The sequence below is a fragment of the Setaria viridis genome, chromosome 2 (assembly GCF_005286985.2).
Source record: "Setaria viridis chromosome 2, Setaria_viridis_v4.0, whole genome shotgun sequence".
Classification (NCBI taxonomy): domain Eukaryota; kingdom Viridiplantae; phylum Streptophyta; class Magnoliopsida; order Poales; family Poaceae; genus Setaria; species Setaria viridis.
Genome location: NC_048264.2, coordinates 37,210,347 through 37,331,128, shown reverse-complemented (window position 1 = coordinate 37,331,128; position 120,782 = coordinate 37,210,347). Strand labels below are relative to the sequence as shown.

At 47.7% G+C, this 120,782-nt stretch overlaps 11 protein-coding genes and 1 pseudogene across 11 annotated transcripts; 4 read left to right on the top strand and 8 right to left on the bottom strand.

Moving 5' to 3' along the window:
* Positions 1-12,439: 12,439 nt before the first annotated feature.
* Positions 12,440-14,412, bottom strand: LOC117844358 (uncharacterized). Its single transcript, XM_034725082.1, has 2 exons — positions 14,389-14,412; positions 12,440-13,123 (listed from the first exon to the last, which is right to left on the bottom strand). The coding sequence occupies exons 1-2, from the start codon at positions 14,410-14,412 to the stop codon at positions 12,440-12,442; spliced, it is 708 nt and encodes a 235-aa protein (XP_034580973.1).
* A 137-nt stretch (positions 14,413-14,549) lies between these two features.
* LOC117845207 (3-dehydroquinate synthase, chloroplastic) lies at positions 14,550-17,547 on the top strand. Its single transcript, XM_034726167.2, has 8 exons — positions 14,550-14,936; positions 15,014-15,164; positions 15,260-15,427; positions 15,508-15,734; positions 16,377-16,500; positions 16,680-16,742; positions 16,836-16,979; positions 17,207-17,547. The coding sequence occupies exons 1-8, from the start codon at positions 14,629-14,631 to the stop codon at positions 17,336-17,338; spliced, it is 1,317 nt and encodes a 438-aa protein (XP_034582058.1). The 5' UTR covers positions 14,550-14,628; the 3' UTR covers positions 17,339-17,547.
* Positions 17,548-17,852: 305 nt separating this feature from the next.
* Positions 17,853-19,475, bottom strand: LOC117845208 (uncharacterized). The gene has a single exon (XM_034726168.2). It carries the CDS (start codon positions 18,988-18,990, stop codon positions 18,517-18,519), a length of 474 nt encoding a protein of 157 aa, XP_034582059.1. The 5' UTR covers positions 18,991-19,475; the 3' UTR covers positions 17,853-18,516.
* A 3,013-nt stretch (positions 19,476-22,488) lies between these two features.
* Positions 22,489-28,672, top strand: LOC117842914 (synaptotagmin-1). The gene is made up of 13 exons (XM_034723436.2): positions 22,489-22,792; positions 24,193-24,322; positions 24,987-25,085; positions 25,174-25,224; positions 25,308-25,431; positions 25,981-26,099; positions 26,203-26,304; positions 26,378-26,452; positions 26,923-26,999; positions 27,096-27,342; positions 27,431-27,784; positions 27,874-28,005; positions 28,271-28,672. The coding sequence occupies exons 2-13, from the start codon at positions 24,212-24,214 to the stop codon at positions 28,397-28,399; spliced, it is 1,620 nt and encodes a 539-aa protein (XP_034579327.1). The 5' UTR covers positions 22,489-22,792; positions 24,193-24,211; the 3' UTR covers positions 28,400-28,672.
* Positions 28,673-28,889: 217 nt separating this feature from the next.
* On the bottom strand, positions 28,890-33,134 carry LOC117842913 (protein ALTERED PHOSPHATE STARVATION RESPONSE 1). The gene is made up of 4 exons (XM_034723435.2): positions 31,964-33,134; positions 31,636-31,853; positions 30,680-30,903; positions 28,890-29,947 (listed from the first exon to the last, which is right to left on the bottom strand). Exons 1-4 carry the CDS (start codon positions 32,727-32,729, stop codon positions 29,173-29,175), a joined length of 1,983 nt encoding a protein of 660 aa, XP_034579326.1. The 5' UTR covers positions 32,730-33,134; the 3' UTR covers positions 28,890-29,172.
* Positions 33,135-34,662: 1,528 nt separating this feature from the next.
* On the bottom strand, positions 34,663-37,181 carry LOC140221934 (uncharacterized; annotated as a pseudogene).
* An 18,181-nt stretch (positions 37,182-55,362) lies between these two features.
* On the bottom strand, positions 55,363-57,655 carry LOC117844864 (protein POLLENLESS 3-LIKE 2). Its single transcript, XM_034725676.2, has 4 exons — positions 57,341-57,655; positions 57,033-57,245; positions 56,753-56,908; positions 55,363-56,638 (listed from the first exon to the last, which is right to left on the bottom strand). Exons 1-4 carry the CDS (start codon positions 57,533-57,535, stop codon positions 55,706-55,708), a joined length of 1,497 nt encoding a protein of 498 aa, XP_034581567.1. The 5' UTR covers positions 57,536-57,655; the 3' UTR covers positions 55,363-55,705.
* Positions 57,656-63,310: 5,655 nt separating this feature from the next.
* LOC117844865 (MYB31 transcription factor31) lies at positions 63,311-64,941 on the top strand. Its single transcript, XM_034725678.2, has 2 exons — positions 63,311-64,137; positions 64,239-64,941. Exons 1-2 carry the CDS (start codon positions 63,875-63,877, stop codon positions 64,714-64,716), a joined length of 741 nt encoding a protein of 246 aa, XP_034581569.1. The 5' UTR covers positions 63,311-63,874; the 3' UTR covers positions 64,717-64,941.
* Positions 64,942-74,484: 9,543 nt separating this feature from the next.
* Positions 74,485-77,459, bottom strand: LOC117846007 (proteasome subunit alpha type-7-B). Its single transcript, XM_034727106.2, has 3 exons — positions 77,153-77,459; positions 76,632-77,046; positions 74,485-74,877 (listed from the first exon to the last, which is right to left on the bottom strand). The coding sequence occupies exons 1-3, from the start codon at positions 77,323-77,325 to the stop codon at positions 74,716-74,718; spliced, it is 750 nt and encodes a 249-aa protein (XP_034582997.1). The 5' UTR covers positions 77,326-77,459; the 3' UTR covers positions 74,485-74,715.
* A 21,274-nt stretch (positions 77,460-98,733) lies between these two features.
* LOC117846474 (ribonuclease 1) lies at positions 98,734-101,157 on the bottom strand. The gene is made up of 4 exons (XM_034727659.2): positions 100,957-101,157; positions 99,763-99,927; positions 99,412-99,601; positions 98,734-99,301 (listed from the first exon to the last, which is right to left on the bottom strand). Exons 1-4 carry the CDS (start codon positions 101,050-101,052, stop codon positions 98,973-98,975), a joined length of 780 nt encoding a protein of 259 aa, XP_034583550.1. The 5' UTR covers positions 101,053-101,157; the 3' UTR covers positions 98,734-98,972.
* Positions 101,158-111,875: 10,718 nt separating this feature from the next.
* On the top strand, positions 111,876-114,133 carry LOC117844671 (ribonuclease 3). Its single transcript, XM_034725422.2, has 3 exons — positions 111,876-112,036; positions 112,858-113,019; positions 113,161-114,133. Exons 1-3 carry the CDS (start codon positions 111,944-111,946, stop codon positions 113,653-113,655), a joined length of 750 nt encoding a protein of 249 aa, XP_034581313.1. The 5' UTR covers positions 111,876-111,943; the 3' UTR covers positions 113,656-114,133.
* Positions 114,134-116,689: 2,556 nt separating this feature from the next.
* LOC117844672 (peptidyl-prolyl cis-trans isomerase CYP21-1) lies at positions 116,690-119,692 on the bottom strand. Its single transcript, XM_034725425.2, has 7 exons — positions 119,418-119,692; positions 118,651-118,726; positions 118,466-118,513; positions 118,006-118,029; positions 117,740-117,922; positions 117,183-117,258; positions 116,690-117,111 (listed from the first exon to the last, which is right to left on the bottom strand). The coding sequence occupies exons 1-7, from the start codon at positions 119,493-119,495 to the stop codon at positions 116,946-116,948; spliced, it is 651 nt and encodes a 216-aa protein (XP_034581316.1). The 5' UTR covers positions 119,496-119,692; the 3' UTR covers positions 116,690-116,945.
* Positions 119,693-120,782: the final 1,090 nt, after the last annotated feature.

Here is a 120,782-nt window from a genome sequence, read left to right as displayed (position 1 = left end):
GAGGAGGCCCAAGACATTTCCAACCGTTAGAGCTACATGGTAGGTCTGATGCTCATGTGTTAGGCCTCCTCCAACAGTTGAGCTAGCACACTAGCTCTAAGGCCCTGTTTGGATACACCTTCCTAAATGTTAGGAGTTCACTTTTAGGACACTTTTAGGACTTGTGCATCCAAACATGGGTCCTAAAAGTGCACCTCTAAACTTTAGGAGGGCCATTTTCATTAGGAGGGCCAAGGGGTCCTAGGGCGTGTTTGGATACAAACTCCTAAAGTTTAGTAGTGTCCTAAACTTTAGGAGCTAGAAATTGGTAGTCCTAAAATTTAGGAGTGGGCTGTTTGGATGGAATCCTAATCTTTAGGATGTTAGAGGGAAAATGACTTTTGTACCCCTAATTACTCCTAACCCCTGCTCTGTTTCTGGCGCGCAGGTTGCGCTGCTTGCTTCTGGTGCGCAGCGCTTCTTCTGGCACAAAGCACTTCTTCTGGTGCAAGTGCTACATGCCGTTTTTTTTATTTTGCCAGCCCTTTTTCTTAACTTTATCAGCAAAATATTTTTGCAATGTCCAATAAACATTAAGCACAGTCCATCGTCAATGTCATTACAACTCAAAAATACAAAACCTCTATGATCTATTGAACAAAGCATTAGCTATATTATCACTGAATTCGTTCATATTTTGGTCTCTGTTTGACTCTTCGGTATTTCCCTCATGTCCTTCAGAGCTTGATTCTTCGGCCAAAGGAACAAAATTTTCATCACGATCACACATATGAAAGGCCCTATCCGCATTATCGTTCTCCCTAATGAAATTGTGAAGTGCCATACATGCTACTATTATTTGTTTTGCTTTTCCATTGGAAAACTTGGAATTCCTAATAAAATCCTCCATTTCATCTTCAAAACTCCGAACGACCTCTCAATTACATTTCTAAGTGATGAATGCGCGTAATTAAACGTCTCTTTCATACCTTTCGGATTTGGGCCACTACGAAACTCAGTAAGGTGGTACTTCGTACCCTTGTATGTTGCAAGATACCCCGAGTGGTTAGGATATCCAGAGTCTACTAGATAAAACTTTCCTACAAATGTACAGAGAATACGGTTAGCAATATTGCCATATAAATGATTTTGACAACATGTTGTGAGCAAAGTTGTACCTGGAGGAGGGTGTGGATACTTGTTAGCATATTTATTTATGGCATCAGTGAATACTCTCATATCATGAACTGATCCAGGCCATCCACTAACAACAAACGTGAATCTCATGTCGAAGTCACAAATGGCAAGCATGTTCTGTGTAGGATATCCATGTCTGCCCTTATGCTGAACCATCTTATTATTTGGCACCACAACTGGTAAATGAGTCCCATCTATAGCTCCTATGCAATTGTTGAAATATGGAGCATACCTAGGGTTTCTCAACCTCTGGTGAATGGTTGTAAACTGAGGGTCCTTTGGCCTAATTATATCTACTGCTAGCTTAATAACACATGATAAAACAATATCAAATGTGCGGCTTATTGTTTCCAAAGACCTTACAAACCGATCCGCAACTTGTCTTAGTGATTGGGGCGCACCATTTATCCATAGGAACAGCCTCCATCGTTGACATTCTTCTAGTTGCACTCAAACTATAAGACTCAACCAACAGGTCATGAAGTTGATGAAATAAAGTGCAAGACATCCTAAACATGTTGTAACATGAAGTTGCATTTGATAGTGTCTCTTGCACCCATTGTATGCCTAGTATAGTGGGTACCCTAGGTGGCCCTTTGTTGAAGTAAGTATCATAGTACGTACCAAGCATTATTGAGGACTCCATAATCTCTCGATTTCTCTTTTGACGAACTATTTCCATCTCCATGAACTTGCACGCCAAATTTAAAAATTCTTCATCAGAATCTCCTTCGTGACCATCATCCTAATTGACCATTGCAAAATAAATCAGTCATACATTATTCAAACAACCAAATAAGAGGCACATTATTATTCAAACAGCCACATATAGAAGGTTCAAACAACCACATATAGAAGGTTCAAACAGCCACAATAACATGTTCAAACATGCACAATAACATGTTCACAACCCACAGGGGGGAATTTGTGGATCGGCCTGGGGGAACAAATCCTCCAATCCGTCATTGCCGTTGCCCTCCATGAGGAACCGACGGATCTTTGAGGGCACGGCGGAGGACTGGAGGGGTTGAGGAAATCGTGGATCTTGTGGACGGCGTGGGGAGCCCCTGACCTCATGGATCTGCGGGCGGGTTGGCAATAGGTTGAGGAGGCGACGGCCGAAGGAAGAGGCGATAGCAGGAGGAGATGGCGGCGGTGGAAGGTGGAGGAGGCGGCGAGATTAGGAGGCGGCAGCGAAGGGAGAAGATGGCGGCAGCGAAGTAGATGGCCCAGAAGGATGCGGCGAAGGGGGGAAATGGCGGCGGCCAAGGAAGGAGATGGTGGCGCGAAAGGAGTAGGAGACGACAGAGGGAAGAGGTGGTGGTAGGAAGAGGAGGAAGCTGCGGAGGGAGGAGGTGGCAGCGGAGGGTGCAGATGTGGTAATGGATCTGCGGGAGGTGGAAAGACAGAGCCGCGGGAGGAAGGAGAGGGTGCGGCCGTAGAGAGAGAAGGGGAGGGGCAACTGGGGTAAAGGATGGTTTGGGCACCACTTTTAGGAGAAAAATGACCCATTAGGATGGTTTGGTCCTCCTAATGAAAACAACCCTCCTAAATATTATGAGTGCACTTTTAGGACCTATGTTTGGATGCACAAGTCCTAAAAGTGGACTAAAAGTGAAGTCCTAAAGATTATGAGTGTGTATCCAAACAGGCCCCTAATGGATCCTATTTCTCCTAAAAGTGGTCCCCAAGTCCCTCTTTACCCCTATTGCCCTCGCATGCATTAATAATGTGAACAGTGCAGGGGTAGTTTAGAGGAGTAATTGAGGGGTAAAAATGACATTTTCCCTCTAAGGTCCTAAAGATTAGTAGTCCATCCAAACAGCCCTGTACTAAACTTTAGGACTAGCAATTTGAGGGTCCTAAACTTTAGTACACTACTAAACTTTAGGAGTTTGTATCCAAACAGGGCCTAAGTCTGTCCATCTCATAAAAATGATAGCTAAGAGATAACTTCTCCAATGATTTTATTTCATAGCACATTGCTCAAAGCATCTTGGGTTATATATCCTCTCTCACATCCATAAAGTTTGGGATCCATTTTTTTCTATGAGCTATCTCTTGAAAAAGAGATAGTACACACTCTTTCTCTCTCCTTGCCTTCTCTCTTTCATGCATGCAAAATGATGAATTGGACTCCTATAAGCTAGGTGGTATTGTTGCGCATCAAGAAGAACAAGAATAAAAGCTCACTTCTATGATGACATAGCCTTCACATATCGCCTAAAAGCTAAATTGTGTGAGATAAAAAAATTAGCATGGTCCTCAAATAAAAAATAGAGATAATTAGATAAGGTATAGGTGCTGGGCCCCTAGAGATTGTGAGGCATTGTAGAGACAACTTCTTCACGAAGAGAAACTCTCCTCCCTCTTCTCCCTATCCTCATGTTTTGATGTTGGGCTATCTAAACCTTTCTCCGAGGAAAGTTGTTTGTTATCCTTCATTTCATCTCATTTCATGTATGATTCTTCCGATGTCATCTCGGAGCAACTTTAGCGTACATTTTTTACTAAGATGCAAAGGAAGTTAGGTCATGGTTAGCCGGTCTAGCAAAACATACTCCAGTGGTTAGCTTCTTGTCATGCACGACAATGGGCCCCATTAGAAATTTAAAAATTTAAAGTACTACTCTAATCAATAACTTTTGCCTCCTTCCTCCGATTTCTTCCCATAGATTCATGCGACGTGTATACTTTTTCTAACAACGTGCTGCATTTTTTTTCTCCTTTTGCACCGGGTGCTCGATTTGGCTTTAGATGTTAGGGTAGCATCCATGAAAAGGTTTTTCTCTAGTACATTGCACCCTTTCTATCCTTTTTTGTCTTCTACTAGCACCACCTAAAAACGCACACTGGAGCTGCCCTTACGGGTTGTGTATGGTGTAACAATGTTCTAGTCCCTCCATCCAAAATTATAATTCATTTTAGCATTTCTAGGTGCATAGTTTTTACTATGCACCTAGATACACACTATGTCTAGATACATTGATTAGGACATCACCTGCTCGGATATAACCACATTGCCAACTTTTGATTCACAGATGAAATAATTATTTATCATGATTGTATTTGATACATTTGATGAATTGATATTGCACCATGATGTGTGTTCATTGTCATTTTCAGAAATACATATGACGGGTCCATAGACCCGGGATCCCCAACGGGACTACATTCCCGCGACACTTAGCACAATAAAGGGCATAACAACAAACATATACCTGGGCCGGTCCAGCTACGCACAGCCAGGTCGAGACCACGATTCGGCTGCCGACTGGCCCCTCCGACCAGGAGACCTTGTCGATGCCCTGAACTAGAGGGAGCCAGCCGGGGGTGGGGCCACAGTCCGACCCCGACTGAGTGCTCCCGACAGAGTGCTCCCGACCGACCGCTCCCGATTGAGTGTTCCCGACCTAATCCCTTGATTGGGGACTCGCCGTACCACTTGCACTGATCTCCCTGCCCGGGGACGCCCGCCTGGAATGGGCCCGGGGAGCAGGTAGGGCGGATAACGAGGCAGCGCCCGGGTCAGCCGGCCGTACGCGGAGCCGTATCGCGCCACGCCCTGCGCACATCTGCATAGTGGCGCCGTAAACCTACCCGCTTGTGACATCCTGGTCCAAGGCTTAATAGGATTGATAGAATACTCATACCAACAAGTTGCAACTTCTTTTCCGGAAGCTCATCCTCAAAGAACTCCGGGGTTAAGCGTGCTTGGCCCGGAGCAATTTCGGGATGGGTGACCGTTCTTCCCGGGTGCGCACGAGTGAGGACAAAGTGCGTAGAAAAGACTTGTGTTGGTCTGTGAGGGAATTCTTGATATTCGAGAGAGCTGCCAGGTGTAAGCGGGCCCGGCCTCGGGGGGGGGGGGGCGGGACACCACACCGCTATGGCGTAGTGGCCTGATGAGGAGAACAAGGACCAAGGATGGAAGCCATACCGTATCCACCGACGTAGGATTCGACAAGACTAGGCAGCGCCCGTACACTCACTCTATTATCCTCCCCCGACCTGTAAGGGCTGCCCCCTTGTACTATAAAAGAGGACGGACCCCCACTGCTTCTAGACAGACACAAGAGACGTGATCTCAGACGTTCACACACACACAGAGAGCTCTTATTTGAACTCCTGCCACTCTCTTCCGCAGAGACGAGAACAAGGCTAGAACTCGGACCCCCCTTTCATACTCCTCATGTTTGTACCCCCACTGCAAACTTTGAGTATCTGGGCTCAGGAATAAAGTCGACCGTCTAACCCCAACTGGACATAGGGCGCGTTGCCCGAACTAGTATACATCCTGTGTCATTGTGTGTAAGCCATATCCGATCTAACACACGACAAAACTACAAATAATTACTTGTCGGCTAGATTTCGCACCGACAACATACGTGGATCAAAAAGAGTGTTAAACACACATGGAAGGCATGAAGGATTAAAAAAGTTGATTGGGGGCTAAGTATAAATATTCTCAACATTCTCCACCAGGCCACCACGTCACTTTTGGCCCAAGGAAAGAAAAAGATCAAATCCAACATGTTTTGGGGCTGGATTCGGATTGCAGCACTACACCAACTTGTGACGGCCACCACGACTTCATCTGAACTCCGTTTTGGGTGTTCAAGTACTCCATAGAATCCTTATGAAGTCTATTTTCATATGAATCTAAACTCATATCCATATCTATTATGAGGCAGTCGCAATGATCAAAGTATGACCGAGAGGTTTTTCTATCCAAGGTGTTACGTCGCCTTATTTTGGCCCAATGGACCGTGTATCAAGTTGGGTCTAATAAGGATACATCCTAGGGTTGGAGCACGACCCCAACACCCTTGTGGTCATCCTTCCACGTTCTTATACCCCTTAGCCATCACTAGGAATACTTGGGTTTTGTTTAGATGTAAGTTTAGCCATTGCTACTTCCTTGTAGACACGTGTGTCGACTAAACCATCCATTCTACTCGATCCAAGACCCTAATTTTGTAACTTCAGTTTGGTTTTTATCTCCATATTTGCAATTGAGTTGCTTGTTCTACTTGTTCTTACTTGTTTCTCGATTGCTTGCAAGAATTACCCTAGTAGTTTGGTCGATCATCCACAAAATCGCGGCGACTATTGGAGGTGGTGTATCGGTTGCTAAGGCGCAGTATCCTTGAATGGTTGTAGTCGAGTCGTAAATGTCATCTCCTTCCCCAAATTGAGTTATCCCTCTTCTCTCGTCGAAAGATCAGGATTCACAACTAACGGGTTTCCTATCAGTTGGTAATCAGAGCAAGGTTGATCGGTGAGAGACTTCTAGTTCTTTTTTATTTTTAATTTCCTATAGTCCAGAAAAAGCTAAAAAAATTAGTAGATTAGTTTCCCTTATTCCTAAAGACCCTTTGAGCCTTTTACTAATATTGCTTAGTTAGGGCTTGTTGAGTTTGGGGTTGTATCGGTTATGTCGAGTTGCTGGTCTTAGTGTCTATTCCTTTAGAGTTTTGAGTTCTATCACGTTTTGGTCACCACTCGATCCACCATCACCATATATATCTTTGCTGCCTTTTTGACACCACGGATCCATATGATGTCCAATTTTGGAGTTTAAATACAATCTGGAAAGATGAAATTGTTTTCTTTCCAACGGATCTAACCTTGCAACAAAATTTGTTACGAACGCTCCACAATCTTCCAAGAGATTTCCGCATCTGTTGTATTCACAAGAGTTGTTAAATCTAAATTCGAAGGGGTTGTTTGCAATAGCCTTATTGTTTGGATTGTCATAGTACCAAACAAAAGATTTAGGCGCCTAAAAAAACAAAAAGAAAGAAGAAGAAAAAAAAAGACAAGAGAAAGAGAAGAAAGAAGGGGCTGAATCTTTGAATCTGTTGTTTTTCTTCGTGATGTGCTAGTTGCTCTTTTTCAGTGACTACCTTTGTGCCTAGGCTCACGTCTCTAGTATGGTTTAACCTAGGACCAGCATAGTACCACCGTTGAACAATTACTCAGCTTGCTTTTTATGATTAGCGTGGTGCTAGTATTTTCTCTTGCTTAAGCCCACCTATAGCTCCACATATTCGACTACAGCTTGATAGGTTTTTGTTGCTGCGGCACCGATACACTTCTCTCTATGGTTGCAGAATTGTTAGTTGCCGTCACCTGCTGTTTGGCTTGGTAGGAACTTGTAAGGAGTTGTTTTAAATAAGTTGAGTTTGAGAGAATTATAATCGACACATCCTACTAGTTGATAGGAGGATACATATTACTTTTGTGTTTCTGTGACGACTGACCCCAAATCTCTCGAGTTAATCTTAATCCGAGTCCCTGATCCCTATCTCAGCCTTCCCGAGTTTAAGTACTCAACCTCCAGTCTGGTCCCGACCCCTGAGAACCGACCCCTCCTTGCCGTTTCCCCAGTTCCGACCCTGCCGACCCCAACCCACCCTGTCGGATCTTCTAAGTCTTCCCACAACACCTCCTCCTTTCAATCTGAGTAGTGGACCAACCGAGACTGACCAGTGGACCCGCAATCTTTTTCCCAGATCTCCTGGTGCAGACACACTCGAGTGGCATGCTCGCTTCAGCGCTTTTCCGCCGCGTGGCTCAATTCCTCCGACACCCGCCGCTCCGCCCCGTCGCCGGTCGCGACCAGGTGGATTCCCGCGCCCCCTTTCCTCAATTGCAGCGGAAGCCCTCTGCAACTTTTTCTGCAGCGCCTCGTCGCTCGCGCCCATCATTACCTCACCGGACGCCCGGCTGCAAGGCCTGATGTCTCCCGGTTTTTCCGTCGCCCCTTCACAGTCGCGCCGCCCAGGTCCGCGCTACACGACGATTCCTCCTCCGCCAACCCCAGTCTTGGCCGCGACAGCTCCTTTCCGCCTCGCCAGATCTGCGCCCCGACAGAGTGTTGCTTCGCGCTCGCCTGCGCAGCAGCAGCCCGCCTGTCTTCTCACCTGTGCGCCCTCGTTTCTAGCGCCGTTTTCCCGGTCACTTCCATCAGATCCACTGCATGACAACGCCCGCATCCACCAAATCTCAACCACCGGCAAGTCCGCGCCTGCGCCGCCCTATCTCCAGTGCCCAATGACCGCCGGCGTCATCCCCAAAGTCCTGCTCCACCGCCCTCGTCGCTCAATCGCCGCCCGGGCAGAGCACTCCATTGCTTCTTCCCCGGCCTTCGCGCCGCTCCCCTTCTCACTTCCGCGCCGCTATAAAAGGGAATGCGCAAGCCCCGCCGGAGTTTCCCTTGCCCTAGCTGCCATCTCTCTTGCTCCCTGTTCGAGCTCACAGCGCCACCACCTAAGTCTGAGGAACTCTCCTCTCTGCTCAAGCACCATCGCTTTTCTCCAATCCACCAGCCACTGCTTTCAGTGCTGCCAAAGAGCTTGCTTGTGATCCACAAGAAGCACCGCCGCTGCCGGACATTCTCGCCGCCATCCCAAGCCCTCAGTTCTTCCGCCCAAGCCTCCTCTGTAAGACGAAGGTAGGCTGCCGACCCTTGTTCGCTTCGCCCGACCCCTCTTATCCGCCCGACCCCGGTTCCGTCTCGCCCGACCATGTCTGTTCTACCGACCCTTGTCCGCTTCGCCCGACCCCTCTTATCCGCCCGACCCCGGTTCCGTCTCGCCCGACCCTGTCTGTTCTGCCGACCCTTGTTCGCTTCGCCCGACCCCTCTTATCCGCCCGACCCCGGTTCTGTCTCGCCCGGCCCTGTCTGTTCCGCCGACCCTTCTCCGCCTCGCCCGAGGGCTCGGCTGTATCTTTTTTGTTTGAACCGAGGGTGTATGTGTAAAACTTGGGGACCTTTCAGCGTTGAGTCTGAGGACCCCTAGCACACCAAATCCTCTAGATTAAGGGTCAGAACATAAGTTCCTTTCCTCCGACCCTTACCTCTTGATCTCCACCAACTCCATTGAACCTCCCCACCCTCCTATAGCTTGTCGCAAGTTTCTGGGCTCAGACTTGCAAGTGTTGCTATTGAAATAACCGTCTATGCTAACCAATGCATTACATTCGTGTAGAGCTGCGTCTCGCCGACGGCTACTACGAGCTGCACCCGGCGCCAGAAGACGAAGCTGTAGCCGAGCTCCTACCCCCAGAAGCCAAAGCCGCCCAAGCAGAAGAGCAGCTTCCTCCCTTCTCGCTTGAAGGCAAGCCCCGGATGCATGAATCCCCTATGTTTTGCCAAACTTGCGCATGCCTTCTTTAAACATGCTTGTGCATTTACGTATAGGAGTTGTTTGGAACCATAGATGCATAACCTAGCTCCCTTGATCTGAACACTAACTGTTGGACCGAGTAGATGCTTTGCTCAAGTAGGAAGCGGTAAAAGCCGAGTGATTTCCTGTTACTCGCGAGTTTATAGGAGTTGGTTGAGTTCTCTTCTGTTACAACTGTAAGGACGATGGACGGGGCAGGGTTTTGGGTAACTCTTTGGTGGTCGGTTGATCGCCCCGTCTGTCTATGAAATTTGCTAAGGCCCGACAGTGGTGGTGTTCGTGATCAAGTGTTTGAAAGTACTAACCTCATACTTATTATGGGATGAGGAAGCCTAGTACCGGATTGAACCTAGACGTGAGCGGTCGCCCCATTGTCCTTGGAACGGAGTTTCCCCTGCGGCCGCACGTGGTGGCAAGTGTGGTCACAGAACGGCAGAGGTCGGGTCTGTGGAACCTTGCACCAAAGGAAATGGGCCCGACACGGGCTAGGGAATTGATGGGGAAGGCCGACACAGGAAGCGACCCTCGGTGGTGCGCGGATGTCGTGAGGTTAGGTTCACCATGCATGGTTAAAGAACTCGAATCGATTCGTCTGCCTCTCACAGTTTGAGACTGCTTGATCGCTATGCTACCCTGAGTAATGATGGAATCTGATGATAACTTGGCCTCGATGATGTTATATACCCTCTGTTTGGTTCTATGTTTGCTAAGGGTAAGTTGCTAACCTAGACCGGATAATGAACTTAGAACCTGAGCTAAAACTTCGAAAATAAGGATCTACTTAGTGCTTCTTGGCAAACAAACCCCTCAGCCAAAAAGCCTTGCATGTCTAGAAGTGGTGGAGTAGCGTACTCTCTGTCGGTTAAGTCTTGTTGAGCTTAGTAGCTCAACCTTGTTGTAGCTCTTCTTTTTCAGGTGAAGTTGCTGCTCCTGAGTCTTCCTCTGTTGGCACTTGGCCGCCCCAACTCCCTCCGGGTTGGACGGTCGAGTGAGATCCCTCCTCGGACGGCGAGGAGAGGGATCACTGACGTCCTGGCTGGCCTCACCAGGGATGTCCGACCCCGACGAAGTAGCTTCCGCTTGCTGTTTTACCTTCTGTTGTTTTCTTTTGAACCTTGTAAAACTCTGATGTTTGTTTTATAACCAAACTAAATGGTTAAATTGCTTAACTTAGTGGACTTGCTGCATTCTCTGGAACCGCTCACATTCGTGTGGGTTTGCTATTCGGTCCTGTTCAAGTGGTTAAATCGGATGAAATCCGACGACACTTCGTGTTTACTTGGTTAAGGCATGAGTGTCGCATATCAGGCGGCGTAATCATGTTTAATCAAGAAAATCCGAAGTGGATGTGCCACACTTTCTTATTTTCTATTAATCAAGACAGGTGATACGAAGATTTTTGGACTGATGAAATTACATCCTTATATTCAGGATGTTATTCAACACTTGCCGTTATATGCTAGTATGTTTAATCCTAAAGCATACATTGATTGGGAGCTAGTGGTAGATAAAGAGTTTAGAAAATATGATTTGTTTGAAGAGCAAAAAGTGATAGTTGTTTCTACTATTTTAACTGATTATGCTTTGACTATGTGGAAGCACTTGTTGAGACATGTCAAAGTTCCTAAAACATGGAAGGATATGAAAAGAATTTTGAGAGAAAGTTATGTTCTTGAATATTATGCTGATCATATGCTTGATAAATTAAATAGTTTAAAACAAGGTAAAAACTTTGTTGATGTATACTACCATGATTTGAAATTTCATATGTCGCGTTGTAGTTTGGAAGAATGTGAAGAATCTACTAAAATCAGATTTTTAAGGGGGCTTAATATTGACATTCTCTCTCTTGTTTGATTGACCTTGCTTTAAGAATTGAGATTCAACTTACTAATGATTTGAGTGAAGAGAAATTACCTGAAATGTTACCCACCTGTGAAAATAAAAATTATATGGATGTGAAGCAATTTCTTATGTGGTCTACTATGACGAACTTCGTACAAAATACAAAGGAATTAACTGCACATCCATCAAAGAAAGAGAGTGAAGGTAAGTCTTTTTATACTGAAGTTAGGTGTGTTCATTGCATTGATGGTGAGGAAGAAGAGATGAAAATCATATCTTCTTTAAATTGTTTAGGCTATATCGAACTTGATTTTCTTTGTGACCTAAATAGTTTAGAGAATGAATTATCTAGGAAATCTAATTTGCTATGTTTGGTCATACAATTGGCAAATATGATGATAACAACAAAATTTGGTGCATAAAGTTTATATTTGTTCTAATATGAAATATCCTTTTGGTCTGCAATACCATGATCAAATAGGGGGTTGCACTAACACTAATAATGTCTTGCAAAGTTTTTCTAGTTTTTTCCTTATGCAACAGGGTAAACCCGAAGAAGGGGAGGATTGCTGGTTGTGGCTGTGCAGCATAGCCGTCACTCCTGGTTGTGGCTGTGCAGCATAGCCGTCGCTCCGTATTCCAGCGTAGAGGCAAGCACCTTTGAATACCATTGGAGCAAGTCGAGGACGACTTGCAGCCAAGAAGGAGAGAATGATGAGGACAGCACCAGCTCGCATACAACCACATTGGCAACTTTTGATTCATAGATGAAACAATTCTTTATCATGATTGCATTTAATACATTTGATGAATTGATGCCGCACCATGATGTGTGTTCATTGTCATTTTCAGAAATACATATGTGGATCAAAACGAGTGTTAAATATATATGGAAGGTATGGAGAACTAAAGAAATTGATTGGGGGCCAAGTATAAGAGTAACTCCAAAAGGCTGCTAATCTTTACCCCAATACTTTTTAGGGAAAAAAAGAAAAAAGAACTCTAACAGTCCACCTAAAACTTCCCAAAAGATTGGTGACGCGAAAAAACACCCCTTACCCCGCATATTTTCGTGTCATGAGCCCTTCCCCAATCCGTCCCCCCGACCTCTTTCCCGCACCTATTTTTTTCCCGAGCGCGCGCAGGGGCAGCCTCGCAGCGCCCGCCGACCACCGTGCGCCGCGTGCCGCCCCCTGGCCGGCGCCTTGCGCTGCCCGGCTGACTCATGGTGAGATCTTTGTCTCCTTGTACTGGAGCTCCTTTCCCCGGCCGAAGAGGCCTGGCGCGTTGCCGGTGAAGCGGTTGCGTGACAGGTTGAGGTGCGAGAAATTGGCGGCGGCGAACTCGGCGGGGAGGGTGCCAGACAGGTTGTTGTGCGACAACCAGAGGTAGATCTGGTCAGCGGACTTGCTGAGGAGCCGCGGAGGGATGGAGCCGGTGAGGCGGGTGTGGCTGAGGTTGATGATGGAGAGGTTGGGGATGGCGGCGAGTGAGGTTGGGATGGTGCCTGTTAGGGAGTTGAAGGAGAGGTCAAGGAAGGTGAGCTTGGTGAGCACGCCGAGGAAGGATGACACGGGCCCGGAGATGGCGTTCCAGGAGATGGTGAGGGAGGAGAGGTTGGAGAGCTTGGCGATGGCCGGAGGGATGGGGCCAGATATGCCAGGAAGGTGGTGCCACATGAGGCTTTGGAGGTGGACGAGGCCGGCGATGACGTCAGGGATGGTGCCCATGATGTTACCGTCCTGGAACACGGAGAGGCCGACGACGCGACCGATGGAGTCGTCATAGTCGACGTCGTACCAATCGCAGCACGTGTAGTCGGGCGTCCAGGATGCGAAGTGGTAGGGGTTGCCGAGCGCAGCCTTGATGGCTAGCAGCGCCGCGTTGTCTCCCCGTGGCTCAATTAGCTTCTCTTCCGAAGTCAGATTGCAGATGCTGATTCAGGTATCGCTCTCTGCTGCAGGTTCTTTGGTAGCACATCATTGCATCTGGCAGCTCGCCTGGTGTCATGGGCCGGGTGTAAATGGGCCACATTATAACGATATGGCCTTTTTTGAATTATTGGGGGTAGTTTTTAGCGTTCTGCTATGTCCTGATATATTTTTAGGGGAATTTTTTTTAGCATAGCCTCCGATACCTCGTTTTGGAGAACTCTTGGAGTTGCTCTAAGTATTCCCAACGTCCTCCATTAGGCCACCATATCACTTTTGGCCTAAGGAAATAAAGAGATCAAATCCAACACGTTTTGGGGCTGGATTCGGACTACAGCAATGCGCCAACTTGCGACAGCCAACACGACTTCATTTGGACTCTGTTTTGGACGTTCAAGTACTCCATAGAATCCTTATGAAATCTATTTTTATATGGATCTGGACTCATATCCATATCTGTTTTGAAGCGGCCGCAATGATCAAATTATGACCGAGAGGTTTTTCTGTTCAAGGTGCTGTGTCGTCTTATTTTGGCCCAATGGGCTGTATATCAAGTTGGGTCCATTAGGGACACGTCCTAGGGTTGGAGCACGATCCCAACACCCTTGTGATCGTCCTCCCATATTCTTATACCCCTTATCCACAACAGTTACATTCGGTTTTGTTTAGATGTAAGTTCAACCATTGCTACTTCCTTGTAGACGCGTGTGTCGACTAGACCATCCGTTATACTCGATTCAGGACCCCAATTTTGTAATTTCAGATTATTTTTTATCTCCATATTTGCAATTGAGTTACTTGTTCTTACTTGTTCCTCGATTGCTTGCATGAATTACCCTAGTGGTTTGGTTGATCGTGCTCCACAAAATCATGGTGACTATTGAAGGTGGTGTATCGGTTGCTAAGGCGCAGCATTCTTGAATGGTTGTAGTCAGGCCGTGAACGTCATTTCCATTCCCAAATCGAATTATCCCCTTCTCTCATCGAAAGATCGGGAATTAACCTTAGCGATTTTCCTATCGTACGTATTAAAAACTATGAATCTAAACATGCTAAAATTATCTAGGACGGAGGGCAAAAACACATAAAAGGAGTTTCCTCCGATCTGAAAGTAGCTTGGTTGAGAAATATGTTTGAAAATAGACTTCTCTTCTTAACGTTGAATGGTGCCGCTTTTAGTGAAAACCATAGCCGCCATCCTTCAAGCCACCTTCGCCAACCATCCTGCCACGTCGACTCACCTTCCCCGTGCGGGCGTGCCCCATGGCCGCACCATCCCCGCCCACCAACCGCATCAACATCCCATCCGTCCATTTCTCAAACCAACTGCCCAGATCGATCCGTCTCGCTCCCCGTGCTCCTCCGGTCACCCCCCACCTACCGCGCCACACCTACCTCAAATCCCGGCCCATCGGACACAACCGCCGATTACAACACCCCCGCCGTCGCCGTCGCCGCCCCGCTGCTTCCCGAGCGATCTCATGGCGGCGTCCGCCTCGTCCCTCCTTGCCGCCGCAGTGTCCTCATCCTGCGCGGCCATCTCCTCCCGGCTACCCCGCGGAGCTCCGGCCGCCGCCTCTGTTCCTTCGCCGTCGCGTCAATCCTGCTCTTCCCTCCGCGCTTCCCTCGCGAGGCGCCAGCAGAGCCGCTTCGTAGCCAGCGTCGCTCCCACGATGCAGCCTCCGGCGGAGTCCAGGGTCTCTACGGTGGTCGACGTCGACCTCGGCGACCGTAGCTATCCGATCTACATCGGCGCAGGCCTCCTCGACGAGCCGGACCTGCTGCAGAGGTAGTCGAACTGCAGATTTTCTTTCCTCGATGGTTAGACTTGTGGTCACTCTGTGATCCTGATTTCTGTTTGCTCAGGCATGTTCATGGGAAGAGGGTTCTGGTGGTGACCAATACGACCGTCGCACCGCTTTACCTGGAGAAGGTGTCCTGGGCACTCACCCACAATAACCCGAACGTGTCAGTGGAGAGCGTGATCCTGCCCGACGGTGAGAAGTACAAAGATATGGTGAGTTCGAGTGTGTGATTCAGCTTTCTGGGAGAGCCGAGAGCGTACTTATTTTTCAGTTCATTTCGATTTAGCTGACTCGGTTGTATTGGCAGGACACGATGATGAAGGTGTTTGACAAGGCAATCGAATCCCGCCTTGACCGCCGGTGCACATTTGTAGCACTGGGTGGTGGTGTCATTGGGGACATGTGTGGGTTTGCAGCTGCTGCATTCCTCCGTGGTGTCAACTTCATACAGATACCAACTACTCTGATGGCTCAGGTCATAAGCTTGATTTACATTTTACTACGATTGGGCTATATATGGTCTGGTGCTGATGGTGGACTGGATGACTGCTTTAGGTGGATTCATCTGTTGGTGGAAAGACTGGGATTAACCACCCACTTGGGAAGAACTTAATTGGGGCATTCTACCAGCCGCAATGTGTATTGATAGACACGGATACACTGAATACGTTGCCTGACAGGGAGCTAGCTTCAGGCATTGCTGAGGTAGTGAAGTATGGGCTCATAAGGGATGCACCATTCTTTGAGTGGCAAGAGCAGAACATGTCGGCATTGTTAGCAAGGTATTCAGCTTTTCCTCCATTGATGTTCGCATAAATACTATCATCTTCTTTCTATTCAGGGAGGTGTAGATACTTGACAGCAGTTTAAAACTGCATTAGACTTGTTGTTCTTGTAGACACTATAGTCTTAGAGGAAAGCGTAGGCACCACAACATCCAACTGTTCGCTTTACCTAATCTTGTTTGGGGTTCTAGAAAATACAACCTGTTAAGACTTGTTTTCACTTCCCAATTTGACATATTCAGATCCCTATAAGCTTGAACATAGCGGCTTTTGGTATTTTATTTTCTGAAATGGCTAATTGATGAGTGGCATGACTAGATGAAGGAACATGGTTATCCAACTTTGAGGAAGTTAACCAAACTCTAAAGAGCCAATGTCCAAAAAGTCTTTAATTTCATTTTTTTATAGAGCCATTGCGCTGTTCAGTACGTCAGTTCCTATGTTACTCTTTTAGCTGAGAGAATTGTTCTGTTAACGGTAATTGGGAACAAGGTTTGCTTTCCAGTTTAGCTGTTACGATATTACATACAGCGTAATTGCTGAACTTTTGTCTTGTTGAAAAATGAACAATATTCTTTTTGCCAATAACTAAGCGTATCATTTTGCTGCTAACCTTTAGTTTGAAATGCGTATCTGTAGAGAACCAAGTGCTTTGGTATATGCTATTAAGAGATCATGTGAAAACAAAGCTGAAGTGGTTGCACAGGATGAGAAGGAAAGTGGTCTTCGAGCGACACTAAACCTGGGTCACACATTTGGCCATGTATGTATTGCCATCGATCATGTCTAGATTTTTATGTTCAGTTAATTTATACTGGCATTGATAGATTTTGGGTGCCAAAACCTCATACACCTTATCACAACAGCATCTATCTGAATTTTAGCCACCTTATGTTATTGCATTGCACCACTTATTCACTGATCCTCACACTCAATTGACAGGCTATCGAAACTGGGACTGGATATGGAGCATGGCTCCATGGGGAGGCAGTTGCTGCTGGAACAGTAAATCACTTGAATATTTTTATACAGCCTATTAGGGTTTTTCTGCTCATTTTCTTACCTTTTGCTTATGTTTTTGTTGTGCCACAACCTTAGGTTATGGCAGCTGATATGTCTCACCGCCTGGGGTGGATAGACGAGTCAATCAAAAAACGCACAGTTGACATACTAGCGCAAGCCAAGCTTCCCATTACACCTCCGGAGACTATGACTGTGGAGAAGTTCAAAAGTATTATGGCTGTAAGTACCCTGAGATAGCTAACAGCACTTTTTAATTAGAATTGAGTCAGTTTCTGCCATTGCGTATATTACCATGTTCTTTCAGGACTTTTGTTCTTTCAGGACTTTCGAGTTGTTGATTCATGCTATTTCAATGCATTCTAGTCGCACACTTGAACACATCTCAAGATTGCACCTTTTCTATCTATAAACAAATATTCTTACTGGATTCCTGGATTACACATCAGGTTGACAAGAAGGTTGCTGATGGTTTGTTGCGGCTCATCCTTCTGAAAGGACCTCTGGGGAGCTGTGTTTTTACTGGGGAGTATGACAGGAAAGCACTTGATGAAACCCTTCATGCATTCTGCAACAACTGATCCTTCTAGGTTTTGGATTTCGCCTCTGTATACTAATAGGCTATATTGATCCTCAGGGAAGAGAGTGCATTGTATTTATACCCATTGAATTTTGTGTCAGGAAATAATGCTATCGTTAGGATTGGTTTGAGTTTGTAGGGAACTATATCTGATCAACTTTGATCAGTCATCTTCTAGTAATAAAGAAGTCCTAGTGCATCCTTTCTGCCTGTCCCAGACTCCCAGTTACTGTCAAGGTCATGCTGTCCAATCAGTTTTAGTTGTCCTTGTAAAACTATTGCAGTTTCATAAAAATTACTGCAGTACACATCGTTTGTTGGGAAAAGCATAAGATCATTCCCGGCTATGGCAAACACGATGGCGTGTTGGGTAATATCTCTAAAACTTTGCAATCTAGCTGTTTGTTTGCGCTTACAATTGTAAAATTGCAATTTTCACAATCACAAGCTAAAACATACCTCTCGTTCTCTGATTTTCAAGATCTGTGCAAGTTGAAAGCGACTAGATTGTTCGATTGTTATAATCTGGAGGCTAGATTGTTATAATCTGGAGGCTAGATTGTTACAATCTGATCGTGCAAGCTGACTGTTTATGGTTACAATTGTTTCACAATCACAACCCAAAAGCCCAGAACAAAGAGGCGGCCCTCAAGAGAGGTTGCAAACCTGCAACTCAATTCTTCCCCACTTAAATTTCATTGTCTGATATGGACTGAAATCCATGTCATCGCACCTCTTGCTTGCTCCAGTCTTGCAGTTCTTGTAATCGTGTCAGGTACTCAGGTATTCCATGTTGCTTGTTGCAAGCTTGCGTTTCTTTGAAAGAAAAAAAGATCTTTCTGGTGATCTGCCACTCTGCGGTTCAGCTCAACGAGGAGTAAATTTCGTGAAGCAGAACATGGGATGGATAAAGAAATCAACTCCACGCACCTCATAGTGAACAACTGAACATACATGGCACGTGACACAAGTACACGATACATGAACACAATCGATTAGTAAAATACAACAACTTGGAGACGACCTCATCATGCTTCGTTACATCGGGCATGTTAAAACCACCCGTGAGGCCGTGAATGAACGCAGCACGCTAGCCCTTGCAATTGCATGCGCCAGCAGTAATAGAGAACGGACACACGGATCACATCTTACTGCCGTAGCCGCGGCGTCGGATCGGAGCTAGAGGCGGAGCAGCCGCCGGAGCTCGTCCGTGGCGCCGACATCCACGCCACCACAGCCGGCGCCGGCCACCTCGACGGCGCAGGCCGTCGGCGCCTTCCTCGCCGCCGTGACGGTGAGCAGCAGGGACGTCGGCATCGGCACGCTACTCGGCGGTGGCGACACCGAGTAAAGCGAGCCCGTCCCCGTCCACTCCACCTCCAGTCCAGTAGCCGCTGGCGCCGTCCTCTTCTTGGACGGCGCCGCGACGGTGATGGGCGCCGAGGTCGCAGGCGCGGCGAGCTTGTTGGGCCCCGGCGCGGCGTCGTAGCAGCGCGGCTTCTTGGCGCGCGACACCGGACGGCTCCAGCATTGCGGCGGGGCCTGCGCCGCCGGCAGCGGCAGGAGCGGAGGCTGGGGCTGCGGCGGCGGTCGTGGAACTGACGTCTGGTGGCTGGCGTAGCCGTTGGTGTTGTAGCACGGATTGTAAGCCATCGAGATCAAGGATTCAAAAGCGCTACGGAATCAGAAAGTACAAGATCTAAAAATAGTGTTTCTCTGTGGGACGTGAGCCAGCTGATCTGAATATCTTATCGATAATACAGCTAGATCGACAGAGTTTGAGAGCAAGTCTGAGCTGCAGAGCTAGCTACAACGATCAAGCAAAGAAGACTTCAGCCAGCAAAAATAAGTGGAGATAAAATGTATCAAAGGAAAGACGGCAGGCCTGTGCTCGCTGATCTTGATCGAATAAAACAGATCAAGATAACAGCAGCTTGTTGTGTATGCGACTACAACCGAAAGGAAAAAGGTTAGTTCAAGTAAAAGATGACGAGAGGTGTGGCTATAGTATCATGTCAACTAGTGCTCCAAGATCTGGAGAGTGGAGGAGGCCCCTCTATGAATAGCGACGAGCAAGAGCAGGGCCGTGTCGATGGATGGCAACGAGCCGTTGGGTCCGTGTCCTGGCATTGGCCCCGGGACCGCCGCTATTATATAGCCGCAGGCCGGGCCCGGGGGCGGCGACAAGCCGGCCGGTACCACGGTACCACCACCGCCCCAACGGATAGTAGGCGTGCGTGCGTGCGTTCGTACCGTGCTCCCGGCTTCCTCCCTCTTTCCTCGACTCTGACGGAAACGGCTTGTTTTTTCCCCGGCACGGCGCGGTCGCGTGCGCGGTGCCGACAGGTGCCGTGGCGCCCGAGGCGGTGGGCGGCGGCCGGCCGAGCAGCGCGGGCCGTGCGATGGGCGCGGGCGCCGCGATGGCAGCCGCGCCGGTCGGGCGCGTGGAAGGCCCCTGCCGAACGCTTGTTTTTTTTATAGCTTGCCCCACCGCCGGCGCAGCGCCGTGCGGTGTACGGGCGAGGACGACGACTCGACGAGCGGGCGATGCCGAATTGCTGATGCCTCGCCGGGTCGTCACGGTACTGTGCATGCATTGTGCTCCCTTTCCTGACTTTGGGGGAAGGGGGAAGGACGTGCAGACGTGGGAGAAGGTGCGGCTTGCGCGTGTGCGTTTGGTGCGCGCCTGCGTCTGCGTGCGCGGTCCACGGGCCCGTTTGCTCATGCCGCACAGGCGCAGCGATTCTGGTCTGATCATTTCGTTCAATCATTTTAGCCCACTTGGCGATCTCATTTCCGCACCGCTTGTGACTTTTGTGAGGGTGACATGGATACGACGCGAATACAACATTCACAAATCACAACTACTACTTCACAATAGGATTCAGTTTTTTAATATGAGCCTGCTAATGTTCAGTCCGTGCTCTTTTGTTGTTTGTAGATATCAGCAGTTAGCAAACCCGTATAGGACTAACGATACTTGACGCCTAATCATTTTCTCTCGTACAGACTCCAGTTAGCCAAAGCAAGCGTGCCACGTACATATCAGCAGTTTAGCTTCAGTTGCTGGACAAGTGGACAGGAAGTACATAGTAGACCGATACAGTGAACGTGCACGCGCCAGTGCGCCACTGATTCTTGCAGAGATGCTCGGCCTGAATTTGTATCGTCCGGACGCGCGGACAGTTCGAATCCGACGTCGTTTTCAAAAGACTCGTCCAACATTGCCGACACCGGACAAACGGCCTGAACGTACTGCCTGCATGATTCAAGCAATCAAGCAAGGGAGAGGGAGATTAGACAGCGAGACCCACCCAACCCAGTTTTCGTCTCGCAGACACACGCCAAGCATCCGATGAAATCACGCAGACCACGGCAGCAGGCTCCAGTCAAGGGGAGCGTTAATTCCGTTGGGGAAACCTCAGGAGGAGACTCTGAAGCGTCCACGTGGTCCCTGGCCTGCCTCCCGTGGTGACACGCGAGTGGCCGTGCGCTGCCAGCATGCTGTGTGCATGCTGTGACCGGCAGTTGAATCTCATGGACGCGCGGCAGCTAATCCCGGCCGGCCAAGCCATGCACAGAAGTACAGAACCGGCCAGGTTTGGTTTGGAGCAGCCACGGGAAACCAAAAAACTCTGTCGTTACCCCGCAGCGGCCTCAGGTGAACCGTTGCAGCAGCTTGTTCCCAAGTCCCGACCACACAGGCCCGTCCCCATGGGCGTGCAGCGTGTGCGGATGAACAGGGTCTCAAATTTTCAGGGGCCTCCAAATTCTAATCCATCAATCTCTGATCCAAATTTATTTTCCTGTTAGCTGTTACCTGTTGCACTTCCGAACGAACAGCAAAGCATCGTTTCTTTTCCTTCCGCCGCGACGCCTCCTCATCTCTTCATCTCTCGCTTGATCGCTCGACTATCACTGTCGGGCCGTAGGGCGGCGGCACGTGTGTCATGAGGGACGTACCAGCCAATCCGTTCCTTCAAGGACGCCTGAGCCTTTGATGGTTGGACGCGTTCAGCTTGAGCCATGCAGTAGGAGGAGTAACAAATGTATTTCTTCAACTGATGAATCGATTGATTCTAAATATTAGTAAATCCTTTGTATGAACTAGTGCCAGTTTGTTGGCTGATAGGTTCACCCTTAATTTTGTCCCATTTAAAACAATTGGTCTTAGGGGGTGTTTGGATACGAGGTGTTAAACTTTAACAGTGTCACATTGAATGTTCGGATGCTAATTAGGAGAACTAAACATGAGCTAATTATAAAACTAATTGCAGAACCCTGTGCTAATTCGCGAGACGAATCTATTAAGCCTAACTAATCCATCATTAGGAATTGGTTACTGTAGCACCACATTGTCAAATCATGGATAATTAGGCTTAATAGATTCGTCTCGTGAATTACACTCCATTTGTGCAATTAGTTTTGTAATTAGCCTATGTTTAATACTTCTAATTAGCATCCAAACATCCGATGTGACAGGTGTTAAACTTTAACACATGGTTGCCAAACAGGCCCTTAGTGTTATTATTTCACTATCCAAGAAATCTTTTGCAAATCGATCTAAACCAAAGGTACTAAAGTCTTACTTGCATTCTACAATGACACAAGGAAGACTTAATGCTTTAGCCATGATAGCACTTGAGAGTTGAGAATAATATGTTGGAGAAGATTGATTAATAATCTAGCATTATATTGAATATTTCATTTCAAACTAGGAACACCAAAAGAATGATGTATGAATTGAATCATAATGTATTACAACCATATCCATAATTTTATTGTTTTATTTCACTAGTATAGTAGGCCTCACTTAAGAGCATTGTACAGGGCCCTGGTGTACGCCGGGACGGCCCTGCGACCACACATGCCGAAAATTGGATGGTCCTATGCGGCAATTTTTCGTGACGTTCGGATGAATTTTCCACGGTACCAAAACTCGTACGAAGTTTTCAATTGCCTTGCCATTCGAATTCACAGACATTCATGATCTCATTCATCCTCTCGCTGTCGGTCCGTGACCCATGACGCACACGGCAGACGGCAACGGCACCCTGCCGGTGCCACGTCCAGCAAGTGGACGCACCCTGGCCCGCATGCCAGCACTTGACCACACAGGGCCAGTGGAGAAGAGATCTCTCCCCTCGCCGTCTCGCGCATGCACAGCTGCGCACTTGTTTAATGACCTTAATTAGGCGCTTGCTCCCCCCGGATTCATTGTTAACCCCACCTTGGATCGCGGCTGCCGCGGAGACCCCTCCTCCCCACACCAAAACCATTCGATTCCTCCGCCCCCGCCGGCCTAATCCAGCTTCGGGAAAAAAAATTCGCCGCCGCCGCCGCCCGGGCCGGAGCCCCGAGTCCGACGAGCGTTCCATGGACTCGCGCCCCGGATCAGCGAGGGATTAGCCACCGTTGCGATCGCGTAGCGCCACCCCGCCCAGACTCCTCGGTGGTTCGTATTTTCTCTTAACTCCCCTCTTCGATTGGGATTCGGTTCCCCCGACGAGTTCGTGCCATCCAGGTTTCTCCGTTGTTCGGAGTTTCCGACCTTGATTGGATCGTAGGATCGACGCTTTCAGGTTTTGGGGTTTGCTCTCGGCGTTCCTCCCGCCGTGAATTGCTGTAGGTTTTCTCGCGAGAACAAGGCGCAGGAGCGCCGACAGAAAAAGCTTGTGGATCCTCGCTTGATAGTGCATTTCTGTGTGTGTTTTTTGGAAAAATTTCTGATGCGTCGATGGGATAACACAACTCAAGCGCGTGGTTCGCCTATTTATTAGTGCACTTCTCGGCGTTTTTTAAGATTTTTTTCAGAGGCGTTGTAACTGGGATACTTGATTTTCAACGCAGTGATCAAGCCATATTTAGCCAGAATTAGCACGCTCAAATTTATGCGCTGCATCTGTTTCGTTGTCCATTTCAGCGAGTTTTCTTTAACATTATGAACTTTCTGTTTAATGACTGAATGCAACCTGTAGCTCTTGAATCCGCCCACTTAAAAAGTTTTAGCCTGATTCGTCTTTTGGGTCCTTCAACTCAGAAGTGTTAGTCTGTTACACCCCCATTCTCATACCTTTAGTTGTAGCATTTTGTTTTCGGAAACATACTCAAATTTTGGTTGTGCCTAAATATACCCCTTTACATTATGTTGAATTTTCCTCGGAACTGTTACACCCCCATTCTCATACCTTTAGTCCACCAGACCACCACTCTTTATTTGATCCAATCCGAAACCTGCCTCAAAAGCAAAGATTAAAGCACCGACGACGCGACCCACAAGCAAGAACAACCATTAAAGATGTCAGAATGCCACCCTTCACGATCTTTTCCTCCACTAGTTGCATTCGCCTTTTGTCTTTTCAGCTAATAGTTAATAGTGTACAGTAATGTGGTGCCACTGCATTAACCCTATACCTTCGTGATCAGCTTGAAAGTTACAAGTATTCTCCTTGCCCCCAAGGTCCTAATAGTCGTGTTATCAAACCAATTGACACCCTGTCGCTTTCACTAAAATTTTAAACACTTTAGATGCTATTCTTTTGAGATGTGGTCTAAAGCATTACTTTCATAGCTGGTGGGAACCAATTGATGGGTCCCTCCAGTTTCTAATGTGGGAAATTGCTTTTTCCTTCTGGGGGGAATTCGTATAAATATGTTTGACTAAGGATATATGATCTTGGTGTTGTTTTATCCGGTCTTATGCATCAAATTGAATAGGATCTTTGCATCGTTAGGAAGTCAGATCACTCTAGTTGTTTCCTTGCAATTGTTTTCCGTGAGTGCAAATTTCAATTGATCATATCCTTTCTATGTTTGTTTTGCAACTTTTGGCTGAAAGCTGGTGTCTACCTGAAGGTTTTGGACAGAATCCAAGATGGGTGTAGTCAGCACAGTGCTTGGTTTCTCTGGATTTGGCTTTGGATTCTCGGCTGGTATTGTTATTGGGTACTTTCTCTTCATCTACGTCCAGCCAAATGATGTCAAGGTGGAGACTTTCTTTTGTTCTTCGTTCATTTTTGCTGCATATGATTTCTATTGGCTGCTGTATAATGAATAGTTAGATTGTGGATAGCTGCTTCACCAAAATGCTTCTGGAATAGTTTAACCAAATGAGGTGGGGATAATTTGAGATCTTGCAATTAAGACGAAACAAAAAGTTCTGTGATCAATGTTGAACACATTTGCCTTTTCTGCATATCCCATTGCTATTCATTTCCTTCTGACTAGAATTGTGGACATAAGCCATGAGCATTACTATATTGTTTGTTGATTATCTTTTGTTGCCATGTATTCCATCGAACTCTACATTTGTATGTTTAATGTACATTTCATGCCTTATGTACTGAAATAGCACCGGCAAATGTTGCATGCACCCGCAAAGGGCCATTTTGTGAAGGAGATGCAGACCTAGACATTTTCAAGTTCATATTGTCCTTTACTCCTTTGTGCAATATTTTGTAGTTCTATTAAATTTGCAGCATTCCGGTTTGAGTAATACTGGCATGGATGAGTCAAGTGGTTTAATCTAAGAAGCCATATGTTTTGTCTTTCTCTTGCTTATGCTTGTGATGGATCTTCTATGTTTGAGGTTGAATTCAATAATATGGGGTTCATGGGGATACTTTTCTTTCTCCCTACTTGCCTGTCAGGAAGTGAAAGTTCGTCCGCTTGTGGAATATGATTCAAAATCTTTGGAGGGCATCCTTCCTGAAATTCCTTTGTGGGTCAAGAATCCTGACTATGATAGAGTATGCTTCTCCTTCAATAATAAGCTAGCAAGAAACTATATTAATCCTAATTGTACATTTAGAGCCTCATTTTCTTCCTCGCCTCTAGATTGATTGGCTGAACAGGTTCTTGGAGTTGATGTGGCCCTATCTTAACAAGGTACTCGTATCTTCTCGTCTGCTATCAGCATGAAATCACTATCTCTGATTGACGTTGAATGCTTTGTGTTTTTTATCCTGTAGGCTATCTGCAGAACTGCACAGGATATCGCAAAGCCGATTATTGCTGAGAATACTGCAAAATATAAGATAGACTCTGTTGAGTTTGAAACTCTTACTTTGGGTAGCTTACCGCCAACTTTTCAAGGTCAGTGGTCTTGCATTCTTATGTTTTCCTTACATGCATGCATATGTATTTCACATGGCTTGAAGCCTTACTTTGAACTGGAATTTTTGTTAGATGCAACATAACGTGCATGACTTTACTGTAAACAATTGTGTGCCCTTTGTGCTGTTTTTGTAATCTGCATCTTGAGTTAGCATTTGGAGGTTCATGAGGAGCCAATTAACCCTTACTGTAAAATTGTTGTGGCTCAAAATTTTGTATCCTGATGATATGGGATGTGGTCATATGGAGACATTGTTACATCTGTGTTCCAAATAAGCTGTTATATATTGAGTTTATAATTGGACATTTCATTCACTAGTGATACATCAAAGTTGGCATGTCTTCCAGTTGGCTATGTAGAACTGGTGACGTTTTTGCATCAACTTTCCCATGTAGAGCATGTAATAATGTGAGCAACCTCTGTTCACACACTGGCTAACATTATATATGACTATATGTGATGCTGATTCTCTTACAACTGGTGCTGCAATGATGTATCTTGAAACAATCCATGCCTTTCCCTCCCAGGGATGAAAGTATACGTCACAGAGGAGCAAGAGCTGATAATGGAACCATCTCTTAAATGGGCTGCAAATCCAAATGTCACCGTTGTTGTAAAAGCTTATGGTTTGAAAGCAACTGTCCAGGTATAAATTATTCTGTCACGAGCTAGATTCTTGATTCTATATGTACTTCATGACACGTTCAATCGAACCAACTGAAATCTGTTTTTTCCCTGAGATATTTCAGATTGTGGATCTACAAGTCTTTGCTTCACCTCGTATTACTCTGAAGCCATTGGTGCCTACATTTCCTTGCTTTGCAAAAATCCTTGTCTCTCTCATGGAGAAGGTATGGCGACTGATTACTCGCGTTTGAATTATTTTGCTGCACCACACTTTGTTAACTGGGATTGGTTTTGCAGCCACATGTTGACTTTGGGCTAAAACTTCTTGGAGCAGATGTAATGGCTATTCCTGGTCTTTACAGATTTGTTCAGGTATTCCGGGTTCCTGTTCTGAACATTCTCATGTGAATGTTTGCTCATTTGTCACTTTGTTTTGAACTAAATGCTGAATTTTCATTTATTTTTTTCTAAACTTGGTAGTTGCTAAAGTTGCACTGTCATGAATGGTTCTATTTTCAAAAAGAAATCATGAATGGCTGAATAAATCGCTTCTAATATTCACATCAGTCTTTCAACTTCTTGGCTTGTCACGTTTATTGGCCTGCATGTGCTCAGATGCATTGATTGCATACGCATTTGTGTATTGAAGGCAACCTTGCTGTAATTTGATGGTTGATCACTTGGATTTAGACGTTAGTGTTGTTATTCTTCTGTAGTATCTAGCTTGGTTGATCACTTGTATCTAGCTTTCTCTTCACAGTGGATGTTCCATGTGGTATCTAATTCACTCCTTCCAGTACAGTTAGCTCATTTTGTTATGCTATATTTTTGATCGTTTTCAGGAGACCATCAAGAAGCAAGTAGCGAGCATGTATTTGTGGCCGAAGACATTAGAAGTACCTATAATGGACCCCTCAAAGTAAATTCTTTATTACCTTTTCTATTTTGGTTTTTCATACATCGAATCATAGACCTGATGAGAAATGAGTATCACTGATGGTTTCCACATTCCCAGAGCATCGAAAAAACCTGTTGGAATTCTACTTGTGAAGGTTGTAAGAGCCCAAAATCTGCGAAAGAAGGATCTGCTGGGTAAATCAGACCCATATGTGAAACTTAAGATGTCAGATGACAAGCTTCCATCCAAAAAAACAACTGTAAAGCGCAGCAATCTCAATCCGGATTGGAATGAAGATTTCAAATTTGTTGTGACAGATCCAGAAACTCAGGCTCTTGAAGTCAATGTCTTTGACTGGGAACAGGTATGTTCCTTTTGGAATCTGCAGTAGCTTTTCTGGTGGCATATTTTTATCCAAGAATATGCAGTTAGTTTTTGTTTGATATATATAGGTTGGAAAACATGAAAAGATGGGCATGAACCGGGTCCTATTAAAAGACCTCCCAGCAGATGAGACTAGAGTTACTACCCTCGACTTGCTTAAGACCATGGATCCAAATGATGTACAAAATGAGAAGTCTCGTGGTCAGCTTACTCTAGAGCTTACATACAAGCCTTTCAAGGAAGAAGATATGGAGAAAGAAGGCACAGAGGGTACTGATATGGTAGAGAAAGCTCCAGATGGTACTCCAGCTGGTGGTGGCTTGCTTTATGTTATTGTTCACGAAGCTCAAGATCTTGAGGGGAAGCACCATACAAACCCATATGCAAAAATAATTTTCAAAGGCGATGAGAAGAAAACAAAGGTATTATGGATACAAATTATGCCTCATCAACATAACTTCATGGAATGGCTATGCTTGACTGATCTCTTTATTTACACCCCCTGTACTAGGTCATCAAGAAGAATAGGGATCCACGATGGGAGGATGAATTTGAGTTTGTGTGTGAGGAGCCTCCTGTGAATGATAAACTACATGTTGAAGTCCTAAGTAAAGCCCCAAAGAAAGGGCTGATACATGGCAAGGTACATCCTCTTGATTTGGGAATGGTGATAGTAAGCATTATGACTGTACATGGTCACTGTTAGCCACTGCCTCTGCTTTTAAATATGACATTTTGGACTAGGTGTCGTATATTTTAAAAAGGAGGGAGTACAAAGTCACTACTTGTTGCATTGCTTTTTGGGACCTCTGCTGTCCAGTAGTATGTGAAATTCGTAACGGTTGGGTTATTTTAAGGGACAAACATCAAGTGTCTTATATCCTAATGCCTGTATTTTCTTGATTCAGGAAACTTTGGGATACATTGATATCAGCCTTGCAGACGTGATCAGCAACAAGCGGATTAATGAGAAGTACCATCTCATAGACTCGAAAAATGGTCAGATACAAATTGAGTTGCAGTGGAGAACTTCCTAGACAGCAGAAAGAAAAAAGAGTGCCGAAAGTAGTACATGAATGAGACATGAATGTTCCTCCTATACTCAGTTTATGGAAATCTGTAATTGAGCTCGTGTAGATATTTCCTTCATTTCTAGACATCTGTCGTTGAGATTTTTTCCCCCTTAATTGCTCAAATTTCAGGAGACGTACCATGTATTCGTGTCACTAACCTTGGAAACAGAACTCGGAACTTATTCTGTGACTAATGTCAGATCATACAGCTATACAAGTATCCTCAGCGTTCTTGCATATTGAGTGTACAAAATGCTCCAAGCATGCTTCGGAAATATGTTTTGATGGTATGTTTCGATGCTATGTTGTGTGCGAAATGTCTATAGAAATGTTTAATCCTAGTGCTGATCGTACAAATTTGCACTGGAGAACTACAATCGCGACAGGGGCGGCCCATTTCTGAATTGCAGAGACGCGGCTGTTATCGGTCGGCAGTCGCCATCCAAGTTTCACATAATAGGTAACACGTTCTGATTCAAAAACCAGAGCCTTTTGAACCTGCCAGAATTCGATTCCTACATCAGAGCAAGGATTTATCGCTACCAAAAAGGAAAGAACAAGGCCTCGAGTTCATTCACAAGTAAATGAACTCGAAGGCATAGTTGCTCCTAACCATAGTGTGCCATTAGAACCTGATAACAGCCACACAGAGGTTGCAAGGTAAACTCTCTTCCACCCTACTATTGTTACTAGAAGTCTAGAACTGTATACATTTTATACAGTGAGGCAACGTTGCTTCAGGTCAGCAGCCTCTTTGCGTCGAGGATCCGGTCTGAGCTTCTCTTGAAGTTGTACACCATCTGGAACGCCTCCATGCAGACACTGGCGAAGCCTGTCATCGCCTGGAAAACGTTAGGCAAACCAGTCTGCAGGTTATTCAAGGTCATTGCTCTTGTGACCCCAATGCTCTTCTCATACTTGCTCTTCTCCTCATCAGCGCGGCTCCTCAGGGCCTCCACCTTTGCCCGCTTGTCAGCTACTGGTGATTTTCGCGACATTTCTCTGTAACCTTCAGCACCAATATATGGCCCGTATTTTGACTCTAAGGATCTCAGCTCCTCTGCCTTCTTCTCGAATTCTTTGAATGCAGACTCTGACTTTTTCTTCAGCTTCTGTTCCTCAGCTTGTTGAATCACAACAGCATGGATTACCGTTAGGAGAGTCTTGATCCCTTCTGAGGCCACCTTATCTGGGATTCTATCGATGGCTAGCTGCCATTCCTCACACAAACTGTAAATATCAGAGTTCTGGGCTTTGGTCAGCGGGTCGTGATGGCAGAATAGCGATAGGCGAAGCCAGCCAGTCAGTGAGTACACATAATCCCTCTGGGACGTCACGAGGCTACAGAAGGCCGAATACCATCTGTCAACCTCTATCTCAAGCTGAAGAGCTGCTTGTCGGTGGACATTGGAAGTTGGGTTCGTATTCCGAGCTTTCAGATACTCAAGCTGTTGCACGATGTGGGTCTGAACTTGATGACACTCGTACATGCCCCTCCACATGCTCATCAAGCTGAAAGAGAAGCACACATAAGAATGGTAAAAACACTAAATTCTGAATAAAGAATGTGTGCTACCAGAAATAACACTGCTTTACAAAAATAAGTGCGCATGAGAATGACGAAAGCACAAATTTCTTTAGAAAGGAGAGCTACTGCCTGAAACTATCTCAGGCCACAACTAGTTTGAAACAATCAGCATTGATAAACCAAAAGACAAACAAGCGCAACTAGCAATTGATGGTTCTACACCAATGCCCCAAGTTGGTCAGGCAATGATGCCAAAGATCTCCCAGGCAGGTCTAGTCTGACCATATCAATGATCAGAAGATTCAGTCAGAAACTCAGAACAGTCAAAACTCTAAGATCCCACTAGCTCTGCACTACTAGCTTCTTCCAAACTCACACTACTTTAAATGTTAGCTCACTTCAGTAAAAAGTGCCTTGTACATTGACAAAGTTACTTCTACAAAAGTAAGAGAAAAATAGCAACATGGTGTGAGGCAGTGGCTGTGAGAACCCAAAGAGTAAAGAACAAACATCATTACTGTTTTCCATAGCTAGCATACACTTGAGCATGGGTAGAAGCAGTACAGTGGCCCATACGCCCATCCTTACTCATCTCATATGCAATGCAAAACGACAGGAACAAGTGGAAGTAGCTAACATGTGAAGCATCCTACATTAGAATATTACAACCACTAGATGCATATGGGAAGAATGACGAAGGGAGCATTTGTACTAACCCAGCAACCAGCTCAAGAAGCTGGGGAAATAGCTCTGATTCTCTGAGCCTAATTATCTCAGAAGTGGTGGTTTCGATGGACTGGTTAGCAACCAGCATTTTGGACTCGAGGCTCTCAATCTCCATCTTGTTCTTTTCCATCTTCAAGTAATCCACGCCCTTGACCTCCTGCTTCCTCAACAGACTGACCTTCTTGTCATGCTCTTGCTTATACCCCTCGTAGCTCTGTTTGCAGTTAAAGAAAAGTCATAATCCTATCAAAAGGAGCACAAAGATGCCATATTTAAAGCTGCAGATAAAGCTACAATAACATGATTGCTTAACAGATGTGAATATGTGATCAAAGGAGTATAAATATTCCATTTCTACAATGACAACAAAATAAGAAAATCAGAATTCAGAACTCAGCAGATCAAGGATTATGGATAGCAATGGTTATCATCAAATTACAGTTGAACATGAAATCAAATCTTCACAGCCCCATTGAGACTTAGACTAGCATGTTTGTACAGCAAAGATAAAGTAAAGAACCATGAAGGTGATCTACTGATCTTTCTACTTCGAAGAATCCAAAAGCGTGCTGAGAATCTTTACAGAAGCTCCTGACAGAGGGGAGAAATAAACTAAAAACAATGCAAGCAGCATCCATGTGCATTACCCACTACACGTCCTTGTGTCCACTACCTTTCTTCAGACAAAGCCAATTGCCACCCCATTGAATCCTTGTTATTTTCATCCCTCAGCACAGGTCACAGGACAACAGATCAAACCACGAGCAACAAAACAAAAGGACCCTCAAAAGTACCACGCCACTCCCTCACACAGTCACACTCGAGATCTGAAGAATCAGGCAGTATGTTTGGATCATTCCGTATGTTCAAGCTAATACTAAATGAGAAAGCAAAGTTAAATCCACTGCCACTGCTAAAGTTAAAGCAAAGAAAGCACTACTCTCACCTTGACCTCAAGAAACAGCTTCTTCTCCCATGCGTAGAGCTTCTCCACGGTGGATGAATGGCTGAGCATTCCACCGCCTCCGCCACTGCCCATGCTCATCCCTCCGTCTCCTCTCCCAAACCTTGTGAACCCATTGCTACCTTTCCCATACCCTCCTCCTCCACCACCCCAGGTCCATCCCATGGGCTTCAAGCTCTTGCTGTAACTCAGTACCTTCCCTGCAGCAGAAGTTAACAAAAAGGATTCGCCAGCAGTAAGCGAAATGTGGCCAAGAACAAACAACCAATTGATTAGTTAACTGATTTGTAGAGGTAAAGAAATGGCTTGCCTGGGAGGCTGCTGTTGTTGGCGGTGGGCTCGGGGGGCTCGCAGATGGGGGCCTCGAGCAGTGCAGCGACACGGGCGCCGGCTTCGGCTGCCTTGAGGAAGTACTCGTCGAGCTCGGTGGCGATCTCGGAGAGGTCCTTGTTCCCGGCGCCGACGCGTGGCACGGCGACGACGGTGAGCTCGCTAGGGGTGGTGGAGGTGGTGGTTGCCGTGACGATGGACGGGGGCGCGGCCACCGCGGCGGCGGCCGTGACGATTGGCGGCGCGGGCGCGATGGGAGCGTCGGTGACGGTGGTGGCGGCGTCGTCCCAGTCGGCGTCCTCGGTGGCGGAGCGGGAGGAGGAGGGCGCGAAGGGGTCCCAGAAGTCCCAGCTGGACGGCATTGGCGGCGGCGGCGGAGGGGGCAAGATCGCGGACGCGGAGATCGAGGAGGAGTTGGTGGTCCAGGACCTGGCGGTCGGGGTCGGGCTGAGCGGCGGCGGTGGCGGTGGCGGCGGCGGCGGCGTCGGGGGTGGCGGCGGGGACGGCGGCGGCTGGTGGTGGTGGTGGTGGTGGTGCGCCGCGGACGAGTGCGGGTGCGGGTGCTCCGCCTCGGCGCTGGAGAAGTGCAGCAGCGAGGCCCCCGTGGCCCGCAGCGCGCGCAGGTAGAGCGCGTGCGCCGCCGCCATGTCCCGGCGCGCCTGCACCAGCTGCTTGGTGTACCGGCGTCGCGCCTTGCACCGCGACACCGCTTCCAGCCGCTCCAGCCGCGACTGGCAGCAGCCCATCCCCGCTCCGCTCCGGCGCCCGCTTGCTGATCACACACCACTCCTCTCGCCTCACCAACTCTTCCTCCTCCGCTCCCTCACTCTCCCAACTAGTAACCGTTGTGCGCCCGGCCAGCGCGAGGAGGCTGCTGGAGGAGCAGCACGCCAGCACCCACTACCCAAGTCCCAACAGTGCCCTTGCCTCTCTCCTCTGCCCTCCTCTTCTTCACATCTCACGCAGCTCTCACACTCCCCTCGCCCCCACTTTTACTGTCTTGCCATTTCCGCTGCTGCTTGGAGATAGAGATGGAGATCCTTTGTACGCGTGTTGCCTGTGACAACAGGTGTGCGGTGTGCCGCAGCAGCCCTGCACCAGCAACGGCGCACGCAGCCAGGGGCCCCGAGTGAAAACAGCGGGGCGTGAGGTTTCGGGCAGTGTGCGCGACCTTGGTCTTTCTTGGGAACCCAAATCCCCGAACCACCCCCGCCTTTACACCCGCGCCCGGCGGCCAGACCGGGGGCAGCGTGGGAAAATCCCACCACTCCAACGGTCGCGCCGCGCCGCTTGGGGGTTTTGGGAGTGCGGCAGGGCCGTGGCCGGACGGGCGGCTTCGGCTCGGGCGTTTTGGTGCGGAGCCGGCCGGGGTGTGGAGCGGGCGGGGGGGCTTTTTGGTGGGCCGCGGAGGCGTTTCGGCCTTTCGGGGCTCGGTTTCGCTCTGGTTTTGAGCCGCGGCACGCGTCTTTTGCAGCAGAAGGGAGGATGGTGGGGGGAGCAGATGGAGACCGAGCGAGCGAGTGGGGTATTCAATGGCCTTTGCCCTGATCGGTGATCGCGATTGGAGGTTGCTCGCGGTGGGTGCGGGGCTCAGAGGCCGCGCGCTCCGGTGTGGCAACGGCATTTGATGATTGACTGACCGCTTCCTTCGGTTGGGATTTGAACCTGGGGACGACGGGCTTGCTGACTGGTGATTCTGTTCGAATTCGAGGGGATTTGGCCGTGTGGCGTCGGTCATAGTGAATGCCTTGGGCTCCGGATGGTAAAGACATGAATACATGATGTCCCGGCTTTCTTTTCTCCTGCTTTTCCCTCCAAGGGGATGTTGAATTCTGCTACCATTTGTGAGATCATATGTGAGATCTCGTATTCATCCTATGTACAGGCAAACAAATCGAACCTCGTAGGAAGTTATCCACTAAATTATAAAACTGAATTATAAAAAGAGTACGCCATTGCAGATTGCTATTTATATTTGAGCCCAGTTCGCCTCACACACGAATGTGCATAAGATCGCAGGCATGGATTGAAAAAAAAATGTAATTCCTCTTATTTTACTCAGACTGGAACTACACGTAACTAACGTACTCACACTCTCCTATCGAACTGACAATTCCTCTTATTTTACCCATGCTGTAACTACACGTTGTAACTAACGTACCCACACTGTCCTATCGAACTGACATGTTAGAACTTAAATTAAGGGGGTGTTTGGGAACGCCCTGTTAAAGTTTAACACCTGTCACATCGGATGTTTGGATACTAATTAGGAGTATTAAACATAGACTAATTAAAAAAGTAATTGCACAGATGGAGTATAATTCGCGAGACGAATCTACTAAACCTAATTAGTCCATGATTTGACAATATGGTGCTACAGTAACCATTTGCTAATGATGGATTAATTAGGCTTAATAGATTCGTCTAGCGAATTAGCACAGGGTTCTGCAATTAGTTTTATAATTAGCTCATGTTTAGTCCTCCTAATTAGCATCCGAACATCCGACGTGACACTGTTAAAGTTTAGCACCTCGTATCCAAACAGCCCCTAAGAGACAATTCCAATTAAGAGAACGAAAATCACAATCCAAAAGGCATGTGACCAAATCACCTACTTGCCTTCATCTGGTTCACTTTGCCAAAAAAAATAATAATAATCAATTATATTAAATGTTACAGCTAGAACCTAGAAACCATAATCAGTGCATGACATCCATCAAAGTGTCAAACAATGTTGCAAAGTCAAAAGGTAAGGGCCAATCACTGAGTGTTTCAGAAGATAACTGACAGCCAAGCTCATGGTATTCCATCTATGTATTATTTTTAGATATGGTTTTTATGACAACTCTTGGAATGTCATGCACTATTTGTCAAAAAATAGTTCTCGTGCATTCATCTCAAATTTAAAGACCGAGTAGCAAATAGAAAACTAATCACACAAATGTTCAGTTTCATATGTAAATTGAAAATATTTCTTTTTTTATGCTGAGGGTATAAACATCATATACCCACTGCTTGGAAATGCTTACTTACCTAAGAAAGACTGATAAATTGGGTCAGTGGCAGATCCAGAAACGAGCTCCGCCCCGGGCTAACAAATATAAAGTTTAAAATCTTACTAGCCATACACTATTAAGATATAACATATTTTTCAAAGAATACAAATAATTATATAATTTCCTAGATTCCAAGTGTTCAACCAATAGACTCAAACAATACGTAGAACATTGAAGATTGAAGATAGAAAAGTACCAAATCAAGAGTCTTCCATGATAAAAAAAAACTATACATGTCTTCATGATTTAACACCACTTGTGCTGACATCCTCAATTCAACATAAAAAATTTAAAAATCTCAGCCCTTTATAAAGTAAGATAACATTATGTATTGAAATATACTAATACAAATAAACGACATGCACCTTGAGCCCTCGATTGGCAAATTCATCTTACGATTTCTTAAGCCTTGAAAGCGCTTTAGAATTTTTTCATCTTCAATCGATGCAAACAAATCCCGCTCAATATAGCATATCATGCTACTATTCATCCAATCATCATTCATTTTATTTCTTCGTTCGGTCTTGAAAATATTCATAGCAGAGAAGGATTTTTCAACTGTTGCTGTTGGCACTGGCAAAATCAATGCAAGTTCAATAAGATGATACACCAAAGGAAAAGTTGTATGTCTATCAGTCTGAACCATCTTCTCAGCAAGGTTACCAAGATCAGTACAAGTGCTAAAATTATTATCATTTGTGACTTCACCAATGAATATAGGAAGGTCGCCCGCAAGTTTTATGCAGTCATAATCAGAGAAGTCATCTTTATAAATCTTAGCAAGCTCAACTAACTTCTCTACCTCAAAGTTGGCAAAAGAATCTCTCGGATCAAGACAACCAACACATCTCAAGAGTTGAGTTAATCTTTCTGGAAATCGATTGTTTAACTCACAATAAACTTGATCAATCACAACATTGAAAATTCCATGATGAAAATGATGGTAGTAACTCACTAATTTAGCACCACAACATCTCGAACGACCTCTAACTGGTATCATATCTTCCATATTAGGAATGTCTATGTTGTTGAGGAGGAAAAACCCCTTTACCTCTTCAAAAAGAGCATCCCAATCATTTTTCCTCATTTCATTCATATTTATCATCACAGAGCCAATTAATCCTATTGCACGAACAATGTTTTGATTTTTTTTGCAAACATTGTGACAGGTCTTGAGTCATCCCCAATACTCTAATCATAAGATGTAATATGAACACAAATTCAAATGACTCTATTCTTTGAATCAATCCAGAGGCCGTAGTTTTCTTTTTCCCATCAGTTCCATCTTCAATAATATTCTCTAACACCTCCAGTACAGAGGACCACATGATCATAAGAGGTGCCAATGTTTTGTGATGTGTACCCCATCGTGTATCACCAGGCCTAGCAAGACTAGTTTCTTGATTTTTCCCTCTCCCAGAAAAAATAGCACCACTATCTAACTGCTCAAAAAGTTTATCATGGTGACTTTGAAGGAGTTGATCTTTCCTATTGCAAGAAGCACTAACAACATTGATAATTGAAGTGACATAATTGAAAAAATTAAAAGTTAAACCACAACACTTGGCTACAGAAACTATCACAAGCTGCAATTGATGAGCAAAACAGTGGATGTAAAAGGCATATGAGTTTTCATTCAATACCAGTCTTTGTAACCTATGAAACTGTCATCTCATATTTGAAGCTCCATCATATCCTTGCCCTCTAATCTTGGAAATAGATAGACCATATCTTCTAAGCATAGTATCCAATGCTTCTTTTAGTGAAGGTGATGTGGTGTCAGAAACATGTTCAATGTTAAGAAACCTCTCAATCACACCTCCTTTATTATTGACAAACCTACAAGAGAAAAGAGAAAATAGTGTTACTTGAAAGCAACAAAACAAAACCAACGAAATAACCAAATGGAGAGGAGATATATACCTCACAACCATAGCCATTTGTTCCTTAATAGATGCATCACGAGCCTCATCAACAAGCACCGCAAACCAACAATCTCCTATTTCACTTTTAATTAACTCATTTGTCTTCTCTGCATAAGCCCTAGACAAATCTTTCTGAACCATTGGACTACTCATGTGATTATTCCCTGGTGCATTTTCACCGATCACAAGTGTAGCCTTACGATCCTTCTTTTTGTACCATTCAAGCATCTCCTTAAAATTCCCCTTATTTCTTGATATTTTAGACTCATCATGTCCACGAAAGGCTAGAGCTTGCAAAAGAAGAAATCTAGCAATGCCTAACATGATAGTTAAACGAGCTTTATATGCCTCCTCTTCTGTTGCACTTGTAACAGTCCACACATGTTGAACACTTGGCCTCTGATTTTTGAAATCAAGTGCATGCTTTCTTGCATTACTATGGAAGCCATCAATTGATTGAGCATGCTCCTTGAAAGAATCCTTTGCATTCTTCCAATTTCTAAACCCAACTTTGGTGAATGTATCATTACAATGAAACCCAGTTTGTTGTGGCTTAAAGAGATAGTAAATAAAGCAATAAGCTGCATCCTTGGCTACACTATACTCTAACTAATCAAATTGATCAAACCATGATCCAATAAATCCTCTTGATTGGCCTTTACCATCTTTTTTCATTTTTGGAAACTTATGACCAGCTGGCCTATATGGACCTACTTGTAGATATGCTCTCCTAGCCTCATCCCTAATGTCATGATGAAAATCATCAATTGGCTTCCTGTCTCCTGGATCAGCAACTATATCTCTCATACCAAGTTCAATCCGTGATCTTTTTTGCTCAACCTGACTCTCTATAGTTTCGGCACTACTCTTTGACGCATCTTTTTTAGCATAGTACCTCTCCATTCTAAGGTACGAAATGTTGCAATTGCAAACTAAGATTCAAATACTCAATGACGGTCCTACTCAACGAAATGAAATATTCATTATTTTGCAATGTAAAAAGTAGCAATCATGGAGAAATTTCAAAAAGAAATGGCATCTGATCTTTGAATCACAAATAGAGCCAAAACTCTATGAGGTTGTTTCTCACTTACCTGCTGCTGCCACTTAGCCGGCAGCCGATGGGGGTGTGACCACGCGGGGCCGGCGGGGGTGTGACCGCGTGGCCCGCGTGGCGGCGTGAGGGCATGGGCACGCGGCCGGTGGGGCCACGGGGGCCAGGGGTGAGGGCGACCTGGCGCGCGGGGTCGGCGGGGGCGTGGGTCCGCGGGTGGTGGCGCGCGGCTGATGGGTGGATGCGCACGGCTGGTGGGGGTGCGGGGCCACGGGAGGTGAAGGCAGACTGGTACCCAAGGGGGAAGTAACCACACATGGTTATCAGAAATTAACCTATGCAGATCCAAAACATGAAATCTTGATTAGAAAAAAAGTGGTAAATTAGTTTTTTTTTAAAAAGGTAAAATTTACCATATCCTAGTTCCCCTACGTTCTAAATTGTAGATCGTTTTGGTTTTTAAGGTTCATAGATATTATTATGCATCTAAACATATTTAGGTGTATAATAATATCTGTGAACTTAGAAAAGCCAAAACAACTTACGATTTGGAACGGAGGGAGTAGTAAATAATATTTTCAATGACATAGCCAAAGAAATACTTGTGTTTATACTTGCTGTGTGTTTGGATGGAGGGACAAGTGGGACGGGACAGGATTATCCCCCTTTTTTAGGATGAGATGATCCCACTTGGTGTTTGGTTGGAGGGATGGGGGCGTCCCAATTTTGTTGTTTGGTTGGAGGGACGAGGATAGATGAAATAAACGGTGTTTGTATTCCGTTAGCCGCGGGGCCCACTGTCAGCCTCAGATGATCCCTCTTTTTTCTCTCTCCTTTTTATATTCGACCATGATCGGCCTCCTCCCGAGCTCCTACTCGACCTCGTCTGGCTGTGCCCCCGACCAACGCCTCCTGGCCCCAAGCCGCGCCATGCCCGCTGCCCGCTGCAGCCGACCCCCTGCACGCCAAGCCGCCCCACCACCGCCACCTAGCGCTCTTGCCTAGGCCGAACGTCGCCCCTGCGCCGCTGCTTGCTGCCCCTGCGCCGCCGCCCGTCGCCCCGCGCGCCTGCTGCCGTGCTCCTAGCCCGCGCCGCACTGCTGCCGCCTGGCGTGCCCCCTGCTTCCCTAGCCACCATGGCTGGATTTCCCCACGCCGCCCGCCTCGGCAACCCCGGCCGGCCGCCTCGCCCTGCCCCGCTCGCCGACGCCGGTGAGGGGCGGCAGAGACCCGCGGTAGAGGGGCAGCGGTGAGACGAGCGTGTGCGGGAGGAGCGCTTGAGGGGGACTGAGAGAAACGGCGTCCGCGGGGGACGGATCGGTCCGAACGATTTGGAGGGACCGTTCCATCCCTCTTTTTCGAGGAATATTTTACTTTGATGTCGTTCTCGTCCCACCTGACCTCCAACCAAACACATGTAAAAGTGGGATGATCCCGTCCCGTCCCTCCATCCAAACACACCCTTGGTTTCAGTTTTGATTTAAGTGGGCCAAACAAGATAAAAAAAATAAAGTACATGGGACAGCACCAAGCTAGCCTTATCTGCATCTCCCTCCGTTCAGCTCGTCCGCACAGACCTCCGTTCAGCTCAATAGCTCCTCCGAGTGCCTTATCTGCATGCGAGGCTAGCACATCTCCTGCGGCCAATGCGTGCGGGGCGAGTTGTGGCTCTAGCGGCCGGCAAGCGAGGCCAGCTGCTGACTCCGGCGGCCAGCGAGTTGCGGGTATGGCAGGTGGCGCGTGTGGAGCAAGGTGCGGCTCTAGGGGACGGCTTCAGCGCTGGGGCAACTAGAGAGAAGAGGGCGACGGAACATGCAGGAAAGCAGCGCCACATCGAACTTCCTCGCTGGTGCGTGCGTGCAGTGGCTCACGTTGCGCAGCGCTTCGTCGATTTGGTCTCACGTGCTCGACGCGCAAGAGATGAGGCTCGAAGGGAGCTGTGGCGATGGCGAGACCCACGCTCAGCATGACGACTCCGACTCTCCAGAGGATGGTAATGGCAGCGACGACCCTTTTGTCAAGAACGGCGCACCCAAGGCACAACGGCACCTAATGCGGTGCTGCGGGTGGTAGATCTGCTTAGTGCAGATGGTGCTCTTGAGCACTTGATGCATTAGGTACTCCCGCTGCCATGAGCCATCAAATTGGTTGGGATTTCTCAAATTTGGGCATTTCAAGGGATTTGGATTTTGTTAGGATTTCGCTAAAATCGATTTGCAATTCTCCTCCTTCCTCATCTCTGAACCAAAACGCTAGCCATCCAGTGTGTTTTAAGCATGCTAATTAACAACAATTAGTCATAGACACATCCTAAGTGTGAACAATTAGCGCTAACTGATTGATAGACTAACAACAATTAGGTAATTAATCAACCTAACAGAGACGTGATCTAAGGTAACGTTGGATTTATAAGCCCGGCAATCCACGAGGAGGTTACTCAAGTGGTTGATCTATAGGTGAGGGCGATTGCGAAACCAAGAACTCGAACGTAATCGCAAGAACACGAAGGGGTCACAAGTGTTTAGACAGGTTCGGATCTCCAGTGAGTAATACCATATGTCCTGTATTTAGGTGGATTGTATTGCTCAATGGTTTAGATGATGGGATCCCCTCGGGGTGCCCTTGGCCACCTTATATAGGCTGGCGACCTAGGGTTACAAGTTAGTTTGAATCTAATCTGAGTCGGACTACAATACGCGTTCAATGATATCCGGGCAGATTTGAACTGTCTTGTTGCCTTGACATGTACTCCAAGTATCTTCATGTCCTGGGCCCACACGCTCTGGTCGAGCGGGCCTACTTATCAAGTTCGGCCAGTATCCTGGTCGGTAGGAACCCATGGGGTACCTATATCCCTCAAACCTCCGAGCAATGTGTAAGTGAACAAGAACTTGAGGTCATCACAATGAAACTTGAAAATAAAGTTGGTTGAAGCTGCGATGGCGTCACGGTGATGGAGAGGCTGTGCAGTGTTAAAAAAGAAAAAAATCCGAGCGAATGCAGACCCAACGCACAGAGCAAAGTCGAGTACCAAGTTGATGGATGTTGGCATCCAGTAGGTCGAAACAAAGGTTACGGAGGACGTTGCAAGACGCACTCCGTAGGAGTAGCCCCTGAGCATTGAAGCAATTAGTATAATCGGTCCGTAGGAGTAGCCCTCGAGCATTGAAGCAATTAGTATAATCGGTCCAATTTTCAAAGAGAAAAAAAGGTAATTCTTGAAGTGGATCCTAGTGCCCGAGCACAAGGATAGGTGCAGCCACGGAGGCCTGCCGACCAAAAGTACACACCCAAATATTTGAAGATAAGGACTAGTGCAATGATAGGGACACAACAAAGATGCCTGTCCACAAACACTAGGCCGCTTGAGCGACTGCAAGATTCCTGCCGACCCTTACGGAAGTCAGGCCAAGCATCACGTGAACACTGTGGAGCCATATCAGTACGGGAGAGTCTTATCGTGAACCCTCACAAGTCCATTCACGAGTCCACTGTAGCACCTTGGCGGTATAGTAGCCATCCTGCTATAAATAGACCACCGTTCATTACAAGAACCATCGCCCAAAAAATAGCACTCGTAGGCTGGAAGTTGTAGTCTTTGATAGGAGTAGCACCTGCCTAGAAGCCTGATGCTAGAAGAATTCTCGTGAGGAAAATCAGGATGCTCCTTCCCTTCGCATTCTCTTCGATGAAGTTAGGAGGTGACAATGCTAGAAGAATGCTCATGAGAAGGCTGTATCGTGAACCCCGTCACCTTCTCGAGCACACCGTTGGGGAGGAGGTGTTGTGTGTAACTTTTGTTTCTATTGTACTTTCTTAGCCTGTATCCTGAGATATCAACTATCGTAGATTTGCTATAGGCATTTGTAATACGTAACGCTAGTAATCGTTCTAGGAAATATGGTTGTAGCTGAGTATATACATGCCCCTACATCCGAATGTAGGGTTTGGCAGGGCCACAGAGGCACACCGACTTGAACTAGGGACATTCAGCCCTGAGTACGAGGACTGACGGAGCCGCGGAGGCACGCTGACTAGAAGTAGGCGCCCAACCCCCAAGGACGAGGACTGGCTAGCCCCCGGGGACGAGGACTGGCGATTGGCGGAGCCGCGGAGGCACGTTGATCAAAATTAGGCGCCCAGCCCGTGAGGACAAGGACTGGCAGTGCCGTGAAGGCCCACCGATCAGAATTAGATGCCCAGCCCCCAAGGACGAGGACTGGTGGAGCTGCAGAGGCACGCCGACCAGAATTAGACGCCCAGCCCCTGAGGACGAGGACTGATGGAGCTGCGGAGGCACGCCAACATGAATTCGACATCCAGCCCCCGAGAACGAGGACTGCCGTTAAAAACGCAACGAAAAACCCGCAGTTTCCGTCCCGCGCATGCCGTGCTAATGGAAAAATCCGCAGATTTCACCCGTCGCGTTGCGTCGCAATAATGGGAGGCCTGCAAATTCCGTTCGTAAGTTACACCGTCACACCCCTAAAAAATGCAAGGGGTCACATTGCCGTTGCATTCCCATATGAAACACTCAACGCTCCTCCGCCTCAGTTTACTGAGCTCTTTGCCGCCGCACTCGTGAACCCTAGGCCACGCTGCTACAAACCCCATTCTGCTCGCGCACATTTCGCCACCACCGCCCGAACCGTCGCGCTGCCGTATGTGCATCAAAACCCTAGCCACCATCAGATCAAAACCTGTCGGCTTGGAGATTGAAGAAATGGTGTTGGGGAACGCTCCAGATCTGACAACGGTGTGGATGAAGTTAGTGATGACCCAAGAGCACATCCAGGCACTTGTTGACCGGGGTCTCGTAGGGCCGCAGGCACTGCCAGACTAGAAACCGACCGCCAACTAGGAGTTCCCATCGGAGGGCAAGACGAAGATGGTGGTCTTTGCACCATTCTTTGAGCGCGGGTTCGGGATCCCGTGCAGAGACTTCTTCCGAGGTCTTCTATACTACTACCGGATCGTGTTGGTACATCTGAATCCCAACTCCTTTCTTCATATGGCTGTCTTTATCCACCTGTGCGAGGCGTATCTTGGAATCCCCCTGCATTTCGATCTGTGGCGTTATCTGTATCTACGGAAGCTCATGTCTAGCAAGGGGAAACAAGCTCGGGTCATTAGGGGTTGTGGATTTTTGCTGCGGCCCAAGAAAGTACAAGAATATTTTGATCTACAGCTAAAAAATTCCAACAAAGGTTGGCATAAGGAGTGGTTCACCATTGCCATTCAGCAGCCCGAGCTGCTGCCACGTACAGGATATGGGCCAATGGTCATGCCCGAGTGGTCAAATCTGCCGACCTCAAAGGAGCAAGTCCACGTGAACGAGGTACTGGTGAAGATCGCCAACCTAAAATCACGGGGACTGACAGCCGGGGCTATAAGTATTAACTTTAGCAAGAGGCTGATCCAACCAATCAAGTACCAAGTTCACCCGGCGTATGAATATTCAGGGCCAGAGGACTCGACCCGGGAGGTCCAGCGGAAGGTGCCCAAGGAAGAGATTAACAACCGGGTGTCTAAGTTCTTTGGGGGCATTATCAGGAACAGGAACTGCCCCAAGGCGTATTCGTTGAAGTGGCCGTCATCCAACCCGGTAAGATTGTTGACGGCATTGAGTTGGCGTACTGCATATCCTTGTGTGATGTTTCTGAATAAACCAATGAATTGTCCACGACAACGTATTTATATTCTTTTCCCTGGCGCCGATTCCTGGAAGGGTTGATCAGCGACGACCCAAGATCCGCCCGACTGACGAGCAGAACGTGCCACCCATCGACCTTCAGTGGGAGATTGACTCCTCCATTGGGTTGGACATGGGCGTGACAGAAGAGGTCGGCCAGGCCCAAGGCTCTGAGCCGGTTGGGCATTAGACTTGGCAGGTCGTGCGCTAACACCCTGTTTCCAAGTGGCCACAACCAAGCGAGAAGAGGAGGATGATGGCTGGGAAGAAGAAGGAGAAGGCTGCCTCGATCACAACCTCCACCGCCATGTCAGCTAGCGACGCGGACGAGGAGTCTAACACACTGAGCTCGACTGCGTAGAAGAAAGAAGTTGGAGCTCTAGGAGACCACCGCGGCCGACGCGGCGTGCGTCAAGGAGGCGCTGAAGGTGAAGATCCGTGGTGGGTCCAATGAAGATACATCAGCGCCGACGCCACCATTGTGTCCCAAGTACCGAGTGAAGAAGAAGAGCACCCCGTAAGTGCCGTCTGCTTATGCTGTCTGTGTTGCAGTTATGTTTGCCGACCGAGTTGTTTGAATTGCTTGTTGCACTTGGCGTTAAAGGACTGCCGTGCTGGCCGATGACGCTGGCGCCCAGCTGACCAATTGCTCGGCCCAAACCGAGGCAACGAGCGGGCACACTGTGGAATAGTCGCCACCTCTGAAAGCCGAAGCTAATAAAGGGGCTCGCACCGGAGAAGTCATGATGACCCTAGCACCGCAACACGATGAAGCTAGCTCCGGAGCTGCAGATGTTGCCATGGTCGACCCCGAGGTCGAGAAGGCGGCTGATGAGGGAGCTAGAGTCGAACCTCAATAGGAGGAGCTGCCGCTAGAGAGGTTCACTGAGGATGCCGATCTTGGTGTACTCCATGAAGATCAGTCTATCGCCGAGGACTTCTCTGACATGGACTTAGCTGAGGATGCGGCGCGGGATAAGGAAGACCTTCTCAAGTTGCGGAAAGCATCCCTGGACATCGGTGAGCTAGTGTTTGTAAGTATATTAGCTAACTTGTATTTGAATCCCAGTTTCCTTGCAAAACTCATAATGTTGAAATGTAAACAGGGTCTAGCCGCACGTGCGCGAAAGAGGGTGAAAGGGACCTGCTGGGCCGAGCACTATCGCCTGAAGGCGGAGCGCCGTGAGGCCGAGTGCCTTGAGGCCGAGCTCAAGAGAGCTAAGGAAGACGTCGCCGACCAGCTCCTACTGAAGGACCTGGAGAAGGGTGTTCTGACTTCACACATGATAAGTAGGTTGTGCCGACCTGTTTACTCAGCTTTGTCCTTGTAATCTTGGTATTATTGTAAACCTGTTTGGGTAAGCGGATGTCACGATGAGAGAGCAGAGACTCCAGCGATACCTCAAGGAGTGCGAGGACTCCAATGCGTGCCTTCAGCAAGAGCATGACGTAGTGGTCAAGTGTGACTATGCAGTATCGCAGAAGTAGGCCTGTGAAGCCAACGCCCGCAAAGAAACCGAGCGCTGCTTAGAGGCTGATGTGAGTAATCTTTAGAATGACCAATGTGTGATTGCAGGGCTGGAAGTGGAGTTGGAGGATCTGCGGAAGGCTGCCTGCTATGTGATGGACATGGACCAATCGGACGCCAACCCAACCGTGCCAACACCACTGTTGGACCGTCTCAAGGCCGCACCAGGTCAGCTCAAGACACTGCGGTGGAATGCGTCAACAATGCCTTCGCGCTGTTGGCCTCAAAATTTCCGCGGCTACCCTTGGAGCGTGCTACGACAGGGGTCGCGGCACGCGTACATGATTCCCGATCTGGCGGACCAGTAGTAGGATGTGACGGAGAATATTGTAAATGATTTGGACCTGTAAAAATTGAACTCTACGGTGTATTAAAATGTCTTAAAAGACAAGTGATGTAATTGACTTGACGCATGCGAGGAAAGAGGGGCTCCATCCCTCCCTTGGTGTATACTATAAGACAACGTGCGGCTGAGGCCTGTACTCGCTAAGCGTTTAGCCTTACCTTACCAGCGTTTTGCTGAGAGAGGATCTCGAGCTTGTAGGAGGGATGAACGCAAGGTTTTCTAGGTTTCGCAAGCTAAGACGCCGACCACACGAGTTAGTCGTATAGCCTCAACAGGGGGAGGATAAAGATGTGAGACCCAGAGTTCGGCGCCCGGGGGAAGCCCTCGAGCTTGAGAGCAAGTGGGCTGTCGAACAAGTCGGACAGCCCCTGAGTGTTAGGAACAGCTCGGGTAAGGGAACAATAAGGTAGTAGGTACGCAAAAAACCTTGTAGGTTTCATTCATTCAATGGAAAGGGAAAACTAGAATACATAGCTTGTGAATCCTAAGGGTAGAAGCGTCGTAGGTGCTCGATATTCCATGGATTGGGGATGCCTGAGCCATCCACCCATTGGAGTTGATAAGTTCCTGACTAGATGACTTCTTTGACGATGAAGGGGCCTTTCTAGGGGACAGCCAGCTTGTGCATGTCCTTGGTGGACTGGATCCGGTGAAGCACCAAATCACCAACGTTGAAGGAACGTTCTCTGACATTCCGATCGTGGTAGCGCCGAATCTGCTGCTCGTGGTGTACGTGCTGGATGAGGGCCGCCACGCGATGCTCTTCAAGTCTTTCGATGTCAACCCGCCGACTTATTTCTGCCTCACCTTCCTCGTAGTACTGGATGTGGGGGCACCAAATGCCACCTCGGATGGCAGGACGACCTCTGCGCCGTACACCATAAATAAAGGGGTGTAGCCAGTAGCCCGGCTCTTCTATGTTCATAGGTACCAGATGATATGGGGTAGCTCGCGTAGCCCCTTGGTGGCGTACTTGGACGTGTCGTCGAAGATGCGTGACTTGAGGGACTGGAGGACCATCCCGTTCGCACGTTTGACTTGACCGTTGTAGTGCGGGTGCGCTATTGAGGAGTAGTACACATCGATGAGGTTGTCTTGGTAGAAATCCCAAAACTCGGAGCCTGTGAATTGCTTTCTAAGGTCGGTGATGATCATGTTTGGCACTCCAAAACAGTGTGTAATTTCTTCCATGAATTGAGCGGCTTTAGCTGACTCGATGCTGATGATAGCCTTGACCTCGAGCAGGCTTGAAGGGTCCGACCATGTTCAGCCCCACAGCATGCAAAGGGCTAGGATGGTAGGATGGTGCGCAAGGCCTAAGCTGGTAGATGCTGCTGCTTGAAGAATTGACATGCTTTGCACCGTTCGACGAGCTCCTTTGCATCGGCTACCGCTGTTGGCCAATAGAAACCAGAGTGGAAGGCTTTGCCGACCAAAGTGCCCGAGGCGGCGTGGTTGTCACACGTTCCCGAGTAGATTTCATGCAGGAGTTTGAGGCCCTCACTACGCAGAATGCACTTCATCAAGATGACTGTAGATGCAGCTTTCCTATAGAGCTCCTGCCGATGACGACGTAGTTTGCACTGCATCGAGCTAATTTTTCATGTTCTACTTTACCCTCTGACGCCATCTGATCGGTGATCAAGGCTATGAACAGGGTGCGCTAGTCTTCTTCTGCCTCAATCATCATGACGTCAGTGGATTTTGGGTAGGCTGGAGCCTGAGCGCCAGTGTCATTGACCTGGTCCAGGTCCAGAGTTTTGATAGAAGGTTTTTGGAGGTCTTGTACGAATACGTCGACCAGAACTTGCACATGCTTGGAGCCGATCTTGGACATGACATCAGCGGCAATGATATGGTCCCTGGGGACATGGTGGAACTCAAGGCCATCAAAGTGAGCCTCAAGTTTGTGGATTTCTATGCAATAAGCGTCCATGGACTCCTTGGTGCAGTCTCAATTCTTGTTAACTTGCTCGATGACAACCTTGGAGTCGCCAAATAAGCAAGGATGCGTTTGATTCTGAGGGAGACGGCGATGCGAAGGCCGTGGATGAGGGCTTCATACTCGGCGCTGCTGTTGGTAGCCTTGTAGTGGATCTGGAGCACGTATTTGAGTTGCTCGCCTTTCGTGGATATAAAGAGGACCCCCACTCCGGCTCCTTCGAGGTTGAGGGTGCCATCGAAGTACATAGTCCAGTGTTTAGGCCTCTCCAGGAAGGGCGACTTTTGGATCTCCGTCCACTCGGTCATGAAGTCGGCTAGGATCTGCAACTTGGTCGCGTGACGCAGGCAGAAATTGAGGTGGAACTCACCGAGCTCCTCGGACCACTTGACAACTCGGCCGTTGACGTTCCTGTTGTGGAGGATTTCACCGGTGGGGTATGATGACACCACCCGGATATTGTGCGTCAGGAAGTAGTGGGGAAACTTTCTTGATGAGATCAGAACTGCGTAGAGCAATTTCTAAACCTATGAGTAGCGAATCTTTGTGTTGTTGAGGACCTCGCTGACATAGTACACCGGTCAGTGCATCATGTGTGTATGGCCGGGCTCTTGGCGCTCCACAACTAGCACGGTTCGGCAACATGCGTTGCTGCAGAGATGTACAGGTACATCATTTCTTGGTTGGCCAGGGCCGTCATAACGGGAGGAGTGGTGAGGAAAGCCTTGACCTCTTCGAGTGCCTTGCTGGCCTCGTTGTCCCACTCAAATTTGTCTACGTTTTTGAGGAGCTTGAAGAATGACATACCTTTTTCTCCAAGTTTGCTGATGAAACAGCTAAGGGCCACCATCATGCCAGTAGGCTTCATGATGTCCTTCTTGTTAGATGGTTTCTCCATGTTTCTTATTGCATCCACCTTGACGGGGTTGGCTTCGATGCCACGCTGGCTGACCATTAAGCCCAGGAGCTTTCCAGACGGGACACCAAAGACACACTTGCCGGGGTTGAGTTTTCAGCGATAATCCCGGAGGCTATTGAAAGCCTCGGCGAGTTCAGCTATGAAACTTTCCTCGTCCTTTCTCTTCACCACCACATCGTTGACATAGGCCTCAACGTTCCTGTGTAGCTGTGTTGCAAGGCAACCCTGGATTGCCTTCTAATAGGTGGCACCAGCATTTTTCAACCCGAATGTCATGGTGTTGTAGCAGTAGAGGCCGAAGGACGTTATGAATGCCGTCTTGTCTTGGTCGGCAGGATCAAGGGCGATCTGGTGATAGGCCGAGTAGCAGTCAAGGAAGCAGAGCAGGATACTCCCAGCCATAGAGTCTACGACTTGGTCAATGCGTGGAAGAGGGAAGGGGTCCTTAGGGCAGTGCTTGTTCAAGTCAGTGTAATCAATGCACATTCTCCATTCACCGGTTTTCTTTAAGGACTAGATTTGCTAACCAGTCAGGATGCTTACATTCATGGATGAATCTGGAAGCTAAGAGCTTGTTTAGTTCTACCCTAATGGCCTCCTTGTGATCTTGGGTGAAGTGGCGGAGTTTCTGCTTTACCGGCCGTGCAGTCTTGCTCAAGTCCAAGGAGTGCTCAGCCAGCTCCTTGGGGACATCAGGCATATTAGATGGCTTCTATGCAAATATGTCCAAGTTTTCTTGGAGGAAAATGGTGAGCGCAAGTTCCTATTTCTCCGAGAGGTCTACCCCTATGAGGGCCGTCTTGGTCGGGTCTTCAAGGCCAAGGCAGATCTTCTTGCCTTGGGGTCGGGCTGCAGCACTGTCGGCGTCGGCTGCATCTCAGGGATCGTGAGCTGGTTCTTGTCTATCTTCTGGGCCTCGGCCACCATGGGGGTAGCCTTGGCCGAGTACTCCAAAGCTTCCGCGAGCTAAACTGCCTCGGTGTCACACTTGTACAACATCTTGACGTCACTGTAGATGGAGAGGACTCCATTTGGATCAAGCATCTTGAGGACAAGGTAGGTGGTGCGGGATCGCCATAAACCTCACCAGCATGGGTCTACCAAGGATGGCATGGTAGGAAATCTTGAAGTTTGCCACCTCAAATGTGAGGTACTCTGTGCGGTAGTTGGTCTATGTGCCAAAGGTGACGGGCAAAATAACTCGGCCAATCGGGTAGGACCCTTTGCCGGGGACGATGCCATAGAAGGGTTCTTCATAGGGCTAGAGCCGCTTGAAGTCGAAGTCCATGTGCTTCAAGGTCTCTGTGAAGATAATGTAAGGCCACTGCCACTGTCGATCAGCACTTTAGGGAGTAAGGCCCGGTCTATGGTCGGGCAGACCACCAGCGGGTAGGACCCGGGATCTAGGATGTGGACCCAATGATCTTGCCTGGAGAAGGTTATGGGTTGCTCTGACCAGTATAGATGCTGGACTAGCTGTATGGAGACAAGGTGCACCTCTCGCTCACGTAGCTTCTTGCGGTTGCTGCAGAAAGCGTTGGGGTCGCCTATGGTGATGTTGACCTGCCACTCCGGTTGCTGGAACTCCCCATTCTGGTCGGCACCGGGACGGTGGACGTCTTGGTGTGGCGGGTCGTGGCGTTCCTCTCAGTTTTGGTCGTCGCGGTCGTCACGCCTGCAGTTGTCATGATCGTTGCGGTCGTCACGACGGTGGTCGCGGTCGTCGTTGTAGTGGTCGCCGCTACGGCGATCGTTGCAGTCATCACGATGGCGGTAGTCGTGCCTGTGGTCGCCCTATCAGTAGTCATTGCGACGGGGTCGCTTGTACTCCACCGGGGAACCGAGCTCTTTCTTGAGGATTATGCAGTACTAAAGATTGTGGCGTGCGTCCTTGTGGAAGGGGCATAGAGCGTTGAGGGCCCTTTTTCGGAGTCAGGGCTCCGGTCGTGCTTGGTGTTCATCATGGGCTAGCTGATCGTACTCGTCGTTCTAGCGATGCTGGACGCCCTGGAACTATACTTTCGCTGTCTCCTCTATGTCTGCTTACTTGTTGACAACTTCCATCATCTGCTCGACCGTCTTGGGGGCAGCCTCGTACATCTTGCAGAACATGGTGCGATTCATCAGGCCAGAGCGAAAGTACATAATGATGTTGCGGTCTTCAATGCCGGCTAGCCTGTTGCGGTTCTCAAAGAAGCGGTTGGCGTACGTTCGGATAGTTTTGCCCGACCTCTAGTGGACTTGGTCGAGTTTCTCCGTGTTGCCAGGTCTATTATAGGTAGCCTAGTAATTCTGAGTGAAAGCTCTAGTGAGCTGACCCCAGCTGTCGATGCTGTCCGGAGGAAGATGCTCCAACCACAGGAGCGGAGCGGGACCCATCACCACCGAGAAGTAGGCGGCCATTTGGTCGTAGTTGCCATTGGCGACTTTCACCACGGTGCTGTACGTCTTGAGCCAGATGGTGGGGTCGAAGCGACCATCATACTTTTCATTGATGGTCGGCTTGAATGTGGCCAGCTAGTCAACAGCCTTGAGGCGCAGAGTGAAGGCGGTGAAGCCATCGATCACCGTGTCATCATCGTCGTCGAGGTAGTACTTGACGGGTGGAGCCCTGGAGCGTCTGCCGTTGTCGCACCTGGGCGAGTCGTAAGCGTCTTTAGGGGCGCCAAACACGCGATCGTAGTCGACGCGGCGACGCATCTCATCCTCCTGATGACGGCGATCCTGGCGTTCAGCATCATGGTTGAGTCTAGGAGCGTCGTAGTCATGGTCGTACTCAGCGTGGCGGCGGAACTCGTTCTCATCATGCTCACTGTGGCGATTGTTGAGGTCAGGGCGAAGGTCGTGGAGGTTGCGAAGATCACGGAGCTTATCACGGAGATCACGTTGTCAACCTAGTCGGCCGCGGTCCTCATCATCGCCTCTCCTGCCGCGGCGGCAGTTGTCGTTGTTGTCGCGCTGATGGTTGTTGTTGACATTGTCGTTGGCAGGTGGGTTGGTGTTCTGCTCCACCTCTTCTTTAAGGATTGGCTCCATCCGACCTCCCGCGTGGTCGCCTCGACGGTGGTCGGATCTACTATGCTCGAATCGGCTTCGGGGGTGCCGGGTGGCTGTGGACCGAGAGTGTGCGGGTCGGCTGTTGGCCTGCTCCTCGATCTGGGCATTGGCGACTTGGAGTCGCGCCTGGATCCATCGAACTTGGTACGAGTCTGGGAGATTTTCTAGGTCGGCATACACAGCCCCCTGGTTGCCTTGGGGTGTAGCGAAGATGTTGTGGCCAGCCTCCTCGAGGTCGGCTAGTAGATTGAGGGTACATGCAGGGCGCCTGCGTCTGTCCCGGGCGCCGCCCTGGTTGGCATTGTTGCGGTCGTTGCGCGGCGGTTGGTGCTGGTCGCCTGCTGCCTCCACGTTGGCAACAGTTTGCTGTTGGATGTTGGCTTGCTCCTATTGGCGCTGTGCTGCGCGGTCCTGGTTCCTGGCATTACTGCCTCCTTCCTGAGAAGAAGTTTCGCCATCCTGGGATGGCTCACCAGTGGAGACCACGAGGGCTTCACGATCTGGCATGGAGGAGTTGCTCTCGTCGTTGCTTCCATGGGGATTTGGCGTCAGGATGATGCGGGGCACTTGGAATCCATCACAGTCCAAAAACTGGGTGGGTCTCCAGATGGATCTGGAAAGCTTGGTTGAGTTTGGTGGAGTCCACGACAGCTGAGTTCCGCAGATCAAAGGGGATGCGGGATGGACCTACGCCGACCTTGTTGAACCTAGCACCACCTTAGACAAATCTATGCACTTAGCAATATACTGCTGATGTGATCTAGCCCCACAATCAGGTCGAAAAGAGATCAAGTAGATCTAGAACCCTCTCGGAAAGAGAGAGATCGCCGACCTGCTGGGCAAGCAGCATGACGATCCTGGGATGGAGAACTTATCCCGTTGAAGCAGATCCAACGGAAACTAAACTGGCGCTGGACGCTGAGTCGACGGAAGGCGCCGAGTCGACGAAAGAAGCGATCGGATCGGAATCCGCCGCCATGGTCCCGAAGCGAATCGGACCAAGTTGGCAATGTAGTCCTTCATGCTCCCGGGGAAAACAACGCTGGGACGGGATGCCATCGAGGTCGCTAGGAGGATCTCACAATCACCCCCACATGGCGCGCCAACTGTCGGATTTATAAGCCCGACAGTCTACAAGGGGGTTACCCAAGTGGTTGATTTATAGGAGGGCGATTGCAAAACCAAGAACTCGAAGGTAATCGCGAGAACACGAAGGGGGCACGAGGGTTTTAGACAGGTTCGGGCCTCCGAAGAGTAATACCATACATCCTGTATTTAGGTGGATTGTATTGCTCAATGGTTTAGATGATGGGGTCCCCTCGAGGGGTGCCCTTGGCGGCCTTATATAGGCTGACGACCTAGGGTTACAAGTTAGTTTGAACCTAATCTACTCGGTAGTTATATGGAAGGTAATCTGAGTCGAACTATAATACGCGTTCCATGATATCCGAGCAGATTTGAACTGTCTTGTTGCCTTGACGTGTACTCCAAGTATCTTCATATCCTCGGCCCGCACACCCTGGTCGGGCAGGCCTACTTGTCAAGTTCAGCCAGTATCCTGGTCGGTACGAACCCATGGGGTACCCATATCTCTCAAGTAATTAGGCCCTAATCTAAACATTAGAAATTAACCTGGGGGAGAAGACATCGGGTGATTGCGTACCTCCAATGATCTGGACTGCGCACAATCCTAACGTTGGAGATGAGCTGCCTCTCGTGACGAGCCCGTTGATGGTCAAAGTGGTGGTATCGTAATAGACGGTGGCGTGGAGCTGTGGACCAAGGAGGTGTGGGCGTGCCCTCTTGGCTGGAACCGCGAATTGGTAGCATCTCAAGGCCTGGCGAGGATGGCGGCGACGGTGGCGCGGTGCGAGCGCAATTGACGATGAAAAGAGGCAGCGGCGGTGGCTCGAGACAAACAAGAACGTGAGGAGGGGAAACGGGAGGGGGAGGGATCGATTAGAGGGCTACAAATCACCGCAGGGTCCTGGTAGGCGCGGAGGAAGGGAGAGAAGGAATTGGAGGGATCGGTCCGCGATTGTAGATTTCCTCCGAGGATGCCGCGGTCACGGACGGTCTCCAATCGACTCGTTTTTTGTTTTTTTAGCTGTAGAGAAGCGTACGTTTTTACTTATTTTTTTTTAGCTGTAGAGAAAAGATAGGGACAGACACAAACATTTCCTCGCCGTTCCTCGGTGCTACTTGTGCTGGCCGCAGCTGCAGCTGCAGCAGCCAACAGCACTAGCATGCAGCGAGCTCGCTGCAGCTTCTACAGTGACCCACAGCTGGCACGAACTTGTAACTTCTTTTTTAATGAGAACTTTCTATCCACATAATGTAGTAATTTCTTTTGCATGTACGTAGTCCTTATTAGTAGCATGAACCGCAATGCCACCTCATATCGCCTTTTATCTCTACCTACCGATACTTGGTGTAGCCACTAGCAGGAGCGGACATACGTAGAGGCGAGTGAGGGTACGGGCCGCCACTCACGTTTATATTTTCATTGGACATAGATCTGGTTTATTGAAATTATAAAGGCTCATACACTAACAGGCCGCCGCTCATTTTTCGAGCTAGGTCCGCCCCTGGCCACTAGCATCCATGCCACAACAGCTTTTGTTTATTTTATCACTATAGCTTGACTAATGCGGAACTACCTATTTGTTCTATTAAAAATATATAATATGAAAAATATTATGCTATGTTATTGCCCTATTAACATTAATTTCCCCACCTCTTGTACCTCAAACCTCATATTACTTTGCACAACCTAGACACTTGCCGTTTGTCTAGTCTCCTGAGTGGGGCGAGCAAGAATCATCACTGGTATCATGTAAGGCTGCTTCACAATTTGTATTGTTTTCTAAAGAAACAATGCTTCACATCCATCCGATTTTTTCGATTCTCGTAGAAAACTAGAAATTGTGCTAGTGGGAGTGTGGGACCATGGCCTTGCTCGCTGCAGTAATCGTCATCAACAAAGTCAAACAAGTCAAGTACGTATGACAACATTGTTTAAAGAACAACAGTACTGCTCACGCATACGAGCGTACACACATGCGCCCCCCCCAAAAAAAAAATCTAATCTTGCACCTAGTAGTACTACTACTTATGTGTGGACTACAGAAGAGTGACTGCAGATCTTCCCACGAAAAACAATGATGCGAAAGTACCATACGTACGTATGAATCATGACACCGACTTTACATGGAGTATTTGCGAAGGCTCTCGTAGATCTGTAAAATCAAATTTTGTTTTGGGCTAGCGGACTAGGCCTGCAGCCAGTGGGCCTAAAGGGTAAGACAGGCGGCCTTATAAAACCACTCGACCGTCCGCCTATTAGTAACTTGGGCTCTGATCTGAGCCCAAAACTCGACGCTGCGATCTGGAAGCTTGCGCCCATTAGCGATTGTTTGTTCCCATTTCCACATTAAAAAATAATGTTCCACCTAGAAAACTATCCAAATATACGGTATAGTTTCGAAGATCTCGTGATATAATTGGAATTTGATTTGGATATCTAGTTTGAAAACTACAGATTTATGCGTTTCAATCATCTCTTGCCGAGCTTCTGGTTTGCTCGCACACGCTGTCGGTGGAGCACCCCCATCAAGTCTCATTCTACAATTATGTTGCGGTTGACTCCGATCAATTTCATATTCGATTGACTAATAAAACGCAACAGTTTTTGAAGTCAGTAACTTGCTTCCGTAAATTAGCGGACGCAGAAAATTGCCCTCGAGGTCACATTGTTCAGTCATCAGCATTTGCAGTAAGATTGCAAGTAGTAAACCTATTGCTTTCATGGTTGCAGTGAACAAGTCAAAATAACAGATGAGTCACACCAGACGAGCAGATAAATAAACGAACTTTGTTATTCATTCAACCAAAGGAAATTAGAATAGGATGCAGTCCACTTCTATTACAAGGAGAGCCTTATGGCAAAGAAAGCAGGAAAACACACGCTTCCTGAAGTGCCAAGCTGAAGAAGCGAACAAAAGAATCAGCTGTTATTTTGGTGTGTTAAAAATTGAATTGGAAATCAGCATCATATTAAACTTGAATCGAATCGAATCGAATTCCTGATTAACTTAGTTGCCAGACAGGAGCTTCCCAGGAGAACAAGCCCATCTCCTTCGCGGCGTCGCCACCTCAAGCCTGCCTGTTGTGAGTAGGAAAAGTGAAGAAAACCAAAACGAATCAGAAGTTGTTCACTGTCTGTGTGATGTCCTGGAAGATCCTCAGCCTCTTGCCGATCTTCTCCTTCACCACTGGGCTCGTGCCGCAGCTCGCCGGCAGCTTGCCATGGCCGTTCCCTTCGGTGGCTGCTGGTTCGTCGTCGAGCACCGGGGCTAGGACAGCCGCGACGAGAGCCTCGTCGAATGCGCTGTGGTCGGGCAGTTCCGGCCATCTGTCCTCAGCCGAGAGCGACTTCCTCCTGCCGCTGTTCTCGTCGGTGCTCTGCTCCTTGTCCACCACTGCTCCTGCCTTGTCCATGCAATTGCCGGACCGTGTCCTCTTCAGGTTGCCCAAGGGATCATGGACGGGAGTTGGCTTCTGCTGCGGCTGCTGCTGCACTGTGTTCTGGGGCTTCGTCGCAAGTGGCGGCATCCGCAGAGAGTAGAAGGGCTGCGCGTCAACATTGAGCATGTTCGCCTGGAGCGCCGCCAGCTTCTTGCTCACGCAGGCGTTCTCATCGGCGAAGTGGTCGCGCCGCGCCGGGGCCGGGGCCGGGACAGGTGCCGGAGCTGAAGGTGGCAGCAAGTGGTCGATGCACGGCTGCGGCTGCCAGATACTTGACGACGATCCCAGCAGCAGCGCGTCGAAGAGCCAGCTCGTGTCGAGCTGATCGGCGCGCGGGCGGCCGACGAGCTTGGCCTCGAGGTCCCGCAGCATCTCCTGCGCGCGCTCGTAGGCCTTGAGGTGCGAGTCGGCGCCGCGCAGGCCGTCGACCGCCGCGGGGCGCACCTGCTTGAGCACGTCCTTGGCCTCAAGCACGCGGCCCTGCTTCATGAGGCAGATGCCCAGGTTGCACATCTTGTTGTTGTCCGGCCCGATGAGCAGCGCCCGCCGGTACGCCCCCTCCGCCTCCGTGTAGTTCTCCTTCTGCATCAGAGCCCATCCCAGGTTACCCTGCACAATACCAATGGCAGGATTGATCAGCGAACAGAGATTGAGCAGATATGAGCTGCAGATATGAATTGAAGCTTTAATCTGCAAGAAGCTACAAGAAATGCAGGCACTTACGAGGAGCCTGGTGGCTTCTTGCTCGAGGGTGACCTGGAACTTGCGGCCCTGCGACCTCGCCGTCTTGGTGCGCTTGCCGTTGAAGGCATGGCCCTGGTGGATCAGCTGCAGCTTGTGCTTGAGCAGCGAGATCTGGTCGTCCAGTCGCCCGCATCTCTGCGTATCGCAACAACAGCAAGAACGCACTCAAATTCAGTACAATCTCAGATGCACCAATCGAATTCGAATACATACAAGGTTTAAATTGATCGATGCTTGGGAGGCGAAGGAGGACGCGAACCTTGTAGAGGTCGAGGAGGATGTTGTCGAGCGACTCCTGCGCCTGGTCGGAGCATCGGCTGCGCAGCGACTTGATGGCCTCAATGGCCTCCTCGGCGCGGTTCTGCTGCTTCATCACGATGGCCATGTCCTTGAGCGCGCTGTCCACGCGGTCGCCGGCGTTGATTGCCGACCAGAACAGCGCGATCGCCTTCTCCGGATCCTTATCCACTAGCTGCATCATCGATGCCGGGCACGGCAAAATCCAATCAGATCGAACCCAATCGTCCGCACAACGCCATCAGCCGAAATAAGCGCACGATTGCATACCTGGACGCGCTTGGCGCGCACGTAGGGCGTGTCGCCGACGGGCACCTTGTGCGCGACGTGGAAGGAGTCGGAGTGGGTCCGGACCATGCCCGCCGCTGCCGCCGGCTTGATGGGCGAGCAGGGCGCCGACTTGGTCGGCCGGAGGAGCCCCACGGCGGCGGCGTTCCACGGCTCCTGCTGCATCTGCTGCATCATCGTGGCCTCGATCTCTCCTCCTCCTCCTCAGTCCTCCCTTGTGAAACGAGACGATCCAAGAACGGAGCTGAGCAAGAGAGAGGAGGGGAAAGCGCTCCGGTGGCAGTAGGCTGGTAGCGGGGCATTGGATTCCGCAGGAGATATATGAATCGGTTTGAGGGGGTCCGACCGTTGGAGGAGCTAGCCGTTTGGGGGAACTAGCCGTTGGGAATTGCTGGGCCTCACCTCCTTCAGTTCTGACTATAGCTGTCACGGCCCACTGATCCTTCCTGGGCCTGGTCAAGCCAAGTGGGCCGAGGCGTTCATTGAGTCGTGCGTTCGCGTGTCTCGTTTCGTCGTCGCCGGCTGATCCCGTGTCGTCGACGCCGTCCTCCCCGTGCGCTCCGCTCACCGTCGCAGCTGGAGCTGGGTTCGACCGTCGCGGCCGCGTTTTACGGTGAAATTCCTGAATGTGTGGAGCGGAAGGTGCGGATGTGTGTCACTAGTCGCTGTTTCCTCTGTCACGTGGCGGCGCGGGCGGCCGTGGCAGTTGGACGCCGGGTGTTCGATGAAATGCCGGAGTGATGCTGGACGAAAAGCTTTGGGTTTAGGGCGATGCGTTCATCTTCTTCATCGATAACCGATACGAAGCAGCGTTGTATTGGTGCCGGACGGAAGGGACTGGTCAGGCGATCTGTCCAGAATTGGGACGGGAGCCATTGGCAAAAGGGGCACCGACACACCCAGCGTTGTAAGTGGTTCAGATCAGAATCTCGGTGATGCCTACATGGCTACCTACATCTCTCGTTCCATTAGAGGCGTGTAGTTCTTATGCTGCTTTCCTGTATATTGTTAACTTGTCAAGTTGGATGAAGTGCGGTTGTCTTTGCAAGGTGTGCAATTGTGCATTATTTACATTGTTTTACTCTCTCTTAATTGATAGAATATGCTAGTGTCATAATCTGTTAGCACAGTGTACAGTGGCTTTCATCATACTCTACTGTAGCAATTCATAACATGAGATTATCACTGGTCTGCACAAACGTTTTATCTGTGTGAACCAAATTTCTGAGCAAGTTGCATGAATTGTGGTTGTCTTGCAGCTGTACTATACATGACTCTCTAATATATATGATAACTCTAATATGATTCTTAATAACCCAGATAACTTATGGCCATAACCTACAATCATGTTTGCATTTAGTGGTATACAGTATACTACACTTCGGTAATACCACTATACCTTCATTAAACATTGCACTAAATTGTAAGAAAAATAAAAATCACCTTTTATTTTTAGAGTTTTATTTACTTAACTTACCCAAGACTGCTATCTGATATAAAGGCTCTTGTGACTCGATCACTTGATATTACCATCACCTCTGACCCCCAGGATCGCTACTGCTGTACCTCAGAGAAGTTCAAGAGATATGCCTTGCACGGAAATTTCTTGCACCAGGAAGATATTTCAGGTTTACTAAAGCCTTTTCAGAGGCAATGCTACCAGTATCGAGATCGTATGGATGCCAGTTCGAAGGGATTGATCACTCTTTCCTGTCCAAAATCAGTACAGGGGTGGTTCGTAAAAGGCACCAACATTATGGCGTTCAGTTCACAGTATTGTAAGTGGTCCAAATTCAAATCCCAGTGATGCTTACATCTCTCATTCCATTAGATATGTAGTTCTTATGCTACTTTCCTGTATGCTGTGACATTATGGGTGCAGATTCTTTGCGTTTCTGGATGATTAACAATAATTTTGTTGAGGATGAATAGTGGTTTGGGTCCATAGTCATTTTTCATTACTCTCAATGTCCCTCTAGTACTGCTACGCAAACCTTATGCAGTTATGCTTCCATACAGGGACGGAGGTAATGGGGGAACCAGGGTGCCATGGCTCCTCCCATGCCTATGCAATTTTACTAATTAGCTCTTTAGGTCTCTAAGTAAACAAAGATGAAAACCATTATTTAGCACCCTTTATTATTTGCATTAGCTCTTTGGCCCCCCTCAAGAAAATTTCTGGCTTTTCGTCCCTGTGAACACCCATTTGTAAACTGGTAGGGTGCTGGTCTAGTGGTAGTTAAAAGAGGGACACTTACAGGCAAATAGGTGATATGTGCAATTGGTATTAGATTGCCAAGGGAACAAGGGATCAGCCTAATTGTAGATAAATTTGGATGTTGGCTTGTTGGGTATCTCATTTTTTGTTTGCTGTGATCTTTTAAGTTGATGGAGTTGTAAAACTTGATCCTCTTCAGCAGACCAAATAACACCAGAGCCAAACGTTGGGTATTCCAGTTTTTGTTAGCTGTGATCTATTAAGTTGATGGAGTTGTAAAACTTGATCCTCTTCAGCAGACCAAATAACACCACAACCAAACTAGTCAGTAACTCAGTATCAGCCGAGGGTGGTGTATTTACAGAAATTACAAACCCCTGGTACTAAACTAGATATGTCAAGGCACTGCTTTTAGTTTTATTTGAAGGTGATTCTGTACAAGATAAGTTGAGGGGTACATGGTGGAACCTTAATTGTTTCTTTCTTTACAGAAATCCACTGATTCAAACAGAATCAAAGGAGCATTGAAAGCATTTTATGTCATCTTTTGGTGGATCCACTGGAAAAAGGAACTCATCGGACATGGTAAGCATGCTAGCCTGTTGGATGTAAGCACCAGATTCTAAACTTGTTTTTTATCTGGTGCCTATATAGAATTTGTGCATAAAGTGCTTCTAATATTGCAATGAAATGTTTAGTGAACAAAAGCAACATATGTTTTGACATGAGTCTAGGATGATAATTAATATAACCAACTGTTGAAGCATAAAAAGATTATCACCTTCACACAAAAAAATTAGGCCTTTTTAAGATAAACAAAATAAATTTTTGAATTTTGATTTTCAAGAAAAACAAAAAAACGTGTTGGAGTGCCAATTCTTAAGAGCAGCACCATTTCATTCACGGGTTCAAGTTTCTGCGGTGCTTATCTCTTTATGTCTTCATTTCAATGACAAAGTATTATGTCTGTACTGACTTCTGATTGAGCTCTGATTTGGAATTATGCTCATATAAGTCTAGGACATAGGTTTCTTTCTCTTTTTTTTTACCTCATGCTTTTCATATCTATTTGAAGACAGTCAAAGTCTCTGGTTGTCAGGCAGTGTACTAGTGTTGAAGGTTTTCTAGTCAATTTCCTAATGAAGACTGGAACAATGCCTGTTGAAGCTGGAATATCACGAATTCAATGATTTTGAGGCTAAACATAAATCTTGACAGTAAGTTTGTAAAGTAAAACTTCCAGACCTGGTTCTTGTATTTCAGTATGCTTTTATGTACTTTACTGCGTATGCAAGAGTAGGACTTGGTAAAATTTGAAATCCATGGCTAGAAAATGGAAACTGCTAGCTAATGGATTCGCGTTGAAGTCATGGAGACTATCACCACACCTAACCCGATAATAGCCAATCGGCCATAAGAATGCGAGGACTGGTAGGTAGAGAGAAGATTAAGGGTGTGAAAGGATGATGCCTGCAGAAAGTTTGGAGCTTTATGCAGGCCTATAAGGGGCATGTAGGCTGGGGAAACAACGAGGGAGTTAGGACACAGGAGTTATGGATAAGTGCCATTTGTGCTTGTGCCGTGTGGTGGGGATGGCAAATTTGCCCATGAGTCCCTTGAATAGACGACAGCAAAAGAGCTCCTTGACCTACCTCTCTCCTTACCTTCTTTCTCCTTCCCCCTAACCCAAAACAGCCCAGCTTGCACTAGGAGGCTTGCACCACAAGTGTGTGGCTAAGAAGTGGAAGGTAGAACTAATGCACATAACCGACACCACATCTCAACTACAAACCATTTCCCTACCTTCCTCTTGCCTGACTCCATGCTTTCTAGAACCAGTGCCTACCATTTAACTACTAAAAGTTATTATGCTAGTGCGTTTTGTTCAGTGATTGCACTCCTTTTGCTAGTCAGGGTGGTTATTAGGGTACAACCGAAGTGGTTTACTAGATATAATTAAGTGCACCAAAGAGGGAGCTATTAAATATGTATAAAATCAGCCGGTAACAAACTGACAGGACTAGCTCGATTTATAGCTCACTAGCTTGTTGCTGTCTAGAAATAAAAATCAAGACTAGTTACTCATAGCTAATTAGCTGTGTGACAAAGCAGTTTGGCGTCTAACACACCGACTCACAATTGTTGCCTGCACTTTGTTGAAATGCTTTGTTTCAAATAAAACCTCTTGTCATATAGATGTTCCATAAACTTGTACTGCCAAATGATATAAACTGTTCATCTATCTGTTATGAAATTTATGAAATGCTCAATTTTTCATTGATTTTTGCCAGAATAAATCCATATCTATAGACCATATGTATCAAATCAGTAAGAAATCTCAGCTATAAAATCAAGTCGGCCTGCCCATCTGCTAAAAAGAACAAAATTTAGAGTTAGATCTGGAGCTATGGTCACTCAATGGCAACAAGAAAGATATAAGGGAGAGACACCAGAAACATAAACAGTGCATATGGAGGACCATTATGGAGTGTGGTGTCCCAATCATTCTGGCCCCAACCAAAACTAATGGTTAGGGATATTTCCTCCTTGCTCCCAACCAACTATGGTCCATAGTTTGGTAACCATCTGGAAACGAATATATTAGGTAGACAAATATAATGTAAGCCCATCTGGATTTTGTCACAGATATGTAAGTTCCTCCTAACAAGTAACAATTAATGGTCCACCTCACGAACTCATAATTTCATCTGCTTCCCATCTTCCGCACAATGCAATGCCCACAGCCATTAGTAATGCAGAATATATCCTAATTTTGTAGATAATTCAAACCTTGATAAATTCAGTATTCGTATTAATAGCTGATGAGCAATAGAATACACACATGTTAAATAATTGGAAGAGGTCCTAATCATAGTTGATGTATTATTAAGGATCACAGATAAGGTTTAATTATTGCCATGTTGATTTGTCCATATAAATACGATATCCACACGATCTGCCTTGTTGCGGAAAGATAAACGATACAGATGCTGGAGTAATGCGTTTGGTGAATTTTTAATCTATGGTTGACCAAACTGATGAACTAACCTATATGATAGTACTATAAAACAAATGTTCCACACGGAAGTAGGTTGATCAGCGTGTGACAATATCTATGATTCTGGAAACAAAATTATTCTAGCCAAAATAAACTAAACAATACGGTGGGTGGCCAATAACATTCATTTAGGCAGTGCCAGATGCCAATTCCGATCGACTCTATTTTATTCAGGAATAAACAATGAAAATGTCCATGATTAGGGCTTCCTTAGTTTTGGACCTTGTCCCTTTTTTTAGTGCAGGTATCAGCATATGGGTTTCTGGGTACACCAAAAACATTTGCCTTGTTCAACAAAGAGGTGTCAAGATGAGTAGAGCTAGTGAGATCAGGCTGTAGAATCATTTTCATGTCGACATAATCGTGCCCGAGGATAAAAATACCTGCATGGACTCCATGATCAAACTGCACTGAATCTGGTATTACGGTTCACTTTGACAAAGGGGTGAGCCAGATGACACCCCCCATGCGTGTAATTCTCATGTTTACCTCCTGTGCAGGGCATCTGTGTTTCACGGGGTGGGGGCCCTTGGCAAATCGGCATCAGCAACAGGGAAAGGGAGATGAACCTAATCCATCCATCGCCCTAACCATATCAGCAACAGGTTTGCGTCAGGGGTGGTGGTGGCGGCGGTGCGGTTTGTTAGCTGTTAAAACCCCCGCGCGTCCATCCATCTTGCTGGAGAGGAGGTAGGCATCGGCACCCGTCCGTTCCGTCCGTCCATCCATCCATCCATCCATCAGCACCGCACCAGGCCACCACCACGAGCCCCCACACACGGTTGGCGCGCGCGTCGCTTGCCTCACTTTACACCTACCTGCCTGCCCGAGGTTCCGTTCCACGGCCGTGGCGCGGTGTCCGGCCTCCGGCCGGCGCCCCCGTGGCCTCTTGCTTTGGTGATGAAACTGGTAGTAAACCAGTGGCAGTGATGAGGTCATTGGCCTGGGGAAGAGGAAAGCCTACCGGTCCGGCCTAACCTTTTTCCCACCAACTCAGCCTCTCTAGAAGACCTTCCCCGATCCAGTCAAGTGCCTATAAAATCCAGGCCCCCTCTGCACCCACCCTTGGCTCTCGCAGCACCGTAGCAGCAGCAGCAGCAGCAACAACCTCCACTGCCGCAGCCCACCGAGAGGGGAGGGGAAGAAAGCGGCGGCAAAAGCACCGGGAAAAGCAGCAAGCAACATCGGCGGCCTGGTTTGGTTTTGGTTTTGGTTTTGGTACGGTTTTCCTCTGGCCGCCATGGGGAGGTCGCCGTGCTGCGAGAAGGCGCACACCAACAAGGGCGCGTGGACGAAGGAAGAGGACGACCGGCTCGTCGCGTACATCAAGGCGCACGGCGAGGGGTGCTGGCGCTCGCTGCCCAAGGCCGCCGGCCTGCTCCGCTGCGGCAAGAGCTGCCGCCTACGGTGGATCAACTACCTCCGGCCCGACCTCAAGCGCGGCAACTTCACGGAGGAGGAGGACGAGCTCATCATCAAGCTCCACAGCCTCCTCGGCAACAAGTACGTCGCGGCATCCCTCTCCCATGCCTCGTCACACATACCCTCGCGGCATTTACACCATTTCCTGACCTGTTCTCTGCTATGTCTCTGTTCGCGTACAGATGGTCCCTGATCGCCGGGAGGCTGCCGGGAAGGACGGACAACGAGATCAAGAACTACTGGAACACGCACATCCGGAGGAAGCTGCTGAGCCGGGGGATCGACCCGGTGACCCACCGGCCGATCAACGAGCACGCGTCCAACATAACCATATCGTTCGAGGCGGCGGCGGCGGCGGCCACTGCACGTGAGGAGAAGGGCGCCGTGTTCCGGCTGGAGGAGCCGAAGGCCGCGGCGATCGGCCGCGACCAGAACGCCGCCGACTGGGGCCAGGGCAAGCCGCTCAAGTGCCCCGACCTGAACCTGGACCTCTGCATCAGCCCCCCGTGCCAGGAGCCCATGATGAAGCCGGTGAAGCGGGAGGCCGGGCTCTGCTTCAGCTGCAGCCTGGGGCTCCCCAAGAGCGCGGACTGCAAGTGCAGCAACTTCCTGGGGCTCCGGACCGCCATGCTCGACTTCAGAAGCCTCGAGATGAAATGAAATGAAATGAGTTGGTTTTTGTCACCCTCGATATTTGGTTAGCTCGTAGGTGCAAATAGTAGCCGAGTGAAAAGAGAGATAAGAAGAAAGAAAGTGAAGATTTGTGCCCAGGATCTTCCCTGCTCTCTTTGTTGCTCCGTTTTGTCTCTCTGCTGTAATTACCATCACCCCTCAACTGATCATATCATGGGCAATAATATCTGCTGCTAGCGTAGGTCTCTGTAACTTGACAACCCCGTCTCCAGGAGACTAGCAGGTTCAGCGCCCCCGTGCGCCCGTGTGGGTGTGGTCTCAAAGGCACTGCCGCTGGACCATGTGTTGAGGCGTGTGTGTGAGCCAGATCTTACGTTTACCAAACCACTAAAACCGGCATGTGACCGTCGCCTAATCCTGCAGTCTCGATAAAGCGCCTCGTGAAGTTAGACCACGCCTTTCTTTCTTTCTTTCTTTCTTTCTTTTTTTTTGCCTTCCAATCTGACCCTGCTTTACACACGCGACACACACAGGCACACAGCACCAGAAAGATAGGCCATACGTGTTTGCCTCTTTTCTACCGGTGTGGTATTAGCAGCAATACACTGCTCCTGTTCGTCATGCCCACACCACAAAGAGAAAAAGCGACGGCCCGGCTCTTCTTTAATCCCCGTTGCTGCGCTGCTTCTTATCCTCGCCGATCAAAAAGGGGGTTTGGTTTTTACCACTGTTGGTAATGGAGGAGTAACCAAAACCGAGCGTAGAAGGCAGGCCGCCCGGGCGTGAGGTCATGCACGCAGGGGGGGCACCGGGAAACCATTTGTTTATGGGGTTTGTTAGGTAGGAGGAGGAGGAGGAAGCCGCACCTTTCCTGAGCCCGCCCGGCGACGCGATGCGATGGGGGCGGCAGGGCCCTGGCGTGGCCTGCGGAAAAGGCAGCGGGGTTTGGACGGACCCCCCGCGCAACTTGCCCCGTGCGCCGCTGTGGCCTCCGGCATCATGAATGCCATCGGCGGCGGGCGGCGCTGGCAGCGGTGGCTCGGTTGGGTTGGGTTGGTTTCGTTGGTTTCCGGGAATGGACGAACAGGCGGGCGATGCTGAGCCGAGATGACCTTGTGGTCTGCTGTTTTCTCGCGCGAGATTGCGGTGGGCAACGCGGCTCCGCCGGCCGCCGGCTGTTGCTTCTGCTGCTCGTGCTAGCTCGGTGCGCGTGGCGTCTGACGGCAAAAGCGCCCGGTGACGTCTGCTGCGCACAACGGCATCGTCCCGGAGACGAAAGTATACGCTGGTTTCCGGAAACACGCACCACGTACGTCCACAGAAAATAGCAGCCATGGGGAGTCTGGAAGATGGAAACTCTCTATAATTATACGGCCGCCGCCGGCGGCTATAAAACAAGGTACTACTGCTGATGATATAATAAAAAATTAGCTTCTCGCCTGTGATGATCTAAGCTCGCGTAAGATCGGTTAAAACTTGCGGCTGGGTCGTTACAGAGAAGAGCCACTGCTGATGAGGCTAATGCTTTGGTATGCCGAGTTGAAAAGATTATCACTACCGCCTCACTGGTTTTGATGTTTCTAGCCTGCCTCACGTATCGATTAGCGGTTTGGAAGCGTGTACCAAGCTCCAAACGCCGACCTATGATCGATGATCCCCGTACATGGACGGATAAAATTTCCCCGGGTTGCCATTCTAAAACATTTACTGTCGCCATGTTTAGTTACCGCACCAGTTAGTTTACTGAGCGGTGATGTAAAGCGACGCTATATGTTTTGGCAGGTTCTAACTGTGAGTTTCCACTGACGATCGATCACACGTCACGGTCCGAACTGATTAAAAAAGATATCGAGTTACCTTGGTAACAAAAAGAAGAAGTGGGGAGGGATTTATTTGTATCTCCCCCACCTTATCTATCGTCGCTACTCGCTAGCATCTAATCGCTGTCATCACTTTCCACCGAAAGCAAACCGCCAATGCCTATCCAACATAACACACCCGCTAGTTTATGGGGGTTACTGTGGCCGCCTTCTTGTTCTCTTGCAGGTTACAGCTGCTGCTACCTGCCAAGCAAAGATTAAACAACCCGACTAATTCTGAAAAGCACATATGCACGCCAGTTCCTAATGCAAGTTTTGCTTTTTTTTTTCCTCTCTCTTTCTTACATTTAATTTCTTTCCTTTTTCTTCTCTTTCCCAAAAGGAATGAAAGTTTTGCTATTGATGTGTGTCTCAGGGGAAAAAGAAATACAAATATGGCTCAAAGCAAGATGCAAACATGCCAATCTTGGCGAAAAGAAAATCTGGGCAACCACGGAGAGAGACAGCGGCGCGACGATTGGCTGGCTCAGGACAGTACTTCCATGCAACAAGTGCCAACGCTGTCAGAGCTCAGAGCAAGCTTTCACAAGACGGGCGCAGCAGCAGCAGCTGCAGTCGGCGCACAGCGTATCATGGCGCTGTGGACCGGACGTACGGGGAGGATCTCCCCGATCGGGTTGAATGCACGGGCGGGAGCGGCGCACGGCAGGGGTAGGTGGCCAATCCCCATTTATTAACTGCCGACATGGATGCATCCTCCTGTCCTGGCCGCTCGCTAGCTCTACTGCTGCTGGATGATCCGCCGTTCTACTGCTGCTAGATAATCAATTGATTATCCTGGTCGAGCTGTTAGGCTGGGGACAGGCTCTTATGGGGTTTGATTAGTTTAGTCCCCCATTAAACAAGGACTTGTGCTGGGCTGGGACCCCTCGCTTGTCAGGCAGGGTTGGGTTGATGGAAGTACCAATTCGGCAGCTCCCCACCATCATTGAGTTGATGGGGTTACTGTATAACGGTAAGCTGTTCATGAGCTCCACTAGTGATGAGGAAAAGGTAACTTGTGAAAAATCTTAGAGCGATTTCCTTTTAAAAGGCCTTGATATAGTCTTGCACAAAAATCTCCCCTAAAAGTAAAAGTAGGATTGCACAAATTAAACCATGGGGCCATTGCAATTCCTACCTTATGTGCGGTTATATGAATATGATTTTATATATTTCTGGTGCTTATATAGAGCAAAATGGTGTTAGATTAATAGACGGAGAACTGCTACAAATTAAAATGTTCGCGGTTTTTGCTCTCAGCTCGTGTAGTCGTGTACTCCACCAGAATTCATTTCTGGTCAATATCACTATTAATTATCACCCATCAAATCATAAACTTGTAAAAGGCCTTGATAGTCTTGCAAAAAAAACCTCTCCTAAAAACAAAAGTAGTATTGCACAAACCAGTTTATGAGGATCAATATGTAGGCCATTTCAATTCCAACCGTGATACATAAAACTATGTATGAAGAGTCAAGACATAACATATATTTAGATGCATAGCAAAATCGATGTATATTAAAGTTACTTGTGATTTGAAAAGGATAGAATATATGGTCTTTTGTAATGCCTTTGAGTAATGGTGATGTATTAATAGATGAAACTACTACAAATTAAAATGGTCGTAGTTTTTTCACTCAGCCAGAATTCATTTCTGGTCAATATTAATTATCAGCCATCAAAACATAATCCTACGAGCATAGCGTACGTGGCGGAGCCAGCGGTCAAGGGGGGGCTCAACCCCCCCCCCCCCAAAAAAAAAAAAAATTGAGCCCCCATTAGTGCCCCCTCCATTTTTTAGGAGAAAGGAGGAAGAGGAAGAGGGAGGAAGAATAAGAGCCTCCCTAGTGGTCATGGCTGGCTCCGCCACCTTGCAACAATGGATGAATATACTCGCTTCTTGAACTATACCAAGTTTTGAACAGTTGAAAAAATGAAGCGAAATTTTCATATAGATTAAGTATCACAGGATCTTGCATATAGATCAAGTTGAAAGTGATTGGCAAGTAGACCAATGCAACTAAAACATTTCACTATTTGCATTGAGTCTTAGTTTCTGTACTATGGATCATAACATTTCCCAGTTGTGCGGTTGGGTTTGTTTGATCAAAATCATGTAATTGTTATCCCTGTAGATACTAAATACAAGGAGTTGCTACACAAGTAGACGTGCACTCTACTCCTACAAAATTTGACTAATCTTTCAGGGACAGTACAATCCAAAATTCTTGTAAATTGTAAGTGCCTGAATAAGGAAGCGTGATTTCAGAAGGCATCGACTTGATCGGTCATTTTTTCTCTTAATTTCTTGCTGCATATATAGTCATTGGTGTTTACTGGACTCGAGCCACCTCCAAATAATGGCATCGGTCCTCCTTTTATAAGGTACCATTCTCCAGGATATATAGTACAGTGGTCATTATCTCCGAGTGCTAAGCATATCCAAATTAAACAGATTCTGTAGCATCCATACCCGCAACAATGTACTATCATGCAGATAAATAACAAACTAGTGTTCATACCCAAAAAAATAACAGTGCTCATACCAAACAAACAAAAACGATTGGAGGTTAGTACAAGGCGGTATATGGAGAAAAATGCAAGATAATGTACAAGCGACATGTCATTTTCTTGTGGCTACCTACCAATACATCACTCCGAGTCGTCAATTTTGGGCAAGTTCGGTAGGTAGCAGATCAAAGCAAACCCCACGTTGCCTAGCGCTCTTTTCCATCTCTTGCATTGGTCACTTCTTTGTTATCTCTTCCAGCAGTACTCTCAACTGAGCTATAAAATACGCGTACGCTCGCGTCACGGCATCCCTGGTAGTTGATCCGTGTGAAACTATTATACATGGATAGGTAAAAGAGAAAGATATAAAGATAGTACATATATACATAGCCGTCAGAGGTCGCTGTCATGACATACTAACGGTGGAATAATCAAGTGTTGATAACTTGATATCTGCCTTCGTGTCAAGTACTTGCTCGTGCACGTTGCTAATCGATAAACAAATGGTTTAACAGTACACGATCATCGATCTGAAGACTTTTTATTCCGTTTTCCTATACTAAACGTCCCTGTGATGTGTGCATGCATTGTATTTCGGTGGTTGAATAAATTCAATGGAACCAAATAATGCTGCGCCCCCGACCTGACCGACCTGTGAGCAAGTGTGCCGATGGTGACGGCAGGCCACCCTTGATTCCTCCTTTGGTAGGTACCAACAAAGCTTCCAACTGTTGGAGTACCATGCGGTTTTATTGCTGCGCTTGGTATTTGGTGTTTGTTGCGGCCGTTTCTTGGAGTTATTCTCCTCTCCTCTCCTGTCCATCGACTTTGTGAGCATGATTTGTTAAAATGTTCAGTCATGTGATTTAGGATGCAAAACAACTAGCCAACCGGCGGCGGGTAATCCAATCCATACGACAAGAGAAGTATTTTTTTACTATATGTAATGATGCGAACATCCAGCAAGAGAAGTATTTTTTTCCTATATGTAATGATGCGAACAACCAGCAATAATCTAGTAATCCAACCCGTACTATATCAAATATCTTTTTTTATGCCAACAGTCACCATCCAAGTCCCGCTTAATAGAAGCAATAATAATTTTATGCAGAGCAATAGTAAGTTTAGCAGAAACAATATGAAATGTTGGTTGTGACGGTACACCAACCAACCATGGTGAAGTGACCAAGCAAGGGTGCCGCTGCATTTAAAATGCGCAGGGTGGAGCCGTCCAATGGGGAAACGGATAGGGAGGTCGAATCGGATGAGGGGCCAGGGGCATCTGCCGCGGCCATGGACGCAGCTGTTTCAGAATTCAGAAAGCATAAAAGTCCAGGTCACATGGCCTTTCAATCTCGCTGTTTTTTTCTTCGTCGGAACAGGGAGAGGGACATTCTCACTGCTCTTTTGTCACAGGGCAGTACTGTTCCTGTCAGTGAGAGCTACGAGAGCTTGGCACTGTGGAGAAACCTGGATGCATGAACGGAGTCTGCAGGTGATGAGATCCTCTCCCTGGCGTGGAGACCGAGGGAGAAGATCGAGCTGTTCCGTTGCTTGCCAATCATTTCGGCCATCCATCACATTTTCATCACTTCACTCTCCCGGGTGGATCCCGGGGGCAGGGCCGGGTTCAGCCGGGCGTGCGTTGAATGCTCTGCTTCTTGGGACTTGGGATGCTGAAATCTTGCACACGTTCACACCGAGTTCGCGAGCATCTGTACCGTAACATCATCTTCAGATGAGATTATTCAGGGTGAAGTCGCACGCAGAGAGATATTTTCAGACAGGTGGTGGTAGAAAAAAAGTGCCTGTGTACGTGACTCTTCCAACAGCAACAAGTTTTTGGTACTGTACCGAGTGACAAGCGACCGGTGAAAGCCGACGGATCGCTTCGCCCGCGGTGAAGTTTTCCACGCATCGGACATTCAGGCCGGAGCCGGATCTCGACAGCCAATCGATCTCCAGCGATCAAGATTTTCCGGCCCCGTTCACTGTTCTTACCGTTCATCAGCAGGCCTATCCCCTCCGTACAACAGAAACAAGCAAAGCTGCCGTTACAATCCTGCGCCGATCACGATCGCTACGTGCTCTGGCGCTCTGCATTGCAGGAAGAGAAGTGACGCCGGTGGCGGGGCCAGGGCACCCGGCTCGTCGGAGAAATATCTTACCCTACTACCCCGTCTCGTCAGAGCAAAATTAAAGTATCTAGCGTCTGGCAGGGGGAAAAAGAGCTCGCAGGTGACGTGCGCTCGGCACCGGCTCGATCGTGCTCGCTTGGCAAAGCGCGAATGCCACTCACAAATATCTGGCCCGATGCCCACAGTCTCGGCAGCACCAAAGCCACCACGCGATACCCCACCACCTCTCTCGTTCAGTGCTGCGCGCGTTACCGGACCTCCCTGTCCCGGTCGGGAGCCGGAAGAACGCGATCGCGCGGCGTCAGCCACTCAAGCCTACGTGCGCTGCGCCCACGGCGCACCTCGTCGGCGCTAGTCGCCTTGCTCGCCACCCTTAGTCCCCTTTGTACATGGAACACGGCCGGCCGGGCCGGGGCCGACGGAAAAAGACTCGCCGCGCCCCGCGGGAGCGCGGGACCGAGAAGATCGCACCGAGCTTATCTTCTCGGTCTCGCTCCCTCTGGATCCCCAAACCGTCGTCGCACTCGCACGCACGGGCGCACGGCCCGTAAAGGCGCCCGAGGTCGCCCTAGTTTTCCCCCGTTCGTTTTCCTCTTCCGCGGTGGCAATGATTGGCGCGCGACACGGGCTTGAGTGCCCGACTGCGGCTGGGCTCGGCGGCTTTGCCTCGGTTGCTGCTGCTGCTCATGGAACGGAAGTCCCTTCCTTTTCATGCATAGATTTCCTGATCGCCTTATCAAGTATAGGACTGTAGGAGTAGTAGCTACTAGGACTAGGAGCTTGGTCGATCGAGCTTTTGACCACTGGGCGTGAGAGTGATTCGACGGATGAGCTTCCAGATTCCTCTCCCACATAATAACTGCTGCTGACTTTGTTTCACGTAGCATTCGCATGCCTACAGCCCGAGGTTACGAGACCGGCATGCGTGTCCAGCAGTGTGAGAATGAATAGAGGAGTATGGCCTGTGCCAGACTCAGTTGGCAAGTGTAACCACTAACCACCCATGATCGTATCGCTGTCGTGTCCAGGTAGGCGATGGCAACTGGATGAGGCCGCCTAGATTAGGTGGTTGGTACTTGGTACCGTCCGCAACTTTCCCTTTCCGTCCCTGTCCTGTTCCGGCGACGGCAGGGCCCGCGTGACATTGGAGCGAGGCCGATCGGGGCAGTGGTTGGTTGCCAGCATGGGGCCCCGTCTCTCGCCCAGGGAGCCTGCCTCCTCCGCCTCCTCCTCCTCCTCCTCCTCCTCCTCCTCAGTCTTATCCGAAACCATGAGCTCCTCCCTTTTCCTGATTTGGCAAAACTGTCAATCACTTCGCTAAGCGCCAACGATTACCCTGAACAATTATAAAATTGGGAAAGGTTAGCACCCATTTGCACGAGGCACATATGATGGGGCACACCTCCTTCCCCACTGCCTCCAAGCCCCATGGGTTTGCTTTGCCCCTCTTGGTGTGGTCAACTCTAGTTGGCTCCGACGTGTGAAGATGAAGACTAGCTCTGAGGGTGATCGATCTCTCTTTTCAGATTGCTTTACCGGCTTATTGGCCAGGCTAAGAATGTTGCTGTGTGTGATGTCACAAATGGCAAAAAGGGCCACCAGGGCATCCAATCGTTGCGGGTATTCGTTCATGCGTTTCTAGAAAGAAGCGGTGGCAGGGTTAAGTCGTGCATGGTGAGTAGGTGGTCATAGTGCAAGGAGGAGCCGGTGCCGGTCATGTCGATATGATAGTGGCGAGGCCCGAGTGCCCAGCGGACAGCTACGTCCCAACCTCGCCAAATGGTACAGTGCGAGCGTGGTATGTCGCTCCATTGCGCTGTGCACATGTGCTAATCCAGTCGCTAACAACCGATGCTTTCATGATTACAACTTTTCTAGAACGCAGGGGTGTCTCAAGCAAGAAATAGTTCAGTTGCTGCAGATTGAAGTTCCTACGTTCCGAATTGTTAAAGTATAACTGAATTGACTATATTTTGCTATCAGCTTGATGATTACTGCATACAACTCAACTATTTCTCGTGAACATGCATTTTTCATCACCTGAGGAGATTAAAAGTTCAGAACATATAGCATATCCAGAGATGATCAGTCTCCCTGTTGATTCAGAGATTTGACAGCCGCTTGCTCCTCTTGGAACTCTGAGCAACCAATAACTCGCTGCACACACCAAAGAGTTCCAGGTCTTCATCCGCTCATCGTGGACCGGATGATGAGATGAGCAGGGTGACTTGAAGCGTGTGCGCACAGCCCACGGAAACGAGGCTAGAAATATGCGTGCCGCAGCACATGGGTGACGCTCCCTGCTAGTGTTTGTGTGCACGCCTGGTGTACATAAACATGGGCGCCTACGTTCACGCCGTTTTTTTCTTTCTTTCTCGGAAGCAGTTAGCCGCTCATGTATTTGGGCACGTCACAGCCTCACAGGTTAGTGTTCTTCATCTTTTCAAAAAATAACAACTGGCCATATTTGACAGCAGAAACAAAATGGCAGCCGGTGATGCGCCTGACGTGCTCGATCAAGAAAGAGAGGTCCACCGCCTGACGAAGCACAGCAGTTCTGAATTCGTTGCTTCCTTCCTGCACCAGGACAGGTAGGGAAAGAGTCCGCAAATCCATTCTTGTTCTTTTTTCTGGAATCAACAACGATGAAAGATAAAAGAATAGTGCACATTTATCCCGTTTTTTGTTCGTGTTTCTGGAATCAACAATGATGTAAACCCGACAAGAATAGGGTGTCCTGACGTGTAGCAGAGCAACTGGTCAGTGATTTCTCTGCATCAGGTTTTCCTCGTGCTGTATGAGAGCAGCAAGAGACTACAGCTCGCAACTTGTTGATTGACACTTGGAAGGCAAATACGACAGGCAGAAAGCAGCAGCGTTATTGGTTAATAAAAAAATTGTCAGCCAACGTGACATTACCAAGAAAGCACCATCGTTATCATCTGAGATTACCATGAACCAAAATGACACACCCGGTACGACTAGAGAAACCATGGTATGTCAGCGTGTTTAAATATTTGCCAGATGCGTAAGGCTCAGCTGGATAAATCTGCTCTAATCCATGGAATCACAGCACCGCTGGTAAAAGCACATATAAATAATGCCCAGCCCACAAGACACCAAGGCAAGATAATCCATTACTAAGGCCTGGCTGTTTTTTCTTCTTGTTTTCTTTCTATCTTCTTTCCTTTTCCTTAACCAATAAGCAACTGATGAACAATCTCCGTCTGCAATGATTTAAAATCCAGACCACAGCTCCACCGAAGTCATTACGAGCAACGGAATTTGGTGAACAAGGATTGAACTTTCAACTGTCCAGCGGATACAGTAGATGAAATTGAAGCATTCCGAGGAAGGCATGTGGATAAGCACATTGCACAGCATGCGACTCTACAGGCATAGAAGCATACAGTTTCACCTAACAATCTAGCGTTCCTCTAAAACAGTTAATATAGTGCATGGAATATGATAAAGACAAACAAAGTGTTGATTGAAGGTACAGCAGAAGCCAAGAATTAGGTGTCCTTCGGGGCACCCTTCTTTGCAGCCTCAGCTGCAGCCTTCTCTGCCTCAATCTCGGCAACATATTCATCAACCTCAGCCTCCTCAAGTTCACGGAGACCATCCTTCTTTGTCATCACTGCAACCTCGATGTTCTTCCCACCACTTTCAACAACCTAAAAGGATTATCAGTATATTAATAGTCGCTAAACAAAAACTGAACTGAGAAGCTGAACAGAAGATTACGAGTCAAAACACAGCAACAAGAGAGCTAAGAACGCTAAGGGGAAAAAACCAAGCAGTTCCCTTTGGAGTTTGGGGTATCCATGTTTAAAAATAAAACTGGATACAAACAAGCAAGCTGCAGCAAAAAAACATCTAGGTGAAGAATATAGGGTTGAAAATAACCTATATTTTCTTGTCGAACGCTCAAAACAATGATGCTGAATTGCTGAATAACATAATCTACATATACTCATAGAACCCTTAATACAATGATGATGAATTGGATAACATCCTTGCACCAGGTACTGGCACAAGTATCATTACATTTCAACCCACAACTTCAAATGCATAAGAGTACTTGACTGATTACATTTATCAAGCTTCCTAAAATCTGAGGTAGTCATTCTCTTTGTTCCTATAGGATTGGAATCCTTCAAAAATCCTATAGTCTTGCTTTGTTCCCAAGGTGGCTCAATCTATTTCATTTATATGGTGTAAAACTAGGGACAATTGCATTGCCACTACTTTATACCCCTAACTGGAATTTGCCATTACAAAACAAAAGGAACTGCAAATTTGCCATCCGTACCAACGGGTAACTCCTGCCGTTTACTACTACTATGCCATCCTGGCTAGAATAGTTGAAATTTTTGCACAAAAATTAACTTATATGAAAATCCTAGCTTTTCTGATCAAAGGTAGAACTTAAAGTGTAAACCTAATTAAGCAAGCTTTTAGCAGTCAAATAGAGCCGAGTAGTTCAACAAAATTCTTTCAGAAGACAGGGAGCTGGATTTGCTCACAGGGACAAGGTAGTGATTAGGGAGATGCTCGATAGCTACCCCAATAGCTTTCATTAACACCACTAAGTCATACCAACTGCTATATTTTTATTAAACATCATACTACTTAATTTGACAAAAGAGGGTTAAGAAGATAAACATAATCTGACACAAAATAAATCCAGTTTCCTTGATTCCACAATTGCCTTCCATACTTAGCAAACATCTAGGAGAAATACAAAGGATACTATGACCATCAGCACAAATGACTAATCTGGTACATCATTGTTCAGATCCTTCATATTTTGACCAAAGTTGTTTAGAGGATGTGCTACCGGATATGATTGTAGTTGTGTGTTAGGTTACCCTTCATATAACTCAATGAAAACATAATCTACCAGACAGACTACTCCAGTTTTTTAAAAGAATCTGACTCCAATAGCATATGAAATGACTGTGTAGAAAACCTGAAACAATGTCTTAGATTGACAATCAAGAGGTACCTCAAGCAACTCGTGCTTAATTAACAACTCAAATCAGGAAATCACAGATTTATTTTGATAACAAATTGCTCCTAGATCTGGTTATGATTGCCAGCACCAAGCATTACGAAGGAAGAATGACATCACCTGATAGGAGAGAACAAGGATGGAAATCGAGATAACATTTGGCATGAAAACTCAGTTGAGTCTCTCTAATCTTTGGTGGAAAAGTAGGACCATCACCATCGATTATTCCTGATCATGTTAACTGTGCTCTACAGGCTTTTTTAAAAAAATTGTGCTCTACAGTTGTCTTATTGCAGTCATCCTTAAGCAGGAAAGACTCAAAACAATGAATCAAGAAATTGGCATAACCTGGACTCTATCAGGTCTGTAGGCTGTTGTGTAGCAGAGAAAGTAAAGGCAGCATAGATAATATACCTCTAGAAGTGCACGGATGGCGAGCTTGATAGTCTCCTTGCCGGAGGTCTCCTTGTAGTTCTTCTCGAGGAATTCCCGCATGGAGTTCGAGTTCCTCCCCGTGGCGTTGGCCTTCCAGGCAGAAAAGGTACCGGATGGGTCGGTCTGGTACAGGGCCGGCTTGTCGGTGTAGGGGTCGAAGCCGACGATGAGGGTGGAGAGGCCGAAGGGGCGAACACCACCACTCTGTGTGTACTTCTGCTGCAGGCCGGCGATGTAGCGGGTGATGTACTCGACGGTGACGGGGTCCTCGACGGTGAGTCGGTGGCTCTGGCACTCGACCCTCGCGCGGTTGATGAGAACGCGCGCATCAGCCTTGAGCCCCGCGCACGCCAGCGCGATGTGGGTGTCCAGGCTAGCGATCTTGCGCACGGACCTGGGGAGGTAAAGAGATTCGGGCGGAGGGGATTGAGTTTGAGGGCGGGGGATCGTGAGATCTGGTGGGAGGACCGGCGGGGAGATAGGGAGGGAGGGCTATCTACCTGGAGTCCTGGAGCTTGGGGGTGGACTTCTTCTCGACGCCGAGGACGACTGTGTCGGTGCCGCGGACGCCGACGGCGGCGTTGCCCTTGCGGACGGCCTCGAGGGCGTACTCGACCTGAAAGAGGTGGCCGTCGGGGGAGAAGACGGTGATCGCGCGGTCGTAGCGGGCCATCGTGCTGGCGTCGCCGGCGGTTAGGGTTTGAGCTTGCTTCCCGGCCGGCGGTGGTGGTCGTGCCTTTCTGGGTTCAGGACTCCAGGGGCGTCTGCGAAGAAGAGGGCTGTCTGTTACTAGTTGGGCTTCGTGTTTGTTTCGGGTTTGTACCCTTCTGGTCCGGCTGATTTTGCCTCAGAGGCCCTATTTGATATCTCATCTTCGGCCGGGCCTATGAAAGGCCCATGAAAGGTACACCCTCTCGCTTCGAATCGACTTTACTATCATTTCTTTTTTGTTCATTATTAAAGCCTTTCACTCTTACCCTTCGTTTGTGTAAGGCTTTACTTATTCCCTGTTTGGATAGGCACCCCACTTTTAATATTTTTTTTGTCACATTACCTTCCAAATACATGTGTTAAAAGGGATGTGTTAAAGTTTAACACCTCCAATTTCATAAACACCTCAAGGGGGTGTTAAAAGTTGTTAAACTTGTTAAAAGTAGTCCCCCTCTCCACTTTTTTCCACAATTGCCCCTTTCTCTCTCCTCCCTCTCCCTCCGCCGGCCATAAATGAGGGGGCAATGGAGTCATTTCGCACCAAAGGTGTTAAAGTTTAACACACCATCCAAACACCCCAATATGTTAAACTTTAGCACTCTATTTAAGAGTATTAAAACTTTAACACTTGTTAAACTTTAACACAGGGTATCCAAACAGATTTTAATCCAATACTTACAGTTTTGAAGGACATCACATCTCTTTTTGCAGCAGGGTCACTCTTCTCACCAAGGCAAACAATTATAATACGTTCACCATTACTTTTAATATAGAAAAATTTATTTTACTCCCCCTCACCTATCCACATCTGTGACTGTACGTGGCATATGCGACAGTTTTCCGTTTGTCGCCCACGCCCTGCAAACTATTGTTTGTCGTTAGCTTGCATGCACGTGTTTTGATGTTCCCGGCTCATGTTGGTCCACGTAGCCGGCAACTGCTTCCCGGATCGTGTCACGTGCGCTTCGAGAAGGACTGTTGTAACGCTAGTCGTATGGACCCCCAACAGCGCTCGTGATCCATCTCTTCCGATGCATGCTCCCGATATTTTTTTTTCATTTTTTCGTGAGCGTTTTACTACGCTTTCTTCTTCACTCTTTAACGTGGGTTCTTTTCCCTTTCTATTTCTTTCCTTTCTAGTTTCTCTTTTCTAATCTCTATTATTCATTTAGTAGGATTAGGACTCTTTAGATTTTCCTATTTTTCCTTATAGGACTACAAAATATATAGGAGTAAAATGGACGTTTTCCTTTAATATATTCACGTGTCCCTTCTCACATGAACTACATGCTTATTCTTCATTATGCTTTGCATCTTAGTTGCATTGCTAGAATGCATAAAATTATCATGCTTCATATATTATTTTGTCACATTCTTTTAGAATTTTTACCATCAGGTTATTTGTTCTCTCCCCGAAACCATTGGTAACTAGATGGACTTTAGGTTATCTCAATCTTTTATTGATTTGGAAATGGCTATGCCATATCAACCGGTTTTATCTTTCTGTTGGCCTTCGTTGATTGTTTCAAGTTTGTCGCTAGCATTATTAATCTATTGCCATTTTGTTTTAGACTTCGGTATCACTTGTTTTCAGTCATCCCACGATACTTTTGTCATACAAGAATAGTTTGATTCAACATAAGGTAGTGCCTCACTTATCTTGCTAACCCTTCGCTTTCACTATCTTACCAGAGCATCCATACATTCATTCTTTCATTGCGTACATGCAAGCATTGCATTGAATATGCTGAAGACACTATCATGCGGAAATGCCATAGAGCTGTAGCGTCGAAGAACGACTACGCTGAAGTCTCTATTGAGCAGAGAAAATCATAAAGCCAACGCAAAATGCGTATGAATGGCAAAAAATACCAAGAGGCCCTAAATATTGTAATGCCAAGTGCGATTACATCTTTTGGAGCTCAAACAGCTAGAGAGGAAAAATGCCTACAGTGCATATGCATTATCCCTATGCCTGAATATATTACTCTTTTGCAGGCACACTTGTTCAAAAAGGAGTTAACCTTCGTTGGACAAAGGAAACTGTATTGTCTTTTGTAGCCCAAAAAGCTCGCTGAATAGAAGATAGTGACCGAGGGGAGTTCACCGTCAACTTCACCATCATCTTCAACTTCACCGTCAATCTCATCAACAAAGTCTGACACGAGTGGCTCGCCATCAAATTTGCATCAATTACCACTTTGACTCACCTCTCAACATTGACTTGAGGGCTTGGGGATTTGAGATTTGGTAACATGTAATTTCCATAAGTTCTCGTATTTTAAAGCTGGCAAGACGGCGCAAAGGCTATCTGATTTCACTGGATTTTGCTTTGCATAGAAGTCCCAGATGAGAGCCCACGAAAAGCCGTAGAGCTGTGTTGGGGAACCTTCGTCATGAACACCAGCCAATAGGGCTACAGTGGGACTGGGCTAAACGAAACCACCCCGAAAGACTAGGTCTTTCCTGACGCTCGTGACCCAAGGCCCTTGGGCATGACTGACTGCGGGTGGACCATGCCAGGGGCCTATCTACTCTGTCTACTACTTTTCCCTTGTCCTCAATCCTCATCGACAACTTTTGGCTCGAGGGGATCGCCATCTACCTCGGCAACGTCAACTACTTCGCCCTCATCCACGTCGACAACATTCGGCTCGAGGGGTTCACTGTCTACATCGGCATTGTCAACTATTTCTCCCTTGTCCTTATCGTCACGAGGGCAAGCGATGAAGCTTCTACCCATCATCGTCGCTGAAAATCCGCTCAGTCATCAAAACTGAAGGCACTAGTTTAGCTATTATCGTCATGTATGTACTACCAGGCGTGCGTGCTCTTTTCTCTATCTCTTTCCCCTATTGGATATTTGAGATGGAGTTTTGTAGCGGAACCGTCTGACTTGAACTGGTTTAAGTGCGCCTAATCGCTATCAGAACAACAATTATACGAAACACACTTAAAATAGTGTAAGTCCGGTAGTCCGTCGAGTGTCTAGGATGCCTCGAAGCATCCACGACGTGAATCGTAGCCATACATCAAGATCGCTTCCATGAAGGGAAATCATCAACAAATATTACATTTTTACATATATATATAGAAGGTACGAATTATTACAAACCGTAGATCGAAACAAACTTAATAGTGCAAGTTAGACCAGTGCTAAGAGTTTTGAATACTAAACAAGTCCAAGGGCAAGTAATTATACAACTAAGTTTCACTCTAGGGTATTACGAGACTTGTAAAATACCCTAGTTCTTCGGGCTTTCTTCTTCAGTTGACCCTTGCTGCGCTTCTGAAAATAACAATAAGGGATCCCCTGAGTATGAGGGTACTCAACAAGAGTGACCCGACTAACCAGTATAGGTAGGTTTAAAAAATTGTTCCAAGAAATATGATAGCTTTATGGTGCATTGGCTGACTCACAATTTTATGGAAATATTACTACTAGTGGAACCTTAGTTTTATCATTTTATTTCAGATTAGTTTTTATCTAACTAGTCTAGGTGATTAAAATATTTTGAGCAACCAGGTGGAACTAAGTCATACAACATATTAATTACGGGAAAACATTATATTCAACTTGATTACTCCATGATGCTTATGCGATGATCAAGTGCATTCATAACCAAGAATTGCGACGATTCGGGCCGATTTACATCCTGCAGGAGATACCTAACCAGCTATGCACAACTGCGCGGGTTGCACATAACAACCTTTCGATTAGCCATACACAAAGATCGGAAATATAACTACACGAACCCAGGGACGCACCCCACATGGGATCCTACGTCTGGCCTGATCTCCATGTGAGTTTCAGGATACGCCCCTGCCATTCTTCAACACGACAAGCACGGGTAATAATATTTCCAATCAGAGAGCCAACTAACCTACCGGGCTTGCTGGTTCCTAATAGCAGTAAGCAACTAGGTAATATCACTTGATCACTGGTTAAAACAATGAACGGTCCTTAATCAGATTAAACTTAGTAGCTTGCTTGTTCCCAATGGCACTAAGCAACCAGGTAATATCACTTGATCACTGGTTAAAACAACGAACGGTCCTTAACCTGGTTAAACTTAGTAGACAGAACTACCATCTCTAGCTTCTGTCCACCTTTCCAAAATTTCAAGCTATTTTCCTTGATTAACATATACGACACTTTTAACCTTAGGTGATCAAGTAACAAAGTTACTTCAAAGGGAATCTAAGCATTTTTTGTGAATCACATTGCTCAAGCTGAATACATGATTGAAGCATTGAAATTAGGTGACATTGAAACCAATCAAGGTTTGAATCAAGAGATGGACTTAGCAAGTCCAGGTGATACACGATGGGGATTTCACTACAGAACTGTAATGCATATTATGTTCTTGTATCCTTCGATCAAGAAAGTTCTCTTTAGGATTGGGAATGAAAGTAAAGGGGCTAAGGCTAATGGAGCTCAAACTATGCTCACAGTATTTAAGTCCTTTGAGTTTGTTTTCCTGCTACACTTGATGAATGAAATATTTGGATACACAAATGACTTGTGCAATGCTTTGCAAAAGAGGGAGCAAGATATCGTAAATGCAATGGATCTTCTAGAGTTCACAAAGGTAGAACTTGATGTTTTGAGACAAGATTTTGGATGGCAAGAATTCCTTACCAAGGTCACTTCTTTTTGTGAGAAGCACAATGTTAAAGTTGTTGACATGAATGAGAAGTATATTCCTATGCAAAGATCAAAGCAGTTCTACAGAGGTGCCATTAATTATCACAGATTTCATGCTGATATGTTTTTGGGTGTCATTGATAGGCAAGTTCAAGAGCTTAATAATATGTTTGATGAGGTAAACACAGAGCTACTTAGATGCATGGCATCATTCAGTCCAGCCAATTCATTTTCTACTTTTGATGTTGAGAACTTGGTTAAGCTTGCTGGGTTCTATCCACATGACTTTGAATTTGAAGAAATGAACCAGCTTCATTTTCAGTTACACCACTGTCATTGTTAAGATTAGCGGATCAAGACTAAGACTAGTGAATTTCTTTTATGTGCGTAAGGCTTCGGATGGTGGCGTGAGAGACACAGGGTTTAGACTGGTTCGGGCAAGGGAAAGTCCTACGTCCAGTATGAGATGCTGCTCGTGTTGCCCACGCGGGGTCTGTAGTAGGGGTTACAGGAGGGCGAGAGAGGGAGCTGGTCCCAAGTCTCTTGGGTGTGCATTGATGCTCTGCAGGGGAGTGTGCGTGTGTTCTGATGGCTTGAGCCGGTCCCCCATCTCAGGGCCCCCGGTTCTCCCTTTATAGCGCAAGGAGGCCACCGGGGTTATAAGTGAGACCCGATGTGAGAAGAAGTAAAAGAGACAAGCTAATTTAAGTAAAATACAATACAAGGGGAAGGACCAAGTTCCAGGACCGCCGCCCCCCGCTCTGGCCTTCGGCTCCTGTCAGCGCGTCCGCCGGAAGAGGGCGGCTACCTTCGGATCCTGTCGACGATCTCCCTGGTGGCCGTTGCCGCCAGGCATGATGATGGTGTTTGGCCATGGCATCTGTGCCTGTCGGGGAAGGCGGCCGGTCCTGTTATCTCGCTGATGGCCCGTGGGACGCGGACGTCGCGTCCCTGTCGTCGGATGCGCGGGGCGCGAGAACGAGCGGGGCCTCCTCCTGTCCCGGGTGGCGCAAGTCATGAGTGCCCTGTAACGAATCGGGGAGAGCCACGGCCACTGTAGCCTGTGTTGTGCGGTCGTGCATGGGTACTTGTGGCGGGTCGCGTCGGGGGCGCGGGCGTCTTTCTACGCGCTAGAACCGCGTCGCATTTATGGCGAGCTCGACAGGGGGGCCCACAAGATCCGCGCTCCCTTTTAGTCTGCGCCCGAGGCGGATACTTGTCTTGTGGGCCCGGATGAGTCCGACCCCCTGCGCCCTGGGTCGGGCGAGGCGGAGTCTTGCAGCGAGGGGTCGGGTGCTCCCGACCCAGGGTCCGTGGGTCGAGCGAGGCGGAGCCTGTCTGTCAAGGGGTCGGGCTCGTCCGACCCCGGAGCACTGGGTCGGGCGAGGCAGAGCGGGGCTCTCCCTTCCCATGTTGGGCCGACGGCAATGTTCATTACCTCAGGTGGGCCTAGGCCTTCACGATTGATGTTTTAATGGGCATTAGGAGGTCGCTAAGATTTCCCCCCAACAACCACTATATCAATGATGTCAGAAATGATGAAAACTTCAAGAATTTGAGAAGTCTAGCATAGTTGTCTATGATGCTAGTTAAACAAGGAAATGTTCCTTAGTATGAAATTGTTTATTAACTTCTCAAATTGGTGCTTGTTCTCCCTGTTACAATTGCTGGTGTTAATAGGGTCTTTTCTATAATAAATTTAATAAAGAACAAGAGAAGAAGCAAGATAGGGCAGAAATATTTGAATAGTTGCTTGATCACATTGATTGAAAGGGAATTCTTCCTGCAAGCTAAGGATAAAAGGACATCATCATGCATTTTCAAAGCATTAAGGATTGGAAAATTGTCCTGTAGCTTGTAAGTTGTAACCTTTGTTACCATTTTGCTGTTTTATCCTCTATTTATTTCACATGTTGCCACCTTGATGTGTTTATCATTAGTAGCTGGACAATTTCAAGTTGTGATTAATTTTATTAATCAATGATGTTGTTACTTAATTCTATGTTATAAAACTATAATTTAAGTTGTCAATTTTTTTTGCCATTTGGAATTTTGAATACCCATGGTCCAAATCCTGCGCCCGCCTCTGGCCACACATTGCTTCCTCCTCTAGATTGCCATCTCGCACTCACTGGCCTCCATCCCACCTCTGTTGCATCTTACTGCAGTACACCTGATGCAGAAGCAACCCGACGACTCTACGTACCGGTGCCCCCGCCAGTGCCGGCCACGAGCCCCACACTCAACGTGCTCGTTGTCTTAGCAAGAGGAACATCATCCAGTAGTGATCTAGTCTACAACGTCCGCCGCCGCTGCAGATTGGAACCGGCCAAAGTCCCTAGGGCAGGTGAGTGCTGTACTGTTGTAGTTGTTTGAACTTTCAACGGACCATCCTTCTATGAATCAGTGTTGACTATTGAATCTAATTGGTTGCATGTCGTACTTTGTGTAGATTTTCTCCAAGAGTTGTGCTTTTTATCTTGCACACAACCTGCTGATGAAAGGTACGTCTGAATAAAATTGTCTGATATTGAACACCTTGCTTTCTTGAAACTGTACATTGTCATTTTGTTAATTCTATTTGTCCGAGCATACTCTGAAAATGAATCAGATAGGTAAGAGATTAAGCATATGGTCTTCATTATTTGGTTACGACTCAACCTTTGGTTATAGTAGGATTGCTTCAATTCATTGTTAATGTGCTCTCTCTGTGATCTGCCCTGCATGTGCTTTAGATGGAGTTTAAGTGGAAGCATAAGCCTGGCGAGATGGTGTAACGCCCGTAAAATTCACCAACCAAAATCACTCGCTAAAAATCATTTTCAAAATCTTTCACCGCTTGAGCTCTCAAAAATCCCATCTTCCCAGCGAATTCGCCGTCCCGGCACCAAAGCCGACCACCGTCAGTTACTTTTTCCTTTCCTCTCCACGAGTCACACCGCGTGCCGCGCTCGTGTTGCGACCGTTTCCTCAATCTCCACCGTCTTCCTCTCTATCTCTTTAACTTCTCACCCAATTTAATTCTACCTTTTACTCTAGTCCTTTTTACCTTAACTTCTTTTCTTTTACCCGTTTTCGTTTTCCTTTCTCTTTTTCTACCTCCCTTCTTCTTTCCTTTTCCCCTTTCTTTTCCTCTTCCTTTTTCCTTCTTCTCTTTTTTTCCATTCCTTTCCTGGTCGTGCGCCTACCTCCCTGACTCCTGTCGCGCACCGCCCCAGCCCCGCTCCGCTCCCGCGCCACGCGCTGCGCCCTCCCCAGCACCCCGCCCCCCTCCGCCAGCACCCCGCGCACCACGCGCTTGCCCCGCACGCCACCCGGCCCCGCGCCGCAACAACGCTCCCTCCCCCCTGGCGCTCATCACGCGCGCGCCACGCGTCCCAGCCCCACACCCCTCGCATGCAACACGCACACACCATCCAACCGCGCACACTTCCCCCAACGCCGCCACCCACATGCGCCCTGGCCCACTAGCACACGCACACTGCCGCGCCTGCCTCCCTGCGTCCGAGTGCATCCCAGCCCTTGGCCGGCGCACACCACGATGCTGCCCGTGCCATGGCCGCACACGCCACCCTAGCCTCGCTCCGCGCCAGCACCCCGCACGCCACCGCGCCCTCGCCCGCCGCGGTCACTGCTCCCCAGCGCCGCGCCCTCCCACCACGCCAACACCTCGCCGCCCCGCGCCCCGGCACGCCATCCACGCGCACCACCAGTCCAGCATGCCACCGCACCCCTATTCACTTCGCCGTGCGAGCCCGGCCTCGCCACACCGCGCACACGCAGCTCCACCTCACCACGCCACCGTCCTGTTGTCGGTGCACCGCCCTGTGCGCCTCCTGTGCCCGAGCATCCTGGACTCCATTAACTCTACCTATTCCTGTGCACCGCCCGTTGACAGCCCCTCCCCCTCGCCTCCGGCCTATAAAAAGGCCCCTGTGCCACCCATCACCTCCACCATCGAGCGCCCCATCCACCTCCCTTGCTCTCCCGAGCTTCCAGTGCTGCTCCCTCTGTCTCCCGCCCGCCGTCGCGGAGCCGCATCCACGAGCTACCTCAGCCCGAGGTAAGGAGACGAATCAAACCTCCTCAGCCTCCTCTCCGTTTCCCCCCTCTTCCCGGCCGCCGCCATGCCCCGGTGCCGCCCCTCCTCGGCCAGTCGTTCTTCCTGTTCTTCCTGTGCGTGACGTTCTATCTCGAGAAAGAAAGGTGGTTTTGCATTTTTTACCCATCCGCTTATTCCTTTTCGCATCCAGGCCCTCCCACCTCTCTCTTTGCCTTTTTCATCAGAAGCCCTTCCACTTCCGAAAATAATTATAGAAAAGTCCCTGAATCCTTTCAAACTAGCCCCTAAAGACCATCTTGCCTACATTTTATGCGCCAAATCCCCTCCAATGAACCCCAAATTCGACCACGTCATTCTCAAATATATTTTCGTTGAGTCATCTACAAAGTCCCTAAAAATACTCCTCATTTCCTATTTTTAGTTCACTCCTTCTCTTCGAGCTCAATGGGTAAAACTTTATTTTCTTTTATTTACTGTGTGCCCGCTTGTGTGTGCTGTAGATCAAGCAGTAACCAAGGAGGAGCCTGAAGAAGAGCTTGAAGACCAGTACCGCGAGCCGGAGCCCGAAGACCAGTACCACGAGCAAGAACTCCCGGCTGACTTCGAGGACGGCAAGTCCAGTCTCACCCTTTGATGCATATTTATCCTAGTTTTTCAAACACAACCTATTCGCAAGTTTTATAAAATTGCACATTGTTTTACTACTAAAATACGGTTGGATAGCCACCCCTTGATTGATTTGATTATTCCTTGATGTTCCATAATTATCTTTGAATATGATTTGCTCTGTTTGGATGATAATTACTGCTAGAATACTTAGGACCTTGTTACTCATTTTATTACATCCCAATCATGACTAAAATGTGTTTTATCAAAGAATAAATGTGTGAGTGTTTTAAAAGAGAAAAAAAGGGTTTTTGGGAAATAAAGGAAAGAAAATGCTTAGATGAGATGGATGGGTGTTTCTTGTGTGAAATGCCAAGTTGGTTCGTACTTTTGTGGTTGAGCAGGTTAGGAGATATCAATCTTGTCATGGTTAAGGACCGAGTTGATGTTTCATCTTGCCTAACCCAATTTAGCGTGCAACCACTCGACCATTGTATACGGCAACGACTTAGCATAAATCCCACTAGCTAGTCTGTTAGTCATCAGGAGAGTTGGTGAGCAACGGGAGACCATGGAGAAGGAGTAAGATCTTTGTGACTTAGGTCCCATTTAAGACCTCGTTGGTAGGTCATTAACCCCTTGGTTGCTTCCGTGTTGGCTAGTCAGTCTTAGCTAAGGTGGGTAATGACTTTGATAGGATCCTCACCGACACTAAGGTGATCGTGATGCGGTACCCTACTTGTGGGTAAAGTGTACACCTCTGTAAAGTTAAAATCTATTCGAATAGCCATGTCCACGATATTGGACGAGTTAGAGCTTGGTCACATAACTAGCTTTTGGGAGATGGATGGTTTTCATGACGTGTGTTGGATTTTGGAAGTGTCCGGCAGTTGTGCCGTGAGCTACCGCGGACGAGGAGTCTAGTAGCATTAAACTTGGATTCTTTGTATAGGATCAACCCCACTTAATGAATCGGTTACTAAAGAAATGCTTTGCGAAAACCCTTTTGAAAATGAACCCTTGCATGTGTTGAAAAATCTAGCTTTATTACAAATAAACCTTAGCCTTATCCTTGATTGACCTGTGCATATTCTTATATTATCCCCCTCCGTGAATCCCTCCGTAGATGGGGTTGGACTTATTGACTATTTTTGTACTCATCCTTGTTTTGTTGCTTCTGAGGAAGACATGGACTTCGTCGTCAAGGATTTTGAGTAGGTGCTCGCTTCCACACCCAACGTTGCCTGTGGCGTTGGCCCTTTAAAGAATGCTTCCGCTGGCGCATAGTCCCGAGTGCTGTCTGGGGTTCATCTAGACAGTAGCTTGGATCATTACCATTGTTGTTTTACTTATCGTTTCGGCATGGCTTTCGCGCCCGCTCCCTCGGGAGTTGTACGATTTATAAACCATCTATTGAATAAATGTGTTATCAACCTCCTGAGACTGATATTTGTATCACATTTAGTCTCCATTGATGTGGGGACGCTCCAGATGGAATGGAAGCTACAGTACGTGCTACTGATGCATGGGAGGGTACAGCCGGTCAAGATGCGGTACCTAAAGAGATCAGTTCACCAAATGTCCAAATGCAATATTTGATGAGTTGAGTCCGGGGATTTGCTTCGTACTTTTCTTGTAATAGGGTACAGTGTTTGTGTTCAATGATATCAACATGTTTAGCTTGATGATTAGTATTTATTTGTTCAATCCAATCATTCAGTTATTTTGGATACTAGAACTTAAGTATATGACTTACTGTATAACCATGTGGCCCGTTATTTGGAATGTTAATTACATCGGTATGAATGGTTACGCATAAATTAAAAAGTTACGTGCAACATTCTATTGGAAATTGGAACGACTTAAAATTTGGTAAATAAAAAGTCCTTAATTTTTTTAAAGACTGTCACTAATTACCATGGGAGAGATTCTAGACGTGTCATGCTCAGTAATTACCGTGTGCAAATCTAACTAGACACTTGGGAGAGTAGCAGACGTGGCATTCTCCAGTTTACCCACGTGTAGGTCATTTCTACTGTCTCCGTTAGCTGCACCGTCTACACCGTATTCCCGTGCCACCAAATCCCTGCGTGCTATAGCTGACACACGCTAATCTTGGAATAGTTCCCGTGTTTTTTACCGGAACACTCGGAATGCATGCAACTTTGCCAGCTTTTTGCTCCCTGGTGAAAACTACCGTGTGCTGACGCAAGGGAACAAGTTTTCCGGGTGTTTTTAGTTGTTTCCCGTGTGTCCTGAACACTAGGGAACGTAGCAGATCCTAGTAGTGAGGATTGTAAGAAATCATAGATTATATTTCCATACTCAAATTTGACTTCTATTAATATATGAATAACATTTGGCAGATCAATATAATTTAAAGAACATTTTAGTGATTTAGTCATTATTAAAAGTGAATAAGTTATCTCTGCTATGCTACCCTCCTTGCCCTTCTGATCTGAACTAAGGTATGTATATCTCCTATTTGGCGCGCCCATTGTGGTTGTGGCCAGTGGGTGAAATTCTATTTTTATGTGGGTGGCGCCTGCAAGGGCCCGCAGCGCCCCACCCACTCCTTCATCAGGGATGACCGATACCGTACTAGGAGCATTAAATGTGGGACATAGCCCCCTGACCGCCCCACACGGGGACATGACCTGGTGGAGGGGGCCGACCTTTAGGGGGGTGAGATTGCACCTTTCGGACCGCCCAGGATGACCTGCAGGACGAGGTCACTCGCGGCCGTACGCGCCCCGACGTCATCATCGCCTTTGTTGCCAGGGTGACCCGTCAAGGTCAGGACCATGCCACCACACCAAGCCCAGTACGGGTCCGCAAGCGAGGCGGGACCCAATGACAGGCGTTATGATGTGGAGTGGCCGTGAGTGCACCAAAGAGGTCAGGGAAAGCCGGGAGAAGTGGCACGCCCCATCCAAGCCGCTGACTAAAGCTCGCCTACTCATCACCGATACGGATGTTAGCAGCAACTCCGGTCCCGTTCACCGCCACATGGTTGGCAGACGGGACGAGGGCACGCCACGAAGCAGACCAGGCCATGCGTAAGCGGCCCACCGCACAGGAGTCACTATACAGGACGTTGCAGACCCACAACTGGCCAAGAGGACAGGACAAGGAAGCCCTATGGCGCAAGGCCGCCCAGACCACACCGCGACCCCCGACCTTTGAGGTCGGAACCCCCTCCATTTCTCAAACATTATCACCCAGTCCCTGGTCTATATAAAGGGAACCAGACTGTGGCGGATCCACTTCGGATTTGCTTGACTAAACATGATTAAGTCGCCTAATATGTGATGCTCATGCCTTAACCAAGTAAACACAAAGTGCCGTCGGATTTCATCCGATTTGACCACTTGAACAGGACAGAATAGCAAACTCACATGAAGGTGAGCGGTTCCAGAGAATACAACAAGTCCACTGAGTTAACAATTCAACCGTCTAGATCAATTCCGAAAACAACATCAGAGTTTTACAAGGTTTAAAGAAAACAGCAGAAGGTAAAACAACAAGCGGAAGCTATTTCGTCGGGGTCGGACATCCCTGGTGAGGCCAACCGGGACGTTAGTGATGCCTCTCCTCGCCGTCCGAGGAGGGATCCCACTCAACCGTCCAACCCAGAGGGAGTTGGGGCGGCCAAGTGCCAACAGAGGAGGGCTCAGAGGCAGCAACTTCACCTGAAAAAGAAGAGCCACAACAAGGCTGAGCTACTAAGCTCAACAAGACTTAACCGACAGGGAGTACGCTACTCCACCACTTCTAGACATGCAAGGCTTTTTGGCTGAGGGGTTTGTTTGCCAAAAGCGCTAGGTGTATCCCTACTTGCAAGTTTTAGCTCAGGTTCTAAGATCATTATCCGTTCTAAGTTTGCAACCTATTCTAAACAAACATAGAACCAACCAAAGGTATATACATCATCATCAAGACCATGTCATCATCAGATTCCTTTATTACTCAGGGTGACATGGCGATCAAGCAGTCTCAAACTGTGAGAGGCAGACGAATCGATTCGAGTTTCTTAACCATGCATGGCGAACCTAATCTCACGACATCCGCGCACCACAAGGGTCGCTTCCTGTGTCGGTCGTCCCCATCAATTCCCAGGCACGTGTCATGTCCAAACTTCCCTTGGCATGCAATGCTCCACAGTCCCGGTCTCTACCGTACTATGACCGCACTTGCACCCACATGATGCTCCATGGGAACCTCGTTCCAGGGACAGCAAGGGTATAAGCCACGCCCTAGTTCAATCAGGTACTAGGCTTCCCCATCCCATACTAGGTATGAGATTAGTACTTTCTAACACTTGATCACGAACACCACCACTGTCGGGCCTTAGCAAGTTTCATAGACAGACAGGGCGATCAGCCGACCACCAAAGAGTTACCCAACACCTTGCCCCGTCCATCGTCCTTATAGTTGTAACAGAAAGAAAATAGCCAACTCCTACAACTCGCGAGTGACAGGAAATCACTCGGCTTTTACCGTTTCCTACTTAAGCAAAGCATCTACTCGGTCCAACAGCTAGTGATCAGATCAAGGGATCTAAGTCATGCATCTATGGTTCCAAACAACTCCTATACGTAAATGCACAAGCATGATAAGGAAGGCATGCGCAAGTTTGGTAAAACACAGGGGGATTCATGCATCCGAGGCTTGCCTTCGAACAAGGAGGAGGGAAGCTGCTCTTCTGCTTGGGCAGCTTCAGCTTCTGGAGACAGGAGCTCGGCTACACCTTCGTCTTCTGGCGCCGAGTGCAGCTCGTAGAAGCCGTCGGCGAGACGCAGCTCTACACGAATGTAATGCATTGGTTAGCATTTAGACGGTTATTTCAATAGCAACACTTGCAAGTTTGAGCCCAGAAACTTGCGGCAAGTTACAGGAGGGTGGGGAGGTTCGCTTGAGTTGGTGGAGATCGAGATATGAGGGTCGGACGGAGGAACTTAGGAGCTGACCCTTAGACTAGAGGAATAGGTGTGCTGGGGTCCTCAGACTTAACGCAAAGAAGTCCCCGAGTTTTACACATATACCCTCGGTTCAAGGAAAAAGATACAGCCGAGCCCTCGGGCGAGGCGGAGAAAGGTCGGCGGAACAGACAGGGTCGGGCGAGACGGAACCGGGGTCGGGCAGATAGGAGGGGTCGGAAGAGATGAACAAAGGGTCGGTAGCTTACCTTCGTCTTACAGATGAGGCTTGGGGTCGGAAAAGAGCAGACTCGGGTGGAAAGACTAAGGCTTGGGACAACGGCGAGGTCCGGTGGGTTCCGGCGGCGGCGGGGCTTCTCGTGAACCACAAGCAAGCGTTTGCGCAGCGCGGAGGAGCAAGTGGCTGGGTGGATTGAGAGAGCGGTGTGGAGCGGAGAGGAGAGTTCCTCAGAACTGAGGCGGTGGCGCTGTGAGCACGAACAGGGAGCAAAGCGGGAGGGCAGCGATGGCGAAGGGGAACTCCGGCGGGGCTCCGGCATTCCCTTTTATAGCTGTGCGGAAGAGAGAAGGTTGGAGCGGCGCAAGGACCGGGGAGGAAACAATGGAGTGCGCTGCCGGGGCGGCGATTGAGCGACGAGGGCGGTGGAACAGGACTTCGAGGATGACACCGGCGGTCATTGGGCACCGATGACAGGGCGGCGCAGGCGCGGTTTTGCCGATGGTTGCGATTTGGCGGAGGCGGGGGTCGTCGTGCAGTGGATCTGATGGAAGTGACCCGGGAAACGGCGCTAGAAACGAGGACACACATGTGAGAAGACAGGCGGCTGCGGTCGCGCGGGCGAGCGCGGAGCAACAAATTGTCGGGGGCGGAGCTCTGACAGGGCGGGGAAAGGAGCTATCGCTGCCGTGGTCTGGGTTGGCGGAGGAGGAATCATCGCGTAGCGCGGACCGGGGCGGGGCGACTGTGGAGGGGCGACGGAAAAGACGGGCGACATCGGGCTCTGCAGCCGGGATCTGGCAAGGTGATGATGGGCGCGGGCGGCGAGGTGCTGCAGAAAGGGTAGCAGAGGAGCTTCCGCTGCGATTGGGGAAGGGGGCGCGAGAATCCATCCGGTCGTGGCCGGCGAAGAGGCGGAGCGGCGGGCGTCGGAGGAGTTGAGCCATGCGGCAAGGGAACTCTGAAGCGGGCATGCAACTCGAGTGCGTCTGTCGCTGGAGATCTGGGAGAAAGATCTCGTGGGTCCACCGGTCAGTCTCGCTTGGTCCACTGCTCAGGTCGAGAAGGATACGGTGGGGAGACTTAAAAGGATCCGGCAGTATGGGTTTGGGGTCGGCGGGGTCGGAACTGGGGAAAAAACGAGGAGAGGTCGGATCATAGGGGTCGGGACTGAACTGAAGGTTGAGCACTTAGACTTGGTAAAGCTGAGACAGGGGATCAGGGACTCGGATTAAGATTAACGTGAAGGATTTTAATCAAGGTCGTTACACAGACCTTCTCTCTCTAGCATTCATTCACACACGCATACTCACACACATTGCACGAACGCTTGCTTGTAAGCATCCCCTTGTAAGCCCAGTGCACTCGACCCAAGGAACACGACTCCTGCCGAAACTGATGTAGGGATCTTCCCAAACTAGTATAACTTCTTGCCTCTTGTGTGCTAGCCATTGGAAGTGAGGAGAACGCGGCGTACAATCACTAGTCGGCGGTACGAAACACCAACACACAGGTACCCACCTCCATCTCTGTTAAGTGTTGGGTCGAGCATGGACCGGTGACCGGGAAAAGTGTAGGAAGATGGTGAGCAGAGGCAGGCCGGTGGCTACACGGTGTTGTGAACCACCACGAGATAAGAGAGTACTTCCTCTACCCCAAATAAGTGCTCTTCTGAAAATCTTGGACAAAATAGCAAGGAAGCAAACTGTCCTACATGCTCCTAATTAATTTGTTTAGTTGGCTTTGATAGCTAAGATGGCTTATGGATTCTTTGAGCCATTTTATTATACATGTACTTAATTAACTCAGTACCCAAATGGGAGGAAGGCTTGTTTGGCTGCCAATAAGCTCATGACTCATGAAGGTTGCCAAAGTTAATGCGCGCGTTCCACTTAAGCTGGTCTAAAACCTACAGACGTGCTCTTTTGTGGGGCAAATTTTGAACTCCAAAAGATCACCTATTTTGGGACAAAGCGAGTATAGAGGGCGCATTTTATACAACCAACTAGGGTTGGTTTTGTGTCCTAAGAAGAAAAATGGGTCAAAAACATCACCAATATGTTCAGGAAAACTACCATCGTATCCGATAGGGTTTTTTTAAAAAAAAAACTCACTGAGACATGGATCTACTCATTGTAGGAGCTTTTTTTTAAAAAAATTATCCATTTATAACATGATCACCAAAAAGATTAGCTTACTTGTAAAAACTTTTTTTAATTAAGTTGATTTTAGAAATGAAATTTTGTGAGATAATATATCATTGCTATCACCATCTGTCACTACTGGAAAACTTACCATTCGTCCCGAGGCTCAGTATCGGTTGTGTATTGGTCCAGTACTAATGCTAATGTGAGCATTAGTACCGGGCCTAACGGATAGTTCCCGAGATGCCCCCCGTGACCCTCGGTACTAGAGGCTGGGCCTTTTACTAAAGGCCCTCAAGCACTTTAGTACCGGGAGCTCCACCCGGTACTAAAGTGCTCCACCCGCCGCCTTCCACTGCTTCTTATCCATCCATCCATCCGTCCCCCCCTCTATCTCTCTCTCCTCTCTCTCTCTCTCAGCTTTAGCTTCCTCACCCGACCCTTAGCTTCCTCTCCTCCTCTCGGGCGGGACGAGGTGAGGCGGGTGGCGGGCGACGGTGGGCAGGTGGGCAAGCGGGGCGGCGGGAGCCGGGAGGGCAGCAGGGGCGGTGGGGGGTGGCGGCGGGGGAGGGGCGGGGGTGGGGGCAGCGGGGGCCATCGGGAGGGCGGAGGGCGGCGGGAACGGCGGCGGGGTGGGAGGGTGATGGGCGGGAGGGCAGGGGGCGACTGCAGGGCGGAGGTGCGGGGACGGCGGGGTCCGTCGGGATGGCGGAGGGCGGTGGGTGGCGGGAGGGAGGGCGGCGGCGGGGGCCGTGCGGGGGCGGCGGGGCGGGGGGCGGGGGTGGTGGGGGCCGTCTGTGGCGGAGCACCTCGGATTAACTTAGCTAAGGCATGGTTAAGTCGCCTAATACGCGAATTACATGGCTTAATCAAGTTAATTCGATGATCTGTCGGATTTCATCCGATAAAACCACTTAGACAGGACGGAGTTAGTATAGCTCACATGAAGGTGAGTGGTTCCAGAGAATATAACAGATCAAATAAACAGTTCAACGATTTATTACACATTGGTTTGAAAATCAGAGTTTTACAAGGTTCAAAAGTAGCGGAAAGATAAACCGAATAACGGAAGCTAACGTCGGGTCGGATGTCCCTGATGAGGTCGATCAGGACATCAATGATCCCTCTTCTCACCGTCCGAGTAGGGATCCCACTCGACCGTCCACCCAGGAGGAAGCTGGGGCGGCCAAATACCAACAGCAGCACACTCAGAAGCTTCAACTTCACCTGAAAAGAGATGCCACAACAAGGCTGAGCTTCTAAGCTCGACAAGACTTAACCGACCGGTGGAAAAACTACTCCACCACTTCTAGACATGCAAAGCTCTTTAGCTGAGGGGTTTGTTTTACCAAGAGCAACTATAGTAGGTCCTTACTTTCAATATTTTAGCTCCGGTTCTAAGTTCATCAACCAGCCTATTTTTGCGACTTATGCTAAGCAAACACAGTTCCAAACAATATGTGTGTGTGTGCGCGCGCGCCTATATATATATATATAAAACTCAAACATCAAGTTCATATAATCATCCTGTTCCATCTTTACTCAGTGTAGCATAGCAATCAAGCAGTCTCAAACTGTGAGAGGCAGACGAATCGATTCGAATTTATTAACCATGCATGGCGAATCTAATCTCACGACATCTGCGCACCACCGAGGGTCGCTTCCTGTATCGGCCGTCCCCATCAATCCCCTGACCCGTGTCGGGCCCACTTCTCTTGGTGCAATGTTCCGCAGACCCAGCCTCTGCCGTTCTGTAACCACACTTGCCACCACATGCGGCCGCAGGGGAAACTCTGTTCCAGAGACAGTGGATCGAACCGCTCACGTCCAGGTTCAATCAGGTACTAGGCTTCCCCATCCCATACTAGGTATGAGATTAGTACTTTCAAACACTTGATCACGAACACCACCACTGTCAGACCTTAAACAAATTCAAGTAGACAGACAGGGCGATCCACCGACCACCAAAAGAGTTCACCAGGCCCTGCCCCGTCCACCGTCCTCATAGTTGTAACCAGAAGGAGAACAACCAACTCCTATAACTCGCGAGGGACAGGAAATCACTCGACTTTTACCGAGTCCTATTAAGCGTTGCAACTACTCGGACTTATCAGACTAGTGGTCAAATCAAGGGAACTAAGTCATGCATCTATGGCTTCAAATAACTCCTATAACGTAAATGCACATACATACGAGAGAAGGCATGTGCAAGTTTAGAAAGTTGGGGTCATGCTCCGGGGCTTGCCTTCGAGTGGGACGGAAGCAAACTTGTCCTCTGCGGCTTCTGCTTCTGCTCCTGCGGTCGGCGGCTCAGCTACTGCTCCGTCTTCTGGCACCGGATGCAGCTCGTAGGTGTCGTTGGCGAGATTTAGTTCTACACGGAATGCAAATGCAGGGGTTAAACATTTAGACGGTTATTTCAACAACACTTGCACGCTTTAGCTCAGAAACTTGCAGCAAAGCTACAAGAAAAGGTGTGGAAGTCCAAGCTTCAGACGATAGAGAACAAGATGAAAGGGTCAGGTTGGGAGAAACTTATGATCCGACTCTCAGACCTAAGGAATAACTGTACCGGGGTCCTCAGATTTATCACAGAGAAGTCCCCGAAATTTTACACAGATACCCTCGGGTCAAAGAAAAAGATACAGCCGAGCCCTCGGGCGAAGCGGATAAGGGTCGGCGAAACAGACAGGGTTGGCAAAACAGACAGGGTCAGGCGAGACGGAAAAAGGGGTCGGGTGAACCGGAAAGGGGTCAGCAGCTTACCTTTAGGCCTATTGGCGAAGTCTTGGGGTTGGGAAGGAATAGACTTAGGCGGAAGGACTTTAGGCGCTAAGGCTTGGGTGGCGGCGGGGTTCGGCAGTGCTCAAGCGGCGGCGGTGCTTTTTGTGGACAACAAGCAAGCTCTAGCACCGTGCGGAGGAAACAGGCGGCTGGTGGGTTGGGAAAAGTGGGTTTGAGCGGAAGGGGGTTCCTTAAGAGCTTAAGCGGCAGCGCTCAAGTGCGAGCAGAGTAAGGTGCGGCGAGGCAGCGATGGCGAAGGAAACTCCGGTAGAGGCTTGGGTACTCCCTTTTATAGCTGCGCGGAAGAGAAAGAGTTCGAGCAGCGCGAAGATCAGGTCGAAAAGTATGGAGTGCTCTGCCGTGGTGGCGATTGGGCGGCGCCTCCATTGGCCAGCGAAGCGGAGCTTCACGGACAGGGTCTTTGGTCATTGGGCACTGGAGACAGGGCTGGTGCAGGCGCGGTTTTGCCGGGATGAAGGGTTGGCAAGGGCGAGCATGATCTGGTCGCGTCAAGCGGCGGATGGGGTGCGGCGACTCGCCTAGCGTGTGACAGGAAGGAAGGAAACGCACTGCAAGCGAGGTCGCAACAGGCGAGGTGACAGGGCGAGCGGCGACGCTAGCAAGCGCAGATCAGCGGCTTTGCCGGGGCACGTTACTGGCGAGGTGGAAAAAGGAGTTGTCTCTGTCGGAGTCGTGGTTGGCGAGGGCGGTATCGTCGTGGAGCGCGCGCGTGGGCAGCGCGACTGTGGGGGAGACAGAAAAGCCGGAAGGCATCGGGGCGCGCGGCTGGGGATCCGGGCGAGATGATGAGCGCAGGAGGCGAGGCGGTCTGGCGCGACAGCGACAAATCCTCTATCGCAGCGGCGACAGGACGCCTTGGCGCGGCCGGCGAGGGTGCAAGCGAGACGAGGCGAGGCGAGGCGGAAAGGGCTGCAGGGGCTTCCGCGTGCGATTGGGAAGGAGGAGCGCTGATCTATCTTGTCGCGGCCGGCGACTGGGCGAGGCGGCGCTCGTCGGGGAGGTTGAGCCACGCGGCGGAGAGGCTCTAAAGCGGGGCGCACACGGGCTCTGGCGCGTCTGACTCGAGAGATCCGTGGGATCTGGTTTAGGGTCCACCATCCTGTCTCTGGCTCTCCCACAGCTCCAAGATTTGGAGGAACACTGGTTTTGAGACTTAGAGCAGAGCCGCCGTTTGCTGGGTTGGTGCGATTTTGCTAGGTTTTTCAGGGGTCGGGCTGATAGAGACTGCAGATTTGGGATTTGTCTGGAGATTAACTCGGCTGATTAAACCAAGGTTGTTACAGCCGTCGAGAGGAGGGTGGGGGCGGCGGGGCCCAGGTCAGATTTCATTTTTTTTATTTTTCAATACGTTTTAGTATCAGTTATTTGACCCTTTAGTACCGAACTAGTAATACCGGTTGCGCAACCGGTACTAAAGGCGGATTCCCAACCGGTACAGAAGCCATTTCCCTAGTATTGTATCTCTAGTAAAATTTATAACAAGCTTTTTTTTATTAGTGAATGTAAACGAAATCTACAACTTTATGTCATCTTCATGGATGGCAATTTAGCAATGAATATGTGTAGATTCTATTTATTTTCGCTAGGCCTAAAAAGTTTGCAAGTATTTTATTAAATTTTACAAGAGATAAGGAATGGCGTGATATATCCCTTCACCAATTCTCAGTACAGCAAATTGTCACTTGATTAGGAAGGATCTCTTTTATAATATATAACACAGCATGAAGAATATTGATGCAAATCAACGTAGAATTTAAGCGGCAGTCAACGTAATTTTGCGGGACCAGGGGACCATATTTATGTTATTGAACCACCGAATTTAAGATGTGGGATGTGGCCATGCGGCGACGCTGCGGGCAGTGAGCTTGGTGAGGCGGCGCAAAGCAGAAGAGCTAGATAAACACGGCCACATCTTCCCTGATGAGTAGGAATAGAAGGAACTCGTCGTAGAAGAGGAGGAGATCACCGTACCATTATTGTCTTCGTACGTCTCAGTGTTTAATTATTTTCACATATTACTACACTGCGTTGTTGTTTGCTCGGGGGAGCAGGAACAACGACATTATTCCATGCACGCGTACGCCACCGAAACGCAAACTCACGAATTGAAAGACGATCTGGATGGATCGGAGATCAGGTGGGGTCTCTCCTCGACGACACGCATATGCTTCCGATCGATCCATCGGTTATATATCCATGGCCACGCCGGGCAGCACGAAGGCGTCCTGGTCGTCGCCGTCGGCCGCGGCGGCAAACTCGGCGTCCTCCCCCTGGAGCTGCTGGAGCATCCACCTCTTGAAAGGGTGGAAGAGGATCTCCGCCGAGCAGGTGTACTTGGGCGCCACGGGGCAGTCGATGAACGTGCCCTGCTCCGTCGCGCAGAAGTAGAGCTTGTACAGCATGTACTTGTTGAAGGGGCCCATGCTGCACTGGACCAGCGGCGTCGCGTTGATGCCCGACTGGAACACCTTCTTGATCTTCTTCAAGCTGTACAGCTCGAAGTCCGGCTGGATACCTGCAAATTAATCATAATAAGCCATCAAAAACAGTACGCATGTGTCATTTGGTGGTCATCCGATTTCGAACACTCGTGCATGAAACTCAGTTCTATATATGTTCACGTACCGTTTTTCTGGAGGCGAACGAGAGGGTTGAGCCGGCTGCGGAACTCGAGGGCTTTCTCGAAGAAGTCCTTCTCCTTGAGGCCGGAGCAGGCGCCGGACATCTTCCAGGCGTTCTTCCAGCCGCCCTGGCCGTTGTTGCTGGGGCACTTGATGTTGCTCCAGTACTGCTTCAGGCCTGGGATGTCCGTAATCTGCCAATGTATTGTACGCGTAGCATAGCACAAAGAGTCAAAGACATTGTCACAAACGTGAATTACGAGATACAGATATATGTACTCCATGGTATGTATGTTTGGCGAGCTCAAGCGAGAGTCTTATATATTCCATCCGTTTCAAATTGTAGGTTGTATACCTCGTTAGGGTCGAAAGGAGCTTTGTTGCTGCAGCGGTTCACCGGAGCGTCGGTCGTTGCGTTGTAGACGGTGAAGCCCGAGATGAAGAAGTCGCGCGCCGGCTTGGCGCTGGTCGTCGGCTTGCAGCATCCGGCGCTGCTCTGCTCGCAGTACGCCCCTGGCCACTGCGTCCATGAACACCATGCATGCATTACAAGAGTTGAACAGGAAAATCACTGGCCACTGCGCTCATCTAGTCATCATGTTAGCAGAGAGTGCGCGATCGTTTAGCCCATGAACGATCGAGAGTAACCAATGCAAGTTCCTACAAGACAAAAGCGATCGTTCTCTTCTGTCTTACATCATCCATTATGTTGAGGGTGTTTGGATACCAGGTGCTAAACTTTAGCCGTGTTACATCGGATATTCGGATGCTAATTAGAAAGACTAAATATGAGCTAATTATAAAACTAATTGCAGAACCCCTAGGCTAATTCGCGAGACGAATCTATTAAGGCTAATTAATCCATCATTAGCAAATGGTTACCGTAGCACCACATTGTCAAATCATGGACTAATTAGGCTTAATAGATTCGTCTCGCGAATTAGACTCCATCTATGCAATTAGTTTTGTCATTAACCTAAATTTAATACTCCTGATTAGTATCAAACATCTGATATGACAGGCGCTAAACTTTAGCAGGTGAAGCCAAATATGCCCATTGGCCGTGAAGACAATGGGGCAGTGCGATAACTTGCCTCACCAGTCTAATCATAGCGTCCGGATCGGACAAAACGTGCCGGTGGTCCGTGACGTACGTGTTCAGTACCCTTATCATTGCACATCTCCTGAGTTGTTCTCGTTCATTTCACTTGTTACATATTTTAGCACGATCTAGTCCATATCCATGAAGGTAATTTCCACTTCTTATTAGTTAGCAGGGCACAAGTTTTAGGAAGAATTTATCGTGCATTTCCTGTATAGATATATAGATGTTGCGCTGATCTTAATTACTTTATATAGTATTCCATCCATTCCAAATTAAAGGTCGTTTTAGTTTTTCTAGGTTAATAGATATTATTATATATGAATCTAAAAAGATCAAAATGATTTATAATTTGGAACGGATGGAGTAGACTGTAGACCTAATAACAGTATAAAATGGTGCATAGTATATGAAGAAATATATATATATATAGCTCCATGTCCATACCATCAATTCAAGCTGGTAGTAGATGCCGGAGTCAGCAATAGCAGGTGATGCTACCAGCAAGCCAAGAAGGCACAGGAGTGCGATCCTGGACGCCATATTGAAAAACCCTCGTTCTCACGCTACTATTCTCTGGAGACACAAGAGGAACTCGATCACAGATCGCCTCAATGACTGAGTGGCTCTTTGAGCAAGGCCGCCTCTCGTGGGTCCTTTTATAGGCAGATGAGAGAGGCCCCAGGAGTCCTCATTTCTTTTTCTTTCCCATGCATTTTGTATTTAATTTGTGGGTATACTGTATAAATTGTGTCCCTCTCATCCACTGCCAGCATGTGGCCGCGGTACAGTACAATGATTGATGAAAACAACCAAGTAATTCGTTCAGTGATGACACTTAGGCTGTTAAGCACCTGAAAACGGTAGGTTGCAAAATAACAGTTTGGAGCAAGTGAGAACACTGATTGAGACACTAGTTGTCTTTTCGAGGAACTGGCCAGACATCGATTTTGATCTCCTTTTATAACACCACGTACTGTGGCGCTGCTCAGGTTATCGCTAATGCAACTGAAGATATTACTTCCACGGAAAAAGCCAGAGAGGCGTTTGAAGACGCGTACCGCACTGCAGCACATGGCACATGCAGCTAGCAGCTAGCGCATGAATGCGGCGCTTTGTGAGCCATTCGTCTCGTCTTCTTGCATGGCCAGCTCAGGCCCCAACCACCACAGTATCACGGCGTAAACGTCACTACGCGACAGGAGGACGTGGCAGTGTGGCAACCACCGTCCGGCCATCCGATATGAAACGTGCGCCAAAACGACGCGACCGTCACCACGCCCGCCGCGTCGCTGGGATCGTCCTGCCGCGGACCCCTCCTATCGCGTGTGATGATTTTTTTTTGTTTTTATAACTTTTATTTAAAAAATCTAAATTATTCACCTAAACTATGAACAAAGTCTTGATAACTCCTTAAACTATTTTTTTACTTAATCTCTCCGATTTTTTTAAAAGCTTTAGCTTAGCTTCTAGTCCAATCCAGTTTTGGTGACTGTGGCAATAGTTCGTTAACTAATACAGCACGGCTCGCAACATGTAGACTATCCCGCATGGACAGTGTGACTCGCAATGGGTCTTGCGTGACTTACACGCACTCGATCTCTGCAATGAGGTCTCTAAAGAGAAGAGGTTTTTGAATAAGAGTTAGTCGAACACGCACAATAAGACTAAGTGCAACGGAAGAACAAATGAGAAGAAGGGCGTGGCTGGCACGTTCGGAGGCAACGGTGATGTCTGCCCCGACAATGCTGGAGGCATCCTTACCGAGGGGGTCCATCGTCGCTTTTACATTACGCATGAACACCACCACCACAGTGGCAATAGCTATGAAATGTTATATATGCGTCATAAAATAAATTATATGAATTACATATGTGCCTCAAACTCCAAATCAAATTTAACTAATTTTCTATAAGATTTATTTATATTAAAGTGGTCAGTAAATTTGAAATGCTATTGCTCTATAATTTGTAATGCCCATATCAATACACGGGTACAGACCTAGTCCTTCCCAATTTCTATCCACCGTGTAGCTATCAACAAAATTATAAAGATTTCGAACCCCAACAGTTTTGGGAAGCAACATTCAAATTACCTAGATGCTACTACTACTGTGTACAAGTAAGGCAACGCAAATACACGGTGGACTAAAGCACCTAGAGATCACTTTTGAATGTTCCTCCTCCTCATGCTGTGGTTATAGTTTGTAGACGTATATGTCTTATATGAATGTTACTATAGCTATTTTTTAGAAATATAGTATAAAAAGTGTAATCCGTTCAATTCCATATGCACGCAGTGGACGCAATCTAAACACTAGATGACACATTACCATCCAGTAGCCTCACAACTCTACTTCACATGATACTAGCCTCAACATATATAACATAAATTAATGCACGGATCTTGAGCCTGATCGGATCAGTTGACTGCAGCTGTGCTACGGCTATGGCTGCAACAGAATGCCAATAGCAGCTGCAGCTAGCATGCGGGTGAGAATTATTTTACAATTTTTTATATCTCAAGATAAGATTGTGCAGTTATTTTTTAGCTGGAACTGCATTAGCTGCAAGCTGCAGCAACAGCCGCAGCAGAAGCAGAAGCGAGCGATAAATCTCTACGTGACGAAACCAGCGGACAATTCCCGATCGCGCATTGGGACACGTCACCAGTATTTCACGACCGTCAGATCTCAAGCTCAATTGATATCGTCCATCGGATCATCAGTTTGGGTCTTGCTCCGGAAACTTCGGGCGTCATCTGGCGGTCCCTCCGCTCCTTATCGCGCCGCCCGCCTCCGCCTGCTCCAACCGCCGGGACTCGAAAAGAGCCCGTGGTTCTCTGTATGGCGTGAAGGATCTAGATGTGGAGCTTGAAGTGAGCACGGTCATTAAGAAATGGGATGCTAAAGCGGGAAGTCGCACATCATCTGGCTGTCGACTACTCGACTGTGGCATTGGGCACTCTCTCGTTCCCTCTCTGTGTTTTGCGCTTTTCATTCGAATGCAAAATCAAATCTTTTTTTCTTATTGCTTTGCATTCGATTGTGAAATCATATAGTATTGTTTTTGGTTGCCTACTATTCAGATTGGAATCATTTTGATGGCAAATAATGATGTGCTTTGTGTCTGTAGGCGGACATCAAGATGATGTTGCCATCATCTGTGTGCTGCCGAAGCGGGTTGTCACCATGCAAGAACGTTGCTACTGGAGATATGAAGCTATATTGTTGGGATCTGCTTGTTGTTTAGGGATATGATGGCACCTCCGTTGTACCGCAGTCGTATAGCGCCATCATCCTTACGCTCGACGTGTCTTCCCGTTGCTGGAACGTTGTGGACAGGGGCTACTAACTACGCCTACATGATTTGATGAAAATTTTTATGATTCCACTTCTTTACGATGTGCAGCTGGGAGCCATATCAGAATTATTTTATGCCACTCTTTCGCGCTGCGGGTGGTTTGGAATTCAGGACGGATTGTACGGCAGAGGAGCGCCTATCTATCTGTTGACATTTTTTGTAAAATCTGTCGAATTTTATGATATTGCATATGTTATTTTCTAATGTTACAGTTATTATCTTCTCATGTTGCATGTGGTTGAAACATGAAGTACCACGTAATATGCAAGAACAATGCTTGAAATATAGTAAATAGCATCTGTAATATCATGAAAATTTGCCATATGTTCTCCCCTAATATCACGAAATATTTTGAAACATCGAAGCATAATATTTGCAACATGGAATGAAGACTTTTGAAAAAAAAAACTCGACAGATTTTCTTAAAAAAAACTGGCGACAGATAAATAGCAAAATCCAATAATACGTAGAATTGATTCGCCCTCTAGCCGTTTCTCTACTAGCCGGAAACGAAAGGCTGCCCGGCCGTTTGGCAGAGTTCCCCTGGTTCCTAGCGAGAAACAGAACCTACAGGCCGCAGTCCCTGTCCAGAGAGCCCTTGGTGCCATGCGAAAACTCCAACCGCGCGTAATAACTAGCTAGAGCGTCACTTGTTCTGTCATCTCGTCCGGCGAGCCGAGCAGCTCCGTCGAATCTCCGATAGGCTCCGATAAGACGACGCGGCTGATGGAGCGTGCTGCCCCGGCGCCATCGATGGCGTGGTCCCTGTCCCCACACGTAGAATTATTGCCCTCCCTCCCGATCCGTCGAGTTGCCATCCGGTGCTTTGTCAAACAGCTCGGCGTTACGTTGGTGCATGCGGCAACGACTCGCGCGCGTCCAGCCGTCCACGCATATATATGCTCCGTTTAATTTCCCCGTTTCACTTTCACGTAGGAGTACGTCGTCGTCGCTCTCCGCCTGCGTGCTGCCGCGTCGGTTCTTGAGTGAAGGAAAAAATAACAATTAAAAAGGTTTCTTGTTTCTCTTAGACAACGACCAGTTTGCTATATAGACAAAAAAAATTATTATAGTGCCTGCCTACATACAAAGTCACAGAGGTAGTGTATCTCAGGGACCAGAGAATTAATTTTGTTTCAAGAAAAATGTAACCTTCACAGATATATGACACGCTCAACTATGGCCACGTCAGCATACTAGCTAGCATGCTGCATGCTGAATTCCTGACCACTAGTGAACCACTTATTAATCAAGTACGGCTATGTAGGTATGTAATTATATATGTGATGAGACAACAGACGAAGACAAGTGAACTAACCAAATAAGGTTCTTGTGATATATATGTGGTAATGTATATGCTGAAATTTTATTTTAGCTACCACCTGCAAAATTCTTCTCCACACATCAGAGATAGGATTATAGGAGTAGTACACTACCCTATCAACCCCAGCTCACTACGCCAGAGAAAACTGGACGCTAGAAATGAATTTAAATTCCAGCACGTGGTCAAATTAGGCCCTGTTTGATAGGGGTGTTAACCCCTTTTAATATCCTTTTAACACATTGGCTGCCAAACACTTGTGTTAAAATAGTAGTGTTAAAGTTTAACACCTCATTTTTTATAAACACATGGAGGGGTGTTAAAACTTGCTAAAGGTGTTAAAAGTGATCCCCTCCCCACATATTCCCTGGTTGCCCCCCTCTCTCTCCTACCTGCCGCCTGCGCATCCTCCCCTCCCGCATATGTTCTGCATCCTCCCCTCTCGCATCACTTCCTCCCCACCCGCCGCCATCTCCTCCCGCCAGCCATCCATCCCGCCCGCAAGTCATCCCCTCCCGCCATCCCTCTCCCCGTTCTTTCCCTCTCGTCGCCTCCCCCCGCCGACATCCCCGCCCCACCACCAGGAACTCCCCTCCCGCCCTTCTTCGTTTCCTCCCCACCGCGTCCCAGATCCACGGCATCAGGCCGCCAGGAGTGCACCGTGTTGCCCTAAACCCTTCCCCGGGGCTCATGGACGGGCACGGCGATGATGGATTGCAAGACCTTTTCTCCCACGCAGATCCACCTTTCCCCGTTGGCGGCTTCGACTTCTTCTCATAGGCGGAATCTTCTGAAGCTCCTCATGAGGGTTTGCAAGCCCTGGATCTCAACTCGCAGGCCGAAGAATTCCCCGACCTCAACTCCTACACCGAGATGCTTCGGGGAGCACCCTGGGGCCATGACAGTCGTACCCTCAGCTTACGCGTGCCTCGCAATGGAGGAAGAGGAGGAGGCGGCAGCAGAGACGCCGGCGGTAGCCGTGGAGGCACCAGCAAAGTGTCTGCGACGAGGTCTCTCTTCATTGGTTCGTTGCCCGACGGTGCCGGCAGCAGCGGAGGACGTCCCTGTGGCCGCGAAAGACATTCCGGTGGTTTTGGAGGAACAGCCAGTGCTGATGATACAGTGCCCTTTGGTGGAGAGGATTGGGTTGATGTTGACGAACAAGATGGTGTTGCACAGAATGTCGAAGTTGTTTTCCCCACCTCCAAGGTTAGTTTTTATACTCATCCTCTTTTTTATGGTTGATCTGTTCAGAGTTTTGAATGGTTAAATTTGATGGTTACAATGATGAAATGGTTACAATGTGTGTCTGCTTAGTTGTTGATAGTCAGAAAGATTAAATGGTTAAAATGTGTGGCTGCTTCAAGGCAATGTCATGGTTCATCTGTTCAGTTTGTTGTGGTTAGTTAGAAACATGAATTTTGTTCAGTTTGTGATGGTTAGTTTCAGACTTTGATAATGTGCATTGTTGTAACCTCTTCAGTGTGTGATGGGTTTTCTATGTTTCTATTATTCACTATATAAGAACTGACAAGGCACAATGGACAGAACCAAATACCAGTTTGTTGTGCAATTTATGGGTTGAGCAAATTAGAGCAGGCAACTATCACAAAGGCACCATGTTTGCAAGAGGTTTCAAGATAGTTGTTGACAAATACTAAATGGCCACTGGATTGAAACATCACAAGTCCCAGTTCAGGAACAGAATTAATCAACTGAAAACTTTGCATTCCTTCTGGGTCTATATATGCCCCAGATTGGTGGTGAAAAAAACACCAAGGTGAGGGGCATTCACTAAATTTGCATGCAGTTTGCAGTCACTTTATGTGCATTCCTGTATAACCTCAAAATCCATTTGCAGGGCAGATATAGCGAATGTAAGAAATTTTAGCATGGTATTCCAGATTACATTGATCACCTAGAGGAGATGTTTCATGATATTGTAGTGGACGGGTCTACCTCTTATGTGCCTGGATTTGAAGAGGAAGAAGAACAAGATGGTGAAGATGTACAGGAAGAAGATGCATATGGTCCAGATAGGTTTTTTAATGAATTTGAGGGCAGCCAAGTCAGCAATAACAGTAGGAAGAGGGGAAGTAGCAACAGCACCAAGTCCACTACCACTAGTCTTGGAAAGAAATCCAAAAGCCCTTTGATGAAGATGATGACCACTCTAGTTGATAAGTTGACTACCTCTGAAGATACTAATGATAACATATTCAGAAATGTGGGGGAGACTCTTGCTACCAGTATCAATGAGTTAGCAGTAGCTAGTTATCCTAAGTAGTGAATGTGGCTGTTTGAAAAATTATAGTTCCTTTATGTACTAAGCATGGCTGTTTGAACAATATGTGACTATTTGTTATAATTATGGATTGAATTTGCTACATTTGTGCCTGTTTGGTATAATTATGGATTGAATATGCTACATTTGTGCCTGTTTGAAATGAATCTGTTCTTTTGTAAAGGTTGATGGCTAACATATTTTCGTTTGCTGACTTAGGATGGTGATGAGCATTCTTCAAGTGAATCTGATGAAGACTTTTCAAAAGAGATTCGTACTTTCATGAAGATGAGACAGTATCATCGTAAAAGGACTCAGGACATCTTAAAGGCTGCAATCATGATTGGTACGTACTATGATACATACATGGACAAAGCTCCAAAGAGGGTTGCTACTGTATCGAGTATAGAATGGGTACAGGAAACACTGTCTAGCAGTACCTCTTGCTACAACATGTTTAGGATGTCAAACCTATTATTTCATCAGCTGCATGACTTGTTGGTCAACACCTATGGGTTGAGGGCAACTAGAGGAATATCAACGATGGAGGCTTTAGGAATGTTCCTTTGGATAATTGGCGCACCCCCAATCACTTAGACAAGTTGAGGGCCGGTTTGAAAGATCCTTAGAAACAATAAGCCATACATTCGATAGTGTTTTGTGTAGTGTTCTTAAGCTAGTAGTGGATATTAGTAAGCCAAAGGACCCAGAATTTAAGACCGTGCACCAAAGATTTAAAAACCCTCATTTTGCCCCATACTTCAACAATTGTATAGGAGCTATAGATGGGATGCATGTACCAGTTGTGGTGCCAAATGATAAGGTGGTTCAGCACACCGAAAGACATGGATATACCACATAGAATGTGCTGGCTATTTGTGATTTCGACACGAGGTTTACATTTGTTGTTAATGGATGGCCTGGTTCGGTTCATGATATGAGAGTCTTCAGTGATGTTGTAACCAAATATGGTGAAAAGTTTCCGCATCCTCTGCAGGTACACTTCTTTCTATACTTGCATTGTCTTCATTTGTACAATAAATCGTACCAACTTTATTAACCTCATGAAATTGTCTTCATTTGTAGGCAAATTTTACCTAGTTGACTCAGGATATCCAAACCATCCGGGTTATCTTGCACCCTACAAGGGTACGAAGTACCATCTACCGGAGTTTCGGAGTGGCCCAATGCAAAGAGGTATGAAAGAGACTTTTAATTACGCACATTCGTCCCTTAGAAATGTTATCTAGAGGTCCTTTGGAGTGTTGAAGATGAAGTAGAGAATTTTGTTGGGTATACCAAATTTTCCAATGCACAAACAAAGCAAAATAATAGTAGCATGCATGGCAATTCATAATTTTATTCGAGAGAATGATATGGCGATAGGGCCTTCGGTACGTGCGATCGGGATGAAAATTACGTTCCCGTGGCCGAAGTGCCAAACTATAAAGGACATGCGACGAATACCCAAGCAGAGGACGAAAACTGTAATATGAATGTATTTCGTGATGAATTAGCTAATGGTTTGTACAACAAATCGTAGATTATTTGTATGGTTGTGTTGTAATGATACTGACAACCTTTGTGTATTTTTTATGTTGTATCGTGTTTATAGGACAATGCAAATAATTTGAATGTCTTTTCTCCTTCAGTTCTTTGATTTGGTCGAATGAGAAAAAAAAACCAAACGTATGAGCAGCAACAGCAACCGTTCCACGACTTGGCGCTAAAACTCAACGTCAGGACTTGGCGCCGTAGGAAACGGGAAGCACACAGGGGTATTAGGCAACCATTAAGAACATTAATTGAGAAGTAATTGTGTCATTTTTTAGCAAATATGTTAAAGTTTAACAGCCCATCCAAACACCCCAATATTAAAGTTTAACATCCTCTCAAAGTTTAACACAACACACCCTATTAAACTTTAACACTCCCCATAGGGTCTTACATGAACCGGTAACCGGCGTCGAGGAATCGGTACTAGAATGTGTCATTTCGACATTTCTAAGGCCCTCCACAGCATGGAGTGAAGCCAGAAAAATGACTGGGACCCATCATTGTCAGTGGGAATCGAAGCCCTGTGTGCGCAACTTCACTCCATGGGACCCACAAAGCTAATTAAAAGACCAGCAATGTCCTTTCACCGTCATCTTCCTTCCTCCTTTCCATGACCTTCACTCTTGTGAGCAGGGAAAGAAAAATAGTTTTCTTTGAAGTTGGCACCGGCGCAACTCCCAAAGTTTCTGGCACAAGCATTGCTGGTTGCGGTGTGAGAAGCGACGCTCCAATGCTATCTCTCTCTACTTCTGGCATCACTTTAGCAATACGCTCACCAATCCTAAGCTAGAAACTGTTTCTGGCGTAGTGTGGTTATTAACTGTGAAATGTCGACTGACAAAATACCAAATGGAAGTGAACGGATATGGTCGGTTTCTCGACATAGATGGGCTTCATGGACCTCAGCATAGCCTGAGAGAATATTAACTTTCAGTTTCAAAATATATGGGCGAACGCAAGGAAATAATGCACCTCGATGCAACAACGCAGAAGAGACGATGATGACTAGATATCTAGCCCCAAATTGTTCGTATGAAGTAAGACGTAAAATACAGGTGAGCTGGACCATGCATCTTCCCGAGCAGCACCTTTCAGTGTCGCATTCAACATTATTTTGTGAGATTACGTGAAAGGTCCAAATGGACACGTGCGTTGATATGTTTGATACAATCCGATGAGTAAAGCCGACAGGGCCTTGTATTTATATATGATGTGACATAATATAATATTCACAACGAGAAGTGTCACCTTTCTCCTGCATAAAATTGTAAAAAAAAATAAGCTGATGTGAGAAAAAAAAGAGCGGCATGTACAATATACCATCTCAATCACCCTCAATTACACAGGGTGACTTCGACCTAAAGGCTTGAGATTACAAAGAAAATAGATCATTGGAAGGTCTTCATTGGTGATTCTTTGACCCACGCATTTGTGTCATCTTCATTCGCATCTAACCCTGCTATCACGTTGTGATGTAATCCTATATATTCATGCCACCTTGTTGTATGCATGTCTAAACCGCTCCACTCAACGGATCATTCTTCGTCATAAACATATGTACTTTCCTAGCACCAATGCTTACTAGGACAACACAAAGATATTTTCTTCTCCACCCGCATCTAGTTGTGGTCACTCTACCTCACCTAAATAGAGGTTCACTTCGACTTTACTACTTTTCAGAGCATAGCATGATGAGCCCAAGTTACGGCAGTTTCGGATGAAGGGAGAATAGGGGGGGTATTAAGAAGAGTGATTTCCCAAGGATCTGAGACCCCAATCCCTTTTGGGGGCCAAATACCTCCGATCTCTACCGTAGGTGCCAAAGAAGGCACGTCCATTGTTGTCTCTACTCTAGCTGCCGTACTCGTACTCGGCCCTCTACTCGCTATAGGTCCATGCATGCTACTACTCAATCTCAACTCATTGCTCCTATCCTTTGGTTTTGCATGATGACGAGCTTTGACCGTGCTAAACGATATTTTCGAGGCAAGAATACAATATTACACAATTATTTCTAGATATTATGTTTGCTAGGCCTAGATTTGGATCTGGAGTATATCATATTGGAAACTTCTCTTTTTCTATGGTTTGGGAGAGGGTTCAGGGATATAACATGCATGACTTTTTCTACGGTGCCCTATACGACACACAAACATCACAAATTAAAGAGCACATCTCCTTCAAAGTACCTAGGATCAAAGCAGTCAATACTTGCACACAGACTAAAGGCATTGTCACCATTCACCAGTTTATGCTACCACCAAGCGACACATCTCCGATGTTCTTCTCCCACAATCAATTATTGAAAATGTAGTGGATACAGTGAAGTACAACAGTGATTTGCAACATCTCCAAGGCCCATAGAAGGTCCAATTAATGACCTCTAAAACATGCTTCAAGGAACAGCTAATTTGACTATTTAAACACTGTATGTATGCTAATCTCCTCTGTTATTGGCCCCCTCTCAGTTTTTGTGCAAGCTCCGCCACTGGTTATGAGTTCTATTTTCTTATAAATTCATAATACTTATGTCTCTCGAAACTATTAGCATACGCGGGAGCACCAGTTGGTATACTACTTATATTTAATCTGTTTCTCACTGAATAGTTTCTCCCCTGCCTCCATTATTCTAGGACTATGCTAGGGGACAAACATGTCTTGTGATGCAATGAAACAAATTAAATATTAAATATTTGTGTAAGAGGATGCTCGATTACATTCAAGGAAGATAAACAATGAGAAAAATTTATTGGAGCGTTCCATATGAGATCGACTTCTATGGAGGATGTTGCTCTGCTCCGGCCCTGTAGCACTGACCTCCTGACTATAAATACCTCCTGCAGGATCGCTTGGACAGCCAGCCAGCAGCAAACAGTGTTTTCCCGGTGCAAAAAAAAAATAGCAGTAGAGATGGCACGTAGAACAATTGTGTTGAGCCTCATCCTTGGCTTACTGGCTGCTGCCAATGCGGTGCCCTTTGATTTCTTTTACCTTATCCTCATGGTATGAACCTTTTTCAAACGCTTAATTTTCTGCACATGGTTTACAATATACTAATATTGCTAATTCTGATGATTGTACACGACATAAGTGCTCTATGCATGAAACTATATATATCTTCCTTAATGTTTATTGCCAGAATAATTATCTACAATCACAATATTACAATGCTAGATAATTTTCTGTTGTACTATATTTTTCTTGCAATTACAAGGTGAAGCGCACACACCACTAACCACGCTTTTGCATGTCTGATATTTCATACATTTTGTACATGCATACTGTCACAGCTGAATTACTAAGCAAAATTAAATTGTCAGTGTGCCTTTTGTTTTCAGCTATCTTTGAGCCAAAGAAGAATGCTTCAGTAAGTCGAAGTTCCAAATCTTTTGAACATATATAAGATCAGAATAACACAGTGACCGTGTGTCGTCATAGAAAAAAACACACAGTAAGCATGGACATGTATAATTCAACATAATAATCATGATCCGTGACAAAGTATAAGCAAACTTTAAAGCTACCGGCCTTCACAATTATTGCCCGACCAACGTCATAGTACCACTAGCTATGAACCAAGGACCATTCTGTCGCGCTCATGGGGCCAGAGACGTGAATGACGGATGGATCGATTATGAATTATGACACGTGAAAGAAACTGTTTGTCCTATACTAATAAGTAATAATTGAATTTTCAGGCCAAAATGAACGTGTAGAAAATACATGCATGGAGCAGTAATACATGCGTTATCAGGAAGCTAGGCCAGGGACGAAACCATTGCCGTTTCCCAAGCTGAATCGATGGATCGTTTCTGTGCATGCAGTGGCCTGGAGCATACTGCGAGGACAGCGACAACGGCTGCTGCGTGCCCAAGTACGGCTACCCGGCGGAGGATTTCTTCGTGAAGAGCTTCCAAACCTTCGACCTGTCCATTAACAAGCCCATCGTCAGGTGCAGGAACGGTGCACCCTTCGACAACCGCAAGGTTAACTACTCACATCTTCGATTCTCTAAATTAAACCCCCGGCCCTTAATTATCCATGCTTGCAAACCCCTACCTAGCTTTAATTTATCTCACACGATATCATGCTCATCCCATGCATCGATCGATCGGTCGACCGGTCAGATGAACAAGATTGAGAACGGCATCAACCACTACTGGAGCAACATCAAGTGCCCGCCCACCGACGGCATGAACACCTGGAAGAGCGAGTGGAACAGCTACGGCGTCTGCTCGGGCCTGGCGCAGCTGGACTACTTCAAGGCCGCCCTCGGCCTGAGGACGCAGGCGGGCATCCTCGCCGCGCTGGCCGACCAGGGCATCAAGCCGGACTACAAGCTCTACGCCACGGCGAAGATCAAGTCGGCCATCACCAAGAAGCTCGGCGTCGCGCCGGGGCTGCAGTGCAAGGACGGGCCCTTCGGGAAGAAGCAGCTGTACGAGATTTACCTCTGCGCGAGCACGGACGGCAAGTCATTCATCGAGTGCCCCAAGCTGCCGGCGACGCTCAGCTGCCCCGACGCCGTCGTCTTCCACCCCTTCTACACCTGGATGCTCAACTCCACCGCCGCCGCCTTCGACTCCAGGATCCTGCTCCCCACGGAGACCATGCTGAACTGATGAGCGGACCGGGTGGATTCCAACTTCCAAGCGCCAGCTTGCTTGCTTGCAAGCGCATTCGTGCCTGCAAGCAAGCGTGCAGGAGGTGGTCGTGGAATATAAACTACCGTATCGTGCTTTCTGATGGAGTTTATTAATGTACTCTCGTCAAATCGGCCGACGGAGAAGAGCACCGTGTGCCTATTGCTCTCGGTGAGAATAAGCCGCTGCCTTTTTTTGTTGTCGCCCTAGTAAATAATCCATCTCATGTACTTCCTTCGTTCCAAATTATTATTCATTTTAACTTTTCTAAATACATCATTTTTAGTATATACCTAGATATAAATATATATCTAGGTGCCTATGAAAAGGTGTGTATCTAGAAAAGCCAAAATAAATAGTAATTTGGGACGGAGGGAGTATATGTGACATAAGTAAGATCGTTCAGATCGCACGTACTACATGTGTAATAGTAACTATACAAGAGTGTTATATGCTACGATGGATCGTGTTGTGTTTGATCCGAGGTACCTGAGGGTACTGCTAGCTCGTTGGTGATCGGATTGCGTCTAATCTAATTCTGAATCGAGCTACCAAGGACAAGGGCGTGTTTGGATTCCAGCCACAACACACTACGTAGCAGATGTGGCGACGCCTAACATGGGCGCCAAAAAACAGCACTATATTTGCGGCGGCAAAAATAACGGAGAAAACCCATGGCAGCCACGAATTCGTCATCAACTGAGCAAAAGTACAAATTTGGTGGAGGCACCGCACTGGCGTGGCTGCTTGTGGCAACAAACCAAGCACCACCTTTTTGACTATATTATGCCAGACTCGCTCGCGTTATTATTTTAGGAAAAGTCTAATTAACACACACATTAACTATTTTTTCACACTTTCCGACTTTTTCCCCTCCAACTACAAAACCATATATCCTGCACCCTAAACTATCCAATACTATGCAGAGTGAATCTTTAAGAGGTTTTATTTCGCATGACGTGACAGTGTGCCCAACATGTGAGGTGGGCTCTCTTCTCCCTTCTTCCTTTTCTCCCTTCTCTCTCTTCTCCTCCGTGTCCGATCCAAGTAATTGTTAAATCAGTTGTAAAAAATATGAAAATACACCTGATTTCCAATAAAATATTAAATTAGCACATTCAAAATGTTAAAAAGAAATTGAAAGACGAGTGGTAGGAGTTGGTGAACGGATCCAACAGGGGCTAGGGGGCTCGAGCCCCTCCTACAGGCTGCCGGACAAGGAAAATCAGGCCCCCTCTCCAATTTTTAGCCACCTTGTGGCACCATGCATGCATGAAGAATGGCTGTTGAGCTCGGAGGTAGAAAATGACTGTGTGCTGCTGTTGGGCCAGCCGGCCAGGTCGAGGCAGGCAGGAAGTAGACCTAGTAAGTGAAGTAGCAGTTGGGCCGTAGCACTGAAACTTGTAAGCCCAATAGCTAAATAGCCCAACCGATCCTAGTGCCTTCCGGAGCTCCTCCCTCTCCGCCTGCAATCCTGCTCTCACGGTGTGGATGGCGAGGCGCAGTCGTCCGTCCAGCGTCCAGCCAGACTCGTCGGAAAGCCCGGAAGGAAGAGAAAAGTACCATGCGTGCTGAGGGTGGAGGAGCGCCGCCGCGCCGGAGCGGCCTGCCGGCCGGCAACCGCCGAGGCGTACAACCCTGAGCTATGATTTCTTTCGTTGATGTCAATATAACATACAAACGCCTGTGCATCGGTGCGTGGCATGATGCCTTAATAAACTGGGTAAAAAAAAAAGAGTGAATTTTCTCATTGCCACTGAAATTTATATGGATCCCTCAACGCCATTGAAATTTTCTACTTTTCTTCGTTGCCACTATTTTAGATTTGCATTTCCTTGGTTGCCATTTCTGTTAAATGCTGTTAGCTTAACTCGCTGACAGTTGGACCCCGCAACCGCCCCTCCGTTATCCTTCCCAGCCGGTGAGTCGGTGACGTATCAGCTGGGGCAGCCTCAGGCGAGCCGCTGCCCAGGCTGAGCACAAAGCGACAGAGGGCCCGCTGTCGCGCGCGCTCGGCCCACGCACCGGCCACCTGTGGGCGAGATACGCTTGGGCCTGCTCGTATGCGTCCCCGCGCCTCATCCCCTCGCCGGCGTCATACTCGGCGACTGTGAGGTAGCGGTCCAGGTGCTCCGCGAGACGACGCGCGTGGCGGCGTAGGGGAAGCTGCCGTCGAGGCGGTCTAGGAGCACCTGGCGCCGGAGGTACGGGCGCAGTATACTCCATGCGAGCATCATGTCCGCGAGCATCGACCAGAGGCCGGCGAACCGCTCCACCACTGCTGGCGAGACCAGCGCCGGGTCCCCAACAAATCAATGCCGTAACCTGTCAAATCAATTCGAATTGGGGTCATCTATCCAAAATTGGCACTATCCCCTCCCGGATCGAGTGTGTCTTGCCTCAATTAAACTCCTTAGTGTCCGGATTGTCAGCAAGACGCCGTGCTGGAGTCCGAGGTGCTCGCGGAGAAACGGGTGGGAAAATCGAGTGCTTGCTGTAGGATAGGAGTTCTCCCCTCCGTGATGCTTGCCAGAATTGAAGCCTTGAGCAAAGCAGAAGAATGGCGCAGTCAAAACTGAGGACAAGCAGGGGGACACAGCAGTCCAAGGATATGGGCGGAGACGGATGCGCGGCAGGCAGAGCCAGCGGGGCTGGGGCCGTGTGAGGTCGAGACAACGGACGGGGCGTGGTAGCTGGGATCGAGCGCGCACCGGCGGGTGGAGGACGCAGCGGCAACTGGGAGAACGGCGAGCTCCTGGTGTGTCGACGCGGACTGTTGCCCCATGGTCATTAGCTCCCGGATGGCCGGATCACGGCGCCTAGGGCGAGGCACATGGCCGACAACGACAGTGACTACCAGCCTAACGGCAAGCTAACAGATTCTAACGGAAATGGCAACCAAGGGAATGCGAATTTAAAATAGTGGCAAGGGAAGTAGAAAAATTCAATGTCATTAAGGGATCCATATAAATTTCAGCGGCAATGAAGGAATTCACTCAAAAAAAAAATCAAGTCACCAGAAACGTAATTCCTGTGTAACAGCAGAAAACCCCATCAAGGTAGCAGTTAGAGCAGGCTAAAACATTTTTTGAAAGACGTGTGTGTTCTCACCCTGCAGCATCACAAACTAACCGATCAGCGTCAATGGGAGTGGCTATAAACTGCCTACAATATACACCATTTTTGACGCCACGAGTGGACTGTAGCACAAAGCAGGTCAAAAAGAAGCTTGCCGTTGCGCAGTACATGGAACAGGGCAAGCAGGGAATCTACGCTTCCTGATCACCCCATTTCTCCTTGGGTATCTCACCAGAGTCAGTGATTACAACCTTCTTCCTCGGCTTGCCGTTGTAAGTGCCAGCACCCCCTTCAATGGCGTACACGGTATCCATTCCCTGGATCACCCTGCCGAAGACAACATGCTCCCCATCCAACCTACAAAATTACCGTTTCAGGAGTTGTAGCTTCTAGGTTAATTGCGAGATGTGGTGCAACAGAGAACTTACCAGCTTGTCTTGATTGTAGTAATGTAAAACTGGGATCCATTGGAGTCAAGTCCAGAATTCGCCATAGCAACAACGCCTGCAAGACCATGAGGCAGGGATATTCTGAAGACTTCTCAGACAGATGCTTGTCAGAAGCTCAAACAAATACTCAAGCTTTAGCCAAATTTAGTGTCTAGTGATTAGTGAGTGGCACCTATGTAAGAGCCCCTACAGATAAGGATGAAAGAAATATAATAACAGAAGTAAAACAACAGGAAAAACACTGGAATGGTAGCATTTGGTGCTGACAAATAACTCAGAAGATGCAGCTATACAGTCTTTTTGAGCTACATTGTAACTACATAGTGAATCAAACCACTCTTTTAGTCCCTGTTGTAAATCTAAAATGTCATTGACTTCCTTATTCTTCGAAGTTGCTGATTCTTTAATATGGTGTGATCAACACTGAAGAAAATAATGGTAGTTTTCCTTGAAAATAAAACAGAAACTTAGTGGATACTCATAAATAAAAGCTTCATGCAAACTGGACAATGCAAATACTAGCCAAACAACCTGACCTGGATGAGTATGTTTTACAGTGAAATTCTCATCTGGGAAGATGCCTCCATATATCGACTCACTTCCTTTCCCATCACCTCTAACTATGTCACCACCTTGAATCATGAAACCAGGGATGATGCGATGGAATGGGGTTCCTTTATAATGAAGAGGTTTGCCATTGGACCCAACACCTTTTTCACCTGAAATGATGAATAAATGGATATGAAAAATCAGCTCAGGTGGGACTTTGATGGCACAAAAAAAAGTCATGGAAAGAGAGTACCTGTGCAAAGGGCCCTAAAGTTTTCTGCAGAATGTAGAATAAAGAAAATTAGTTGCCAAACGATAACTCATGAAGAATATTTTTCTTCGGATACATTACTAAGAAGTTCACTTTGGCAGGATAATTGGAAGTGTGAAACAGTGAGGTCATTCTTAGCACAAAAAAGAAATTCAATAAAAAAACATAGATAAAAATGAAACGATGAAAACTGAAAGTGTGTTAGCTACTGGATCGTACTTAAAAACTATTCACAGCAGCTCTCTTATATATGATCCCAACTTTTGGAACACGTAGCATGATAACCAACATAAAGGGCAACTTGGAAATATGTGACTATGCTCTGTCAGAAGTCCACAACTGACGTGCAAGGACCCTCAACCGTGCAACTAATCACACATATCTTTAAAAATCAAGATCAATAAATGAGCATGATGGAAAAGGAGAAAGAGCATAAGAATACCAACTGTTTTCGGAACAACCTCCCCGTAAAGACCAATAACAATTCTGCCTGCAAGGCAAATCGGGCATTAGGTAATTTAAGTTAAGCTGAGTGACACATGAAGCAGCAACGCAAGTAACCAGATTATTAGTGACCAAAAGTTTCCATTGAAACACCCAGAGAAGGATGAATCAATTGAGATATACCTATGTGTTGGCCATCAATTTCTACATCTAGGTAGACCCTATGAGTAACTGCTGGTAACTGAACCTCTGCAATGCTCTGTGCAACAGGGAAAAAGAGAAGGGATAAGTCATGTGCAATCCCTAAAAATCATCACAGCACTATCATTGAGTACCCACAATGCAGCTCCCTAATCTTGTGGCAAAAACAATACAGATGTTAAGCATCATTCAAAAATCTGACAAAACATGAACATGAGCTCCACTAACTAGGTACCAAAATATTAATAAAATGGTGGATCAATATACATGATAGTTCTAACTTGCGACGCTGGAACCTGCACCGTGTGTATGCAGTCACTAGTAAAACTGTAGTTTCACAAGATTCAGCGATTATGCTAATGACATCAGCAAAATAGAGCATGGGGGCACCAGCACTACACATATTTCTTTACTTCTTCACTACAAACATTTGATGGCGGAAGTGAGCTGCATAACTCTACTCAGTAACATGGTCCAGCCAGCACAAGAACACTAACAAGGCAACGAGAATACTAATTGCGGAAACCAAACTGCAAAATGCTACTATGAGCGGCTAAAACTCGAATCCCTACGGGACAAATCGACCCTGACACAGAGATCCACTAAAACTCAACCCCACTGCCACGATTCCACTAAAAACAATAATTAACCCGAACCGACTTCAAAATCCAAGAACGTTCGCACAAGAGTTAGACTAATTAACGGCTCAACCCGACCAGACGGACAAGAATAAGAGCGGAAAGCCACACCTGACGACGGAAGTAGGCGGAGAAGGAGAAATAAATTGCGGCGCAGGCGAGGAAGGCGACGACCACCTTCCGCAGCATCGCGAGGCCCAGGTGGCGCAGGCTTCTACCTCATCAGAATCGTCGCGAGCTCCTGGCGAATCCGGAAGAGGTTGCTCGGGATTTGGGGGTTCCACGGCGGAGACGAGCAAGATCGGCGCCGAACCAGATTTCCAGAAGCCCCACCGGCTGGCTTCGCTCCGCTAGTCCGGTAGAACGGGCCTCGGCTTCATTCTCTTTCTTTAATTTCTTTTCTTTTTCCAGACTAGCGGGCCTCGCATGCCATTTCTTTTTTGGTGGGTGGACTGCTGCGTCGGAAATTCTTGGGCCCCCAATAGTTTATCTAGGCCCAACGTATATACTGTAAAGAGAGATCATGCAGGACGAGAGCCCAAATCTGATTCGTATCTCGTGTCTAGGCCTCGTGTAATCTCCAGGTTCGGGGTAGCAGCAGCAAAGCTCTCATTTCTTTTCTTTGGCGACGTAAGGCTCAACCAATTGGTGGTTGTTTGATGGATACATTAACCTGTGTCGTCCACGATGCGATACAAAATGCTCGTAGCATTCATCTGCCCCACGAGACAACTGTTGAATTTAGGTTCTGAAAATTTCAAAGCATGCACAACCTTTACTCCTATATTGCTAATTGAAGGATAGGTTGCCTTATTTAAATATGGGAGCCTCCTCTCTATGCAAAATAGGTGCATATGAGAGAGAACGAGACTGTTGCTAAACGCACGCGCAGCCCACGTATATTTTTGCGTGAAAAATCGCGTGACTTGTGACTCCTTTATATGCTTGCATCATTTTTTTATCTATATGTTTTTCCTTCAAATAAAATCCGAACTGTACTTTAGCCACGTATTTCCAACAACAACGACCTGCATGCTGCCAAATGCAGCAAGCATACAGCTACTACGTCCAAACTCGATGATCTGCTGGAAAATCAGGGATTGGACAGAGATGGCACACACAGTAAAGCTCAAAATGAGCACCATGAGGAACACGTTTGTCCAAGAAAATCCATCGCTGGAGCATGGTCCACCTTGTCCGCCTGGCTCCATAGCAAACAGACAGCGGAGAATTCTGTGGTTCCAGCAGCCACGGTCCACGGCGCATGGTTCTGACATCTGAAAATGTGCAGAAATTCAAATTTGTGGCAATGGTGCTATTACTTGAAGCACCGGCCAGCTGGACACCACGCTCGGTTTGAACGGATCAGACCGACGCGTAAGCAGAGCGGAGACCTATTGGACCTGTCCCGACGGACCACTTCCTGACGCTCATCTCATGCAGTTTTTCGGCGCCGACCAGACGGTGAGGCCTACT

Bases quoted from the DNA above. Each gene is read 5' to 3' on its own strand.
- LOC117842913 (XM_034723435.2), bottom strand. From the start codon at position 32,729: ATGGGCTGCTGCCAGTCGCGGCTGGAGCGGCTGGAAGCGGTGTCGCGG. The intron at 31,854-31,963 runs GCAAGCCATTTC...CTTCTGCTGCAG, and splicing joins CAACAACAGCAGCCTCCCAG to GGAAGGTACTGAGTTACAGC. The intron at 30,904-31,635 runs GTGAGAGTAGTG...AACTGCAAACAG, and splicing joins AGCTGTTTCTTGAGGTCAAG to AGCTACGAGGGGTATAAGCA.
- LOC117842914 (XM_034723436.2), top strand. From the start codon at position 24,212: ATGGGTGTAGTCAGCACAGTGCTTGGTTTCTCTGGATTTGGCTTTGGA. The intron at 25,432-25,980 runs GTCAGTGGTCTT...TTTCCCTCCCAG, and splicing joins CTTACCGCCAACTTTTCAAG to GGATGAAAGTATACGTCACA. The intron at 27,343-27,430 runs GTATGTTCCTTT...TGATATATATAG, and splicing joins ATGTCTTTGACTGGGAACAG to GTTGGAAAACATGAAAAGAT.
- LOC117845208 (XM_034726168.2), bottom strand. From the start codon at position 18,990: ATGGCTTACAATCCGTGCTACAACACCAACGGCTACGCCAGCCACCAG.
- LOC117846007 (XM_034727106.2), bottom strand. From the start codon at position 77,325: ATGGCCCGCTACGACCGCGCGATCACCGTCTTCTCCCCCGACGGCCAC. The intron at 77,047-77,152 runs GTAGATAGCCCT...TTACCTCCCCAG, and splicing joins CCCAAGCTCCAGGACTCCAG to GTCCGTGCGCAAGATCGCTA. The intron at 74,878-76,631 runs GTATATTATCTA...TAATCCTTTTAG, and splicing joins CCATCCGTGCACTTCTAGAG to GTTGTTGAAAGTGGTGGGAA.
- LOC117845207 (XM_034726167.2), top strand. From the start codon at position 14,629: ATGGCGGCGTCCGCCTCGTCCCTCCTTGCCGCCGCAGTGTCCTCATCC. The intron at 14,937-15,013 runs GTAGTCGAACTG...CTGTTTGCTCAG, and splicing joins GAGCCGGACCTGCTGCAGAG to GCATGTTCATGGGAAGAGGG. The intron at 16,980-17,206 runs GTAAGTACCCTG...ATTACACATCAG, and splicing joins AGTTCAAAAGTATTATGGCT to GTTGACAAGAAGGTTGCTGA.
- LOC117844671 (XM_034725422.2), top strand. From the start codon at position 111,944: ATGGCACGTAGAACAATTGTGTTGAGCCTCATCCTTGGCTTACTGGCT. The intron at 112,037-112,857 runs GTATGAACCTTT...CTGTGCATGCAG, and splicing joins TCTTTTACCTTATCCTCATG to TGGCCTGGAGCATACTGCGA. The intron at 113,020-113,160 runs GTTAACTACTCA...TCGACCGGTCAG, and splicing joins CACCCTTCGACAACCGCAAG to ATGAACAAGATTGAGAACGG.
- LOC117846474 (XM_034727659.2), bottom strand. From the start codon at position 101,052: ATGGCGTCCAGGATCGCACTCCTGTGCCTTCTTGGCTTGCTGGTAGCA. The intron at 99,928-100,956 runs GTATGGACATGG...TCATGGACGCAG, and splicing joins ACTACCAGCTTGAATTGATG to TGGCCAGGGGCGTACTGCGA. The intron at 99,602-99,762 runs GTATACAACCTA...ATACATTGGCAG, and splicing joins CTCCTTTCGACCCTAACGAG to ATTACGGACATCCCAGGCCT.
- LOC117844358 (XM_034725082.1), bottom strand. From the start codon at position 14,412: ATGGGGCACGCCCGCACGGGGAAG. The intron at 13,124-14,388 runs GTGAGTCGACGT...TCGGAAGAGAAG, and splicing joins GGCACGCCCGCACGGGGAAG to CTAATTGAGCCACGGGGAGA.
- LOC117844672 (XM_034725425.2), bottom strand. From the start codon at position 119,495: ATGCTGCGGAAGGTGGTCGTCGCCTTCCTCGCCTGCGCCGCAATTTAT. The intron at 118,727-119,417 runs GTGTGGCTTTCC...CCTGTTGCACAG, and splicing joins CCGCCTACTTCCGTCGTCAG to AGCATTGCAGAGGTTCAGTT. The intron at 117,923-118,005 runs GTACTCTCTTTC...TCATCATTTCAG, and splicing joins CTTTAGGGCCCTTTGCACAG to GTGAAAAAGGTGTTGGGTCC.
- LOC117844864 (XM_034725676.2), bottom strand. From the start codon at position 57,535: ATGATGCAGCAGATGCAGCAGGAGCCGTGGAACGCCGCCGCCGTGGGG. The intron at 57,246-57,340 runs GTATGCAATCGT...TCGATGATGCAG, and splicing joins TGCGCGCCAAGCGCGTCCAG to CTAGTGGATAAGGATCCGGA. The intron at 56,909-57,032 runs GTTCGCGTCCTC...TGCGATACGCAG, and splicing joins TCCTCCTCGACCTCTACAAG to AGATGCGGGCGACTGGACGA.
- LOC117844865 (XM_034725678.2), top strand. From the start codon at position 63,875: ATGGGGAGGTCGCCGTGCTGCGAGAAGGCGCACACCAACAAGGGCGCG. The intron at 64,138-64,238 runs GTACGTCGCGGC...GTTCGCGTACAG, and splicing joins CACAGCCTCCTCGGCAACAA to ATGGTCCCTGATCGCCGGGA.